Source organism: Somniosus microcephalus, chromosome 3, assembly GCF_052327205.1.
Source record: "Somniosus microcephalus isolate GS21.2 chromosome 3, FLI_Smic_1.0, whole genome shotgun sequence".
NCBI classification, from domain to species: domain Eukaryota; kingdom Metazoa; phylum Chordata; class Chondrichthyes; order Squaliformes; family Somniosidae; genus Somniosus; species Somniosus microcephalus.
The window spans coordinates 270026428-270170606 of NC_140989.1; the positions used below are offsets into that span (position 1 = coordinate 270026428).

Genomic DNA, 144179 nt, shown 5'->3' on the forward strand with positions numbered 1-144179 from the left:
GGAAGTCTAAATACACTACGTCCACTGGTTCCCCTTTATCCACCCTATATGTTACTCCCTCAAAGAACTCCAGCAAATTTGTCAAACATGACTTCCCCTTCATAAAACCATGCTGACTTTGTCCTATTAAATTATGATTATCCAAATGTCCTGTTACTGTCTCCTTAATAATGGACTCCAAAATGTTACCTACCACAGATGTTAGGCTAACCGGTCTATAGTTTCCAGCCTTCTGTCTACTGCCCTTTTTAAATAAGGGTGTTACATGAGCAGTTTTCCAGTCTGCCGGGACCTTTGCTGAGTCCAGGGAGTTTTGGAAAATTATTACTAATGCATCCACAATCCCTACCGCCACTTCCCTCAAGACCCTAGGATGTAAGCCATCAGGTCCAGGTGATTTATCCGCCTTGAGTCCCATTATTTTACCGAGTACCACTTCCTTAGTGATTTTGATAGTGTTTAGCTCCTCCCCCCCTATAGCCCCCTGTTTGTCCAGTGTTGGGATATTCTTAGTGTCCTCTACTGTAAAGACTGATACAAAATATTCATTCAGTGTTTTTGCCATCTCCATATTTCCCAGCATTAATTTCCCGGTCTCATCCTCTAAGGGACCAACATTTACTTTAGCCACCCTTTTTCTTTTTATATAACTATAAAAACTCTTACTATCTGTTTTTATATTTTTTGCTAATTTACTTTCATAATCTATCTTCCCTTTCTTAATCAATCTTTTTGTACAGTGCAGGACTGGTCCTGATGCAGGGAGTGTGAATGTACAGTGCGGGTCTGATCCTGATACACGGTGTGTGAATGTATAGTGTAGGACTCGTCCTGATACAGGGTGTGTAAATGTATAGTGTAGGACTCGTCCTGATACAGGGAATGTGAATGTACAGTGTAGGACTGGTCCTGATACAGTGCGTGTAAATGTTCAGTGCAGGACTGGTCCTGATGCAGGGAGTGTGAATGTACAGTGCAGGATTGGTCCTGATACAGGGAGTGTGAATGTACAGTGCAGGACTGGTCCTGATATAAGGTGTGTGAATGTACAGTGCAGGACTCGTCCTAATGCAGGGTGTGTGAATGTACAGTGCAGGACTGGTCCTGATGCAGGGAGAGTGAATGTACAGTACACGACTGGTCCTGATGCAGGGTGTGTGAATGTACAGTGAAGGATTGGTCCTGATGCAGGGAGTGAGAATGAATATTGCAGGAGTGGTCCTGATACAGGGTGTGAGAATGGAAAGTGCAGGACTGGTCCTGATACAGGGAGTGTGAATTTACAGTGCAGGACTGGTCGTGATACAAGGTGTGTGAATGTAAAGTGCGGGACTGGTCTTGATGCAGGGTGTGTGAATGTAAAGTTCGGGACTGGTCTTGATGCAGAGAGTGTAAATATACAGTGCAGGACTGGTCCTGATACAGGGTGTGTAAGTATACAGTGCAGGACTGGTCCTGATAAAGGGTGTGTAAATGTACAGCGCAGGACTGGTCCTGATGAAGGGTGTGTAAATGTACAGTGCAGGACTGGTCCTGATACAGGGAGTGTAAATGTACAGTGCAAGACTGGTCCTGATACAGGGAGTGTATATGTACAGTGCAGGACTGGTCCTGATGCAGGGTGTGTAAAAGTACAGTGCAGTGTTGTGTTGGTACCTTTCTACCTAGACACAATTTAGGACTCAGAACTCAGAGATTCAAACATGAAGTGCTTTATTGGAAGGAAAGGAAGTTCTGGCAGGTTCCGAACAAAGAGAGCTAAACTTAACTGAGAGAATACCCAACCATTTATCTCCTGTGACAGCGCCACCACAGGTGGGAGGAGAACACACAATAGAACACACAATACATAACATGCAGGACTGGTGCTGATACAGGGTGTGTAAATGTACAGTGCAGTACTGGTCCTGATACAGGGAGTGTATATGTACAGTGCAGGACTGGTCCTGATGCAGGGAGTGTGAATGTATAGTGCAGGATTGGTCCTGGTATAGGTTGTGTGAATGTATAGTGCTGGACGGGTCCTGATGCAGGGTGTGTAAATGTACAGTGCAGGACTGGTCCTGATGCAGGGAGTGTGAATGTACAGTGCGGGTCTGATCCTGATACACGGTGTGTGAATGTATAGTGTAGGACTGGTCCGGATACAGGGTGTGTAAATGTATAGTGTAGGACTCGTCCTGATACAGGGTGTGTGAATGTATAGTGTAGGATTAGTCCTGATACAGGGTGTGTAAATGTATAGTGTAGGACTCGTCCTGATACAGGGTGTGTGAATGTACAGTGCAGGACTGGTCCTGATACAGGGTGTGTAAATTTACAGTGCAGGACTCGTCCTAATGCAGGGTGTGTGAATGTACAGTGCAGGACTGGTCCTGATGCAGGGAGTGTGAATGTACAGTGCAAGACTGGTCCTGATACAGGGAGTGTATATGTACAGTGCAGGACTGGTCCTGATGCAGGGTGTGTAAAAGTACAGTGCAGTGTTGTGTTGGTACCTTTCTACCTAGACACAATTTAGGACTCAGAACTCAGAGATTCAAACATTAAGTGCTTTATTGGAAGGAAAGGAAGTTCTGGCAGGTTCCGAACAAAGAGAGCTAAACGTAACTGAGAGAATACCCAACCATTTATCTCCTGTGACAGCGCCACCACAGGTGGGAGGAGAACACACAATAGAACACACAATACATAACATGCAGGACTGGTGCTGATACAGGGTGTGTAAATGTACAGTGCAGTACTGGTCCTGATAAAGGGAGTGTATATGTACAGTGCAGGACTGGTCCTGATGCAGGGAGTGTGAATGTATAGTGCAGGATTGGTCCTGGTATAGGTTGTGTGAATGTATAGTGCTGGACGCGTCCTAATGCAGGGTGTGTGAATGTACAGTGCAGGACTGGTCCTGATGCAGGGAGTGTGAATGTACAGTGCGGGTCTGATCCTGATACACGGTGTGTGAATGTATAGTGTAGGACTGGTCCGGATACAGGGTGTGTAAATGTATAGTGTAGGACTCGTCCTGATACAGGGTGTGTGAATGTATAGTGTAGGATTAGTCCTGATACAGGGTGTGTAAATGTATAGTGTAGGACTCGTCCTGATACAGGGTGTGTGAATGTACAGTGCAGGACTGGTCCTGATACAGGGTGTGTAAATTTACAGTGCAGGACTCGTCCTAATGCAGGGTGTGTGAATGTACAGTGCAGGACTTGTCCTGATGCAGGGAGTGTGAATGTATAGTGTTGGACTTGTCCTGATACAGGGATTGTAAATGTACCGTGCAGGACAGGTCCTGATACAGGGAGTGTGATTTTTACAGTGCAGGACTGGTCCTGATGCAGGGTGTTAATGTACTGTGCAGGTCTGGTCCTGATACAGGGTGTGTGAATTTATAGTGTAGGACTCGTCCTGATACAGGTTGTGTAAATGTATAGTGTAGGACTCGTCCTGATACAGGGTGTGTAATTGTACAGTGCAGGTCTGGTCCTGATACAGGGTGTGTAAATTTACAGTGCAGTACTCGTCCTAATGCAGGGTGTGTGAATGTACAGTGCAGGACTGGTCCTGATGCAGGGAGTGTGAATATATAGTGCAGGATTGGTCCTGGTATAGGTTGTGTGAATGTATAGTGCTGGATGGGTCCTGATGCAGGGTGTGTAAATACGAACATAAGAACATAAGAAATAGGAGCAGGAGTAGGCCAATCGGCCCCTCGAGCCTGCTCCACCATTCAATAAGATCATGGCTGATCTGATCCTAACCGCCAATCTACTATCACAGAACCATCTCCTGAATCTAACAGAATTAGACACATGAAATAGCAGCAGGATCAGGCTACACGGCCCCTGGGCCCGCTCCGCTACCCACAGGGCCATGTCCGATCCGAACCTAGACTCATATCCAAATTCCTGCCCGCTCCCCGTAACCCTTAATTTCCTTTACTTCTAGGAAACTGTCTATTTCTGTTTTAAATTTATGTAATGATGTAGCTTCTACAGCTTTTTGGGGCAGCATATTCCATGGACCTACCACCCTCTGAGTGAAGTAGTTCCTCCTCATCTCAGTTTTGAAAGAGCAGCCCCTTATTCTAAGACTATGCCCCCTAGTTCTAGTTTCACCCATCATCGGGAACATCCTCCCCGCATCCACCTGATCCAACCCCTTCACAATCTTATATGTTTCAATAAGATCGCCTCTCATTCTTCTGAACTCCAATGAGTAGAGTCCCAATCTACTCAACCTCTCTTCATATGTCCATCCCCTCATCCCCGGGATTAACCGAGTGAACCTTCTTTGTACTGACTCGAGAGCAAGTATGTCTTTTCTTAAGTATGGACACCAAAACTGTATGCAGTATTCCAGGTGCGGTCTCACCAATACCTTGTACAACTGAAGCAATACCTCCCTATTTTTATATTCTATCCCCCTAGCAATGAAAGCCAACATTCCATTGGCCTTCTTAATCACTTGCTGCACCTGCATACTAACCTTTTGAGTTTCGTGCACCAGGACCCCCAGATCCCTTTGTACTTCAGTACTTTCAAGTTTCTTGCCATTAAGATAATAACTTGCTCTACGATTTTTCCTGCCAAAGTGCATAACCTCACACTTTCCAGTATTGTATTCCATCTGCCAAATCTCTGCCCACTTACTTAGCCTGTCTATGTCCCCTTGCAGGTTTTTTATGCCCTCCTCACTCACTACTTTCCATCCCATCTTAGTATCATCTGCAAACTTTGATATGTTACACTCGGTCCCCTCCTCCAAATCGTTAATATAGATTGTAAAGAGTTGGGGACCCAGCACTGACCCCTGCGGAACACCACTAGTTACTGATTGCCAGTCTGAGAATGAACCATTTATCCCAACTCTCTGCCTTCTGTTAGATAGCCAATCCTCTATCCATGCCAGAATATTACCCCCAATCCCATGATTTCTTATCTTAAGCAATAATCTTTTGTGTGGCACCTTGTCAAATGCCTTTTGGAAGTCTAAATACACTACGTCCACTGGTTCCCCTTTATCCACCCTATATGTTACTCCCTCAAAGAACTCTAGCAAATTTGTCAAACATGACTTCCCCTTCATAAAACCATGCTGACTTTGTCCTATTAAATTATGATTATCCAAATGTCCTGTTACTGTCTCCTTAATAATGGACTCCAAAATGTTACCTACCACAGATGTTAGGCTAACCGGTCTATAGTTTCCAGCCTTCTGTCTACTGCCCTTTTTAAATAAGGGTGTTACATGAGCAGCTTTCCAGTCTGCCGGGACCTTTGCTGAGTCCAGGGAGTTTTGGAAAATTATTACTAATGCATCCACAATCCCTACCGCCACTTCCCTCAAGACCCTAGGATGTAAGCCATCAGGTCCAGGTGATTTATCCGCCTTGAGTCCCATTATTTTACCGAGTACCACTTCCTTAGTGATTTTGATTGTGTTTAGCTCCTCCCCCCCTATAGCCCCCTGTTTGTCCAGTGTTGGGATATTCTTAGTGTCCTCTACTGTAAAGACTGATACAAAATATTCATTCAGTGTTTTTGCCATCTCCATATTTCCCAGCATTAATTTCCTGGTCTCATCCTCTAAGGGACCAACATTTACTTTAGCCACCCTTTTTCTTTTTATATAACTATAAAAACTCTTACTATCTGTTTTTATATTATTTGCTAATTTACTTTCATAATCTATCTTCCCTTTCTTAATCAATCTTTTTGTACAGTGCAGGACTGGTCCTGATGCAGGGAGTGTGAATGTACAGTGCGGGTCTGATCCTGATACACGGTGTGTGAATGTATAGTGTAGGACTCGTCCTGATACAGGGTGTGTAAATGTATAGTGTAGGACTCGTCCTGATACAGGGTATGTGAATGGACATTGCAGGACTGGTCCTGATACAGTGTGTGTAAATGTACAGTGCAGGTCTGGTCCTGATACACGGTGTGTGAATGTGTAGTGTAGGACTGGTCCGGATACAGGGTGTGTAAATGTACAGTGCAGGACACGTCCTGATACAGGGTGTGTGAATGTAAAGTGCAGAACTGGTCCTGATACAGGGTGTGTAAGTGTACAGTGCAGGACTGGTCCTGATGCAGGGAATGTGAATTTACAGTGCGGGATTGGCCCTGATGCAGGTAATGTGAATGTACAGTGCCGGACTGCTCCTAAGGGAGTGTAAATTTACAGTGCAGGTTGGTCCTGATACAGGGTGTGTAAATGTACAGTGCAGGACTAGTCCTGATACAGGGAGTGTAAATGTACAGTGCAGGACTGGTACTGATGCAGGGTGTGTGAATGCACAGTGCAGGACAGGGCCTGATACAGGGAGTGTGATTTTTACAGTGCAGGTCTGGTCCTGATACACGGTGTGTGAATGTGTAGTGTAGGACTCGTCCTGATACAGGGTGTGTAAATGTATAGTGTAGGACTCGTCCTGATACAGGGTATGTGAATGGACATTGCAGGACTGGTCCTGATACAGTGTGTGTAAATGTACAGTGCAGGTCTGGTCCTGATACACGGTGTGTGAATGTGTAGTGTAGGACTGGTCCGGATACAGGGTGTGTAAATGTACAGTGCAGGACACGTCCTGATACAGGGTGTGTGAATGTAAAGTGCAGAACTGGTCCTGATACAGGGTGTGTAAGTGTACAGTGCAGGACTGGTCCTGATGCAGGGAATGTGAATTTACAGTGCGGGATTGGCCCTGATGCAGGTAATGTGAATGTACAGTGCCGGACTGCTCCTAAGGGAGTGTAAATTTACAGTGCAGGTTGGTCCTGATACAGGGTGTGTAAATGTACAGTGCAGGACTAGTCCTGATACAGGGAGTGTAAATGTACAGTGCAGGACTGGTACTGATGCAGGGTGTGTGAATGCACAGTGCAGGACAGGGCCTGATACAGGGAGTGTGATTTTTACAGTGCAGGACTGGTCCTGATGCAGGGTGTGTAAATGTACTGTGCAGGTCTGGTCCTGATACAGGGTGTGTAAATGTATAGTGCAGGACTGGTCCTGATGCAGGTTGCGTGAATGTACAGTGCAGGACTGGTCCTGATACACGGTGTGTGAATATACAGTGCAGTACTGGTCCTGATACAGGGAGTGTGAATGTACAGTGCAGGACTGGTCCTGATACAGCGTGTGTGAATTTACAGTGCGGGATTGGCCCTGATGCAGGGAATGTGAATGTACAGTGCCGGACTGGTCCTGATATAGGGTGTGTAAATGTACAGTGCAGGATTGGTCCTGATACAGGGTGTGTACATGTACAGTGCAGGATTGGTCCTGATATAGGGTATGTGAATGTACAGTGTAGGACTGGTCTTGATACATGGTGTGTAAATGTATAGTGTAGGACTCGTCCTGATACAGGGTGTGTGAATGTATAGTGTATGACTAGTCCTGAGACAGGGTGTGTAAATGTATAGTGTAGGACTGGTCCTGATACAGGGAGTATAAATGTACGGTGCAGGACTGGTCCTGATATAGGGTATGTGAATGTACAGTGTAGGACTGGTCCTGATACACGGTGTGTAAAGGTATAGTGTAGGACTCGCCCTGATACAGGGTGTGTGAATGTACAGTGTATGACTAGTCCTGATACAGGGTGTGTAAATGTATAGTGTAGGACTGGTCCTGATACACGGTGTGTAAAGCTATAGTGTAGGACTCGTCCTGATACAGGGTGTGTGAATGTACAGTGTATGACTAGTCCTGATACAGGGTGTGTAAATGTACAGTGCAGGACTGGTCCTGAAACAGGGAGTGTGAATTTACAGTGCGGGACTGGTCCTGATGCAAGATGTGTAAATGTACAGTGCAGGACTTGTCCTGATACAGGGAGTGTAAATGTACAATGCAGGACTGGTCGTGATGCAGGGTGTGTAAATGTACAGTGCAAGACTAGTCCTGATACAGGATGTGTAAATTTACAGTGCAGGGCTGGTCCTGATACAGGGTGTGTGAATTTACAGTGCAGGACTGGTCCTGATACAGGGTGTGTAAATTTACAGTGCAGGACTGGTCCTGATGCAGGGAGTGTGAATGTATAGTGTAGGACTGGTCCTGATACAGGGTGTGCGAATGTACGGTGCACGACTGGTTCTGATATAGTGTGTGTGAATGTACAGTGTAGGACTGGTCCTGATACATGGTGTGTAAATGCATAGTGTAGGACTCGTCCTGATACAGGGTGTGTGAATGTATCGTGTATGACTAGTCCTGATACAGGGTGTGTAAATGTATAATGTAGGACTGGTCCTGATACAGGGTATGTGACTGTACAGTGCAGGACTGGTCCTGATACAGATTGTGTAAGTATACAGTGCAGGACTGTTCCTGATACAGGGAGTGTGAATATACAGTGCAGGACTGGTCCTGATGCAGGGTGTGTGAATGTACAGTGCAGTACTGTTCCTGCTACAGGGTGTGTAAATGTACAGTGCAGGACATGGCCTGATACAGGGAGTGTAAATGTACAGTGTAGGACTAGTCCTGATACAGGGAGTGTGAATCTGCAGTGCAGGACTGGTCCTGATGCAGGGAGTGTGAATGTACAGTGCAGGACTGGTCCTGATACAGGGTGTGTGAATGTACAGTGCAGGTCTGGTGCTGATGCAGGGAGTGTAAATGTACAGTGCGGGACTGGTCCTGATGCCGGGATTGTAAATGTACAGTGTGGGACTGCTCCTGATACAGGGTGTGTAAATGTACAGAGCAAGACTGGTCCTGATACAGGGAGTGTGAATTTACAGTGCAGGACTTGTCCTGATACAGGGTGTGTAAATGTACAGTGCACGACTGGTCCTGATGCAGGGAGTGTGAATGTACAGTGCAGGACTCGTCCTAATGCAGGGTGTGTGAATGTATAGTGCAGGACTGGTCCTGATGCAGGGAGTGTAAATGTACAGTGCAGGACTGGTCCTGATACAGGGTGTGTAAACATACAGTGCATGACTGGTCCTGATGCAGGGAGTGTGAATGTACAGTGCGGGTCTGGTCCTGATGCAGGGAGTGTGAATGTACAGTGCAGGACTCGTCCTAATGCAGGGTGTGTGAATGTACAGTGCAGGACTGGTCCTGATGCAGGGAGTGTGAATGTACAGTGCAGGACTCGTCCTAATGCAGGGTGTGTGAATGTACAGTGCAGGACTGGTCCTGATTGAGGGTGTGTGAATGTACAGTGCGGGTCTGGTCCTGATGCAGGGAGTGTAAATGTACAGTGCGGGACTGGTCCTGATGCCGGGATTGTAAATGTACAGTGTGGGACTGGTCCTGATACAGGGTGTGTAAATGTACAGAGCAGGACTGGTCCTGATACAGGGAGTGTGAATTTACAGTGCAGGACTGGTCCTGATGCAGGGTGTGTGAATGTACAGTGCAGGAGTGATCCTGATACAGGGAGCTTGAATGTACAGTGCAGGACTGGTCCTGATACAGGGAGTGTGTATGTACAGTGCAGGACTGGTCCTGATGCAGGGTGTGTGAATGTACAGTGCAGGACTGGTCCTGATGCAGGGTGTGTAAATGTACAATGCAAGATTGGTCCATACAGGGTGTGTAAATGTACAGTGCAGGACTGGTCCTGATGCAGGGAGTGTGTATGTACAGTGCAGGACTGGTCCTGATGCAGGGTGTGTGAATGTACAGTGCAGGACTGGTCCATACTGGGTGTGTAAATGTACAGTGCAGGAGTGGTCCTGATGCAGGGAGTGTGTATGTACAGTGCAGGACTGGTCCTGATGCAGGGTGTGCAAATGTACAGTGCAGGACTGGTCCATACTGGGTGTGTAAATGTATAGTGCAGGACTGGTCCTGATGCAGGGAGTGTAAATGTACAGTGCAGGACTGGTCCTGATACAGGGAGCTTGAATGTACAGTGTAGGACTGGTTCTGCTACAGGGTGTGTAAATGTACAGTGCAGGACTGGACCTGATACAGGGAGTGTGTATGTACAGTGCAGGACTGGTCCTGATGCAGGGTGTGTAATTGTACAGTGCAGGACTGATCCTAATACAGGTTGTGTGAATGTACAGTGCAGGAGTGGTCCTGATACAGGGAGTGTGAATGTACAGTGTAGGACTGGTCCTGATACAGAGGCCTAGAAATTCAGTAGCGCCACGTTTGGGGCGCTACAGTCGAGCATGCGCTAAATTTAGCGCCCGGCGCAACTTAGTGCCACCGTCAGCGAAATTGAGTTGCATCGCCCGAAGAGGTTCTTGCTGCGCTAAAGCAGGCGCTGCACGACTATCCTAAGGCGCTACGCCGGAGAGGCAAGGCGCTACCACCGAGGGCGGGCGCAGCGCAGGTGCGGCCAGTTAGCGATTGCAGGCTGACACGCTGGCGCCGGTCACCTCTTTAAGGGGGAGGGTCGATTTGGCTTGCAGCCACGCCCTGCACATTGGAGCCCTGATTCTAGGCCTGGACAGACCTGCTGCGACATCGTTACACCTACGACCATGGAGAGGGCCAGGGACCGAGCGCAGCGCTTCAGTGAGGGGGCCCTGCAGGTTCTGGTTGGCGCAGTGGAGCGCAGGCGACCTATCCTCTTTCCGGACAGTGGCAGGAGGCCGCTGCCCAACGAATATCGAAAAGCTTGGAGGGAGGTGGCACACAGAGTGACCTCCAGCAGCATGGTACCTAGGACCCCAATGCAATGCAGGAAGAAGTTCAACGACCTCACTCGGGTTGTCAGGGTGAGTACCCTTTCCAGTATCCTCTTCATCCCTGCATGTGCACCTCACTTTATGGCCAAAGGGTCCTGAAAGCCCCAATGCCCAGCCCTCATCCAAGACCTATGGGCCTCTCATGAAAATCACATGCTCAATCACCACTTTACACACTGTAAGTGCTATTCGACCATGGGAGGCAGTGCAGCCAAGATCAGGGCTTGACACTGTAAGGGCTATTCGACCATGGGAGGCAGTGCAGCCAAGATCAGGGCTTGACACTGTAAGGGCTATTCGACCATGGGAGGCAGTGCAGCCAAGATCAGGGCTTCACACTGTACTCAGAGCCCGTCCTCTCTCTTGCAGGGCAAGCTGGCCCACAATAGGAGGCAGCAGCAATGGACCGGGGGAGGCCGCCCTGAACTTAAAAACCTCAGCGATCTGGAGCAGCGAGTGGAACGGATTATGGCAGGCCGACTGATTGGCCCCGTCGCCACTGGAGATGCCGACCCCATTCTGGACAGCAATGGTAAGGTGATCACCTTTTGGACCTCTCTCTTTCCACTTGTGCCTCACACCAGCATCCTTTGCCACTATCGAACCAATGCAGTGCATTGCAGCACTCATGCCTCCCTCGCTGCCGCCCTGTCCTCACGCTAAAGCAACTCTTGTACCTCCCTGCTTTCAGATGCTGATTCGCCAGGTGAGGAGGCGGGCCCTCAAGCTGCCACTGTGAGTGAATCAGAAGACGATTAGGAGGAAGAGGAAGCCGGAACATCAGTGCCACCCTCAGCCGAGGCAGCCCATGGCCATAATGGGGACACGCCTTCCCTGGAGGGGAGCAGGGGGGAAGGGTCTGAGGAGGGGGAAGCTCCGGGGCCCAGCGGGCTGCAGCAACGCGGGGGCGGGTAGGGAAGCTCGGCGGCCTTCTCCCCAGAGGGAGAGAGTGGCCTCCAGTCCTGCTACAGTGAGCGCAGAGGAGGTGTGGCTCCTTGCTGAAATGGGCGCCCAGGCAGAGCGCAGGCACACTGAGCTCATGGCTGCAGTAGCAAGGATGCCTGACTCCATAGAGTCACTGGCAAGGAGTGTACAGGAATTCGGGGCAGCACAGGCAGCTTCCAGCCAAGTGCTTAGTCATGCCATGCAGTTACTGGCTGGTCTGGTGCAGACACAGATCAGGGCCACATGAGCACTAATTGCTGCCACCCTCGCTGGATCGGGCAGGATTCGCCGGGGCCCTCGCCGCGCTGCAGCAGGCCAGCAGTCTGTGCTTCAGCAGATTGCTGCACATGGTTCAGTGCTGCCCCGTGCGAATGCCAGTGTCTCGTCCGACCAGGGAGTGCCTGTGCTCTGTCAGGTTGGCAGCATTCCTGCTGCCAACACTGTCACTCCTCCACTGCAGCTGCCACTACCCGTAGGACAGACTGCTGCCGCTCAAGCAGAGTTGGAGCAGTCAGCAGCCGGGCCCTCCAGGCCCAGAGCTGGTCCAGGTCGTCCCCCAAGGGCATCTGCCGACTCACTATCTGACCCTCAGCAGCCTTCTCCCAGCCTTGCTGCAGCCACTGGGGTTCCATTGTGGAGGAGCTGCAGGGTGGGAAGGGGCCAATCTCGGAAGCGAGGCAGATCACCCTCGCAGGCCAAAAAGTAGGAGGTGTGGCAAAATGCTGTTTTTTTTGTGAAGGCCGAGGATCATGGTCATTTTTGTTTAACTCTTTTGTTCCTTGTTTTCAGGTTGTGAGAGCCAGTTATGTGTCTGACTGTTTTTTGGGGGGTTTCTCTGTATTTGTTTGTCATGCGAGAAGGGCACAGAGTTTGTTAAATAAATAATTGTCTTTATTCAGATTGTGCATGTTTGCACTTTGAACTATTTGTTGCCTTGACCGGCTCAGGGTTTGCGGAGCGGGTCCATTCATGTTCTTTCAATGGCACAAGCCATTCCCTGAGAGGGGGCCTAGAACCGACTTGCAATAAGACGCTGATGGACGGCCCTTGCACTTTGTGCCTCCCTCCCGTCTTGGTGCTCCTCCTCCTCCTCCTCCTCTGGTGGTCCTCCAATGTCTGCTGGCAGTGGCTGAGTCCTGAGGATAGCCAGGTTGTGCAGCATGCAGCACACTACAATGAAATGGGAGACTCGCTCAGGCGAGTACTGAAGGGCTCCTCCAGACAGCGGAATCATTGCTTTAGCACGCTGATTGTGTGCTCAATGATGTTCCTGATCGCTTGATGGCTGTCATTGTATCGCTCTTCAGCAGGGGTGCTGGGCGCACAGAGCGGGGTCATCAGCCAGGTGCACAAAGGATAGCCCTTGTCCCCGAGAAGCCAGCCTCCTGGGTGAGCCGGGGCTTCGAAAAGGTCTGCCAAAGAAGTCTGGCACAGGATGAAGGCATCGTGGCTGCTGCCTGGAAAGCGGGCATTGACAGCTAGTATCAGCTGCCTGTGGTCACACACCAACTGCACGTTCAACGAATGGAACCCCTTCCGGTTGCGATAATCCTCGGCATTCTCTAGAGGTGCCCGCAAAGCCACATGCGTGCAGTCAATGGTGCCCTGGACCATGGGGAAGCCCGCTATTCTTGCAAATCCCATTGCACACTCCTGCTGCTTGTCCAGGGTCATGGGGAAGGAAATGTACTGACGTCTCCTTTTGAAGAGTGCATTCATGACTTGGCGGATGCAGCAATGCACCGCGAACTGGGAGACATTGGCAATGTCCCCAGTAGCGGATTGGAAGGAGCCGGTGGCATAGAAGTTCAGAGCCACTGTCACCTTCACTGCCACCGACAGAGACGTCCTGGTCCTCAGCTGAGGCTGCGGATCTCTCTGAAGCAGGTGGCAGATCTCAGTGACCACCTCCTTTCTGAATCGAAGCCTCCGAATACACTGGTCCTCAGACATGTTCAGATATGAGAACTGCTGGCGGTATACCCATTGAGGGTAAGGCCTCCTGTGACGACGCCTGTTGGCCCTCCTCTGTCTGGCCATGATTGGCACTCTCTCTCGGCATCTCTGAACCCCCTCAATGCAATGGAGAAACCCAACGTTTCCACCCATTGCAGCCCCCATTATATGTGGCCACTCAAGGCTATGGCACTGAAAAATCAATCCAATTGCAAAGCTCTGGCATGAAGCCAGAAGTACCTGTGCGAGCGCTGAGTCAAAGCAGAAAGCTCTCTCCCTTTGTCTCTCTGCAAATCTCTCTCTCTCTCACACAGAAGGAGTGGTCCAAAATGGCTACCACAAAGAGCCCTCTTTAAATAGCGCCAGGCGGAAAGAAGGGGGGGCGCCACTGAAGTTCCGGTTCGGGGCGCACCAAGGGCGTTGCGCCATGAAATGATGTCAGGATCCAACTCCAACAAGCCTCTCAAAGTCCACACAGTTATACAAAAATAACTGTCTAGGTTATACATGCGTATATATCCTATCAATTTGGAGGCCGACTTCCCCCTCCACGCGGTATGGTGGTCTTTCCTTTACGGTGGGCTTTTCTTTAGGGTGGTCATTCCTTCCAGGGTAGCCATTCCCGGGGCCCCTTAGACCCTGAATTAATGGTTTAGGCTTTCCGCTCAGGCCTGTCCCTCATTCCCACGTTGGGTGCGTGACGTGCCAATTCGAGACTGTCATCACTCACCAATCCTCATTCATCACCTTCCTTCTGCCACCCTCCTTCTGCCACCTCCGTCTTATGGTTGGCCGGCCCGGTCCTTAATTACCATGCTCAATTAATCCCTCATAATTTCAGGGGTTCCTATCACATCTTACACCATTTGCCTTGGAGAAGCGGGGGAGTTTTCCATTCTTAACTTCGCTACCTGCCTCTCCTCAGGCTCGACTTCTTTTACTGCACCAATTTCGGCTTTACTCATTCTGGTGCAGAGGCACTGGAGCAGTAAACATACACAATATATCATAATAACAATCATGAGGATATCATTATGCCTTGTATCACTGAGGCACCCAACGTCCCTGACCATCCTGATCCCCAATTATATCAAAATAGGAGGAAGTGGGGGAGTCTCTAGTTTTCCTAGCCGCTTCCTGTATGTGATTGGCGAGATTTTCAATCTCCTCTGAGTTATCTGGGATGTAAGTACAACATGATGGTCCTATTAGAGCACACGTCCCTCCTTCTTTAGCTAATAAGTAATGTAAGGCCATTCGGTTCTGCATTGATACTGTACGCGTGGCCACCAGTTCCTCATTTATTGATCTGGCTATCTCGGCTGTATCATTGGCTACTTGTTCCAATAATGTATTTAATTGGTCCGTTTCATGAATGGCCCTGTGTACCCCATAAAAAGGCCACATTATGGCTATAACCTTTTCCCAGGTTTGCACCGCCCGCTTGCTCCTGCCCGTTGGGACCACTTGTTGCGCGTCGGTTAGGGTTCTATAGTGGGTTACATCCGGCTGTACAAAGCCGAGATAGCATGATCCTCTCCAGTTAGGTGGCAGCCAGGGGTATGCCCTTTTCCCGCATATGAAATACGTGCCATTATAGGCGCGTATGGTTTTATTGACTCGGAACATGTCACTCCACGAATGCTGTGCAGTTTTCCCAGCACTCCACTTTTCTCCGCTTGTTTTATTAATCACATTAGTCCAATTTAAGGAAATAAGATCACCTGATGGAATGACTACTCTATTTCTGGTTTTATAGGTTGCCTTTACTTCAATGAAGTTATCACAAATGCTCCACCCCATGAACTGTCCCTCGCTCCTGGTTTTGTTTAGACACCATACTCCCCGGTGCTCCCCCATCAGTATCAATGAGGGAGGTGGCCTGGTTGCATCGAAAGAAGTCAAGTACCAGCCCTCAAATTTGTTCATTGGGTATCCGGCTGTCCTCCACATCTTCGTGCACATGTTGTTTAACCATGAATAGTTGCCGTAGCTGGCGTTTTGTCTTACCAACCATTCGACTATCTCGGGATACTCATATCGCTTGCCCGCCATCAAGGGAATTCCTCCCCTTGAGTGTGTCGGGACCCTGGTGCAAACCCAACAACTCGAGAGATTTAGCTGGCTGGCGTACTTCCATGACATATACAGGTAACTGTTCCCTGTCGTTGTGGGATTCCCTTCCACATTATCGAACGCCCTTAGGCCTAAAAGGCCACATAAAAACAAATAGTTAATCATGCTGTTTGTTGCTTGTCGGCTGCCTCTGCGTCCGGCTCCTCCTCTGATGGGTTCTGTAGAAATATAAAACTGGTCGTCACCTGCAATTGATTAATCCAGTCTTACTACTCCTAACAGTTCGGGCTCTATATCGTCCCACTATATTTCCGGGCATGCACACAGTAATCCCGCAGTCATCTATATTATAGTAATACATTCAATCTCTATGAATTGTTGAAGAGTGGTTACACTTATTCTAGGTTTCAATTTAGCCTCCCTAATTCAATTCCTTCTCCCGGTTGGTCCGCTGGTGGAGGCATGCCCCTCCGCTCTCGACCAGCTTCCCAGAGGTATTTAAATATATACACTACAAAGAATACTACTAGCATCAAACAGCATGATGTTATTACTGCGAATATGAGGTCATCTCTTTCCTGCTGGACCCTGTTCCAGTAATCCTCGCGCTCTCTGTAATGTGTGATTGCTGGACTACTCATTGGCTTCTTTATATAATTTCAGCAGTGTCCAGTGTTTCCATCTCCCTTTTCCCGTGCCGTGTATGTCTATTCACGCACATGTATCACTGGTCATTAACACCTCGTAGGGTCCTTCCCACCGGAGCCTTAGTCCCGGTTTTACTGGTAGGATTTTAGATATTACCTGGCTTCCCACCCCGGGTAACACTTTCTTTTGTTCCTCTGTGTCCTTTTCTAGGTCCCTAATTATCTGCTGGTCTCTGGCCTCCTGTCTTAACCCATGTAGTTCTGTGCACAATTGTTTCACAAACCTACCGATTCGGTCTTTCAAAGGTCCTACGTCCCCCTCCCCAATGGCTACTCCCTTGGGGAGTGCCATTGCCCGTCTGGTCATTAATTCAAAAGGGGTTAATCCAGTTGTCCTATTTGGTGCAGCCCTCAACCGCATTAAAATCGCAGGTAGCAACTCTGCCCAGCCTTGTCCTGTTTCTTCAATTGCTTTAGTGAAGGACCGTTTAAGTGTCCGGTTCATCCTCTCTACCATGCCTGAACTCTCTGGATGATACGGTATATGGAACCTTTGTTTTACTCCTAGCAGAGCACAAGCTTCCTTCATTACCTTTCCAGTAAAATGTGTCCCGTTATCTGAATCTACTTGTAAAGGGACTCCCCACCTGGGTATTATTTCTTCTGCCATGATCCGGGCTACTGTACCTGCGGTACAGTTTCGGGTGGCGAAAGCCTCCACCCACCGGATGAATTGGTCAATTATCACCAAGCAATACAGGTAGACTACCCTTTATCCGGACTTCCGAAAACCGAAACCCTCTAAAAACCGAAGGTTTTTTCGTTCAGCGTAAGTCGTGCGTACGAACGAAAAAACCTTCGGTTTTTAGAGGGTTCCGGTTTCGGAAGTTCGGATAAAGGGTAAGTCGTGCGTACGACCCCCCGCCGACCCCCCCCACCCCCCCGTGGACCCCACCGGCCCCGACAACCGCCGACCCCGCCAACCGCCGACCCCCCGCGGACCCCGCCAGCCCCGACAACCGCCGACCCCCCCGCGGACCCCGCCGGCCCCGACAACCGCCGACCCCGCCAGCCCCGACAACCGCCGACCCCCCCGCGGACCCCGCCGGCCCCGACAACCGCCGACCCCCCCGCGGACCCCGCCGGCCCCGCCAGCCCCGACAACCGCCGACCCCCCCGCGGACCCCGCCGGCCCCGACAACCGCCGACCCCCCCGCGGACCCCGCCGGCCCCGCCAGCCCCGACAACCGCCGACCCCCCCGCGGACCCCGCCGGCCCCGACAACCGCCGACCCCGACAACCGCCGACCCCCCCGCGGACCCCGCCGGCCCCGACAACCGCCGACCCCCCCCGCGGACCCAGCCGGCCCCGACAACCGCCGACCCCGACTGACTTACGCTGAGCGTCAGCGTAAGTCGTGCGCACGACCCCCCGCCGACCCCCTCCGACCCCCCCGCGGACCCCTGCCGACCCACCTTCCGAAATCCGAAATTCTCCTTTATCCGAAACTCGGCTGGTCCCGAGGTTTTCGGATAAAGGATAGTCTACCTGTACATCCTTCCTTTGCTCTTAATTAGGGGTCCTGTGAAGTCAATTTGTATTTTCTCCCAGGGTCCCTTTGGCCTCGGCTGTCTACCCCACTTTACTTTTACCGGTTTCCCGGTATTGCATTGCGCACAAATGTGGCAATCCTTGCAGTACTTTCGGGATCCATCTACGTATAACTCTAAGTCCGCCTCATGTCCCCAACTATCTGTATAAATTTATCTTTGGGTAACACGACAGCCTCCCAAGCAGTCTTCCGGCCATTTGAGACGGTGCTGCAATTAGTTTATAAGATAACTTCCATTTATCAAATCATAATTCTCCTTCTATCACTGTGGGGAAATATTAGCTTAACATTAAGAAACTTCAATTTAATAATGCCCAATATCTTTAAATTCTATTCAGTAATACTGAAGTTGTTGCTTGGTGAACTCAAACAGCTGTCAGTGGAAAGGGTTAACTCCTTCGCAGGCTTTTGAAGGTGGAGCTAAACATTATTGCGTCACTTCACGCAACCCAAACAACATCCCTGGCCAAAAGACAGTTGTGGCTTCACATTTTAACTAAACATGAACACTTGGGCTTCATTGGTCAGATTCCCTCTCTCAGTTGCTCGTTTAGCTGCCCATGCATTGCCCTGTTGGTGTCGGTCAGTAATCCTCTTGTGTGCTTTAATTCATTATTACGCACTCTTTGGGTAGGAGAGAGGTTCCTACTAATTCCTTGATTATATTCTTGTGTCTTACGGGTCCTCCTCCTGGTGTCATATATCCTCGCCTACTCCCGGCTATCATGTAATCAGACACCACCCCAAAGGCATATAGGTTTACACTTTTTCCTTTGGTTACCCCCCTTTGATCGAATCCTGTATAGGCTGGGCCATTTCTGCTTTGTTTCCCGGGCCTGCCTGTTTGTTTGACTTATAATCTGGTGGCCAGTACACTTCATTCGCTTTAGGGTCGACTAAAGCTTCTACTTCTCGCAGTATATCTATCCCTAGGATTGTTCCTTCCGTGTTCTCGCATACCCACAACTGTGTAGGTATTATTATACATCCAATTTCTAGTAAGACGGTTTTGCTCTTATAAGCCCTGATTCTTCGTCCACCGATTCCTGCTATACTAACTGAAAGTTTCGTTCGGGGCAAGGGTAAGTCTGTCAATGAGATTGTGGCTCCTGTGTCTATTAACATTTTGCACTGTCGGCCCCCTACCAATGCATCAACAAACATCCTTGGATCCCCCTCCCCTCTCTGGCGGGTCCCTTCCTGCTGCCATCCCTAGCTGCTTGCAAGTAATCAAAGCACGCAGCCAGTCCTAATGCTCCTCCCATCTGGTTTTGGGCATTTGTCTCTTCCCTTGTGTTATTAGGTGTCCTAGGTAGATTTCTTCATCCTTCCCTACCTGTACCTTTCTAGGGTTTAACTTTAGTCCCACATTCTGTAGGGCTCCCAGTACCGTAGTTAATTAAATATTTTAGAGGGACCTGCCACTACTGGACGTTCTTACGGACTGGAGTTATCTTATTCAATTTGGACTACACCAATTTACACCAACCAGAATTTCACTGTGGCCACAATGAAAGTCTGGTTTTAATAGGTTAATTTACCTCATAACTCCAAGGTTAGATCTTAGACTGAAACTTAATCTTTCGTTAAACAAGCCTTTTGTTGCTCTTCTCAGTTTTTACACTCCAGCTTAACTTAAATTGTAATAGGTTTTTCCATTCTGAGGGCACAATCTTATTCACACCTTCTTAAACTTCCAAAATCCAAGACAAGACAAAGGGGTTAAATGCTTTTTCTTTAACACAGGGAAGTGGGTGGAGCTAAAACACACACAGCAGACATTTCTTTTTCCTAACAGACAGACTTTCAGACAAAGGAATATTGTAACCTCTTAAACATTCCGAGTCAGGAAAACATTCACACTTTAACACACAATTTTATACAGCTTAAAATTCCAGCATACGTCTAAGGTTCCCTTCACTCAGCAAATCTCGTGCTTTACTTGTCTTGGTACAGATGCTAATAACTTCCATGTTAACTTCCATGTTGGTAAAACTTTAAGTTTATCTTTTTCTTCCTTTTTAAATCGGTGACGCAACAGCTTTCCCTAGTTTCCAAATTCCTGTTTGTTTCTTTTTTTTCTTGCTGGGGTTTCAAATTGGTTCGCCTGCAAATTAGATCTTTTTCCTTCTTTATCTCTCCCTTCTGTTTTGATTCCTTACATTGTCTACAACAAGCTAAGATTACCAGTGCCTCTTTATCTTTAGCTCCTCCCCTCCACTAAGCATTTTGGCTCTCTGCACTGGTTTAAAAATTTTTTTTAATCTACCAGAAGTCGGGTTATAGAATCCAGGTCCCCTAAGGATTCTTCTTCCACCCTCTTAGTCATAACTAACTGCTACGTTTAATGCTTAATTCACGGTGTTGGTGAATTAGGTTTATACACTACGTTGCTCTCCCCTATAGCGTTACTCTGATTAATTGCTCACTTCCTGTCAATCACTCCATTTCGTTAAACACACACCAACCCTTTAGTCCCAATGTTTTGAGTTTTAACCTCTTTGTGACTGTAGGGTTTTTATTTCATTCACTCACTACGGTGCACCCATTCATTCGTTTGTTGAGGTTTTGCCGCCTCTCGGCTTAGGGAACGCCCTGCCCCATCTGAGGATTCGCCGCCTCCCGGCTTTAGGGAATGCCCTGCCCCTAACTGAGGTTTCGCCGCCTCACGGCTTTAGGGAGCACCCTGCCCCTAACGGAGGTTTTGTCGCCTCACGGCTTTAGGGAACGCCCTGCCCCTAACTGAGCTTTCGCCGCCTCACGGCTTTAGGGAATTCCCTGCCCCTAACTGCAGTTCACTTTTTAGCCGCCTTCAATTAAAGGTGTCTTTCTTTTTACATTCTTTTATACGTCGATTCTGACTTAACGTCTCGCTAGCGATTAACCTCTAATTTTACAGGTGGTAATTAAAACATACTCACCCATCTTAGGTTATCGTTGTCTGAGAGTCTTGTTCAGATCGCGTATCCCATCCTCGTCGCCAATTGATGTAAGCCCCCAAAGTGCGGACCAAGTGATATACAAGGTCGACATCACTGGCTTGTTGAAAGAAAGACAGACTATTAATTGAAGTCAAAATGGTTTACTCAGGCCTGGGGGGAGAGCCTTTCAGACACGTCTGAATCCAACTCCAACAAGCCTCTCAAAGTCCACACAGTTATACAAAAATTAAGGCCCTGCCCTAGAGGCGGGGATAAGCTTATTAGCATATACAGAGTTATAGCTAAATTGTAATTATAAAACCGTGACATTCCATCCTTCCAGCCACTTACAAATCCCACATTTCGTTATCAGTTGGTCCCGTCACCTCTTGTGACCATGGACCTCATCTTAATTACTTTACAACCATCCATTTGCCATGGTCAGATGGTTCGGTCTGTTTTAAGAGTTTTCTTAAGATTTCGTTCCTTCCAAAGACGTTCTGTCTCACTCTTGGGTCACTTCTGCAAAGCAGAAACACTTTAGGTAATCCTCAGTATACTTTGAAGAATAGAACCCTGTTGTGTTTTATACTAAACAGACCCTTAAGTGCATAGGTGTCGATTCACTTGGCGGAACATACACATCTCTCTCAATTTTTCCAGGAGTTGTTCTGGCAGTTTTAATCTCTCAGCATTTGACCCTTAATCATGTGTAAACTTAACTGGGTTTATACAATTTTACAGACTTCTATTGTTCAACTCAGAGCATGAATTAACCCATTCCCTCCACCTTGTATATTGGTGTTACAAGTGAATCCTGGTTTCTCTTGCCCTGTTATCCAATTTTTAATATCTTACTTCACAAGGAGCTTGAATGTGCAGTGCAGGACTGGTTCTGCTACAGGGTGTGTAAATGTACAGTGCAGGACTGGTCCTGACACAGGGAGTGTGTATATACAGTGCAGGACTGGTCCTGATGCAGGGTGTGTAATTGTACAGTGCAGCACTGGTCCTAATACAGGGTGTGAGAATGTACAGTGTAGGATTGGTCCTGATAGAGGGAGTGTGAATGCACAGTGTAGGTTGGTCCTGATACAGAGCATGTAAATGTTCAGTGCAGGACAGGTCCTGATGCAGTGAGTGTGAATGTACAGTGCAGGACTGGTCCTGATACAGGGAGTGTGAATGTACAGTGCAGGACTGGTCCTGATATAGGGTGTGTGAATGTACAGTGTAGGACTGGTCCTGATACAGAGCATGTAAATCTTCAGTGCAGGACAGGTCCTGATGCAGGGAGTGTGAATGTACAGTGCAGGACTGGTCCTGATGCAGGGTGTGTGAATGTACAGTGAAGGATTGGTCCTGATGCAGGGAGTGAGAATGAATATTGCACGAGTGGTCCTGATACAGGGTGTGAGAATGTACAGTGCAGGACTGGTCCTGATACAGGGAGTGTGAATTTACAGTGCAGGACTGGTCCTGATAGAGGGCGTGTAAATATACAGTGCAGGACTGGTCCTGATGCAGGGTGGGTGAATGTACAGTGCAAGACTGGTCCTGATACAGGGAGTGTAAATGTACAGTGCAGGACTGGTCCTGATACAGGGTGTGTAAATGTACAGTGCAGTACTGGATCTGATACAGGGTTTTTGAATGTACAGTGCAGGACTGGTCCTGATGCAGGGAGTGTAAATGTACAGTGCAGGACTGGTCCTGATACAAGGAGTGCAAATGTACAGTGCAGGACTGGTCCTGATGCAGGGAGTGTGAATGTACAGTGCAGGATTGGTCCTGATATAGGTTGTGTGACTGTATAGTGCAGGACTGGTCCTGATACAGGGTGTGTGAATGTACATTGCAGGACTGGTCCTGATACAGGGTGTGTAAATGTACAGTGCCAGACTGGTCCTGATGTAGGGAGTGTAAATGTACCGTGCAGGACTGGCCCTGATACAGTGTGTGTGATTTTACAGTGCAGGACTGGTCCTGATACAGGGTGTGTGAATGTACAATTCAGGACTGGTCTTGCTACAGTGCGCGTAAATGTACAGTGCAGTACTGGTCCTGATGCAGGGAATGTAAATGTACAGTGCAGGACTGGTCCTGATGCAGGGAGTGTAAATGTACAGTGCAGGACTGGTCCTGATACCGGGAGTGTAAATGTACAGTGCAGGACTGGTCCTGATACAGGGTGTGTGAATGTACAGTGCAGGACTGGTCCAGATACAGGGTGTGTAAATGTACAGTGCAGGAGACGTCCTGATACAGGGTGTGTGAAAATACAGTGCAGGACTGGTCCTGATACAGGCTGTTTAAATGTACTGTGCAGGACTGGTCCTGATGCAGCGAATGTAAATGTACAGTGCAGGACTGGTCCTGATACAGGGAGTGTAAATGCACAGTGTAGGACTGGTCCTGATACAGGGAGTGTACATGTACAGTGCAGGACTGGTCCTGATACAGGGGGTGTAAATGTACAGTGCAGGACTGGTCCTGATGCAGGGGGTGTAAATGTACAGTGCAGGACTGGTCCTGATGCAGGGAGTGTTAATGTACAGTGTAGGACTGGTTCTGATACAGGGAGTGTAAATTTACAGTGCAGGACTGGTCCTGATACAGAGTGTGTGAATGTCCAGTGCAGGACTGGTCCTGATACAGAGTGTGTGAATGTATAGTGCAGGACAGGGCCTGATCCAGGGAGTGTAAATGTACAGTGTAGGACTGGTCCTGATGCAGGGTGTGTGAATGTACAGTGCAGGACTGGTCCTGATACAGGGTGTGTGAATGTCCAGTGCAGGACTGGTCCTGATACAGAGTGTGTGAATGTATAGTGCAGGACAGGGCCTGATACAGGGAGTGTAAATGTACAGTGTAGGACTGGTCCTGATGCAGCGAATGTAAATGTACAGTGCAGGACTGGTCCTGATACAGGGAGTGTAAATGCACAGTGTAGGACTGGTCCTGATACAGGGAGTGTAAATGTACAGTGCAGGACTGGTCCTGATACAGGGTGTGTAAATGTACAGTGCAGGACTGGTACTGATATAGGATGTGTAAATGTACAGTGCAGGAATGGTCCTGATACAGGGTGTGTAAATGTACAGTGCAGGACTAGTCCTGATACAGGGTGTGTAAATGTACAGTGCAGGGCTGGTCCTGATACAGGGTGTCTGAATTTACAGTGCGGGACTGGCCCTGATGCAGGGAATGTGAATGTACAGTGCTGGACTGGTCCTAAGGGAGTGTAAATGTACAGTGCAGGATTGGTCCTGATACAGGGTGTGTAAATGTACAGTGCAGGACTAGTCCTGATACAGGTAGTGTGAATGTACAGTGCAGGACTGCCCCTGATACAGGGAGTGTAAATGTACAGTGTATGACTGGTCCTGATACAGGGTGTGCGAATGTACAGTGCAGGTCTTGTCCTGATACAGGGTGTGTAAATGTACAGTGCAGGACTGGTCCTGATACAGGGTGTGTAAATATACAGTGCAGGACTGGTCCTGATACAGGGAGTGTACATGTACAGTGTATGACTAGTCCTGATACAGGGTGTGTAAATGTACAATGCAGGACTGGTCCAGATACGGGAGGTGTGAATTTGCAGTGCGGGACTGGTCCTGATGCAGCTGGCGTAAATGTACAGTGCAGGACTGGTCCTGATACAGGGAGTGTAAATGTACAGTGCAGGACTGGTCCTGATACAGGGAGTGTAAATGTACAGTGCAGGACTGGTCCTGATACAGGGTGTGTTAATGTACAGCGCAGTACAGGGACTGATGCAGGGTGTGTGAATGTACAATGCAGGACTGGTCCTGATATAGGGTGTGTAAATGTACAGTGCATGACTGGTCCTGATACAGGGTGTGTAAATATACAGTGCAGGACTGGTCCTGATACAGGGAGTGTACATGTACAGTGTATGACTAGTCCTGATACAGGGTGTGTAAATGTACAATGCAGGACTGGTCCAGATACGGGAGGTGTGAATTTGCAGTGCGGGACTGGTCCTGATGCAGCTGGCGTAAATGTATAGTGCAGGACTGGTCCTGATACAGGGAGTGTAAATGTACAGTGCAGGACTGGTCCTGATACAGGGACTGTAAATGTACAGTGCAGGACTGGTCCTGATACAGGGACTGTAAATGTACAGTGCAGGACTGGTCCTGATGTTGGGTGCGTGAACTTACAGTGCAGGACTCATCATGATACAGGGAGTGTAAATATACTGTGCAGGACTGGTCCTGATGCAAGGTGTGTAAATGTACAGTGCAGGACTGGTCCTGATACAGCGTGTGTAAATGTACAGTGCAGGACTTATCCTGATACAGGGTGTGTGAATGTACAGTGCAGGAGTGGTCCTGATGCAGGGAGTGTAAATATACTGTGCAGGACTGGTCCTGATGCAGGGACTGTAAATGTACAGTGCATGACTGGTCCTGATACAGGGAGTGTAAATGTACAGTGCAGGACTAGTCCTGACACAGGGAGTGTAAATGTACAGTGCAGGACTGTTACTGATACAGGGAGTGTAAATATACAGGGCAGGACTGGTCCTCATGCAGGGTGTGTGAATGTACAGTGCAGGACTTATCCTGATATAGGGACTGTGAATGTACAGTGCAGGATTGGTCCTGATACAGTGTGTGTAAATGTACAGTGCGGGACTGACCCTGATGCAGGGAATGTGAATGTACAGTGCCGGACTAGTTCTAAGGGAGTGTAAATGTACAGTGCAGGATTGGTCCTGATACAGGGTGTGTAAATGTACAGTGCAGGACCAGTCCTTATACAGGGAGTGTGAATGTACAGTGCAGGAATAGTCCTGATACAGGTAGTGTGAATGTACAGTGCAGGACTGGTCCTGATACAGGGAGTGTAAATATACAGTGTAGGACTGGTCCTGATACAGGGAGTGTACATTTACAGTGTATGACTGGTCCTGATACAGGGTGTGTGAATGTACAGTGCAAGACTGGTCCTGATGCAGGGTGTGTGAAAATACAGTGCAGGACTGGTCCTGATACAGGCTGTTTAAATGTATTGTGCAGGACTGGTCCTGATGCAGGGAATGTAAATGTACAGTGCAGGACTGGTCCTGATACAGGGAGTGTAAATGTACTGTGCAGGACTTGTCCTGATACAGGGAGTGTAAATGTACTGTGCAGGACTTGTCCTGATACAGGGAGTGTAAATGTACAGTGTGGGACTGGTCCTGATACAGGGTGTGTGAATGTACAATGCTGGACTGGTCTTGCTACAGGGCGTGTAAATGTACAGTGCAGGACTGGTCCTAATGCAGGGAGTGTAAATGTACAGTGCAGGACTGGTCCTGATGCAGGGAGTGCGAATGTACAGTGTACGACTGGTCCTAATACAGGGAGTGTAAATGTACAGTGCAGGACTGGTCCTGATACAGGGAGTGTAAATGTACAGTGCAGGACTGGTCCTGATACAGGGTGTGTTAATGTACAGCGCAGTACAGGGACTGATACAGGGTGTGTGAATGTACAATGCAGGACTGGTCCTGATACAGTGTGTGTAAATATACAGTGCAGGACTGGTCCCAATGCAGGGTGTGTGAATGTACAGTGCGGGACTGGTCCTGATGCAGGGAGTGTGAATGCATAGTGCAGGAGTGGTCCTGATACAGGGTGTATGAATGTAGAGTGCAGGACTGGTCCTGATACAGGGAGTGTGAATTTACAGTGCGGGACTGGTCCTGATACAGGGTGTGTTAATGTACAGCGCAGTACAGGGACTGATACAGGGTGTGTGAATGTACAATGCAGGACTGGTCCTGATATAGGGTGCGTAAATATACTGTGCATGACTGGTCCTAATGCAGGGTGTGTGAATGTACAGTGCAGGACTGGTCCTGATACAGTGTGTGTAAATATACAGTGCAGGACTGGTCCTAATGCAGGGTGTGTGAATGTACAGTGCAGGACTAGTCCTGATGCAGGGAGCATGAATGTACAGTGCGGGACTGGTCCTGATGCAGGGAGTGTGAATGCATAGTGCAGGAGTGGTCCTGATACAGGGTGTGTGAATGTAGAGTGCAGGACTGGTCCTGATACAGGGAGTGTGAATTTACAGTGCGGGACTGGTCCTGATACACGGAGTGTAAATGTACAGTGCAGGACTGGTCCTGATACAGGGAGAGTTAATTTACATTGCGGGACTGGTCCTGATACAGGGTGTGTAAATGTACAATGCAGGACTCGTCTAGCTACGGGAGTTGTGAATTTGCAGTGCGGGACTGGTCCTGATGCAGCTGGTGTAAATGTACAGTGCAGGACTGGTCCTGATACAGGGACTGTAAATGTACAGTGCAGGACTGGTCCTGATGCAAGGTGTGTAAATGTACAGTGCAGGACTGCTCCTGATACAGCGTGTGTAAATGTACAGTGCAGGACTCATCCTGATACAGTGTCTGTGAATGTACAGTGCAGGACTAGTCCTGATACAGGGAGTGTAAATGTACAGTGCAGGACTGGTCCTGATACAGGGAGTGTGAATGTACAGTGCAGGATTGGTCCTGATATAGGTTGTGTGACTGTATAGTGCTGGACTGGTCCTGATACAGGGTGTGTGAATGTACAGTGCAGGACTGGTCCTGATACAGGGTGTGTAAATGTACAGTGCCAGACTGGTCCTGATGTAGGGAGTGTAAATGTACCGTGCAGGACTGGTCCTGATACAGGGTGTGTGAATGTACAGTGCAGGACTGGTCCAGATACAGGGTGTGTAAATGTACAGTGCAGGAGACGTCCTGATACAGGGTGTGTGAAAATACAGTGCAGGACTGGTCCTGATACAGGCTGTTTAAATGTACTGTGCAGGACTGGTCCTGATGCAGGGAATGTAAATGTACAGTGCAGGACTGGTCCTGATACAGGGAGTGTAAATGCACAGTGTAGGACTGGTCCTGATACAGGGAGTGTACATGTACAGTGCAGGACTGGTCCTGATACAGGGGGTGTAAATGTACAGTGCAGGACTGGTCCTGATGCAGGGGGTGTAAATGTACAGTGCAGGACTGGTCCTGATGCAGGGAGTGTGAATGTACAGTGTAGGACTGGTCCTGATACAGGGAGTGTAAATGTACAGTGCAGGACTGGTCCTGATACAGAGTGTGTTAATGTATGTGTAGGACTGGTCCTGATACAGGGAGTGTAAATGTACAGTGCAGGACTGGTCCTGATACAGGGTGTGTTAATGTACAGCGCAGTACAGGGACTGATACAGGGTGTGTGAATGTACAATGCAGGACTGGTCCTGATATAGGGTGTGTAAATATACAGTGCATGACTGGTCCTAATGCAGGGTGTGTGAATGTACATTGCAGGACTGGTCCTGATACAGTTTGTGTAAATATACAGTGCAGGACTGGTCCTAATGTCCAAAGATGTGCAGGTTAGGTTGATTTGGCTATGATAAATTGACCCTTAGTGTTAGGGGATTAAATACGTGGGGTTACGGGGATAGGGTGGGATATGTGTCGGTGCAGGCTCGATGGGCCGAAATGGCCTCTATCTGCACTGTAGATTCTGTGATTCTGTGATTCTGTGATAATGCAGGGTGTGTGAATGTACAGTGCAGGACTAGTCCTGATGCAGGAAGCATGAATGTACAGTGCGGGACTGGTCCTGATGCAGGGAGTGTGAATGTATAGTGCAGGAGTGGTCCTGATACAGGGAGAGTTAATTTACAGTGTGGGACTGGTCCTGATACAGGGTGTGTAAATGTACAATGCAGGACTAGTCCTGATACAGGGAGTGTAAATGTACAGTGCAGGACTGGTCCTGATAAAGGGCGTGTGAATGTACAGTGCAGGACTGGTCCTGATACAGGCTGTTTAAATGTACTGTGCAGGACTGGTCCTGATGCAGGGAATGTAAATGTACAGTGCAGGACTGGTCCTGATACAGGGAGTGTAAATGCACAGTGTAGGACTGGTCCTGATACAGGGAGTGTACATGTACAGTGCAGGACTGGTCCTGATACAGGGGGTGTAAATGTACAGTGCAGGACTGGTCCTGATGCAGGGGGTGTAAATGTACAGTGCAGGACTGGTCCTGATGCAGGGAGTGTGAATGTACAGTGTAGGACTGGTCCTGATACAGGGAGTGTAAATGTACAGTGCAGGACTGGTCCTGATACAGAGTGTGTTAATGTATGTGTAGGACTGGTCCTGATACAGGGAGTGTAAATGTACAGTGCAGGACTGGTCCTGATACAGGGTGTGTTAATGTACAGCGCAGTACAGGGACTGATACAGGGTGTGTGAATGTACAATGCAGGACTGGTCCTGATATAGGGTGTGTAAATATACAGTGCATGACTGGTCCTAATGCAGGGTGTGTGAATGTACATTGCAGGACTGGTCCTGATACAGTTTGTGTAAATATACAGTGCAGGACTGGTCCTAATGTCCAAAGATGTGCAGGTTAGGTTGATTTGGCTATGATAAATTGACCCTTAGTGTTAGGGGATTAAATACGTGGGGTTACGGGGATAGGGTGGGATATGTGTCGGTGCAGGCTCGATGGGCCGAAATGGCCTCTATCTGCACTGTAGATTCTGTGATTCTGTGATTCTGTGATAATGCAGGGTGTGTGAATGTACAGTGCAGGACTAGTCCTGATGCAGGAAGCATGAATGTACAGTGCGGGACTGGTCCTGATGCAGGGAGTGTGAATGTATAGTGCAGGAGTGGTCCTGATACAGGGAGAGTTAATTTACAGTGTGGGACTGGTCCTGATACAGGGTGTGTAAATGTACAATGCAGGACTAGTCCTGATACAGGGAGTGTAAATGTACAGTGCAGGACTGGTACTGATAAAGGGCGTGTGAATGTACAGTGCAGGACTTATCCTGATACAGGGAGTGTGAATGTACAGTGCAGGATTGGTCCCGATACAGTGTGTGTAAATGTACAGTGCAGGACTGGCCCTGATACAGGGAGTGTAAATGTTCAGTGCAGGAGTGGTCCTGATACAGGGAGTGTGAATTTACAGTGCAGGACTGGTCCTGATACAGGGTGTGTAAGTGTACAGTGCAGGACTGGCCCTGATACAGGGCGTGTAAATGTACAGTGCAGGGCTGGTCCGGATACAGGCTGTGTAAATGTATAGTGTAGGACTCGTCCTGATACAGGGTGTGTGAATGTATAGTGTAGGACTAGTCCTGATACAGGGTGTGTAAATGTATAATGTGGGACTCGTCCTGATACAGGGTGTGTGAATGTACAGTGCAGGACTGGTCCTGATGCAGGGTGTGTGAATGTACAGTGCAGGACTGGTCCTGATACAGGGTGTGTAAATGGACAGTGCGGGACTGGTCCTGATGCAGGGAGTGTAAATGTACTGTGCAGGACTGGTACTGATGCAGGGATTGTAAATGTACCGTGCAGGACAGGACCTGATACAGGGAGTGTGGTTTTACAGTGCAGGACTGGTCCTGATGCAGGGTGTGTAAATGTACAGTGCAGTACTGGTCCTGATACAGAGTGTGTGAATGTCCAGTGCAGGACTGGTCCTGATACAGAGTGTGCGAATGTATAGTGCAGGACAGGGCCTGATACAGGGAGTGTAAATGTACAGTGTAGGACTGGTCCTGATGCAAGGTGTGTGAATGTACAGTGCAGGACTGGTCCTGATACAGGGTGTGTGAATGTGCAGTGCAGGACTGGTCCTGATACAGGGAGTGTAAATGTACAGTGCAGGACTGGTCCTGATACAGGGTGTGTAAATGTACAGTGCAGGACTGGTACTGATATAGGATGTGTAAATGTACAGTGCAGGAATGGTCCTGATACAGGGTGTGTAAATGTACAGTGCAGGACTAGTCCTGATACAGGGTGTGTAAATGTACAGTGCAGGGCTGGTCCTGATACAGGGTGTCTGAATTTACAGTGCGGGACTGGCCCTGATGCAGGGAATGTGAATGTACAGTGCCGGACTGGTCCTAAAGGAGTGTAAATGTACAGTGCAGGATTGGTCCTGATACAGGGTGTGTAAATGTACAGTGCAGGACTAGTCCTGATACAGGTAGTGTGAATGTACAGTGCAGGACTGGTCCTGATACAGGGCGTGCGAATGTACAGTGCAGGTCTGGTCCTGATACAGGGTGTGTAAATGTACAGTGATGGACTGGTCCTGATACAGGGTGTGTTAATGTACAGCGCAGTACAGGGACTGATACAGGGTGTGTGAATGTACAATGCAGGACTGGTCCTGATATAGGGTGTGTAAATATACAGTGCAGGACTAGTCCTAATGCAGGGTGTGTGAATGTACAGTGCATGATTGGTCCTAATGCAGGGTGTGTGAATGTACAGTGCAGGACTGGTCCTGATGCAGGGTGTGTAAATGTACAGTGCAGTACTGGTCCTGATACAGAGTGTGTGAATGTCCAGTGCAGGACTGGTCCTGATACAGGGAGTGTAAATGTACAGTGCAGGACTGGTCCTGATACAGGGTGTGTAAATGTACAGTGCAGGACTGGTACTGATATAGGATGTGTGAATGTGCAGTGCAGGACTGGTCCTGATACAGGGTGTGTAAATGTACAGTGCAGGACTAGTCCTGATACAGGGTGTGTAAATGTACAGTGCAGGGCTGGTCCTGATACAGGGTGTCTGAATTTACAGTGCGGGACTGGCCCTGATGCAGGGAATGTGAATGTACAGTGCCGGACTGGTCCTAAAGGAGTGTAAATGTACAGTGCAGGATTGGTCCTGATACAGGGTGTGTAAATGTACAGTGCAGGACTAGTCCTGATACAGGTAGTGTGAATGTACAGTGCAGGACTGGTCCTGATACAGGGCGTGCGAATGTACAGTGCATGATTGGTCCTAATGCAGGGTGTGTGAATGTACAGTGCAGGACTGGTCCTGATGCAGGGTGTGTAAATGTACAGTGCAGTACTGGTCCTGATACAGAGTGTGTGAATGTCCAGTGCAGGACTGGTCCTGATACAGGGAGTGTAAATGTACAGTGCAGGACTGGTCCTGATGCAAGGTGTGTGAATGTACAGTGCAGGACTGGTCCTGATACAGGGTGTGTGAATGTGCAGTGCAGGACTGGTCCTGATACAGGGAGTGTAAATGTACAGTGCAGGACTGGTCCTGATACAGGGTGTGTAAATGTACAGTGCAGGACTGGTACTGATATAGGATGTGTAAATGTACAGTGCAGGAATGGTCCTGATACAGGGTGTGTAAATGTACAGTGCAGGACTAGTCCTGATACAGGGTGTGTAAATGTACAGTGCAGGGCTGGTCCTGATACAGGGTGTCTGAATTTACAGTGCGGGACTGGCCCTGATGCAGGGAATGTGAATGTACAGTGCCGGACTGGTCCTAAAGGAGTGTAAATGTACAGTGCAGGATTGGTCCTGATACAGGGTGTGTAAATGTACAGTGCAGGACTAGTCCTGATACAGGTAGTGTGAATGTACAGTGCAGGACTGGTCCTGATACAGGGCGTGCGAATGTACAGTGCAGGTCTGGTCCTGATACAGGGTGTGTAAATGTACAGTGATGGACTGGTCCTGATACAGGGTGTGTTAATGTACAGCGCAGTACAGGGACTGATACAGGGTGTGTGAATGTACAATGCAGGACTGGTCCTGATATAGGGTGTGTAAATATACAGTGCAGGACTAGTCCTAATGCAGGGTGTGTGAATGTACAGTGCATGATTGGTCCTAATGCAGGGTGTGTGAATGTACAGTGCAGGACTGGTCCTGATGCAGGGTGTGTAAATGTACAGTGCAGTACTGGTCCTGATACAGAGTGTGTGAATGTCCAGTGCAGGACTGGTCCTGATACAGAGTGTGTGAATGTATAGTGCAGGACAGGGCCTGATACAGGGAGTGTAAATGTACAGTGTAGGACTGGTCCTGATGCAAGGTGTGTGAATGTACAGTGCAGGACTGGTCCTGATACAGGATGTGTAAATGTACAGTGCAGGAATGGTCCTGATACAGGGTGTGTAAATGTACAGTGCAGGACTAGTCCTGATACAGGGTGTGTAAATGTACAGTGCAGGGCTGGTCCTGATACAGGGTGTCTGAATTTACAGTGCGGGACTGGCCCTGATGCAGGGAATGTGAATGTACAGTGCCGGACTGGTCCTAAAGGAGTGTAAATGTACAGTGCAGGATTGGTCCTGATACAGGGTGTGTAAATGTACAGTGCAGGACTAGTCCTGATACAGGTAGTGTGAATGTACAGTGCAGGACTGGTCCTGATACAGGGCGTGCGAATGTACAGTGCAGGTCTGGTCCTGATACAGGGTGTGTAAATGTACAGTGATGGACTGGTCCTGATACAGGGTGTGTTAATGTACAGCGCAGTACAGGGACTGATACAGGGTGTGTGAATGTACAATGCAGGACTGGTCCTGATATAGGGTGTGTAAATATACAGTGCAGGACTAGTCCTAATGCAGGGTGTGTGAATGTACAGTGCATGATTGGTCCTAATGCAGGGTGTGTGAATGTACATTGCAGGACTGGTCCTGATACAGTGTGTGTAAATATACAGTGCAGGACTAGTCCTAATGCAGGGTGTGTGAATGTACAGTGCAGGACTAGTCCTGATGCAGGAAGCATGAATGTACAGTGCGGGACTGGTCCTGATGCAGGGAGTGTGAATCTATCGTGCAGGAGTGGTCCTGATACAGGGAGTGTTAATTTACAGTGTGGGACTGGTCCTGATACAGGGTGTGTAAATGTACAGTGCAGGACTGGTCCGGATACAGGGTGTGTAAATATACAGTGCAGGACTGGTCCTGATACAGGGAGTGTACATGTACAGTGTATGACTAGTCCTGATACAGGGTGTGTAAATGTACAATGCAGGACTGGTCCAGATACGGGAGGTGTGAATTTGCAGTGCGGGACTGGTCCTGATGCAGCTGGCGTAAATGTACAGTGCAGGACTGGTCCTGATACAGGCACTGTAAATGTACAGTGCAGGACTGGTCCTGATACAGGGACTGTAAATGTACAGTGCAGGACTGGTCCTGATGTTGGGTGCGTGAACTTACAGTGCAGGACTCATCATGATACAGGGAGTGTAAATATACTGTGCAGGACTGGTCCTGATGCAAGGTGTGTAAATGTACAGTGCAGGACTGGTCCTGATACAGCGTGTGTAAATGTACAGTGCAGGACTTATCCTGATACAGGGTGTGTGAATGTACAGTGCAGGAGTGGTCCTGATGCAGGGAGTGTAAATATACTGTGCAGGAGTGGTCCTGATGCAGGGAGTGTAAATATACTGTGCAGGACTGGTCCTGATGCAGGGACTGTAAATGTACAGTGCAGGACTAGTCCTGATAAAGGGAGTGTAAATGTACAGTGCAGGACTGTTACTGATACAGGGAGTGTAAATATACAGGGCAGGACTGGTCCTCATGCAGGGTGTGTGAATGTACAGTGCAGGACTTACCCTGATATAGGAACTGTGAATGTACAGTGCAGGATTGGTCCTGATACAGTGTGTGTAAATGTACAGTGCGGGACTGACCCTGATGCAGGGAATGTGAATGTACAGTGCCGGACTAGTTCTAAGGGAGTGTAAATGTACAGTGCAGGATTGGTCCTGATACAGGGTGTGTAAATGTACAGTGCAGGACCAGTCGTGATAAAGGGAGTGTGAATGTACAGTGCAGGAATAGTCCTGATACAGGTAGTGTGAATGTACAGTGCAGGACTGGTCCTGATTCAGGGAGTGTAAATATACAGTGCAGGACTGGTCCTGATACAGGGTGTGTGAATGTATAGTGTAGGACTGGCCCTGATACAGGGAGTGTAAATGTACAGTGCAGTACTGGTCCTGATACAGAGTGTGTGAATGTCTAGTGCAGGACTGGCCCTGATACAGAGTGTGTGAATGTATAGTGCAGGACAGGGCCTGATACAGGGAGTGTAAATGTACAGTGTAGGACTGGTCCTGATGCAGGGTGTGTGAATGTACAGTGCAGGACTGGTCCTGATACAGGGTGTGTGAATGTGCAGTGCAGGACTGGTCCTGATACAGGGAGTGTAAATGTACAGTGCAGGACTGGTCCTGATACAGGGTGTGTAAATGTACAGTGCAGGACTGGTACTGATATAGGATGTGTAAATGTACAGTGCAGGAATGGTCCTGATACAGGGTGTGTAAATGTACAGTGCAGGACTAGTCCTGATACAGGGTGTGTAAATGTACAGTGCAGGGCTGGTCCTGATAGAGGGTGTCTGAATTTACAGTGCGGGACTGGCCCTGATGCAGGGAATGTGAATGTACAGTGCCGGACTGGTACTGATACAGGGAGTGTAAATGTACAGTGTATGACTGGTCCTGATACAGGGTGTGCGAATGTACAGTGCATGTCTGGTCCTGATACAGGGTGTGTAAATGTACAGTGCTGGACTGGTCCTGATACAGGGTGTGTAAATATACAGTGCAGGACTGGTCCTGATACAGGGAGTGTACATGTACAGTGTATGACTAGTCCTGATACGGGGTGTGTAAATGTACAATGCAGGACTGGTCCAGATACGGGAGGTGTGAATTTGCAGTGCGGGACTGGTCCTGGTGCAGCTGGCGTAAATGTACAGTGCAGGACTGGTCCTGATACAGGCACTGTAAATGTACAGTGCAGGACTGGTCCTGATGTTGGGTGCGTGAACTTACAGTGCAGGACTCATCATGATACAGGGAGTGTAAATATACTGTGCAGGACTGGTCCTGATGCAAGGTGTGTAAATGTACAGTGCAGGACTTATCCTGATACAGGGTGTGTGAATGTACAGTGCAGGAGTGATCCTGATGCAGGGAGTGTAAATATACTGTGCAGGACTGGTCCTGATGCAGGGACTGTAAATGTACAGTGCATGACTGGTCCTGATACAGGGAGTGTAAATGTACAGTGCAGGACTAGTCCTGATACAGGGAGTGTAAATGTACAGTGCAGGACTGTTACTGATACAGGGAGTGTAAATATACAGGGCAGGACTGGTCCTCATGCAGGGTGTGTGAATGTACAGTGCAGGACTTATCCTGATATAGGAACTGTGAATGTACAGTGCAGGATTGGTCCTGATACAGTGTGTGTAAATGTACAGTGCGGGACTGGTCCTGATACAGGGAGTGTACATTTACAGTGTATGACTGGTCCTGATACAGGGTGTGTGAATGTACAGTGCAAGACTGGTCCTGATGCAGGGTGTGTGAAAATACAGTGCAGGTCTGGTCCTGATACAGGCTGTTTAAATGTATTGTGCAGGACTGGTCCTGATGCAGGGAATGTAAATGTACAGTGCAGGACTGGTCCTGATACAGGGAGTGTAAATGTACTGTGCAGGACTTGTCCTGATACAGGGAGTGTAAATGTACTGTGCAGGACTTGTCCTGATACAGGGAGTGTAAATGTACAGTGTGGGACTGGTCCTGATACAGGGTGTGTGAATGTACAATGCTGGACTGGTCTTGCTACAGGGCGTGTAAATGTACAGTGCAGGACTGGTCCTGATGCAGGGAGTGTAAATGTACAGTGCAGGACTGGTCCTGATGCAGGGAGTGCGAATGTACAGTGTACGACTGGTCCTAATACAGGGAGTGTAAATGTACAGTGCAGGACTGGTCCTGATACAGGGTGTGTTAATGTACAGCGCAGTACAGGGACTGATACAGGGTGTGTGAATGTACAATGCAGGACTGGTCCTGATATAGGGTGTGTAAATATACAGTGCAGGACTAGTCCTAATGCAGGGTGTGTGAATGTACAGTGCATGATTGGTCCTAATGCAGGGTGTGTGAATGTACATTGCAGGACTGGTCCTGATACAGTGTGTGTAAATATACAGTGCAGGACTAGTCCTAATGCAGGGTGTGTGAATGTACAGTGCAGGACTAGTCCTGATGCAGGAAGCATGAATGTACAGTGCGGGACTGGTCCTGATGCAGGGAGTGTGAATCTATCGTGCAGGAGTGGTCCTGATACAGGGAGTGTTAATTTACAGTGTGGGACTGGTCCTGATACAGGGTGTGTAAATGTACAGTGCAGGACTGGTCCGGATACAGGGTGTGTAAATATACAGTGCAGGACTGGTCCTGATACAGGGAGTGTACATGTACAGTGTATGACTAGTCCTGATACAGGGTGTGTAAATGTACAATGCAGGACTGGTCCAGATACGGGAGGTGTGAATTTGCAGTGCGGGACTGGTCCTGATGCAGCTGGCGTAAATGTACAGTGCAGGACTGGTCCTGATACAGGCACTGTAAATGTACAGTGCAGGACTGGTCCTGATACAGGGACTGTAAATGTACAGTGCAGGACTGGTCCTGATGTTGGGTGCGTGAACTTACAGTGCAGGACTCATCATGATACAGGGAGTGTAAATATACTGTGCAGGACTGGTCCTGATGCAAGGTGTGTAAATGTACAGTGCAGGACTGGTCCTGATACAGCGTGTGTAAATGTACAGTGCAGGACTTATCCTGATACAGGGTGTGTGAATGTACAGTGCAGGAGTGGTCCTGATGCAGGGAGTGTAAATATACTGTGCAGGAGTGGTCCTGATGCAGGGAGTGTAAATATACTGTGCAGGACTGGTCCTGATGCAGGGACTGTAAATGTACAGTGCAGGACTAGTCCTGATAAAGGGAGTGTAAATGTACAGTGCAGGACTGTTACTGATACAGGGAGTGTAAATATACAGGGCAGGACTGGTCCTCATGCAGGGTGTGTGAATGTACAGTGCAGGACTTACCCTGATATAGGAACTGTGAATGTACAGTGCAGGATTGGTCCTGATACAGTGTGTGTAAATGTACAGTGCGGGACTGACCCTGATGCAGGGAATGTGAATGTACAGTGCCGGACTAGTTCTAAGGGAGTGTAAATGTACAGTGCAGGATTGGTCCTGATACAGGGTGTGTAAATGTACAGTGCAGGACCAGTCGTGATAAAGGGAGTGTGAATGTACAGTGCAGGAATAGTCCTGATACAGGTAGTGTGAATGTACAGTGCAGGACTGGTCCTGATTCAGGGAGTGTAAATATACAGTGCAGGACTGGTCCTGATACAGGGTGTGTGAATGTATAGTGTAGGACTGGCCCTGATACAGGGAGTGTAAATGTACAGTGCAGTACTGGTCCTGATACAGAGTGTGTGAATGTCTAGTGCAGGACTGGCCCTGATACAGAGTGTGTGAATGTATAGTGCAGGACAGGGCCTGATACAGGGAGTGTAAATGTACAGTGTAGGACTGGTCCTGATGCAGGGTGTGTGAATGTACAGTGCAGGACTGGTCCTGATACAGGGTGTGTGAATGTGCAGTGCAGGACTGGTCCTGATACAGGGAGTGTAAATGTACAGTGCAGGACTGGTCCTGATACAGGGTGTGTAAATGTACAGTGCAGGACTGGTACTGATATAGGATGTGTAAATGTACAGTGCAGGAATGGTCCTGATACAGGGTGTGTAAATGTACAGTGCAGGACTAGTCCTGATACAGGGTGTGTAAATGTACAGTGCAGGGCTGGTCCTGATAGAGGGTGTCTGAATTTACAGTGCGGGACTGGCCCTGATGCAGGGAATGTGAATGTACAGTGCCGGACTGGTACTGATACAGGGAGTGTAAATGTACAGTGTATGACTGGTCCTGATACAGGGTGTGCGAATGTACAGTGCATGTCTGGTCCTGATACAGGGTGTGTAAATGTACAGTGCTGGACTGGTCCTGATACAGGGTGTGTAAATATACAGTGCAGGACTGGTCCTGATACAGGGAGTGTACATGTACAGTGTATGACTAGTCCTGATACGGGGTGTGTAAATGTACAATGCAGGACTGGTCCAGATACGGGAGGTGTGAATTTGCAGTGCGGGACTGGTCCTGGTGCAGCTGGCGTAAATGTACAGTGCAGGACTGGTCCTGATACAGGCACTGTAAATGTACAGTGCAGGACTGGTCCTGATGTTGGGTGCGTGAACTTACAGTGCAGGACTCATCATGATACAGGGAGTGTAAATATACTGTGCAGGACTGGTCCTGATGCAAGGTGTGTAAATGTACAGTGCAGGACTTATCCTGATACAGGGTGTGTGAATGTACAGTGCAGGAGTGGTCCTGATGCAGGGAGTGTAAATATACTGTGCAGGACTGGTCCTGATGCAGGGACTGTAAATGTACAGTGCATGACTGGTCCTGATACAGGGAGTGTAAATGTACAGTGCAGGACTAGTCCTGATACAGGGAGTGTAAATGTACAGTGCAGGACTGTTACTGATACAGGGAGTGTAAATATACAGGGCAGGACTGGTCCTCATGCAGGGTGTGTGAATGTACAGTGCAGGACTTATCCTGATATAGGAACTGTGAATGTACAGTGCAGGATTGGTCCTGATACAGTGTGTGTAAATGTACAGTGCGGGACTGGTCCTGATACAGGGAGTGTACATTTACAGTGTATGACTGGTCCTGATACAGGGTGTGTGAATGTACAGTGCAAGACTGGTCCTGATGCAGGGTGTGTGAAAATACAGTGCAGGTCTGGTCCTGATACAGGCTGTTTAAATGTATTGTGCAGGACTGGTCCTGATGCAGGGAATGTAAATGTACAGTGCAGGACTGGTCCTGATACAGGGAGTGTAAATGTACTGTGCAGGACTTGTCCTGATACAGGGAGTGTAAATGTACTGTGCAGGACTTGTCCTGATACAGGGAGTGTAAATGTACAGTGTGGGACTGGTCCTGATACAGGGTGTGTGAATGTACAATGCTGGACTGGTCTTGCTACAGGGCGTGTAAATGTACAGTGCAGGACTGGTCCTGATGCAGGGAGTGTAAATGTACAGTGCAGGACTGGTCCTGATGCAGGGAGTGCGAATGTACAGTGTACGACTGGTCCTAATACAGGGAGTGTAAATGTACAGTGCAGGACTGGTCCTGATACAGGGTGTGTTAATGTACAGCGCAGTACAGGGACTGATACAGGGTGTGTGAATGTACAATGCAGGACTGGTCCTGATATAGGGTGTGTAAATATACAGTGCATGACTGGTCCTAATGCAGGGTGTGTGAATGTACAGTGCAGGACTGGTCCTGATACACTGTGTGTAAATATACAGTGCAGGACTGGTCCTAATGCAGGGTGTGTGAATGTACAGTGCAGGACTAGTCCTGATGCAGGGAGCATGAATGTACAGTGCGGGACTGGTCCTGATGCAGGGAGTGTGAATGCATAGTGCAGGAGTGGTCCTGATACAGGGTGTATGAATGTAGAGTGTAGGACTGGTCCTGATACAGGGAGTGTGAATTTACAGTGCGGGACTGGTCCTGATACAGGGTGTGTTAATGTACAGCACAGTACAGGGACTGATACAGGGTGTGTGAATGTACAATGCAGGACTGGTCCTGATATAGGGTGCGTAAATATACAGTGCATGACTGGTCCTAATGCAGGGTGTGTGAATGTACAGTGCAGGACTGGTCCTGATACAGTGTGTGTAAATATACAGTGCAGGACTGGTCCTAATGCAGGGTGTGTGAATGTACAGTGCAAGACTGGTCCTGATACAGGGAGTGTAAATATACAGTGCAGGACTGGTCCTGATGCAGGGTGTGTGAATGTACAGTGCAGGAGTTATCCTGATACAGGGAGTGTGAATGTACAGTGCAGGATTGGTCCTGATACAGTGTGTGTAAATGTACAGTGCGGGACTGACCCTGATGCAGGGAATGTGAATGTACAGTGCCGGACTAGTTCTAAGGGAGTGTAAATGTACAGTGCAGGATTGGTGCTGATACAGGGTGTGTAAATGTACAGTGCAGGACCAGTCCTGATACAGGGAGTGTGAATGTACAGTGCAGGAATAGTCCTGATACAGGTAGTGTGAATGTACAGTGCAGGACTGGTCCTGATACAGGGAGTGTAAATATACAGTGCAGGACTGGTCCTGATACTGGGAGTGTGCATTTACAGTGTATGACTGGTCCTGATACAGGGTGTGTGAATGTATAGTGCAAGACTGGTCCTGATGCAGGGTGTGTGAAAATACAGTGCAGGACTGGTCCTGATACAGGCTGTTTAAATGTATTGTGCAGGACTGGTCCTGATGCAGGGAATGTAAATGTACAGTGCAGGACTGGTCCTGATACAGGGAGTGTAAATGTACAGTGCAGGACTGGTACTGATATAGGATGTGTAAATGTACAGTGCAGGAATGGTCCTGATACAGGGTGTGTAAATGTACAGTGAAGGGCTGGTCCTGATACAGGGTGTCTGAATTTTCAGTGCGGGACTGGCCCTGATGCAGGGAATGTGAATGTACAGTGCCGGACTGGTCCTGATACAGGGAGTGTAAATGTACTGTGCAGGACTTGTCCTGATACAGGGAGTGTAAATGTACTGTGCAGGACTTGTCCTGATACAGGGAGTGTAAATGTACTGTGCAGGACTTGTCCTGATACAGGGAGTGTAAATGTACTGTGCAGGACTTGTCCTGATACAGGGAGTGTAAATGTACAGTGTGGGACTGGTCCTGATACAGGGTGTGTGAATGTACAATGCTGGACTGGTCTTGCTACAGGGCGTGTAAATGTACAGTGCAGGACTGGTCCTGATGCAGGGAGTGTAAATGTACAGTGCAGGACTGGTCCTGATGCAGGGAGTGCGAATGTACAGTGTACGACTGGTCCTAATACAGGGAGTGTAAATGTACAGTGCAGGACTGGTCCTGATACAGGGAGTGTAAATGTACAGTGCAGGACTGGTCCTGATACAGGGTGTGTTAATGTACAGCGCAGTACAGGGACTGATACAGGGTGTGTGAATGTACAATGCAGGACTGGTCCTGATATAGTGTGCGTAAATATACAGTGCATGACTGGTCCTAATGCAGGGTGTGTGAATGTACAGTGCAGGACTGGTCCTGATACAGTGTGTGTAAATATACAGTGCAGGACTGGTCCTAATGCAGGGTGTGTGAATGTACAGTGCAGGACTAGTCCTGATGCAGGGAGCATGAATGTACAGTGCGGGACTGGTCCTGATGCAGGGAGTGTGAATGCATAGTGCAGGAGTGGTCCTGATACAGGGTGTGTGAATGTAGAGTGCAGGACTGGTCCTGATACAGGGAGAGTTAATTTACATTGCGGGACTGGTCCTGATACAGGGTGTGTAAATGTACAATGCAGGACTCGTCTAGCTACGGGAGGTGTGAATTTGCAGTGCGGGACTGGTCCTGATGCAGCTGGTGTAAATGTACAGTGCAGGACTCATCCTGATACAGGGTCTGTGAATGTACAGTGCAGGACTAGTCCTGATACAGGGAGCGTAAATGTACAGTGCAGGACTAGTCCTGATACAGGGAGTGTAAATATACAGTGCAGGACTGTTCCTGATACAGGGAGTGTAAATGTACAGTGCAGGACTGGTCCTGAAAAAGGGCGTGTGAATTTACAGTGCGGGACTGGTCCTGATACAGGGAGTGTAAATATACAGTGCAGGACTTATCCTGATACAGGGAATGTGAATGTACAGTGCAGGACTTATCCTGATGCAGGGAGTGTAAATGTATAGTGCACGACTGGTCCTGATAGAGGGAGTGTAAATGTACCGTGCAGGACTGTTCCTGATACAGGGAATGTGAATGTACAGTGCAGGACTTATCCTGATACAGGGAGTGTGAATGTACAGTGCAGGATTGGTCCTGATACAGGGTGTGTAAATGGACAGTGCAGGACTGGTCCTGATGCAGGGAGTGTAAATGGACAGTGCAGGACTGGCCCTGATACAGGGAGTGTGAATTTACAGTGCACGACTGGTCCTGATGCAGGGTGTGTAAAGGTACAGTGCAGGACTGGTCCTAATACAGGGTGTGTGAATGTACATTGCAGGACTGGTCCTGATACAGGGTGTGTAAATGTACAGTGCCAGACTGGTCCTGATGTAGGGAGTGTAAATGTACTGTGCAGGACTGGTCCTGATACAGGGTGTGTGATTTTACAGTGCAGGACTGGTCCTGATACAGGGTGTGTTAATGTACAGTGTAGGACTGGTCCTGACACAGGGAGTGTAAATGTACACTGCAGGTCTGGTCCTGATACAGGGTGTGTGAATGTACAGTGCAGGACACGTCCTGATACAGGGTGTGTGAATGTACAGTGCAGGACTGGTCCTGATACAGGGTGTGTGAATGTACAGTGCAGGACTGGTCCTGATGCAGGGAGTGTAAATGTACAGTGCAGGACCTGTCCTGATGCAGGGAGTGTGAATATACAGTGCAGGATTGGTCCTGATATAGGTTGTTTGAATGTATAGTGCTGGACAGGTCCTGATACAGGGTGTGTGAATGTACATTGCAGGACTGGTCCTGATACAGATTGTGTAAATGTACAGTGCCAGACTGGTCCTGGTGTAGGGAGTGTAAATGCACTGTGCAGTACTGGTCCTGATACAGGGTGTATGATTTTACAGTGCAGGACTGGTCCTGATGCAGGGTGTGTGAATTTACAGTGTGGGACTGGTCCTGATACAGGGTGTGTGAAGGTACAATGCAGGACTGGTCCTGATACAGGGTGTGTGAATGCATAGTGCAAGAGTGGTCCTGATGCAGGTTGTGTGAATGTAGAGTGCAGGACTGGTCCTGATACAGGGAGTGTGAATTTACAGTGCGGGCCTGGTCCTGATACAGGGTGTGTTAATGTGCAGCGCAGTACAGGGACTGATACAGGGTGTGTGAATGTACAATGCAGGACTGGTCCTGATATAGGGTGCGTAAATATACAGTGCATGACTGGTCCTAATGCAGGGTGTGTGAATGTACAGTGCAGGACTTATCCTGATACAGGGAATGTGAATGTACAGTGCAGGATTGGTCCTGATACAGTGTGTGTAAATGGACAGTGCAGGACTGGCCCTGATACAGGGTGTGTAAATGTACAGTGCAGGACTGGTCCTGACACAGGGAGCGTGAATTTACAGTGCACGACTGGTCCTGATGCAGGATGTGTAAAGGTACAGTGCAGGACTGGTCCTAATACAGGGTGTGTAAATGTACAGTGCAGGACTGGTCCTGATACAGGGAGTGTGAATTTACAGTGCTGGACTGGTCCTGATATTGGTTGTGTAAATATACAGTGCAGGACTGGTCCTGATGCGGGGAGTGTAAATGGACAGTGCAGGACTGGCCCTGATACAGGGAGTGTAAATGGACAGTGCAGGACTGGTCCTGACACAGGGAGTGTGAATTTACAGTGCACGACTGGTCCTGATGCAGGGTGTGTAAAGGTACAGTGCAGGACTGGTTCTAATACAGGATGTGTAAATGTACAGTGCAGGACTGGTCCTGATACAGGGAGTGTACATGTACAGTGTATGACTGGTCCTGATACAGGATGTGTGAATGTACAGTGCAAGACTGGTCCTGATACAGGGAGTGTAAATGTACAGTGCAGGACTGGTCCTGATACAGGCTGTGTAAATGTACACTGCACTCTGGTCCTGATACAGGGTGTGTGAATGTACAGTGCAGGACACGTCCTGATACAGGGTGTGTGAATGTACAGTGCAGGACTGGTCCTGATACAGGGTGTGTGAATGTACAATGCAGGACTGGTCCTGATACAGGGTGTGTGAATGTACAGTGCAGGACTGGTCCTGATGCAGGGAGTGTAAATGTACAGTGCAGGACTGGTCCTGATATTGGTTGTGTAAATATACAGTGCAGGACTGGTCCTGATACAGTGAGTGTACATGTACAGTGTATGACTGGTCCTGATATTGGTTGTGTAAATGTACAGTGCCGGACTGGTCCTGATGCAGGGAGTGTGAATATACAGTGCAGCATTGGTCCTGATATTGGTTGTGTAAATATACAGTGCAGGACTGGTCCTGATGCAGGGAGTGTGAATGTATAGTGCAGGACAGGTCCTGATACAGGGTGTGTGAATGTACATTGCAGGACTGGTCCTGATACAGGGTGTGTAAATGTACAGTGCCAGACTGGTCCTGATGTAGGGAGTGTAAATGTACTGTGCAGGACTGGTCCTGATACAGGGTGTGTGATTTTACAGTGCAGGACTGCTCCTGATGCAGGGTGTATATATGTACTGTGCAGGTCTGGTCCTGTAACAGGGAGTGTGAATTTACAGTGTGGGACTGGTCCTGATACAGGGTGTGTGAATGCATAGTGCAGGAGTGGTCCTGATACAGGGTGTGTGAATGTAGAGTGCAGGACTGGTCCTGATACAGGGAGTGTGAATTTACAGTGCGCGACTGGTCCTGATACAGGGTGTGTTAATGTACAGCGCACGACTGGTCCTAATGCAGGGTGTGTGAATGTACAGTGCAGGACTGGTCCTGATACAGTGTGTGTAAATATACAGTGCAGGACTGGTCCTAATGCAGGGTGTGTGAATGTACAATGCAGGACTGGTCCTTATACAGGGTGTGTCAAAGTACAGTGCAGGACTGGTCCTGATGCAGGGAGTGTAAATGTACAGTGCAGGACTGGTCCTGATATTGGTTGTGTAAATATACAGTGCAGCACTGGTCCTGATACAGGGAGTGTACATGTACAGTGTATGACTGGTCCTGATACAGGGTGTGTGAATGTACAGTGCAAGACTGGTCCTGATACAGGGAGTGTAAATGTACAGTGCAGGACTGGTCCTGATACAGGGTGTGTAAATGTACAGTGCAGTACTGGTCCTGATGCAGGGAGTGTGAATATACAGTGCAGGATTGGTCCTGATATAGGTTGTGTGAATGTATAGTGCAGGACAGGTCCTGATACAGGGTGTGTGAATGTACATTGCAGGACTGGTCCTGATACAGGGTGTGTAAATGTACAGTGCCAGACTGGTCCTGATGTAGGGAGTGTAAATGTACTGTGCAGGACTGGTCCTGATACAGGGCGTGTGATTTTACAGTGCAGGACTGGTCCTGATACAGGGTGTGTGAATGTACAGTGCAGGACTGGTCCTGATACAGGGTGTGTGAATGTACAGTGCAGGACTGGTCCTGATGCAGGGAGTGTAAATGTACAGTGCAGGACTGGTCCTGATGCAGGGAGTGTGAGTATACAGTGCAGGATTGGTCCTGATATAGGTTGTTTGAATGTATAGTGCTGGACAGGTCCTGATACAGGGTGTGTGAATGTACATTGCAGGACTGGTCCTGATACAGATTGTGTAAATGTACAGTGCCAGACTGGTCCTGGTGTAGGGAGTGTAAATGCACTGTGCAGTACTGGTCCTGATACAGGGTGTATGATTTTACAGTGCAGGACTGGTCCTGATGCAGGGTGTGTGAATTTACAGTGTGGGACTGGTCCTGATACAGGGTGTGTGAAGGTACAATGCAGGACTGGTCCTGATACAGGGTGTGTGAATGCATAGTGCAAGAGTGGTCCTGATACAGGGTGTGTGAATGCATAGTGCAGGACTGGTCCTGATACAGGGAGTGTGAATTTACAGTGCGGGCCTGGTCCTGATACAGGGTGTGTTAATGTACAGCGCAGTACAGGGACTGATACAGGGTGTGTAAATATACAGTGCAGGACTGGTCCTAATGCAGGGTGTGTGAATGTACAGTGCAGGACTAGTCCTGATGCAGGGAGCATGAATGTACAGTGCGGGACTGGTCCTGATGCAGGGAGTGTGAATGCATAGTGCAGGAGTGGTCCTGATACAGGGTGTGTGAATGTAGAGTGCAGGACTGGTCCTGATACAGGGAGAGTTAATTTACATTGCGGGACTGGTCCTGATACAGGGTGTGTAAATGTACAATGCAGGACTCGTCTAGCTACGGGAGGTGTGAATTTGCAGTGCGGGACTGGTCCTGATGCAGCTGGTGTAAATGTACAGTGCAGGACTCATCCTGATACAGGGTCTGTGAATGTACAGTGCAGGACTAGTCCTGATACAGGGAGCGTAAATGTACAGTGCAGGACTAGTCCTGATACAGGGAGTGTAAATATACAGTGCAGGACTGTTCCTGATACAGGGAGTGTAAATGTACAGTGCAGGACTGGTCCTGAAAAAGGGCGTGTGAATTTACAGTGCGGGACTGGTCCTGATACAGGGAGTGTAAATATACAGTGCAGGACTTATCCTGATACAGGGAATGTGAATGTACAGTGCAGGACTTATCCTGATGCAGGGAGTGTAAATGTATAGTGCACGACTGGTCCTGATAGAGGGAGTGTAAATGTACCGTGCAGGACTGTTCCTGATACAGGGAATGTGAATGTACAGTGCAGGACTTATCCTGATACAGGGAGTGTGAATGTACAGTGCAGGATTGGTCCTGATACAGGGTGTGTAAATGGACAGTGCAGGACTGGTCCTGATGCAGGGAGTGTAAATGGACAGTGCAGGACTGGCCCTGATACAGGGAGTGTGAATTTACAGTGCACGACTGGTCCTGATGCAGGGTGTGTAAAGGTACAGTGCAGGACTGGTCCTAATACAGGGTGTGTGAATGTACATTGCAGGACTGGTCCTGATACAGGGTGTGTAAATGTACAGTGCCAGACTGGTCCTGATGTAGGGAGTGTAAATGTACTGTGCAGGACTGGTCCTGATACAGGGTGTGTGATTTTACAGTGCAGGACTGGTCCTGATACAGGGTGTGTTAATGTACAGTGTAGGACTGGTCCTGACACAGGGAGTGTAAATGTACACTGCAGGTCTGGTCCTGATACAGGGTGTGTGAATGTACAGTGCAGGACACGTCCTGATACAGGGTGTGTGAATGTACAGTGCAGGACTGGTCCTGATACAGGGTGTGTGAATGTACAGTGCAGGACTGGTCCTGATGCAGGGAGTGTAAATGTACAGTGCAGGACCTGTCCTGATGCAGGGAGTGTGAATATACAGTGCAGGATTGGTCCTGATATAGGTTGTTTGAATGTATAGTGCTGGACAGGTCCTGATACAGGGTGTGTGAATGTACATTGCAGGACTGGTCCTGATACAGATTGTGTAAATGTACAGTGCCAGACTGGTCCTGGTGTAGGGAGTGTAAATGCACTGTGCAGTACTGGTCCTGATACAGGGTGTATGATTTTACAGTGCAGGACTGGTCCTGATGCAGGGTGTGTGAATTTACAGTGTGGGACTGGTCCTGATACAGGGTGTGTGAAGGTACAATGCAGGACTGGTCCTGATACAGGGTGTGTGAATGCATAGTGCAAGAGTGGTCCTGATGCAGGTTGTGTGAATGTAGAGTGCAGGACTGGTCCTGATACAGGGAGTGTGAATTTACAGTGCGGGCCTGGTCCTGATACAGGGTGTGTTAATGTGCAGCGCAGTACAGGGACTGATACAGGGTGTGTGAATGTACAATGCAGGACTGGTCCTGATATAGGGTGCGTAAATATACAGTGCATGACTGGTCCTAATGCAGGGTGTGTGAATGTACAGTGCAGGACTTATCCTGATACAGGGAATGTGAATGTACAGTGCAGGATTGGTCCTGATACAGTGTGTGTAAATGGACAGTGCAGGACTGGCCCTGATACAGGGTGTGTAAATGTACAGTGCAGGACTGGTCCTGACACAGGGAGCGTGAATTTACAGTGCACGACTGGTCCTGATGCAGGATGTGTAATGGTACAGTGCAGGACTGGTCCTAATACAGGGTGTGTAAATGTACAGTGCAGGACTGGTCCTGATACAGGGAGTGTGAATTTACAGTGCTGGACTGGTCCTGATATTGGTTGTGTAAATATACAGTGCAGGACTGGTCCTGATGCGGGGAGTGTAAATGGACAGTGCAGGACTGGCCCTGATACAGGGAGTGTAAATGGACAGTGCAGGACTGGTCCTGACACAGGGAGTGTGAATTTACAGTGCACGACTGGTCCTGATGCAGGGTGTGTAAAGGTACAGTGCAGGACTGGTTCTAATACAGGATGTGTAAATGTACAGTGCAGGACTGGTCCTGATACAGGGAGTGTACATGTACAGTGTATGACTGGTCCTGATACAGGATGTGTGAATGTACAGTGCAAGACTGGTCCTGATACAGGGAGTGTAAATGTACAGTGCAGGACTGGTCCTGATACAGGCTGTGTAAATGTACACTGCACTCTGGTCCTGATACAGGGTGTGTGAATGTACAGTGCAGGACACGTCCTGATACAGGGTGTGTGAATGTACAGTGCAGGACTGGTCCTGATACAGGGTGTGTGAATGTACAATGCAGGACTGGTCCTGATACAGGGTGTGTGAATGTACAGTGCAGGACTGGTCCTGATGCAGGGAGTGTAAATGTACAGTGCAGGACTGGTCCTGATATTGGTTGTGTAAATATACAGTGCAGGACTGGTCCTGATACAGTGAGTGTACATGTACAGTGTATGACTGGTCCTGATATTGGTTGTGTAAATGTACAGTGCCGGACTGGTCCTGATGCAGGGAGTGTGAATATACAGTGCAGCATTGGTCCTGATATTGGTTGTGTAAATATACAGTGCAGGACTGGTCCTGATGCAGGGAGTGTGAATGTATAGTGCAGGACAGGTCCTGATACAGGGTGTGTGAATGTACATTGCAGGACTGGTCCTGATACAGGGTGTGTAAATGTACAGTGCCAGACTGGTCCTGATGTAGGGAGTGTAAATGTACTGTGCAGGACTGGTCCTGATACAGGGTGTGTGATTTTACAGTGCAGGACTGCTCCTGATGCAGGGTGTATATATGTACTGTGCAGGTCTGGTCCTGTAACAGGGAGTGTGAATTTACAGTGTGGGACTGGTCCTGATACAGGGTGTGTGAATGCATAGTGCAGGAGTGGTCCTGATACAGGGTGTGTGAATGTAGAGTGCAGGACTGGTCCTGATACAGGGAGTGTGAATTTACAGTGCGCGACTGGTCCTGATACAGGGTGTGTTAATGTACAGCGCACGACTGGTCCTAATGCAGGGTGTGTGAATGTACAGTGCAGGACTGGTCCTGATACAGTGTGTGTAAATATACAGTGCAGGACTGGTCCTAATGCAGGGTGTGTGAATGTACAATGCAGGACTGGTCCTTATACAGGGTGTGTCAAAGTACAGTGCAGGACTGGTCCTGATGCAGGGAGTGTAAATGTACAGTGCAGGACTGGTCCTGATATTGGTTGTGTAAATATACAGTGCAGCACTGGTCCTGATACAGGGAGTGTACATGTACAGTGTATGACTGGTCCTGATACAGGGTGTGTGAATGTACAGTGCAAGACTGGTCCTGATACAGGGAGTGTAAATGTACAGTGCAGGACTGGTCCTGATACAGGGTGTGTAAATGTACAGTGCAGTACTGGTCCTGATGCAGGGAGTGTGAATATACAGTGCAGGATTGGTCCTGATATAGGTTGTGTGAATGTATAGTGCAGGACAGGTCCTGATACAGGGTGTGTGAATGTACATTGCAGGACTGGTCCTGATACAGGGTGTGTAAATGTACAGTGCCAGACTGGTCCTGATGTAGGGAGTGTAAATGTACTGTGCAGGACTGGTCCTGATACAGGGCGTGTGATTTTACAGTGCAGGACTGGTCCTGATACAGGGTGTGTGAATGTACAGTGCAGGACTGGTCCTGATACAGGGTGTGTGAATGTACAGTGCAGGACTGGTCCTGATGCAGGGAGTGTAAATGTACAGTGCAGGACTGGTCCTGATGCAGGGAGTGTGAGTATACAGTGCAGGATTGGTCCTGATATAGGTTGTTTGAATGTATAGTGCTGGACAGGTCCTGATACAGGGTGTGTGAATGTACATTGCAGGACTGGTCCTGATACAGATTGTGTAAATGTACAGTGCCAGACTGGTCCTGGTGTAGGGAGTGTAAATGCACTGTGCAGTACTGGTCCTGATACAGGGTGTATGATTTTACAGTGCAGGACTGGTCCTGATGCAGGGTGTGTGAATTTACAGTGTGGGACTGGTCCTGATACAGGGTGTGTGAAGGTACAATGCAGGACTGGTCCTGATACAGGGTGTGTGAATGCATAGTGCAAGAGTGGTCCTGATACAGGGTGTGTGAATGCATAGTGCAGGACTGGTCCTGATACAGGGAGTGTGAATTTACAGTGCGGGCCTGGTCCTGATACAGGGTGTGTTAATGTACAGCGCAGTACAGGGACTGATACAGGGTGTGTGAATGTACAATGCAGGACTGGTCCTGATATAGGGTGTGTAAATATACAGTGCATGACTGGTCCTAATGCAGGGTGTGTGAATGTACAGTGCAGGACTGGTCCTGATACAGTGTGTGTAAATAAACAGTGCAGGACTGGTCCTAATGCAGGGTGTGTGAATGTACAGTGCAGGACTTATCCTGATACAGGGAATGTGAATGTACAGTGCAGGATTGGTCCTGATACAGTGTGTGTAAATGGACAGTGCAGGACTGGCCCTGATACAGGGTGTGTAAATGTACAGTGCAGGACTGGTCCTGACACAGGGAGCGTGAATTTACAGTGCACGACTGGTCCTGATGCAGGGTGTGTAAAGGTACAGTGCAGGACTGGTCCTAATACAGGGTGTGTAAATGCACAGTTCAGGACTGGTCCTGATACAGGGAGTGTGAATTTACAGTGCTGGACTGGTCCTGATATTGGTTGTGTAAATATACAGTGCAGGACTGGTCCTGATGCGGGGAGTGTAAATGGACAGTGCAGGACTGGCCCTGATACAGGGAGTGTAAATGTACAGTGCAGGACTGGTCCTGACACAGGGAGTGTGAATTTACAGTGCACGACTGGTCCTGATGCAGGGTGTGTAAAGGTACAGTGCAGGACTGGTTCTAATACAGAATGTGTAAATGTACAGTGCAGGACTGGTCCTGATACAGGGAGTGTACATGTACAGTGTATGACTGGTCCAGATACAGGATGTGTGAATGTACAGTGCAAGACTGGTCCTGATACAGGGAGTGTAAATGTACAGTGCAGGACTGGTCCTGATACAGGCTGTGTAAATGTACACTGCACTCTGGTCCTGATACAGGGTGTGTGAATGTACAGTGCAGGACTGGTCCTGATACAGGGTGTGTGAATGTACAATGCAGGACTGGTCCTGATACAGGGTGTGTGAATGTACAGTGCAGGACTGGTCCTGATGCAGGGAGTGTAAATGTACAGTGCAGGACTGGTCCTGATATTGGTTGTGTAAATATACAGTGCAGGACTGGTCCTGATACAGGGAGTGTACATGTACAGTGTATGACTGGTCCTGATATTGGTTGTGTAAATGTACAGTGCAGGACTGGTCCTGATGCAGGGAGTGTGAATATACAGTGCAGGATTGGTCCTGATATAGGTTGTGTGAATGTATAGTGCAGGACACGTCCTGATACAGGGTGTGTGAATGTACATTGCAGGACTGGTCCTGATACAGGGTGTGTAAATGTACAGTGCCAGACTGGTCCTGATGTAGGGAGTGTAAATGTACTGTGCAGGACTGGTCCTGATACAGGGTGTGTGATTTTACAGTGCAGGACTGCTCCTGATGCAGGGTGTGTATATGTACTGTGCAGGTCTGGTCCTGTAACAGGGAGTGTGAATTTACAGTGTGGGACTGGTCCTGATACAGGGTGTGTGAATGCATAGTGCAGGGGTGGTCCTGATACAGGGTGTGTGAATGTAGAGTGCAGGACTGGTCCTGATACAAGGTGTGTGAATGTAGAGTGCAGGACTGGTCCTGATACAGGGAGTGTGAATTTACAGTGCGGGACTGGTCCTGATACAGGGTGTGTGAAAGTACAGTGCAGGACTGGTCCTGATGCAGGGAGTGTAAATGTACAGTGCAGGACTGGTCCTGATACAGGGAGTGTACATGTACAGTGTATGACTGGTCCTGATACAGGGTGTGTGAATGTACAGTGCAAGACTGGTCCTGATACAGTGTGTGTAAATGGACAGTGCAGGACTGGTCCTGACACAGGGAGCGTGAATTTACAGTGCACGACTGGTCCTGATGCAGGATGTGTAAAGGTACAGTGCAGGACTGGTCCTAATACAGGGTGTGTAAATGTACAGTGCAGGACTGGTCCTGATACAGGGAGTGTGAATTTACAGTGCTGGACTGGTCCTGATATTGGTTGTGTAAATATACAGTGAAGACTGGTCCTGATGCGGGGAGTGTAAATTGACAGTGCAGGACTGGCCCTGATACAGGGAGTGTAAATGTACAGTGCAGGACTGGTCCTGACACAGGGAGTGTGAATTTACAGTGCACGACTGGTCCTGATGCAGGGTGTGTAAAGGTACAGTGCAGGACTGGTTCTAATACAGGATGTGTAAATGTACAGTGCAGGACTGGTCCTGATACAGGGAGTGTACATGTACAGTGTATGACTGGTCCTGATACAGGATGTGTGAATGTACAGTGCAAGACTGGTCCTGATACAGGGAGTGTAAATGTACAGTGCAGGACTGGTCCTGATACAGGCTGTGTAAATGTACACTGCACTCTGGTCCTGATACAGGGTGTGTGAATGTACAGTGCAGGACACGTCCTGATACAGGGTGTGTGAATGTACAGTGCAGGACTGGTCCTGATACAGGGTGTGTGAATGTACAATGCAGGACTGGTCCTGATACAGGGTGTGTGAATGTACAGTGCAGGACTGGTCCTGATGCAGGGAGTGTAAATGTACAGTGCAGGACTGGTCCTGATATTGGTTGTGTAAATATACAGTGCAGGACTGGTCCTGATACAGGGAGTGTGAATATACAGTGCAGGATTGGTCCTGATATAGGTTGTGTGAATGTATAGTGCAGGACACGTCCTGATACAGGGTGTGTGAATGTACATTGCAGGACTGGTCCTGATACAGGGTGTGTAAATGTACAGTGCCAGACTGGTCCTGATGTAGGGAGTGTAAATGTACTGTGCAGGACTGGTCCTGATACAGGGTGTGTGATTTTACAGTGCAGGACTGCTCCTGATGCAGGGTGTGTATATGTACTGTGCAGGTCTGGTCCTGTAACAGGGAGTGTGAATTTACAGTGTGTGACTGGTCCTGATACAGGGTGTGTGAATGCATAGTGCAGGAGTGGTCCTGATACAGGGTGTGTGAATGTAGAGTGCAGGACTGGTCCTGATACAGGGAGTGTGAATTTACAGTGCGGGACTGGTCCTGATACAGGGTGTGTTAATGTACAGCGCACGACTGGTCCTAATGCAGGGTGTGTGAATGTACAGTGCAGGACTGGTCCTGATACAGTGTGTGTAAATATACAGTGCAGGACTGGTCCTAATGCAGGGTGTGTGAATGTACAATGCAGGACTGGTCCTTATACAGGGTCTGTGAAAGTACAGTGCAGGACTGGTCCTGATGCAGGGAGTGTAAATGTACAGTGCAGGACTGGTCCTGATATTGGTTGTGTAAATATACAGTGCAGCACTGGTCCTGATACAGGGAGTGTACATGTACAGTGTATGACTGGTCCTGATACAGGGTGTGTGAATGTACAGTGCAAGACTGGTCCTGATACAGGGAGTGTAAATGTACAGTGCAGGACTGGTCCTGATACAGGGTGTGTAAATGTACAGTGCAGTACTGGTCCTGATGCAGGGAGTGTGAATATACAGTGCAGGATTGGTCCTGATATAGGTTGTGTGAATGTATAGTGCAGGACAGGTCCTGATACAGGGTGTGTGAATGTACATTGCAGGACTGGTCCTGATACAGGGTGTGTAAATGTACAGTGCCAGACTGGTCCTGATGTAGGGAGTGTAAATGTACTGTGCAGGACTGGTCCTGATACAGGGCGTGTGATTTTACAGTGCAGGACTGGTCCTGATACAGGGTGTGTTAATGTACAGTGTAGGACTGGTCCTGATACAGGGAGTGTAAATGTACACTGCAGGTCTGGTCCTGATACAGGGTGTGTGAATGTACAGTGCAGGACACGTCCTGATACAGGGTGTGTGAATGTACAGTGCAGGACTGGTCCTGATACAGGGTGTGTGAATGTACAGTGCAGGACTGGTCCTGATGCAGGGAGTGTAAATGTACAGTGCAGGACTGGTCCTGATGCAGGGAGTGTGAGTATACAGTGCAGGATTGGTCCTGATATAGGTTGTTTGAATGTATAGTGCTGGACAGGTCCTGATACAGGGTGTGTGAATGTACATTGCAGGACTGGTCCTGATACAGATTGTGTAAATGTACAGTGCCAGACTGGTCCTGGTGTAGGGAGTGTAAATGCACTGTGCAGTACTGGTCCTGATACAGGGTGTATGATTTTACAGTGCAGGACTGGTCCTGATGCAGGGTGTGTGAATTTACAGTGTGGGACTGGTCCTGATACAGGGTGTGTGAAGGTACAATGCAGGACTGGTCCTGATAGAGGGTGTGTGAATTCATAGTGCAAGAGTGGTCCTGATACAGGTTGTGTGAATGTAGAGTGCAGGACTGGTCCTGATACAGGGAGTGTGAATTTACAGTGCGGGCCTGGTCCTGATACAGGGTGTGTTAATGTACAGCGCAGTACAGGGACTGATACAGGGTGTGTGAATGTACAATGCAGGACTGGTCCTGATATAGGGTGTGTAAATATACAGTGCATGACTGGTCCTAATGCAGGGTGTGTGAATGTACAGTGCAGGACTTATCCTGATACAGGGAATGTGAATGTACAGTGCAGGATTGGTCCTGATACAGTGTGTGTAAATGGACAGTGCAGGACTGGTCCTGACACAGGGAGCGTGAATTTACAGTGCACGACTGGTCCTGATGCAGGGTTTGTAAAGGTACAGTGCAGGACTGGTCCTAATACAGGGTGTGTAAATGTACAGTGCAGGACTGGTCCTGATACAGGGAGTGTGAATTTACAGTGCTGGACTGGTCCTGATATTGGTTGTGTAAATATACAGGGCAGGACTGGTCCTGATGCGGGGAGTGTAAATGGACAGTGCAGGACTGGCCCTGATACAGGGAGTGTAAATGTACAGTGCAGGACGGGTCCTGACACAGGGAGAGTGAATTTACAGTGCACGACTGGTCCTGAGGCAGGGTGTGTAAAGGTACAGTGCAGGACTGGTTCTAATACAGGATGTGTAAATGTACAGTGCAGGACTGGTCCTGATACAGGGAGTGTACATGTACAGTGTATGACTGGTCCAGATACAGGATGTGTGAATGTACAGTGCAAGACTGGTCCTGATACAGGGAGTGTAAATGTACAGTGCAGGACTGGTCCTGATACAGGCTGTGTAAATGTACACTGCACTCTGGTCCTGATACAGGGTGTGTGAATGTACAGTGCAGGACACGTCCTGATACAGGGTGTGTGAATGTACAGTGCAGGACTGGTCCTGATACAGGGTGTGTGAATGTACAATGCAGGACTGGTCCTGATACAGGGTGTGTGAATGTACAGTGCAGGACTGGTCCTGATGCAGGGAGTGTAAATGTACAGTGCAGGACTGGTCCTGATATTGGTTGTGTAAATATACAGTGCAGGACTGGTCCTGATACAGGGAGTGTAAATGTACAGTGCAGGACTGGTCCTGATGCAGGGAGTGTGAATATACAGTGCAGGATTGGTCCTGATATAGGTTGTGTGAATGTATAGTGCAGGACACGTCCTGATACAGGGTGTGTGAATGTACATTGCAGGACTGGTCCTGATACAGGGTGTGTAAATGTACAGTGCCAGACTGGTCCTGATGTAGAGAGTGTAAATGTACTGTGCAGGTCTGGTCCTGATACAGTGTGTGTGATTTTACAGTGCAGGACTGCTCCTGATGCAGGGTGTGTATATGTACTGTGCAGGTCTGGTCCTGTAACAGGGAGTGTGAATTTACAGTGTGGGACTGGTCCTGATACAGGGTGTGTGAATGCATAGTGCGGGACTGGTCCTGATACAGGGTGTGTGAATGTAGAGTGCAGGACTGGTCCTGATACAGGGAGTGTGAATTTACAGTGCGGGACTGGTCCTGATACAGGGTGTGTGAATGTACAATGCAGGACTGGTCCTGATACAGGGTGTGTGAAAGTACAGTGCAGGACTGGTCCTGATGCAGGGAGTGTAAATGTACAGTGTATGACTGGTCCTGATACAGGGTGTGTGAATGTACAGTGCAAGACTGGTCCTGATACAGGGAGTGTAAATGGACAGTGCAGGACTGGTCCTGATGCAGGGAGTGTAAATGGACAGTGCAGGACTGGCCCTGATACAGGGAGTGTAAATGTACAGTGCAGGACTGGTCCTGACACAGGGAGTGTGAATTTACAGTGCACGACTGGTCCTGATGCAGGGTGTGTAAAGGTACAGTGCAGGACTGGTCCTAATACAGGGTGTGTGAATGTACATTGCAGGACTGGTCCTGATACAGGGTGTGTAAATGTACAGTGCCAGACTGGTCCTGATGTAGGGAGTGTAAATGTACTGTGCAGGACTGGTCCTGATACAGGGTGTGTGATTTTACAGTGCAGGACTGGTCCTGATACAGGGTGTGTTAATGTACAGTGTAGGACTGGTCCTGACACAGGGAGTGTAAATGTACACTGCAGGTCTGGTCCTGAAACAGGGTGTGTGAATGTACAGTGCAGGACACGTCCTGATACAGGGTGTGTGAATGTACATTGCAGGACTGGTCCTGATACAGATTGTGTAAATGTACAGTGCCAGACTGGTCCTGGTGTAGGGAGTGTAAATGCACTGTGCAGTACTGGTCCTGATACAGGGTGTATGATTTTACAGTGCAGGACTGGTCCTGATGCAGGGTGTGTGAATTTACAGTGTGGGACTGGTCCTGATACAGGGTGTGTGAAGGTACAATGCAGGACTGGTCCTGATACAGGGTGTGTGAATGCATAGTGCAAGAGTGGTCCTGATGCAGGTTGTGTGAATGTAGAGTGCAGGACTGGTCCTGATACAGGGAGTGTGAATTTACAGTGCGGGCCTGGTCCTGATACAGGGTGTGTTAATGTGCAGCGCAGTACAGGGACTGATACAGGGTGTGTGAATGTACAATGCAGGACTGGTCCTGATATAGGGTGCGTAAATATACAGTGCATGACTGGTCCTAATGCAGGGTGTGTGAATGTACAGTGCAGGACTGGTCCTGATACAGTGTGTGTAAATATACAGTGCAGGACTGGTCCTAATGCAGGGTGTGTGAATGTACAGTGCAGGACTTATCCTGATACAGGGAATGTGAATGTACAGTGCAGGATTGGTCCTGATACAGTGTGTGTAAATGGACAGTGCAGGACTGGCCCTGATACAGGGTGTGTAAATGTACAGTGCAGGACTGGTCCTGACACAGGGAGCGTGAATTTACAGTGCACGACTGGTCCTGATGCAGGATGTGTAAAGGTACAGTGCAGGACTGGTCCTAATACAGGGTGTGTAAATGTACAGTGCAGGACTGGTCCTGATACAGGGAGTGTGAATTTACAGTGCTGGACTGGTCCTGATATTGGTTGTGTAAATATACAGTGCAGGACTGGTCCTGATGCGGGGAGTGTAAATGGACAGTGCAGGACTGGCCCTGATACAGGGAGTGTAAATGGACAGTGCAGGACTGGTCCTGACACAGGGAGTGTGAATTTACAGTGCACGACTGGTCCTGATGCAGGGTGTGTAAAGGTACAGTGCAGGACTGGTTCTAATACAGGATGTGTAAATGTACAGTGCAGGACTGGTCCTGATACAGGGAGTGTACATGTACAGTGTATGACTGGTCCTGATACAGGATGTGTGAATGTACAGTGCAAGACTGGTCCTGATACAGGGAGTGTAAATGTACAGTGCAGGACTGGTCCTGATACAGGCTGTGTAAATGTACACTGCACTCTGGTCCTGATACAGGGTGTGTGAATGTACAGTGCAGGACACGTCCTGATACAGGGTGTGTGAATGTACAGTGCAGGACTGGTCCTGATACAGGGTGTGTGAATGTACAATGCAGGACTGGTCCTGATACAGGGTGTGTGAATGTACAGTGCAGGACTGGTCCTGATGCAGGGAGTGTAAATGTACAGTGCAGGACTGGTCCTGATATTGGTTGTGTAAATATACAGTGCAGGACTGGTCCTGATACAGTGAGTGTACATGTACAGTGTATGACTGGTCCTGATATTGGTTGTGTAAATGTACAGTGCAGGACTGGTCCTGATGCAGGGAGTGTGAATATACAGTGCAGGATTGGTCCTGATATAGGTTGTGTGAATGTATAGTGCAGGACACGTCCTGATACAGGGTGTGTGAATGTACATTGCAGGACTGGTCCTGATACAGGGTGTGTAAATGTACAGTGCCAGACTGGTCCTGATGTAGGGAGTGTAAATGTACTGTGCAGGACTGGTCCTGATACAGGGTGTGTGATTTTACAGTGCAGGACTGCTCCTGATGCAGGGTGTATATATGTACTGTGCAGGTCTGGTCCTGTAACAGGGAGTGTGAATTTACAGTGTGGGACTGGTCCTGATACAGGGTGTGTGAATGCATAGTGCAGGAGTGGTCCTGATACAGGGTGTGTGAATGTAGAGTGCAGGACTGGTCCTGATACAGTGAGTGTGAATTTACAGTGCGGGACTGGTCCTGATACAGGGTGTGTTAATGTACAGCGCACGACTGGTCCTAATGCAGGGTGTGTGAATGTACAGTGCAGGACTGGTCCTGATACAGTGTGTGTAAATATACAGTGCAGGACTGGTCCTAATGCAGGGTGTGTGAATGTACAATGCAGGACTGGTCCTTATACAGGGTGTGTCAAAGTACAGTGCAGGACTGGTCCTGATGCAGGGAGTGTAAATGTACAGTGCAGGACTGGTCCTGATATTGGTTGTGTAAATATACAGTGCAGCACTGGTCCTGATACAGGGAGTGTACATGTACAGTGTATGACTGGTCCTGATACAGGGTGTGTGAATGTACAGTGCAAGACTGGTCCTGATACAGGGAGTGTAAATGTACAGTGCAGGACTGGTCCTGATACAGGGTGTGTAAATGTACAGTGCAGTACTGGTCCTGATGCAGGGAGTGTGAATATACAGTGCAGGATTGGTCCTCATATAGGTTGTGTGAATGTATAGTGCAGGACAGGTCCTGATACAGGGTGTGTGAATGTACATTGCAGGACTGGTCCTGATACAGGGTGTGTAAATGTACAGTGCCAGACTGGTCCTGATGTAGGGAGTGTAAATGTACTGTGCAGGACTGGTCCTGATACAGGGCGTGTGATTTTACAGTGCAGGACTGGTCCTGATACAAGGTGTGTGAATGTACAGTGCAGGACTGGTCCTGATACAGGGTGTGTGAATGTACAGTGCAGGACTGGTCCTGATGCAGGGAGTGTAAATGTACAGTGCAGGACTGGTCCTGATGCAGGGAGTGTGAGTATACAGTGCAGGATTGGTCCTGATATAGGTTGTTTGAATGTATAGTGCTGGACAGGTCCTGATACAGGGTGTGTGAATGTACATTGCAGGACTGGTCCTGATACAGATTGTGTAAATGTACAGTGCCAGACTGGTCCTGGTGTAGGGAGTGTAAATGCACTGTGCAGTACTGGTCCTGATACAGGGTGTATGATTTTACAGTGCAGGACTGGTCCTGATGCAGGGTGTGTGAATTTACAGTGTGGGACTGGTCCTGATACAGGGTGTGTGAAGGTACAATGCAGGACTGGTCCTGATACAGGGTGTGTGAATGCATAGTGCAAGAGTGGTCCTGATACAGGGTGTGTGAATGCATAGTGCAGGACTGGTCCTGATACAGGGAGTGTGAATTTACAGTGCGGGCCTGGTCCTGATACAGGGTGTGTTAATGTACAGTGCAGTACAGGGACTGATACAGGGTGTGTGAATGTACAATGCAGGACTGGTCCTGATATAGGGTGTGTAAATATACAGTGCATGACTGGTCCTAATGCAGGGTGTGTGAATGTACAGTGCAGGACTGGTCCTGATACAGTGTGTGTAAATAAACAGTGCAGGACTGGTCCTAATGCAGGGTGTGTGAATGTACAGTGCAGGACTTATCCTGATACAGGGAATGTGAATGTACAGTGCAGGATTGGTCCTGATACAGTGTGTGTAAATGGACAGTGCAGGACTGGCCCTGATACAGGGTGTGTAAATGTACAGTGCAGGACTGGTCCTGACACAGGGAGCGTGAATTTACAGTGCACGACTGGTCCTGATGCAGGGTGTGTAAAGGTACAGTGCAGGACTGGTCCTAATACAGGGTGTGTAAATGCACAGTTCAGGACTGGTCCTGATACAGGGAGTGTGAATTTACAGTGCTGGACTGGTCCTGATATTGGTTGTGTAAATATACAGTGCAGGACTGGTCCTGATGCGGGGAGTGTAAATGGACAGTGCAGGACTGGCCCTGATACAGGGAGTGTAAATGTACAGTGCAGGACTGGTCCTGACACAGGGAGTGTGAATTTACAGTGCACGACTGGTCCTGATGCAGGGTGTGTAAAGGTACAGTGCAGGACTGGTTCTAATACAGAATGTGTAAATGTACAGTGCAGGACTGGTCCTGATACAGGGAGTGTACATGTACAGTGTATGACTGGTCCAGATACAGGATGTGTGAATGTACAGTGCAAGACTGGTCCTGATACAGGGAGTGTAAATGTACAGTGCAGGACTGGTCCTGATACAGGCTGTGTAAATGTACACTGCACTCTGGTCCTGATACAGGGTGTGTGAATGTACAGTGCAGGACTGGTCCTGATACAGGGTGTGTGAATGTACAATGCAGGACTGGTCCTGATACAGGGTGTGTGAATGTACAGTGCAGGACTGGTCCTGATGCAGGGAGTGTAAATGTACAGTGCAGGACTGGTCCTGATATTGGTTGTGTAAATATACAGTGCAGGACTGGTCCTGATACAGGGAGTGTACATGTACAGTGTATGACTGGTCCTGATATTGGTTGTGTAAATGTACAGTGCAGGACTGGTCCTGATGCAGGGAGTGTGAATATACAGTGCAGGATTGGTCCTGATATAGGTTGTGTGAATGTATAGTGCAGGACACGTCCTGATACAGGGTGTGTGAATGTACATTGCAGGACTGGTCCTGATACAGGGTGTGTAAATGTACAGTGCCAGACTGGTCCTGATGTAGGGAGTGTAAATGTACTGTGCAGGACTGGTCCTGATACAGGGTGTGTGATTTTACAGTGCAGGACTGCTCCTGATGCAGGGTGTGTATATGTACTGTGCAGGTCTGGTCCTGTAACAGGGAGTGTGAATTTACAGTGTGGGACTGGTCCTGATACAGGGTGTGTGAATGCATAGTGCAGGGGTGGTCCTGATACAGGGTGTGTGAATGTAGAGTGCAGGACTGGTCCTGATACAAGGTGTGTGAATGTAGAGTGCAGGACTGGTCCTGATACAGGGAGTGTGAATTTACAGTGCGGGACTGGTCCTGATACAGGGTGTGTGAATGTACAATGCAGGACTGGTCCTGATACAGGGTGTGTGAAAGTACAGTGCAGGACTGGTCCTGATGCAGGGAGTGTAAATGTACAGTGCAGGACTGGTCCTGATACAGGGAGTGTACATGTACAGTGTATGACTGGTCCTGATACAGGGTGTGTGAATGTACAGTGCAAGACTGGTCCTGATACAGTGTGTGTAAATGGACAGTGCAGGACTGGTCCTGACACAGGGAGCGTGAATTTACAGTGCACGACTGGTCCTGATGCAGGATGTGTAAAGGTACAGTGCAGGACTGGTCCTAATACAGGGTGTGTAAATGTACAGTGCAGGACTGGTCCTGATACAGGGAGTGTGAATTTACAGTGCTGGACTGGTCCTGATATTGGTTGTGTAAATATACAGTGAAGACTGGTCCTGATGCGGGGAGTGTAAATTGACAGTGCAGGACTGGCCCTGATACAGGGAGTGTAAATGTACAGTGCAGGACTGGTCCTGACACAGGGAGTGTGAATTTACAGTGCACGACTGGTCCTGATGCAGGGTGTGTAAAGGTACAGTGCAGGACTGGTTCTAATACAGGATGTGTAAATGTACAGTGCAGGACTGGTCCTGATACAGGGAGTGTACATGTACAGTGTATGACTGGTCCTGATACAGGATGTGTGAATGTACAGTGCAAGACTGGTCCTGATACAGGGAGTGTAAATGTACAGTGCAGGACTGGTCCTGATACAGGCTGTGTAAATGTACACTGCACTCTGGTCCTGATACAGGGTGTGTGAATGTACAGTGCAGGACACGTCCTGATACAGGGTGTGTGAATGTACAGTGCAGGACTGGTCCTGATACAGGGTGTGTGAATGTACAATGCAGGACTGGTCCTGATACAGGGTGTGTGAATGTACAGTGCAGGACTGGTCCTGATGCAGGGAGTGTAAATGTACAGTGCAGGACTGGTCCTGATATTGGTTGTGTAAATATACAGTGCAGGACTGGTCCTGATACAGGGAGTGTGAATATACAGTGCAGGATTGGTCCTGATATAGGTTGTGTGAATGTATAGTGCAGGACACGTCCTGATACAGGGTGTGTGAATGTACATTGCAGGACTGGTCCTGATACAGGGTGTGTAAATGTACAGTGCCAGACTGGTCCTGATGTAGGGAGTGTAAATGTACTGTGCAGGACTGGTCCTGATACAGGGTGTGTGATTTTACAGTGCAGGACTGCTCCTGATGCAGGGTGTGTATATGTACTGTGCAGGTCTGGTCCTGTAACAGGGAGTGTGAATTTACAGTGTGTGACTGGTCCTGATACAGGGTGTGTGAATGCATAGTGCAGGAGTGGTCCTGATACAGGGTGTGTGAATGTAGAGTGCAGGACTGGTCCTGATACAGGGAGTGTGAATTTACAGTGCGGGACTGGTCCTGATACAGGGTGTGTTAATGTACAGCGCACGACTGGTCCTAATGCAGGGTGTGTGAATGTACAGTGCAGGACTGGTCCTGATACAGTGTGTGTAAATATACAGTGCAGGACTGGTCCTAATGCAGGGTGTGTGAATGTACAATGCAGGACTGGTCCTTATACAGGGTCTGTGAAAGTACAGTGCAGGACTGGTCCTGATGCAGGGAGTGTAAATGTACAGTGCAGGACTGGTCCTGATATTGGTTGTGTAAATATACAGTGCAGCACTGGTCCTGATACAGGGAGTGTACATGTACAGTGTATGACTGGTCCTGATACAGGGTGTGTGAATGTACAGTGCAAGACTGGTCCTGATACAGGGAGTGTAAATGTACAGTGCAGTACTGGTCCTGATGCAGGGAGTGTGAATATACAGTGCAGGATTGGTCCTGATATAGGTTGTGTGAATGTATAGTGCAGGACAGGTCCTGATACAGGGTGTGTGAATGTACATTGCAGGACTGGTCCTGATACAGGGTGTGTAAATGTACAGTGCCAGACTGGTCCTGATGTAGGGAGTGTAAATGTACTGTGCAGGACTGGTCCTGATACAGGGCGTGTGATTTTACAGTGCAGGACTGGTCCTGATACAGGGTGTGTTAATGTACAGTGTAGGACTGGTCCTGATACAGGGAGTGTAAATGTACACTGCAGGTCTGGTCCTGATACAGGGTGTGTGAATGTACAGTGCAGGACACGTCCTGATACAGGGTGTGTGAATGTACAGTGCAGGACTGGTCCTGATACAGGGTGTGTGAATGTACAGTGCAGGACTGGTCCTGATGCAGGGAGTGTAAATGTACAGTGCAGGACTGGTCCTGATGCAGGGAGTGTGAGTATACAGTGCAGGATTGGTCCTGATATAGGTTGTTTGAATGTATAGTGCTGGACAGGTCCTGATACAGGGTGTGTGAATGTACATTGCAGGACTGGTCCTGATACAGATTGTGTAAATGTACAGTGCCAGACTGGTCCTGGTGTAGGGAGTGTAAATGCACTGTGCAGTACTGGTCCTGATACAGGGTGTATGATTTTACAGTGCAGGACTGGTCCTGATGCAGGGTGTGTGAATTTACAGTGTGGGACTGGTCCTGATACAGGGTGTGTGAAGGTACAATGCAGGACTGGTCCTGATAGAGGGTGTGTGAATTCATAGTGCAAGAGTGGTCCTGATACAGGTTGTGTGAATGTAGAGTGCAGGACTGGTCCTGATACAGGGAGTGTGAATTTACAGTGCGGGCCTGGTCCTGATACAGGGTGTGTTAATGTACAGCGCAGTACAGGGACTGATACAGGGTGTGTGAATGTACAATGCAGGACTGGTCCTGATATAGGGTGTGTAAATATACAGTGCATGACTGGTCCTAATGCAGGGTGTGTGAATGTACAGTGCAGGACTGGTCCTGATACAGTGTGTGTAAATATACAGTGCAGGACTGGTCCTAATGCAGGGTGTGTGAATGTACAGTGCAGGACTTATCCTGATACAGGGAATGTGAATGTACAGTGCAGGATTGGTCCTGATACAGTGTGTGTAAATGGACAGTGCAGGACTGGTCCTGACACAGGGAGCGTGAATTTACAGTGCACGACTGGTCCTGATGCAGGGTTTGTAAAGGTACAGTGCAGGACTGGTCCTAATACAGGGTGTGTAAATGTACAGTGCAGGACTGGTCCTGATACAGGGAGTGTGAATTTACAGTGCTGGACTGGTCCTGATATTGGTTGTGTAAATATACAGTGCAGGACTGGTCCTGATGCGGGGAGTGTAAATGGACAGTGCAGGACTGGCCCTGATACAGGGAGTGTAAATGTACAGTGCAGGACGGGTCCTGACACAGGGAGAGTGAATTTACAGTGCACGACTGGTCCTGAGGCAGGGTGTGTAAAGGTACAGTGCAGGACTGGTTCTAATACAGGATGTGTAAATGTACAGTGCAGGACTGGTCCTGATACAGGGAGTGTACATGTACAGTGTATGACTGGTCCAGATACAGGATGTGTGAATGTACAGTGCAAGACTGGTCCTGATACAGGGAGTGTAAATGTACAGTGCAGGACTGGTCCTGATACAGGCTGTGTAAATGTACACTGCACTCTGGTCCTGATACAGGGTGTGTGAATGTACAGTGCAGGACACGTCCTGATACAGGGTGTGTGAATGTACAGTGCAGGACTGGTCCTGATACAGGGTGTGTGAATGTACAATGCAGGACTGGTCCTGATACAGGGTGTGTGAATGTACAGTGCAGGACTGGTCCTGATGCAGGGAGTGTAAATGTACAGTGCAGGACTGGTCCTGATATTGGTTGTGTAAATATACAGTGCAGGACTGGTCCTGATACAGGGAGTGTAAATGTACAGTGCAGGACTGGTCCTGATGCAGGGAGTGTGAATATACAGTGCAGGATTGGTCCTGATATAGGTTGTGTGAATGTATAGTGCAGGACACGTCCTGATACAGGGTGTGTGAATGTACATTGCAGGACTGGTCCTGATACAGGGTGTGTAAATGTACAGTGCCAGACTGGTCCTGATGTAGAGAGTGTAAATGTACTGTGCAGGTCTGGTCCTGATACAGTGTGTGTGATTTTACAGTGCAGGACTGCTCCTGATGCAGGGTGTGTATATGTACTGTGCAGGTCTGGTCCTGTAACAGGGAGTGTGAATTTACAGTGTGGGACTGGTCCTGATACAGGGTGTGTGAATGCATAGTGCGGGACTGGTCCTGATACAGGGTGTGTGAATGTAGAGTGCAGGACTGGTCCTGATACAGGGAGTGTGAATTTACAGTGCGGGACTGGTCCTGATACAGGGTGTGTGAATGTACAATGCAGGACTGGTCCTGATACAGGGTGTGTGAAAGTACAGTGCAGGACTGGTCCTGATGCAGGGAGTGTAAATGTACAGTGTATGACTGGTCCTGATACAGGGTGTGTGAATGTACAGTGCAAGACTGGTCCTGATACAGGGAGTGTAAATGGACAGTGCAGGACTGGTCCTGATGCAGGGAGTGTAAATGGACAGTGCAGGACTGGCCCTGATACAGGGAGTGTAAATGTACAGTGCAGGACTGGTCCTGACACAGGGAGTGTGAATTTACAGTGCACGACTGGTCCTGATGCAGGGTGTGTAAAGGTACAGTGCAGGACTGGTCCTAATACAGGGTGTGTGAATGTACATTGCAGGACTGGTCCTGATACAGGGTGTGTAAATGTACAGTGCCACACTGGTCCTGATGTAGGGAGTGTAAATGTACTGTGCAGGACTGGTCCTGATACAGGGTGTGTGATTTTACAGTGCAGGACTGGTCCTGATACAGGGTGTGTTAATGTACAGTGTAGGACTGGTCCTGACACAGGGAGTGTAAATGTACACTGCAGGTCTGGTCCTGATACAGGGTGTGTGAATGTACAGTGCAGGACACGTCCTGATACAGGGTGTGTGAATGTACAGTGCAGGACTGGTCCTGATACAGGGTGTGTGAATGTACAGTGCAGGACTGGTCCTGATGCAGGGAGTGTAAATGTACAGTGCAGGACCTGTCCTGATGCAGGGAGTGTGAATATACAGTGCAGGATTGGTCCTGATATAGGTTGTTTGAATGTATAGTGCTGGACAGGTCCTGATACAGGGTGTGTGAATGTACATTGCAGGACTGGTCCTGATACAGATTGTGTAAATGTACAGTGCCAGACTGGTCCTGGTGTAGGGAGTGTAAATGCACTGTGCAGTACTGGTCCTGATACAGGGTGTATGATTTTACAGTGCAGGACTGGTCCTGATGCAGGGTGTGTGAATTTACAGTGTGGGACTGGTCCTGATACAGGGTGTGTGAAGGTACAATGCAGGACTGGTCCTGATACAGGGTGTGTGAATGCATAGTGCAAGAGTGGTCCTGATGCAGGTTGTGTGAATGTAGAGTGCAGGACTGGTCCTGATACAGGGAGTGTGAATTTACAGTGCGGGCCTGGTCCTGATACAGGGTGTGTTAATGTGCAGCGCAGTACAGGGACTGATACAGGGTGTGTGAATGTACAATGCAGGACTGGTCCTGATATAGGGTGCGTAAATATACAGTGCATGACTGGTCCTAATGCAGGGTGTGTGAATGTACAGTGCAGGACTGGTCCTGATACAGTGTGTGTAAATATACAGTGCAGGACTGGTCCTAATGCAGGGTGTGTGAATGTACAGTGCAGGACTTATCCTGATACAGGGAATGTGAATGTACAGTGCAGGATTGGTCCTGATACAGTGTGTGTAAATGGACAGTGCAGGACTGGCCCTGATACAGGGTGTGTAAATGTACAGTGCAGGACTGGTCCTGACACAGGGAGCGTGAATTTACAGTGCACGACTGATCCTGATGCAGGATGTGTAAAGGTACAGTGCAGGACTGGTCCTAATACAGGGTGTGTAAATGTACAGTGCAGGACTGGTCCTGATACAGGGAGTGTGAATTTACAGTGCTGGACTGGTCCTGATATTGGTTGTGTAAATATACAGTGCAGGACTGGTCCTGATGCGGGGAGTGTAAATGGACAGTGCAGGACTGGCCCTGATACAGGGAGTGTAAATGGACAGTGCAGGACTGGTCCTGACACAGGGAGTGTGAATTTACAGTGCACGACTGGTCCTGATGCAGGGTGTGTACAGGTACAGTGCAGGACTGGTTCTAATACAGGATGTGTAAATGTACAGTGCAGGACTGGTCCTGATACAGGGAGTGTACATGTACAGTGTATGACTGGTCCTGATACAGGATGTGTGAATGTACAGTGCAAGACTGGTCCTGATACAGGGAGTGTAAATGTACAGTGCAGGACTGGTCCTGATACAGGCTGTGTAAATGTACACTGCACTCTGGTCCTGATACAGGGTGTGTGAATGTACAGTGCAGGACACGTCCTGATACAGGGTGTGTGAATGTACAGTGCAGGACTGGTCCTGATACAGGGTGTGTGAATGTACAATGCAGGACTGGTCCTGATACAGGGTGTGTGAATGTACAGTGCAGGACTGGTCCTGATGCAGGGAGTGTAAATGTACAGTGCAGGACTGGTCCTGATATTGGTTGTGTAAATATACAGTGCAGGACTGGTCCTGATACAGTGAGTGTACATGTACAGTGTATGACTGGTCCTGATATTGGTTGTGTAAATGTACAGTGCAGGACTGGTCCTGATGCAGGGAGTGTGAATATACAGTGCAGGATTGGTCCTGATATAGGTTGTGTGAATGTATAGTGCAGGACACGTCCTGATACAGGGTGTGTGAATGTACATTGCAGGACTGGTCCTGATACAGGGTGTGTAAATGTACAGTGCCAGACTGGTCCTGATGTAGGGAGTGTAAATGTACTGTGCAGGACTGGTCCTGATACAGGGTGTGTGATTTTACAGTGCAGGACTGCTCCTGATGCAGGGTGTATATATGTACTGTGCAGGTCTGGTCCTGTAACAGGGAGTGTGAATTTACAGTGTGGGACTGGTCCTGATACAGGGTGTGTGAATGCATAGTGCAGGAGTGGTCCTGATACAGGGTGTGTGAATGTAGAGTGCAGGACTGGTCCTGATACAGGGAGTGTGAATTTACAGTGCGGGACTGGTCCTGATACAGGGTGTGTTAATGTACAGCACACGACTGGTCCTAATGCAGGGTGTGTGAATGTACAGTGCAGGACTGGTCCTGATACAGTGTGTGTAAATATACAGTGCAGGACTGGTCCTAATGCAGGGTGTGTGAATGTACAATGCAGGACTGGTCCTTATACAGGGTGTGTCAAAGTACAGTGCAGGACTGGTCCTGATGCAGGGAGTGTAAATGTACAGTGCAGGACTGGTCCTGATATTGGTTGTGTAAATATACAGTGCAGCACTGGTCCTGATACAGGGAGTGTACATGTATAGTGTATGACTGGTCCTGATACAGGGTGTGTGAATGTACAGTGCAAGACTGGTCCTGATACAGGGAGTGTAAATGTACAGTGCAGGACTGGTCCTGATACAGGGTGTGTAAATGTACAGTGCAGTACTGGTCCTGATGCAGGGAGTGTGAATATACAGTGCAGGATTGGTCCTGATATAGGTTGTGTGAATGTATAGTGCAGGACAGGTCCTGATACAGGGTGTGTGAATGTACATTGCAGGACTGGTCCTGATACAGGGTGTGTAAATGTACAGTGCCAGACTGGTCCTGATGTAGGGAGTGTAAATGTACTGTGCAGGACTGGTCCTGATACAGGGCGTGTGATTTTACAGTGCAGGACTGGTCCTGATACAGGGTGTGTGAATGTACAGTGCAGGACTGGTCCTGATACAGGGTGTGTGAATGTACAGTGCAGGACTGGTCCTGATGCAGGGAGTGTAAATGTACAGTGCAGGACTGGTCCTGATGCAGGGAGTGTGAGTATACAGTGCAGGATTGGTCCTGATATAGGTTGTTTGAATGTATAGTGCTGGACAGGTCCTGATACAGGGTGTGTGAATGTACATTGCAGGACTGGTCCTGATACAGGGAGTGTAAATGTACAGTGCAGGACTGGTCCTGATACAGGCTGTGTAAATGTACACTGCACTCTGGTCCTGATACAGGGTGTGTGAATGTACAGTGCAGGACTGGTCCTGATACAGGGTGTGTGAATGTACAATGCAGGACTGGTCCTGATACAGGGTGTGTGAATGTACAGTGCAGGACTGGTCCTGATGCAGGGAGTGTAAATGTACAGTGCAGGACTGGTCCTGATATTGGTTGTGTAAATATACAGTGCAGGACTGGTCCTGATACAGGGAGTGTACATGTACAGTGTATGACTGGTCCTGATATTGGTTGTGTAAATGTACAGTGCAGGACTGGTCCTGATGCAGGGAGTGTGAATATACAGTGCAGGATTGGTCCTGATATAGGTTGTGTGAATGTATAGTGCAGGACACGTCCTGATACAGGGTGTGTGAATGTACATTGCAGGACTGGTCCTGATACAGGGTGTGTAAATGTACAGTGCCAGACTGGTCCTGATGTAGGGAGTGTAAATGTACTGTGCAGGACTGGTCCTGATACAGGGTGTGTGATTTTACAGTGCAGGACTGCTCCTGATGCAGGGTGTGTATATGTACTGTGCAGGTCTGGTCCTGTAACAGGGAGTGTGAATTTACAGTGTGGGACTGGTCCTGATACAGGGTGTGTGAATGCATAGTGCAGGGGTGGTCCTGATACAGGGTGTGTGAATGTAGAGTGCAGGACTGGTCCTGATACAAGGTGTGTGAATGTAGAGTGCAGGACTGGTCCTGATACAGGGAGTGTGAATTTACAGTGCGGGACTGGTCCTGATACAGGGTGTGTGAATGTACAATGCAGGACTGGTCCTGATACAGGGTGTGTGAAAGTACAGTGCAGGACTGGTCCTGATGCAGGGAGTGTAAATGTACAGTGCAGGACTGGTCCTGATACAGGGAGTGTACATGTACAGTGTATGACTGGTCCTGATACAGGGTGTGTGAATGTACAGTGCAAGACTGGTCCTGATACAGTGTGTGTAAATGGACAGTGCAGGACTGGTCCTGACACAGGGAGCGTGAATTTACAGTGCACGACTGGTCCTGATGCAGGATGTGTAAAGGTACAGTGCAGGACTGGTCCTAATACAGGGTGTGTAAATGTACAGTGCAGGACTGGTCCTGATACAGGGAGTGTGAATTTACAGTGCTGGACTGGTCCTGATATTGGTTGTGTAAATATACAGTGAAGACTGGTCCTGATGCGGGGAGTGTAAATTGACAGTGCAGGACTGGCCCTGATACAGGGAGTGTAAATGTACAGTGCAGGACTGGTCCTGACACAGGGAGTGTGAATTTACAGTGCACGACTGGTCCTGATGCAGGGTGTGTAAAGGTACAGTGCAGGACTGGTTCTAATACAGGATGTGTAAATGTACAGTGCAGGACTGGTCCTGATACAGGGAGTGTACATGTACAGTGTATGACTGGTCCTGATACAGGATGTGTGAATGTACAGTGCAAGACTGGTCCTGATACAGGGAGTGTAAATGTACAGTGCAGGACTGGTCCTGATACAGGCTGTGTAAATGTACACTGCACTCTGGTCCTGATACAGGGTGTGTGAATGTACAGTGCAGGACACGTCCTGATACAGGGTGTGTGAATGTACAGTGCAGGACTGGTCCTGATACAGGGTGTGTGAATGTACAATGCAGGACTGGTCCTGATACAGGGTGTGTGAATGTACAGTGCAGGACTGGTCCTGATGCAGGGAGTGTAAATGTACAGTGCAGGACTGGTCCTGATATTGGTTGTGTAAATATACAGTGCAGGACTGGTCCTGATACAGGGAGTGTGAATATACAGTGCAGGATTGGTCCTGATATAGGTTGTGTGAATGTATAGTGCAGGACACGTCCTGATACAGGGTGTGTGAATGTACATTGCAGGACTGGTCCTGATACAGGGTGTGTAAATGTACAGTGCCAGACTGGTCCTGATGTAGGGAGTGTAAATGTACTGTGCAGGACTGGTCCTGATACAGGGTGTGTGATTTTACAGTGCAGGACTGCTCCTGATGCAGGGTGTGTATATGTACTGTGCAGGTCTGGTCCTGTAACAGGGAGTGTGAATTTACAGTGTGTGACTGGTCCTGATACAGGGTGTGTGAATGCATAGTGCAGGAGTGGTCCTGATACAGGGTGTGTGAATGTAGAGTGCAGGACTGGTCCTGATACAGGGAGTGTGAATTTACAGTGCGGGACTGGTCCTGATACAGGGTGTGTTAATGTACAGCGCACGACTGGTCCTAATGCAGGGTGTGTGAATGTACAGTGCAGGACTGGTCCTGATACAGTGTGTGTAAATATACAGTGCAGGACTGGTCCTAATGCAGGGTGTGTGAATGTACAATGCAGGACTGGTCCTTATACAGGGTCTGTGAAAGTACAGTGCAGGACTGGTCCTGATGCAGGGAGTGTAAATGTACAGTGCAGGACTGGTCCTGATATTGGTTGTGTAAATATACAGTGCAGCACTGGTCCTGATACAGGGAGTGTACATGTACAGTGTATGACTGGTCCTGATACAGGGTGTGTGAATGTACAGTGCAAGACTGGTCCTGATACAGGGAGTGTAAATGTACAGTGCAGGACTGGTCCTGATACAGGGTGTGTAAATGTACAGTGCAGTACTGGTCCTGATGCAGGGAGTGTGAATATACAGTGCAGGATTGGTCCTGATATAGGTTGTGTGAATGTATAGTGCAGGACAGGTCCTGATACAGGGTGTGTGAATGTACATTGCAGGACTGGTCCTGATACAGGGTGTGTAAATGTACAGTGCCAGACTGGTCCTGATGTAGGGAGTGTAAATGTACTGTGCAGGACTGGTCCTGATACAGGGCGTGTGATTTTACAGTGCAGGACTGGTCCTGATACAGGGTGTGTTAATGTACAGTGTAGGACTGGTCCTGATACAGGGAGTGTAAATGTACACTGCAGGTCTGGTCCTGATACAGGGTGTGTGAATGTACAGTGCAGGACACGTCCTGATACAGGGTGTGTGAATGTACAGTGCAGGACTGGTCCTGATACAGGGTGTGTGAATGTACAGTGCAGGACTGGTCCTGATGCAGGGAGTGTAAATGTACAGTGCAGGACTGGTCCTGATGCAGGGAGTGTGAGTATACAGTGCAGGATTGGTCCTGATATAGGTTGTTTGAATGTATAGTGCTGGACAGGTCCTGATACAGGGTGTGTGAATGTACATTGCAGGACTGGTCCTGATACAGATTGTGTAAATGTACAGTGCCAGACTGGTCCTGGTGTAGGGAGTGTAAATGCACTGTGCAGTACTGGTCCTGATACAGGGTGTATGATTTTACAGTGCAGGACTGGTCCTGATGCAGGGTGTGTGAATTTACAGTGTGGGACTGGTCCTGATACAGGGTGTGTGAAGGTACAATGCAGGACTGGTCCTGATAGAGGGTGTGTGAATTCATAGTGCAAGAGTGGTCCTGATACAGGTTGTGTGAATGTAGAGTGCAGGACTGGTCCTGATACAGGGAGTGTGAATTTACAGTGCGGGCCTGGTCCTGATACAGGGTGTGTTAATGTACAGCGCAGTACAGGGACTGATACAGGGTGTGTGAATGTACAATGCAGGACTGGTCCTGATATAGGGTGTGTAAATATACAGTGCATGACTGGTCCTAATGCAGGGTGTGTGAATGTACAGTGCAGGACTGGTCCTGATACAGTGTGTGTAAATATACAGTGCAGGACTGGTCCTAATGCAGGGTGTGTGAATGTACAGTGCAGGACTTATCCTGATACAGGGAATGTGAATGTACAGTGCAGGATTGGTCCTGATACAGTGTGTGTAAATGGACAGTGCAGGACTGGTCCTGACACAGGGAGCGTGAATTTACAGTGCACGACTGGTCCTGATGCAGGGTTTGTAAAGGTACAGTGCAGGACTGGTCCTAATACAGGGTGTGTAAATGTACAGTGCAGGACTGGTCCTGATACAGGGAGTGTGAATTTACAGTGCTGGACTGGTCCTGATATTGGTTGTGTAAATATACAGTGCAGGACTGGTCCTGATGCGGGGAGTGTAAATGGACAGTGCAGGACTGGCCCTGATACAGGGAGTGTAAATGTACAGTGCAGGACGGGTCCTGACACAGGGAGAGTGAATTTACAGTGCACGACTGGTCCTGATGCAGGGTGTGTAAAGGTACAGTGCAGGACTGGTTCTAATACAGGATGTGTAAATGTACAGTGCAGGACTGGTCCTGATACAGGGAGTGTACATGTACAGTGTATGACTGGTCCAGATACAGGATGTGTGAATGTACAGTGCAAGACTGGTCCTGATACAGGGAGTGTAAATGTACAGTGCAGGACTGGTCCTGATACAGGCTGTGTAAATGTACACTGCACTCTGGTCCTGATACAGGGTGTGTGAATGTACAGTGCAGGACTGGTCCTGATACAGGGTGTGTGAATGTACAGTGCAGGACTGGTCCTGATGCAGGGAGTGTAAATGTACAGTGCAGGACTGGTCCTGATATTGGTTGTGTAAATATACAGTGCAGGACTGGTCCTGATACAGGGAGTGTGAATGTACAATGCAGGACTGGTCCTGATACAGGGTGTGTGAAAGTACAGTGCAGGACTGGTCCTGATGCAGGGAGTGTAAATGTACAGTGTATGACTGGTCCTGATACAGGGTGTGTGAATGTACAGTGCAAGACTGGTCCTGATACAGGGAGTGTAAATGTACAGTGCAGGACTGGTCCTGATACAGGGTGTGTAAATGTACAATGCAGGACTGGTCCTGATACAGGGAGTGTGAATATACAGTGCAGGATTGGTCCTGATATAGGTTGTGTGAATGTATAGTGCAGGACTGGTCCTGATACAGGGAGTGTGAATTTACAGTGCGGGACTGGTCCTGATACAGGGTGTGTGAATGTACAATGCAGGACTGGTCCTGATACAGGGTGTGTGAAAGTACAGTGCAGGACTGGTCCTGATATAGGTTGTGTGAATGTATAGTGCAGGACAGGTCCTGATACAGGGTGTGTGAATGTACATTGCAGGACTGGTCCTGATACAGGGTGTGTAAATGTACAGTGCCAGATTGGTCCTGATGTAGGGAGTGTAAATGTACTGTGCAGGACTGGTCCTGATACAGGCTGTGTAAATGTACACTGCACTCTGGTCCTGATACAGGGTGTGTGAATGTACAGTGCAGGACACGTCCTGATACAGGGTGTGTGAATGTACAGTGCAGGACTGGTCCTGATACAGGGTGTGTGAATGTACAATGCAGGACTGGTCCTGATACAGGGTGTGTGAATGTACAGTGCAGGACTGGTCCTGATGCAGGGAGTGTAAATGTACAGTGCAGGACTGGTCCTGATATTGGTTGTGTAAATATACAGTGCAGGACTGGTCCTGATGCAGGGAGTGTGAATGTATAGTGCAGGACAGGTCCTGATACAGGGTGTGTGAATGTACATTGCAGGACTGGTCCTGATACAGGGTGTGTAAATGTACAGTGCCAGACTGGTCCTGATGTAGGGAGTGTAAATGTACTGTGCAGGACTGGTCCTGATACAGGGTGTGTGATTTTACAGTGCAGGACTGCTCCTGATGCAGGGTGTGTATATGTACTGTGCAGGTCTGGTCCTGTAACAGGGAGTGTGAATTTACAGTGTGGGACTGGTCCTGATACAGGGTGTGTGAATTTACAGTGTGGGACTGGTCCTGATACAGGGTGTGTGAATTTACAGTGTGGGACTGGTCCTGATACAGGGTGTGTGAATGCATAGTGCAGGAGTGGTCCTGATACAGGGTGTGTGATTTTACAGTGCAGGACTGCTCCTGATGCAGGGTGTGTATATGTACTGTGCAGGTCTGGTCCTGTAACAGGGAGTGTGAATTTACAGTGTGGGACTGGTCCTGATACAGGGTGTGTGAATTTACAGTGTGGGACTGGTCCTGTAACAGGGAGTTTGAATTTACAGTGTGGGACTGGTCCTGATACAGTGTGTGTGAATGCATAGTGCAGGAGTGGTCCTGATACAGGGTGTGTGAATGTAGAGTGCAGGACTGGTCCTGATACAGGGAGTGTGAATTTACAGTGCGGGACTGGTCCTGATACAGGGTGTGTTAATGTACAGCGCACGACTGGTCCTAATGCAGGGTGTGTGAATGTACAGTGCAGGACTGGTCCTGATACAGGTTGTGTGAATGTAGAGTGCAGGACTGGTCCTGATACAGGGAGTGTGAATTTACAGTGCGGGCCTGGTCCTGATACAGGGTGTGTTAATGTACAGCGCAGTACAGGGACTGATACAGGGTGTGTGAATGTACAATGCAGGACCTATCCTGATATAGGGTGTGTAAATATACAGTGCATGACTGGTCCTAATGCAAGGTGTGTGAATGTACAGTGCAGGACTGGTCCTGATACAGTGTGTGTAAATATACAGTGCAGGACTGGTCCTAATGCAGGTTGTGTGAATGTACAGTGCAGGACTTATCCTGATACAGGGAATGTGAATGTACAGTGCAGGATTGGTCCTGATACAGTGTGTGTAAATGGACAGTGCAGGACTGGCCCTGATACAGGGTGTGTAAATGTACAGTGCAGGACTGGTCCTGACACAGGGAGCGTGAATTTACAGTGCACGACTGGTCCTGATGCAGGGTGTGTAAAGGTACAGTGCAGGACTGGTCCTAATACAGGGTGTGTAAATGTACAGTGCAGGACTGGTCCTGATACAGGGAGTGTGAATTTACAGTGCTGGACTGGTCCTGATATTGGTTGTGTAAATATACAGTGCAGGACTGGTCCTGATGCGGGGAGTGTAAATGGACAGTGCAGGACTGGCCCTGATACAGGGAGTGTAAATGTACAGTGCAGGACTGGTCCTGACACAGGGAGTGTGAATTTACAGTGCACGACTGGTCCTGATGCAGGGTGTGTAAAGGTACAGTGCAGGACTGGTTCGAATACAGGATGTGTAAATGTACAGTGCAGGACTGGTCCTGATACAGGGAGTGTACATGTACAGTGTATGACTGGTCCAGATACAGGATGTGTGAATGTACAGTGCAAGACTGGTCCTGATACAGGGAGTGTAAATGTACAGTGCAGGACTGGTCCTGATACAGGCTGTGTAAATGTACACTGCACTCTGGTCCTGATACAGGGTGTGTGAATGTACAGTGCAGGACACGTCCTGATACAGGGTGTGTGAATGTACAGTGCAGGACTGGTCCTGATACAGGGTGTGTGAATGTACAATGCAGGACTGGTCCTGATACAGGGTGTGTGAATGTACAGTGCAGGACTGGTCCTGATGCAGGGAGTGTAAATGTACAGTGCAGGACTGGTCCTGATATTGGTTGTGTAAATATACAGTGCAGGACTGGTCCTGATGCAGGGAGTGTGAATGTATAGTGCAGGACAGGTCCTGATACAGGGTGTGTGAATGTACATTGCAGGACTGGTCCTGATACAGGGTGTGTAAATGTACAGTGCCAGACTGGTCCTGATGTAGGGAGTGTAAATGTACTGTGCAGGATTGGTCCTGATACAGGGTGTGTGATTTTACAGTGCAGGACTGCTCCTGATGCAGGGTGTGTATATGTACTGTGCAGGTCTGGTCCTGTAACAGGGAGTGTGAATTTACAGTGTGGGACTGGTCCTGATACAGGGTGTGTGAATTTACAGTGTGGGACTGGTCCTGATACAGGGTGTGTGAATTTACAGTGTGGGACTGGTCCTGATACAGGGTGTGTGAATGTACAATGCAGGACTGGTCCTGATACAGGGTGTGTGAATGTACAGTGCAGGACTGGTCCTGATGCAGGGAGTGTAAATGTACAGTGTAGGACTGGTCCTGATATTGGTTGTGTAAATATACAGTGCAGGACTGGTCCTGATGCAGGGAGTGTGAATGTATAGTGCAGGACAGGTCCTGATACAGGGTGTGTGAATGTACATTGCAGGACTGGTCCTGATACAGGGTGTGTAAATGTACAGTGCCAGACTGGTCCTGATGTAGGGAGTGTAAATGTACTGTGCAGGACTGGTCCTGATACAGGGTGTGTGATTTTACAGTGCAGGACTGCTCCTGATGCAGGGTGTGTATATGTACTGTGCAGGTCTGGTCCTGTAACAGGGTGTGTGAATGTACAGTGCAGGACACGTCCTGATACAGGGTGTGTGAATGTACAGTGCAGGACTGGTCCTGATACAGGGTGTGTGAATGTACAGTGCAGGACTGGTCCTGATGCAGGGAGTGTAAATGTACAGTGCAGGACTGGTCCTGATGCAGGGAGTGTGAGTATACAGTGCAGGATTGGTCCTGATATAGGTTGTTTGAATGTATAGTGCTGGACAGGTCCTGATACAGGGTGTGTGAATGTACATTGCAGGACTGGTCCTGATACAGATTGTGTAAATGTACAGTGCCAGACTGGTCCTGGTGTAGGGAGTGTAAATGCACTGTGCAGTACTGGTCCTGATACAGGGTGTATGATTTTACAGTGCAGGACTGGTCCTGATGCAGGGTGTGTGAATTTACAGTGTGGGACTGGTCCTGATACAGGGTGTGTGAAGGTACAATGCAGGACTGGTCCTGATAGAGGGTGTGTGAATTCATAGTGCAAGAGTGGTCCTGATACAGGTTGTGTGAATGTAGAGTGCAGGACTGGTCCTGATACAGGGAGTGTGAATTTACAGTGCGGGCCTGGTCCTGATACAGGGTGTGTTAATGTACAGCGCAGTACAGGGACTGATACAGGGTGTGTGAATGTACAATGCAGGACTGGTCCTGATATAGGGTGTGTAAATATACAGTGCATGACTGGTCCTAATGCAGGGTGTGTGAATGTACAGTGCAGGACTGGTCCTGATACAGTGTGTGTAAATATACAGTGCAGGACTGGTCCTAATGCAGGGTGTGTGAATGTACAGTGCAGGACTTATCCTGATGCAGGGAATGTGAATGTACAGTGCAGGATTGGTCCTGATACAGTGTGTGTAAATGGACAGTGCAGGACTGGTCCTGACACAGGGAGCGTGAATTTACAGTGCACGACTGGTCCTGATGCAGGGTTTGTAAAGGTACAGTGCAGGACTGGTCCTAATACAGGGTGTGTAAATGTACAGTGCAGGACTGGTCCTGATACAGGGAGTGTGAATTTACAGTGCTGGACTGGTCCTGATATTGGTTGTGTAAATATACAGTGCAGGACTGGTCCTGATGCGGGGAGTGTAAATGGACAGTGCAGGACTGGCCCTGATACAGGGAGTGTAAATGTACAGTGCAGGACGGGTCCTGACACAGGGAGAGTGAATTTACAGTGCACGACTGGTCCTGATGCAGGGTGTGTAAAGGTACAGTGCAGGACTGGTTCTAATACAGGATGTGTAAATGTACAGTGCAGGACTGGTCCTGATACAGGGAGTGTACATGTACAGTGTATGACTGGTCCAGATACAGGATGTGTGAATGTACAGTGCAAGACTGGTCCTGATACAGGGAGTGTAAATGTACAGTGCAGGACTGGTCCTGATACAGGCTGTGTAAATGTACACTGCACTCTGGTCCTGATACAGGGTGTGTGAATGTACAGTGCAGGACTGGTCCTGATACAGGGTGTGTGAATGTACAGTGCAGGACTGGTCCTGATGCAGGGAGTGTAAATGTACAGTGCAGGACTGGTCCTGATATTGGTTGTGTAAATATACAGTGCAGGACTGGTCCTGATACAGGGAGTGTGAATGTACAATGCAGGACTGGTCCTGATACAGGGTGTGTGAAAGTACAGTGCAGGACTGGTCCTGATGCAGGGAGTGTAAATGTACAGTGTATGACTGGTCCTGATACAGGGTGTGTGAATGTACAGTGCAAGACTGGTCCTGATACAGGGAGTGTAAATGGACAGTGCAGGACTGGTCCTGATGCAGGGAGTGTAAATGGACAGTGCAGGACTGGCCCTGATACAGGGAGTGTAAATGTACAGTGCAGGACTGGTCCTGACACAGGGAGTGTGAATTTACAGTGCACGACTGGTCCTGATGCAGGGTGTGTAAAGGTACAGTGCAGGACTGGTCCTAATACAGGGTGTGTGAATGTACATTGCAGGACTGGTCCTGATACAGGGTGTGTAAATGTACAGTGCCACACTGGTCCTGATGTAGGGAGTGTAAATGTACTGTGCAGGACTGGTCCTGATACAGGGTGTGTGATTTTACAGTGCAGGACTGGTCCTGATACAGGGTGTGTTAATGTACAGTGTAGGACTGGTCCTGACACAGGGAGTGTAAATGTACACTGCAGGTCTGGTCCTGATACAGGGTGTGTGAATGTACAGTGCAGGACACGTCCTGATACAGGGTGTGTGAATGTACAGTGCAGGACTGGTCCTGATACAGGGTGTGTGAATGTACAGTGCAGGACTGGTCCTGATGCAGGGAGTGTAAATGTACAGTGCAGGACCTGTCCTGATGCAGGGAGTGTGAATATACAGTGCAGGATTGGTCCTGATATAGGTTGTTTGAATGTATAGTGCTGGACAGGTCCTGATACAGGGTGTGTGAATGTACATTGCAGGACTGGTCCTGATACAGATTGTGTAAATGTACAGTGCCAGACTGGTCCTGGTGTAGGGAGTGTAAATGCACTGTGCAGTACTGGTCCTGATACAGGGTGTATGATTTTACAGTGCAGGACTGGTCCTGATGCAGGGTGTGTGAATTTACAGTGTGGGACTGGTCCTGATACAGGGTGTGTGAAGGTACAATGCAGGACTGGTCCTGATACAGGGTGTGTGAATGCATAGTGCAAGAGTGGTCCTGATGCAGGTTGTGTGAATGTAGAGTGCAGGACTGGTCCTGATACAGGGAGTGTGAATTTACAGTGCGGGCCTGGTCCTGATACAGGGTGTGTTAATGTGCAGCGCAGTACAGGGACTGATACAGGGTGTGTGAATGTACAATGCAGGACTGGTCCTGATATAGGGTGCGTAAATATACAGTGCATGACTGGTCCTAATGCAGGGTGTGTGAATGTACAGTGCAGGACTGGTCCTGATACAGTGTGTGTAAATATACAGTGCAGGACTGGTCCTAATGCAGGGTGTGTGAATGTACAGTGCAGGACTTATCCTGATACAGGGAATGTGAATGTACAGTGCAGGATTGGTCCTGATACAGTGTGTGTAAATGGACAGTGCAGGACTGGCCCTGATACAGGGTGTGTAAATGTACAGTGCAGGACTGGTCCTGACACAGGGAGCGTGAATTTACAGTGCACGACTGATCCTGATGCAGGATGTGTAAAGGTACAGTGCAGGACTGGTCCTAATACAGGGTGTGTAAATGTACAGTGCAGGACTGGTCCTGATACAGGGAGTGTGAATTTACAGTGCTGGACTGGTCCTGATATTGGTTGTGTAAATATACAGTGCAGGACTGGTCCTGATGCGGGGAGTGTAAATGGACAGTGCAGGACTGGCCCTGATACAGGGAGTGTAAATGGACAGTGCAGGACTGGTCCTGACACAGGGAGTGTGAATTTACAGTGCACGACTGGTCCTGATGCAGGGTGTGTACAGGTACAGTGCAGGACTGGTTCTAATACAGGATGTGTAAATGTACAGTGCAGGACTGGTCCTGATACAGGGAGTGTACATGTACAGTGTATGACTGGTCCTGATACAGGATGTGTGAATGTACAGTGCAAGACTGGTCCTGATACAGGGAGTGTAAATGTACAGTGCAGGACTGGTCCTGATACAGGCTGTGTAAATGTACACTGCACTCTGGTCCTGATACAGGGTGTGTGAATGTACAGTGCAGGACACGTCCTGATACAGGGTGTGTGAATGTACAGTGCAGGACTGGTCCTGATACAGGGTGTGTGAATGTACAATGCAGGACTGGTCCTGATACAGGGTGTGTGAATGTACAGTGCAGGACTGGTCCTGATGCAGGGAGTGTAAATGTACAGTGCAGGACTGGTCCTGATATTGGTTGTGTAAATATACAGTGCAGGACTGGTCCTGATACAGTGAGTGTACATGTACAGTGTATGACTGGTCCTGATATTGGTTGTGTAAATGTACAGTGCAGGACTGGTCCTGATGCAGGGAGTGTGAATATACAGTGCAGGATTGGTCCTGATATAGGTTGTGTGAATGTATAGTGCAGGACACGTCCTGATACAGGGTGTGTGAATGTACATTGCAGGGCTGGTCCTGATACAGGGTGTGTAAATGTACAGTGCCAGACTGGTCCTGATGTAGGGAGTGTAAATGTACTGTGCAGGACTGGTCCTGATACAGGGTGTGTGATTTTACAGTGCAGGACTGCTCCTGATGCAGGGTGTATATATGTACTGTGCAGGTCTGGTCCTGTAACAGGGAGTGTGAATTTACAGTGTGGGACTGGTCCTGATACAGGGTGTGTGAATGCATAGTGCAGGAGTGGTCCTGATACAGGGTGTGTGAATGTAGAGTGCAGGACTGGTCCTGATACAGGGAGTGTGAATTTACAGTGCGGGACTGGTCCTGATACAGGGTGTGTTAATGTACAGCACACGACTGGTCCTAATGCAGGGTGTGTGAATGTACAGTGCAGGACTGGTCCTGATACAGTGTGTGTAAATATACAGTGCAGGACTGGTCCTAATGCAGGGTGTGTGAATGTACAATGCAGGACTGGTCCTTATACAGGGTGTGTCAAAGTACAGTGCAGGACTGGTCCTGATGCAGGGAGTGTAAATGTACAGTGCAGGACTGGTCCTGATATTGGTTGTGTAAATATACAGTGCAGCACTGGTCCTGATACAGGGAGTGTACATGTACAGTGTATGACTGGTCCTGATACAGGGTGTGTGAATGTACAGTGCAAGACTGGTCCTGATACAGGGAGTGTAAATGTACAGTGCAGGACTGGTCCTGATACAGGGTGTGTAAATGTACAGTGCAGTACTGGTCCTGATGCAGGGAGTGTGAATATACAGTGCAGGATTGGTCCTGATATAGGTTGTGTGAATGTATAGTGCAGGACAGGTCCTGATACAGGGTGTGTGAATGTACATTGCAGGACTGGTCCTGATACAGGGTGTGTAAATGTACAGTGCCAGACTGGTCCTGATGTAGGGAGTGTAAATGTACTGTGCAGGACTGGTCCTGATACAGGGCGTGTGATTTTACAGTGCAGGACTGGTCCTGATACAGGGTGTGTGAATGTACAGTGCAGGACTGGTCCTGATACAGGGTGTGTGAATGTACAGTGCAGGACTGGTCCTGATGCAGGGAGTGTAAATGTACAGTGCAGGACCTGTCCTGATGCAGGGAGTGTGAATATACAGTGCAGGATTGGTCCTGATATAGGTTGTTTGAATGTATAGTGCTGGACAGGTCCTGATACAGGGTGTGTGAATGTACATTGCAGGACTGGTCCTGATACAGATTGTGTAAATGTACAGTGCCAGACTGGTCCTGGTGTAGGGAGTGTAAATGCACTGTACAGTACTGGTCCTGATACAGGGTGTATGATTTTACAGTGCAGGACTGGTCCTGATGCAGGGTGTGTGAATTTACAGTGTGGGACTGGTCCTGATACAGGGTGTGTGAAGGTACAATGCAGGACTGGTCCTGATACAGGGTGTGTGAATGCATAGTGCAAGAGTGGTCCTGATGCAGGTTGTGTGAATGTAGAGTGCAGGACTGGTCCTGATACAGGGAGTGTGAATTTACAGTGCGGGCCTGGTCCTGATACAGGGTGTGTTAATGTGCAGCGCAGTACAGGGACTGATACAGGGTGTGTGAATGTACAATGCAGGACTGGTCCTGATATAGGGTGCGTAAATATACAGTGCATGACTGGTCCTAATGCAGGGTGTGTGAATGTACAGTGCAGGACTGGTCCTGATACAGTGTGTGTAAATATACAGTGCAGGACTGGTCCTAATGCAGGGTGTGTGAATGTACAGTGCAGGACTTATCCTGATACAGGGAATGTGAATGTACAGTGCAGGATTGGTCCTGATACAGTGTGTGTAAATGGACAGTGCAGGACTGGCCCTGATACAGGGTGTGTAAATGTACAGTGCAGGACTGGTCCTGACACAGGGAGCGTGAATTTACAGTGCACGACTGATCCTGATGCAGGATGTGTAAAGGTACAGTGCAGGACTGGTCCTAATACAGGGTGTGTAAATGTACAGTACAGGACTGGTCCTGATACAGGGAGTGTGAATTTACAGTGCTGGACTGGTCCTGATATTGGTTGTGTAAATATACAGTGCAGGACTGGTCCTGATGCGGGGAGTGTAAATGGACAGTGCAGGACTGGCCCTGATACAGGGAGTGTAAATGGACAGTGCAGGACTGGTCCTGACACAGGGAGTGTGAATTTACAGTGCACGACTGGTCCTGATGCAGGGTGTGTAAAGGTACAGTGCAGGACTGGTTCTAATACAGGATGTGTAAATGTACAGTGCAGGACTGGTCCTGATACAGGGAGTGTACATGTACAGTGTATGACTGGTCCTGATACAGGATGTGTGAATGTACAGTGCAAGACTGGTCCTGATACAGGGAGTGTAAATGTACAGTGCAGGACTGGTCCTGATACAGGCTGTGTAAATGTACACTGCACTCTGGTCCTGATACAGGGTGTGTGAATGTACAGTGCAGGACACGTCCTGATACAGGGTGTGTGAATGTACAGTGCAGGACTGGTCCTGATACAGGGTGTGTGAATGTACAATGCAGGACTGGTCCTGATACAGGGTGTGTGAATGTACAGTGCAGGACTGGTCCTGATGCAGGGAGTGTAAATGTACAGTGCAGGACTGGTCCTGATATTGGTTGTGTAAATATACAGTGCAGGACTGGTCCTGATACAGTGAGTGTACATGTACAGTGTATGACTGGTCCTGATATTGGTTGTGTAAATGTACAGTGCAGGACTGGTCCTGATGCAGGGAGTGTGAATATACAGTGCAGGATTGGTCCTGATATAGGTTGTGTGAATGTATAGTGCAGGACACGTCCTGATACAGGGTGTGTGAATGTACATTGCAGGACTGGTCCTGATACAGGGTGTGTAAATGTACAGTGCCAGACTGGTCCTGATGTAGGGAGTGTAAATGTACTGTGCAGGACTGGTCCTGATACAGGGTGTGTGATTTTACAGTGCAGGACTGCTCCTGATGCAGGGTGTATATATGTACTGTGCAGGTCTGGTCCTGTAACAGGGAGTGTGAATTTACAGTGTGGGACTGGTCCTGATACAGGGTGTGTGAATGCATAGTGCAGGAGTGGTCCTGATACAGGGTGTGTGAATGTAGAGTGCAGGACTGGTCCTGATACAGGGAGTGTGAATTTACAGTGCGGGACTGGTCCTGATACAGGGTGTGTTAATGTACAGCACACGACTGGTCCTAATGCAGGGTGTGTGAATGTACAGTGCAGGACTGGTCCTGATACAGTGTGTGTAAATATACAGTGCAGGACTGGTCCTAATGCAGGGTGTGTGAATGTACAATGCAGGACTGGTCCTTATACAGGGTGTGTCAAAGTACAGTGCAGGACTGGTCCTGATGCAGGGAGTGTAAATGTACAGTGCAGGACTGGTCCTGATATTGGTTGTGTAAATATACAGTGCAGCACTGGTCCTGATACAGGGAGTGTACATGTATAGTGTATGACTGGTCCTGATACAGGGTGTGTGAATGTACAGTGCAAGACTGGTCCTGATACAGGGAGTGTAAATGTAAAGTGCAGGACTGGTCCTGATACAGGGTGTGTAAATGTACAGTGCAGTACTGGTCCTGATGCAGGGAGTGTGAATATACAGTGCAGGATTGGTCCTGATATAGGTTGTGTGAATGTATAGTGCAGGACAGGTCCTGATACAGGGTGTGTGAATGTACATTGCAGGACTGGTCCTGATACAGGGTGTGTAAATGTACAGTGCCAGACTGGTCCTGATGTAGGGAGTGTAAATGTACTGTGCAGGACTGGTCCTGATACAGGGCGTGTGATTTTACAGTGCAGGACTGGTCCTGATACAGGGTGTGTGAATGTACAGTGCAGGACTGGTCCTGATACAGGGTGTGTGAATGTACAGTGCAGGACTGGTCCTGATGCAGGGAGTGTAAATGTACAGTGCAGGACTGGTCCTGATGCAGGGAGTGTGAGTATACAGTGCAGGATTGGTCCTGATATAGGTTGTTTGAATGTATAGTGCTGGACAGGTCCTGATACAGGGTGTGTGAATGTACATTGCAGGACTGGTCCTGATACAGGGAGTGTAAATGTACAGTGCAGGACTGGTCCTGATACAGGCTGTGTAAATGTACACTGCACTCTGGTCCTGATACAGGGTGTGTGAATGTACAGTGCAGGACTGGTCCTGATACAGGGTGTGTGAATGTACAATGCAGGACTGGTCCTGATACAGGGTGTGTGAATGTACAGTGCAGGACTGGTCCTGATGCAGGGAGTGTAAATGTACAGTGCAGGACTGGTCCTGATATTGGTTGTGTAAATATACAGTGCAGGACTGGTCCTGATACAGGGAGTGTACATGTACAGTGTATGACTGGTCCTGATATTGGTTGTGTAAATGTACAGTGCAGGACTGGTCCTGATGCAGGGAGTGTGAATATACAGTGCAGGATTGGTCCTGATATAGGTTGTGTGAATGTATAGTGCAGGACACGTCCTGATACAGGGTGTGTGAATGTACATTGCAGGACTGGTCCTGATACAGGGTGTGTAAATGTACAGTGCCAGACTGGTCCTGATGTAGGGAGTGTAAATGTACTGTGCAGGACTGGTCCTGATACAGGGTGTGTGATTTTACAGTGCAGGACTGCTCCTGATGCAGGGTGTGTATATGTACTGTGCAGGTCTGGTCCTGTAACAGGGAGTGTGAATTTACAGTGTGGGACTGGTCCTGATACAGGGTGTGTGAATGCATAGTGCAGGGGTGGTCCTGATACAGGGTGTGTGAATGTAGAGTGCAGGACTGGTCCTGATACAAGGTGTGTGAATGTAGAGTGCAGGACTGGTCCTGATACAGGGAGTGTGAATTTACAGTGCGGGACTGGTCCTGATACAGGGTGTGTGAATGTACAATGCAGGACTGGTCCTGATACAGGGTGTGTGAAAGTACAGTGCAGGACTGGTCCTGATGCAGGGAGTGTAAATGTACAGTGCAGGACTGGTCCTGATACAGGGAGTGTACATGTACAGTGTATGACTGGTCCTGATACAGGGTGTGTGAATGTACAGTGCAAGACTGGTCCTGATACAGTGTGTGTAAATGGACAGTGCAGGACTGGTCCTGACACAGGGAGCGTGAATTTACAGTGCACGACTGGTCCTGATGCAGGATGTGTAAAGGTACAGTGCAGGACTGGTCCTAATACAGGGTGTGTAAATGTACAGTGCAGGACTGGTCCTGATACAGGGAGTGTGAATTTACAGTGCTGGACTGGTCCTGATATTGGTTGTGTAAATATACAGTGAAGACTGGTCCTGATGCGGGGAGTGTAAATTGACAGTGCAGGACTGGCCCTGATACAGGGAGTGTAAATGTACAGTGCAGGACTGGTCCTGACACAGGGAGTGTGAATTTACAGTGCACGACTGGTCCTGATGCAGGGTGTGTAAAGGTACAGTGCAGGACTGGTTCTAATACAGGATGTGTAAATGTACAGTGCAGGACTGGTCCTGATACAGGGAGTGTACATGTACAGTGTATGACTGGTCCTGATACAGGATGTGTGAATGTACAGTGCAAGACTGGTCCTGATACAGGGAGTGTAAATGTACAGTGCAGGACTGGTCCTGATACAGGCTGTGTAAATGTACACTGCACTCTGGTCCTGATACAGGGTGTGTGAATGTACAGTGCAGGACACGTCCTGATACAGGGTGTGTGAATGTACAGTGCAGGACTGGTCCTGATACAGGGTGTGTGAATGTACAATGCAGGACTGGTCCTGATACAGGGTGTGTGAATGTACAGTGCAGGACTGGTCCTGATGCAGGGAGTGTAAATGTACAGTGCAGGACTGGTCCTGATATTGGTTGTGTAAATATACAGTGCAGGACTGGTCCTGATACAGGGAGTGTGAATATACAGTGCAGGATTGGTCCTGATATAGGTTGTGTGAATGTATAGTGCAGGACACGTCCTGATACAGGGTGTGTGAATGTACATTGCAGGACTGGTCCTGATACAGGGTGTGTAAATGTACAGTGCCAGACTGGTCCTGATGTAGGGAGTGTAAATGTACTGTGCAGGACTGGTCCTGATACAGGGTGTGTGATTTTACAGTGCAGGACTGCTCCTGATGCAGGGTGTGTATATGTACTGTGCAGGTCTGGTCCTGTAACAGGGAGTGTGAATTTACAGTGTGTGACTGGTCCTGATACAGGGTGTGTGAATGCATAGTGCAGGAGTGGTCCTGATACAGGGTGTGTGAATGTAGAGTGCAGGACTGGTCCTGATACAGGGAGTGTGAATTTACAGTGCGGGACTGGTCCTGATACAGGGTGTGTTAATGTACAGCGCACGACTGGTCCTAATGCAGGGTGTGTGAATGTACAGTGCAGGACTGGTCCTGATACAGTGTGTGTAAATATACAGTGCAGGACTGGTCCTAATGCAGGGTGTGTGAATGTACAATGCAGGACTGGTCCTTATACAGGGTCTGTGAAAGTACAGTGCAGGACTGGTCCTGATGCAGGGAGTGTAAATGTACAGTGCAGGACTGGTCCTGATATTGGTTGTGTAAATATACAGTGCAGCACTGGTCCTGATACAGGGAGTGTACATGTACAGTGTATGACTGGTCCTGATACAGGGTGTGTGAATGTACAGTGCAAGACTGGTCCTGATACAGGGAGTGTAAATGTACAGTGCAGGACTGGTCCTGATACAGGGTGTGTAAATGTACAGTGCAGTACTGGTCCTGATGCAGGGAGTGTGAATATACAGTGCAGGATTGGTCCTGATATAGGTTGTGTGAATGTATAGTGCAGGACAGGTCCTGATACAGGGTGTGTGAATGTACATTGCAGGACTGGTCCTGATACAGGGTGTGTAAATGTACAGTGCCAGACTGGTCCTGATGTAGGGAGTGTAAATGTACTGTGCAGGACTGGTCCTGATACAGGGCGTGTGATTTTACAGTGCAGGACTGGTCCTGATACAGGGTGTGTTAATGTACAGTGTAGGACTGGTCCTGATACAGGGAGTGTAAATGTACACTGCAGGTCTGGTCCTGATACAGGGTGTGTGAATGTACAGTGCAGGACACGTCCTGATACAGGGTGTGTGAATGTACAGTGCAGGACTGGTCCTGATACAGGGTGTGTGAATGTACAGTGCAGGACTGGTCCTGATGCAGGGAGTGTAAATGTACAGTGCAGGACTGGTCCTGATGCAGGGAGTGTGAGTATACAGTGCAGGATTGGTCCTGATATAGGTTGTTTGAATGTATAGTGCTGGACAGGTCCTGATACAGGGTGTGTGAATGTACATTGCAGGACTGGTCCTGATACAGATTGTGTAAATGTACAGTGCCAGACTGGTCCTGGTGTAGGGAGTGTAAATGCACTGTGCAGTACTGGTCCTGATACAGGGTGTATGATTTTACAGTGCAGGACTGGTCCTGATGCAGGGTGTGTGAATTTACAGTGTGGGACTGGTCCTGATACAGGGTGTGTGAAGGTACAATGCAGGACTGGTCCTGATAGAGGGTGTGTGAATTCATAGTGCAAGAGTGGTCCTGATACAGGTTGTGTGAATGTAGAGTGCAGGACTGGTCCTGATACAGGGAGTGTGAATTTACAGTGCGGGCCTGGTCCTGATACAGGGTGTGTTAATGTACAGCGCAGTACAGGGACTGATACAGGGTGTGTGAATGTACAATGCAGGACTGGTCCTGATATAGGGTGTGTAAATATACAGTGCATGACTGGTCCTAATGCAGGGTGTGTGAATGTACAGTGCAGGACTGGTCCTGATACAGTGTGTGTAAATATACAGTGCAGGACTGGTCCTAATGCAGGGTGTGTGAATGTACAGTGCAGGACTTATCCTGATACAGGGAATGTGAATGTACAGTGCAGGATTGGTCCTGATACAGTGTGTGTAAATGGACAGTGCAGGACTGGTCCTGACACAGGGAGCGTGAATTTACAGTGCACGACTGGTCCTGATGCAGGGTTTGTAAAGGTACAGTGCAGGACTGGTCCTAATACAGGGTGTGTAAATGTACAGTGCAGGACTGGTCCTGATACAGGGAGTGTGAATTTACAGTGCTGGACTGGTCCTGATATTGGTTGTGTAAATATACAGTGCAGGACTGGTCCTGATGCGGGGAGTGTAAATGGACAGTGCAGGACTGGCCCTGATACAGGGAGTGTAAATGTACAGTGCAGGACGGGTCCTGACACAGGGAGAGTGAATTTACAGTGCACGACTGGTCCTGATGCAGGGTGTGTAAAGGTACAGTGCAGGACTGGTTCTAATACAGGATGTGTAAATGTACAGTGCAGGACTGGTCCTGATACAGGGAGTGTACATGTACAGTGTATGACTGGTCCAGATACAGGATGTGTGAATGTACAGTGCAAGACTGGTCCTGATACAGGGAGTGTAAATGTACAGTGCAGGACTGGTCCTGATACAGGCTGTGTAAATGTACACTGCACTCTGGTCCTGATACAGGGTGTGTGAATGTACAGTGCAGGACTGGTCCTGATACAGGGTGTGTGAATGTACAGTGCAGGACTGGTCCTGATGCAGGGAGTGTAAATGTACAGTGCAGGACTGGTCCTGATATTGGTTGTGTAAATATACAGTGCAGGACTGGTCCTGATACAGGGAGTGTGAATGTACAATGCAGGACTGGTCCTGATACAGGGTGTGTGAAAGTACAGTGCAGGACTGGTCCTGATGCAGGGAGTGTAAATGTACAGTGTATGACTGGTCCTGATACAGGGTGTGTGAATGTACAGTGCAAGACTGGTCCTGATACAGGGAGTGTAAATGTACAGTGCAGGACTGGTCCTGATACAGGGTGTGTAAATGTACAATGCAGGACTGGTCCTGATACAGGGAGTGTGAATATACAGTGCAGGATTGGTCCTGATATAGGTTGTGTGAATGTATAGTGCAGGACTGGTCCTGATACAGGGAGTGTGAATTTACAGTGCGGGACTGGTCCTGATACAGGGTGTGTGAATGTACAATGCAGGACTGGTCCTGATACAGGGTGTGTGAAAGTACAGTGCAGGACTGGTCCTGATATAGGTTGTGTGAATGTATAGTGCAGGACAGGTCCTGATACAGGGTGTGTGAATGTACATTGCAGGACTGGTCCTGATACAGGGTGTGTAAATGTACAGTGCCAGATTGGTCCTGATGTAGGGAGTGTAAATGTACTGTGCAGGACTGGTCCTGATACAGGCTGTGTAAATGTACACTGCACTCTGGTCCTGATACAGGGTGTGTGAATGTACAGTGCAGGACACGTCCTGATACAGGGTGTGTGAATGTACAGTGCAGGACTGGTCCTGATACAGGGTGTGTGAATGTACAATGCAGGACTGGTCCTGATACAGGGTGTGTGAATGTACAGTGCAGGACTGGTCCTGATGCAGGGAGTGTAAATGTACAGTGCAGGACTGGTCCTGATATTGGTTGTGTAAATATACAGTGCAGGACTGGTCCTGATGCAGGGAGTGTGAATGTATAGTGCAGGACAGGTCCTGATACAGGGTGTGTGAATGTACATTGCAGGACTGGTCCTGATACAGGGTGTGTAAATGTACAGTGCCAGACTGGTCCTGATGTAGGGAGTGTAAATGTACTGTGCAGGACTGGTCCTGATACAGGGTGTGTGATTTTACAGTGCAGGACTGCTCCTGATGCAGGGTGTGTATATGTACTGTGCAGGTCTGGTCCTGTAACAGGGAGTGTGAATTTACAGTGTGGGACTGGTCCTGATACAGGGTGTGTGAATTTACAGTGTGGGACTGGTCCTGATACAGGGTGTGTGAATTTACAGTGTGGGACTGGTCCTGATACAGGGTGTGTGAATGCATAGTGCAGGAGTGGTCCTGATACAGGGTGTGTGATTTTACAGTGCAGGACTGCTCCTGATGCAGGGTGTGTATATGTACTGTGCAGGTCTGGTCCTGTAACAGGGAGTGTGAATTTACAGTGTGGGACTGGTCCTGATACAGGGTGTGTGAATTTACAGTGTGGGACTGGTCCTGTAACAGGGAGTTTGAATTTACAGTGTGGGACTGGTCCTGATACAGTGTGTGTGAATGCATAGTGCAGGAGTGGTCCTGATACAGGGTGTGTGAATGTAGAGTGCAGGACTGGTCCTGATACAGGGAGTGTGAATTTACAGTGCGGGACTGGTCCTGATACAGGGTGTGTTAATGTACAGCGCACGACTGGTCCTAATGCAGGGTGTGTGAATGTACAGTGCAGGACTGGTCCTGATACAGGTTGTGTGAATGTAGAGTGCAGGACTGGTCCTGATACAGGGAGTGTGAATTTACAGTGCGGGCCTGGTCCTGATACAGGGTGTGTTAATGTACAGCGCAGTACAGGGACTGATACAGGGTGTGTGAATGTACAATGCAGGACCTATCCTGATATAGGGTGTGTAAATATACAGTGCATGACTGGTCCTAATGCAAGGTGTGTGAATGTACAGTGCAGGACTGGTCCTGATACAGTGTGTGTAAATATACAGTGCAGGACTGGTCCTAATGCAGGTTGTGTGAATGTACAGTGCAGGACTTATCCTGATACAGGGAATGTGAATGTACAGTGCAGGATTGGTCCTGATACAGTGTGTGTAAATGGACAGTGCAGGACTGGCCCTGATACAGGGTGTGTAAATGTACAGTGCAGGACTGGTCCTGACACAGGGAGCGTGAATTTACAGTGCACGACTGGTCCTGATGCAGGGTGTGTAAAGGTACAGTGCAGGACTGGTCCTAATACAGGGTGTGTAAATGTACAGTGCAGGACTGGTCCTGATACAGGGAGTGTGAATTTACAGTGCTGGACTGGTCCTGATATTGGTTGTGTAAATATACAGTGCAGGACTGGTCCTGATGCGGGGAGTGTAAATGGACAGTGCAGGACTGGCCCTGATACAGGGAGTGTAAATGTACAGTGCAGGACTGGTCCTGACACAGGGAGTGTGAATTTACAGTGCACGACTGGTCCTGATGCAGGGTGTGTAAAGGTACAGTGCAGGACTGGTTCGAATACAGGATGTGTAAATGTACAGTGCAGGACTGGTCCTGATACAGGGAGTGTACATGTACAGTGTATGACTGGTCCAGATACAGGATGTGTGAATGTACAGTGCAAGACTGGTCCTGATACAGGGAGTGTAAATGTACAGTGCAGGACTGGTCCTGATACAGGCTGTGTAAATGTACACTGCACTCTGGTCCTGATACAGGGTGTGTGAATGTACAGTGCAGGACACGTCCTGATACAGGGTGTGTGAATGTACAGTGCAGGACTGGTCCTGATACAGGGTGTGTGAATGTACAATGCAGGACTGGTCCTGATACAGGGTGTGTGAATGTACAGTGCAGGACTGGTCCTGATGCAGGGAGTGTAAATGTACAGTGCAGGACTGGTCCTGATATTGGTTGTGTAAATATACAGTGCAGGACTGGTCCTGATGCAGGGAGTGTGAATGTATAGTGCAGGACAGGTCCTGATACAGGGTGTGTGAATGTACATTGCAGGACTGGTCCTGATACAGGGTGTGTAAATGTACAGTGCCAGACTGGTCCTGATGTAGGGAGTGTAAATGTACTGTGCAGGATTGGTCCTGATACAGGGTGTGTGATTTTACAGTGCAGGACTGCTCCTGATGCAGGGTGTGTATATGTACTGTGCAGGTCTGGTCCTGTAACAGGGAGTGTGAATTTACAGTGTGGGACTGGTCCTGATACAGGGTGTGTGAATTTACAGTGTGGGACTGGTCCTGATACAGGGTGTGTGAATTTACAGTGTGGGACTGGTCCTGATACAGGGTGTGTGAATGTACAATGCAGGACTGGTCCTGATACAGGGTGTGTGAATGTACAGTGCAGGACTGGTCCTGATGCAGGGAGTGTAAATGTACAGTGTAGGACTGGTCCTGATATTGGTTGTGTAAATATACAGTGCAGGACTGGTCCTGATGCAGGGAGTGTGAATGTATAGTGCAGGACAGGTCCTGATACAGGGTGTGTGAATGTACATTGCAGGACTGGTCCTGATACAGGGTGTGTAAATGTACAGTGCCAGACTGGTCCTGATGTAGGGAGTGTAAATGTACTGTGCAGGACTGGTCCTGATACAGGGTGTGTGATTTTACAGTGCAGGACTGCTCCTGATGCAGGGTGTGTATATGTACTGTGCAGGTCTGGTCCTGTAACAGGGTGTGTGAATGTACAGTGCAGGACACGTCCTGATACAGGGTGTGTGAATGTACAGTGCAGGACTGGTCCTGATACAGGGTGTGTGAATGTACAGTGCAGGACTGGTCCTGATGCAGGGAGTGTAAATGTACAGTGCAGGACTGGTCCTGATGCAGGGAGTGTGAGTATACAGTGCAGGATTGGTCCTGATATAGGTTGTTTGAATGTATAGTGCTGGACAGGTCCTGATACAGGGTGTGTGAATGTACATTGCAGGACTGGTCCTGATACAGATTGTGTAAATGTACAGTGCCAGACTGGTCCTGGTGTAGGGAGTGTAAATGCACTGTGCAGTACTGGTCCTGATACAGGGTGTATGATTTTACAGTGCAGGACTGGTCCTGATGCAGGGTGTGTGAATTTACAGTGTGGGACTGGTCCTGATACAGGGTGTGTGAAGGTACAATGCAGGACTGGTCCTGATAGAGGGTGTGTGAATTCATAGTGCAAGAGTGGTCCTGATACAGGTTGTGTGAATGTAGAGTGCAGGACTGGTCCTGATACAGGGAGTGTGAATTTACAGTGCGGGCCTGGTCCTGATACAGGGTGTGTTAATGTACAGCGCAGTACAGGGACTGATACAGGGTGTGTGAATGTACAATGCAGGACTGGTCCTGATATAGGGTGTGTAAATATACAGTGCATGACTGGTCCTAATGCAGGGTGTGTGAATGTACAGTGCAGGACTGGTCCTGATACAGTGTGTGTAAATATACAGTGCAGGACTGGTCCTAATGCAGGGTGTGTGAATGTACAGTGCAGGACTTATCCTGATGCAGGGAATGTGAATGTACAGTGCAGGATTGGTCCTGATACAGTGTGTGTAAATGGACAGTGCAGGACTGGTCCTGACACAGGGAGCGTGAATTTACAGTGCACGACTGGTCCTGATGCAGGGTTTGTAAAGGTACAGTGCAGGACTGGTCCTAATACAGGGTGTGTAAATGTACAGTGCAGGACTGGTCCTGATACAGGGAGTGTGAATTTACAGTGCTGGACTGGTCCTGATATTGGTTGTGTAAATATACAGTGCAGGACTGGTCCTGATGCGGGGAGTGTAAATGGACAGTGCAGGACTGGCCCTGATACAGGGAGTGTAAATGTACAGTGCAGGACGGGTCCTGACACAGGGAGAGTGAATTTACAGTGCACGACTGGTCCTGATGCAGGGTGTGTAAAGGTACAGTGCAGGACTGGTTCTAATACAGGATGTGTAAATGTACAGTGCAGGACTGGTCCTGATACAGGGAGTGTACATGTACAGTGTATGACTGGTCCAGATACAGGATGTGTGAATGTACAGTGCAAGACTGGTCCTGATACAGGGAGTGTAAATGTACAGTGCAGGACTGGTCCTGATACAGGCTGTGTAAATGTACACTGCACTCTGGTCCTGATACAGGGTGTGTGAATGTACAGTGCAGGACTGGTCCTGATACAGGGTGTGTGAATGTACAGTGCAGGACTGGTCCTGATGCAGGGAGTGTAAATGTACAGTGCAGGACTGGTCCTGATATTGGTTGTGTAAATATACAGTGCAGGACTGGTCCTGATACAGGGAGTGTGAATGTACAATGCAGGACTGGTCCTGATACAGGGTGTGTGAAAGTACAGTGCAGGACTGGTCCTGATGCAGGGAGTGTAAATGTACAGTGTATGACTGGTCCTGATACAGGGTGTGTGAATGTACAGTGCAAGACTGGTCCTGATACAGGGAGTGTAAATGTACAGTGCAGGACTGGTCCTGATACAGGGTGTGTAAATGTACAATGCAGGACTGGTCCTGATACAGGGAGTGTGAATATACAGTGCAGGATTGGTCCTGATATAGGTTGTGTGAATGTATAGTGCAGGACTGGTCCTGATACAGGGAGTGTGAATTTACAGTGCGGGACTGGTCCTGATACAGGGTGTGTGAATGTACAATGCAGGACTGGTCCTGATACAGGGTGTGTGAAAGTACAGTGCAGGACTGGTCCTGATATAGGTTGTGTGAATGTATAGTGCAGGACAGGTCCTGATACAGGGTGTGTGAATGTACATTGCAGGACTGGTCCTGATACAGGGTGTGTAAATGTACAGTGCCAGATTGGTCCTGATGTAGGGAGTGTAAATGTACTGTGCAGGACTGGTCCTGATACAGGCTGTGTAAATGTACACTGCACTCTGGTCCTGATACAGGGTGTGTGAATGTACAGTGCAGGACACGTCCTGATACAGGGTGTGTGAATGTACAGTGCAGGACTGGTCCTGATACAGGGTGTGTGAATGTACAATGCAGGACTGGTCCTGATACAGGGTGTGTGAATGTACAGTGCAGGACTGGTCCTGATGCAGGGAGTGTAAATGTACAGTGCAGGACTGGTCCTGATATTGGTTGTGTAAATATACAGTGCAGGACTGGTCCTGATGCAGGGAGTGTGAATGTATAGTGCAGGACAGGTCCTGATACAGGGTGTGTGAATGTACATTGCAGGACTGGTCCTGATACAGGGTGTGTAAATGTACAGTGCCAGACTGGTCCTGATGTAGGGAGTGTAAATGTACTGTGCAGGACTGGTCCTGATACAGGGTGTGTGATTTTACAGTGCAGGACTGCTCCTGATGCAGGGTGTGTATATGTACTGTGCAGGTCTGGTCCTGTAACAGGGAGTGTGAATTTACAGTGTGGGACTGGTCCTGATACAGGGTGTGTGAATTTACAGTGTGGGACTGGTCCTGATACAGGGTGTGTGAATTTACAGTGTGGGACTGGTCCTGATACAGGGTGTGTGAATGCATAGTGCAGGAGTGGTCCTGATACAGGGTGTGTGATTTTACAGTGCAGGACTGCTCCTGATGCAGGGTGTGTATATGTACTGTGCAGGTCTGGTCCTGTAACAGGGAGTGTGAATTTACAGTGTGGGACTGGTCCTGATACAGGGTGTGTGAATTTACAGTGTGGGACTGGTCCTGTAACAGGGAGTTTGAATTTACAGTGTGGGACTGGTCCTGATACAGTGTGTGTGAATGCATAGTGCAGGAGTGGTCCTGATACAGGGTGTGTGAATGTAGAGTGCAGGACTGGTCCTGATACAGGGAGTGTGAATTTACAGTGCGGGACTGGTCCTGATACAGGGTGTGTTAATGTACAGCGCACGACTGGTCCTAATGCAGGGTGTGTGAATGTACAGTGCAGGACTGGTCCTGATACAGGTTGTGTGAATGTAGAGTGCAGGACTGGTCCTGATACAGGGAGTGTGAATTTACAGTGCGGGCCTGGTCCTGATACAGGGTGTGTTAATGTACAGCGCAGTACAGGGACTGATACAGGGTGTGTGAATGTACAATGCAGGACCTATCCTGATATAGGGTGTGTAAATATACAGTGCATGACTGGTCCTAATGCAAGGTGTGTGAATGTACAGTGCAGGACTGGTCCTGATACAGTGTGTGTAAATATACAGTGCAGGACTGGTCCTAATGCAGGTTGTGTGAATGTACAGTGCAGGACTTATCCTGATACAGGGAATGTGAATGTACAGTGCAGGATTGGTCCTGATACAGTGTGTGTAAATGGACAGTGCAGGACTGGCCCTGATACAGGGTGTGTAAATGTACAGTGCAGGACTGGTCCTGACACAGGGAGCGTGAATTTACAGTGCACGACTGGTCCTGATGCAGGGTGTGTAAAGGTACAGTGCAGGACTGGTCCTAATACAGGGTGTGTAAATGTACAGTGCAGGACTGGTCCTGATACAGGGAGTGTGAATTTACAGTGCTGGACTGGTCCTGATATTGGTTGTGTAAATATACAGTGCAGGACTGGTCCTGATGCGGGGAGTGTAAATGGACAGTGCAGGACTGGCCCTGATACAGGGAGTGTAAATGTACAGTGCAGGACTGGTCCTGACACAGGGAGTGTGAATTTACAGTGCACGACTGGTCCTGATGCAGGGTGTGTAAAGGTACAGTGCAGGACTGGTTCGAATACAGGATGTGTAAATGTACAGTGCAGGACTGGTCCTGATACAGGGAGTGTACATGTACAGTGTATGACTGGTCCAGATACAGGATGTGTGAATGTACAGTGCAAGACTGGTCCTGATACAGGGAGTGTAAATGTACAGTGCAGGACTGGTCCTGATACAGGCTGTGTAAATGTACACTGCACTCTGGTCCTGATACAGGGTGTGTGAATGTACAGTGCAGGACACGTCCTGATACAGGGTGTGTGAATGTACAGTGCAGGACTGGTCCTGATACAGGGTGTGTGAATGTACAATGCAGGACTGGTCCTGATACAGGGTGTGTGAATGTACAGTGCAGGACTGGTCCTGATGCAGGGAGTGTAAATGTACAGTGCAGGACTGGTCCTGATATTGGTTGTGTAAATATACAGTGCAGGACTGGTCCTGATGCAGGGAGTGTGAATGTATAGTGCAGGACAGGTCCTGATACAGGGTGTGTGAATGTACATTGCAGGACTGGTCCTGATACAGGGTGTGTAAATGTACAGTGCCAGACTGGTCCTGATGTAGGGAGTGTAAATGTACTGTGCAGGATTGGTCCTGATACAGGGTGTGTGATTTTACAGTGCAGGACTGCTCCTGATGCAGGGTGTGTATATGTACTGTGCAGGTCTGGTCCTGTAACAGGGAGTGTGAATTTACAGTGTGGGACTGGTCCTGATACAGGGTGTGTGAATTTACAGTGTGGGACTGGTCCTGATACAGGGTGTGTGAATTTACAGTGTGGGACTGGTCCTGATACAGGGTGTGTGAATGTACAATGCAGGACTGGTCCTGATACAGGGTGTGTGAATGTACAGTGCAGGACTGGTCCTGATGCAGGGAGTGTAAATGTACAGTGTAGGACTGGTCCTGATATTGGTTGTGTAAATATACAGTGCAGGACTGGTCCTGATGCAGGGAGTGTGAATGTATAGTGCAGGACAGGTCCTGATACAGGGTGTGTGAATGTACATTGCAGGACTGGTCCTGATACAGGGTGTGTAAATGTACAGTGCCAGACTGGTCCTGATGTAGGGAGTGTAAATGTACTGTGCAGGACTGGTCCTGATACAGGGTGTGTGATTTTACAGTGCAGGACTGCTCCTGATGCAGGGTGTGTATATGTACTGTGCAGGTCTGGTCCTGTAACAGGGAGTGTGAATTTACAGTGTGGGACTGGTCCTGATACAGGGTGTGTGAATTTACAGTGTGGGACTGGTCCTGTAACAGGGAGTGTGAATTTACAGTGTGGGACTGGTCCTGATACAGTGTGTGTGAATGCATAGTGCAGGAGTGGTCCTGATACAGGGTGTGTGAATGTAGAGTGCAGGACTGGTCCTGATACAGGGAGTGTGAATTTACAGTGCGGGACTGGTCCTGATACAGGGTGTGTTAATGTACAGCGCACGACTGGTCCTAATGCAGGGTGTGTGAATGTACAGTGCAGGACTGGTCCTGATACAGGTTGTGTGAATGTAGAGTGCAGGACTGGTCCTGATACAGGGAGTGTGAATTTACAGTGCGGGCCTGGTCCTGATACAGGGTGTGTTAATGTACAGCGCAGTACAGGGACTGATACAGGGTGTGTGAATGTACAATGCAGGACCTATCCTGATATAGGGTGTGTAAATATACAGTGCATGACTGGTCCTAATGCAAGGTGTGTGAATGTACAGTGCAGGACTGGTCCTGATACAGTGTGTGTAAATATACAGTGCAGGACTGGTCCTAATGCAGGTTGTGTGAATGTACAGTGCAGGACTTATCCTGATACAGGGAATGTGAATGTACAGTGCAGGATTGGTCCTGATACAGTGTGTGTAAATGGACAGTGCAGGACTGGCCCTGATACAGGGTGTGTAAATGTACAGTGCATGACTGGTCCTGACACAGGGAGCGTGAATTTACAGTGCACGACTGGTCCTGATGCAGGGTGTGTAAAGGTACAGTGCAGGACTGGTCCTAATACAGGGTGTGTAAATGTACAGTGCAGGACTGGTCCTGATACAGGGAGTGTGAATTTACAGTGCTGGACTGGTCCTGATATTGGTTGTGTAAATATACAGTGCAGGACTGGTCCTGATGCGGGGAGTGTAAATGGACAGTGCAGGACTGGCCCTGATACAGGGAGTGTAAATGTACAGTGCAGGACTGGTCCTGACACAGGGAGTGTGAATTTACAGTGCACGACTGGTCCTGATGCAGGGTGTGTAAAGGTACAGTGCAGGACTGGTTCGAATACAGGATGTGTAAATGTACAGTGCAGGACTGGTCCTGATACAGGGAGTGTACATGTACAGTGTATGACTGGTCCAGATACAGGATGTGTGAATGTACAGTGCAAGACTGGTCCTGATACAGGGAGTGTAAATGTACAGTGCAGGACTGGTCCTGATACAGGCTGTGTAAATGTACACTGCACTCTGGTCCTGATACAGGGTGTGTGAATGTACAGTGCAGGACACGTCCTGATACAGGGTGTGTGAATGTACAGTGCAGGACTGGTCCTGATACAGGGTGTGTGAATGTACAATGCAGGACTGGTCCTGATACAGGGTGTGTGAATGTACAGTGCAGGACTGGTCCTGATGCAGGGAGTGTAAATATACAGTGCAGGACTGGTCCTGATACAGGGAGTGTACATGTACAGTGTATGACTGGTCCTGATATTGGTTGTGTCAATGTACAGTGCAGGACTGGTCCTGATGCAGGGAGTGTGAATATACAGTGCAGCATTGGTCCTGATATAGGTTGTGTGAATGTATAGTGCAGGACACGTCCTGATACAGGGTGTGTGAATGTACATTGCAGGACTGGTCCTGATGTAGGGAGTGTAAATGCACTGTGCAGGACTGGTCCTGATACAGGGTGTGTGATTTTACAGTGCAGGACTGCTCCTGATGCAGGGTGTGTATATGTACTGTGCAGGTCTGGTCCTGTAACAGGGTGTGTGAATTTACAGTGTGGGACTGGTCCTGATACAGGGTGTGTGAAGGTACAATGCAGGACTGGTCCTGATACAGGGTGTGTGAATGCATAGTGCAAGATTGGTCCTGATACAGGTTGTGTGAATGTAGAGTGCAGGACTGGTCCTGATACAGGGAGTGTGAATTTACAGTGCGGGCCTGGTCCTGATACAGGGTGTGTTAATGTACAGCGCAGTACAGGGACTGATACAGGGTGTGTGAATGTACAATGCAGGACTGGTCCAGATATAGGGTGTGTAAATATACAGTGCATGACTGGTCCTGATACAGGGTGTGTGAATGTACAGTGCAGGATTGGTCCTGATACAGTGTGTGTAAATGGACAGTGCAGGACTGGCCCTGATACAGGGTGTGTAAATGTACAGTGCAGGACTGGTCCTGACACAGGGAGTGTGAATTTACAGTGCACGACTGGTCCTGATGCAGGGTGTGTAAAGGTACAGTGCAGGACTGGTCCAAATACAGGGTGTGTAAATGTACAGTGCAGGACTGGTCCTGATACAGGGAGTGTGAATTTACAGTGCTGGACTGGTCCTGATATTGGTTGTGTAAATATTCAGTGCAGGACTGGTCCTGATGCAGGGAGTGTAAATGGACAGTGCAGGACTGGCCCTGATACAGGGAGTGTAAATGTACAGTGCAGGACTGGTCCTGACACAGGGAGTGTGAATTTACAGTGCACGACTGGTCCTGAGGCAGGGTGTGTAAAGGTACAGTGCAGGACTGGTTCTAATACAGGATGTGTAAATGTACAGTGCAGGACTGGTCCTGATACAGGGAGTGTACATGTACAGTGCAGGACTGGTCCTGATACAGGCTGTGTAAATGTACACTGCAGTCTGGTCCTGATACAGGGTGTGTGAATGTACAGTGCAGGACACGTCCTGATACAGGGTGTGTGAATGTACAGTGCAGGACTGGTCCTGATACAGGGTGTGTGAATGTACAATGCAGGACTGGTCCTGATACAGGGTGTGTGAATGTACAGTGCAGGACTGGTCCTGATGCAGGGAGTGTAAATGTACAGGCAGGACTGGTCCTGATATTGGTTGTGTAAATATACAGTGCAGGACTGGTCCTGATACAGGGAGTGTACATGTACAGTGTATGACTGGTCCTGATATTGGTTGTGTAAATGTACAGTGCAGGACTGGTCCTGATGCAGGGAGTGTGAATATACAGTGCAGGATTGGTCCTGATATAGGTTGTGTGAATGTATAGTGCAGGACAGGTCCTGATACAGGGTGTGTGAATGTACATTGCAGGACTGGTCCTGATACAGGGTGTGTAAATGTACAGTGCCAGACTGGTCCTGATGTAGGGAGTGTAAATGTACTGTGCAGGACTGGTCCTGATACAGGGTGTGTGATTTTACAGTGCAGGACTGCTCCTGATGCAGGGTGTGTATATGTACTGTGCAGGTCTGGTCCTGTAACAGGTAGTGTGAATTTACAGTGTGGGACTGGTCCTGATACAGGGTGTGTGAATTTACAGTGTGGGACTGGTCCTGATACAGGGTGTGTGAATTTACAGTGTGGGACTGGTCCTGATACAGGGTGTGTGAATGCATAGTGCAGGAGTGGTCCTGATACAGGGTGTGTGAATGTAGAGTGCAGGACTGGTCCTGATACAGGGAGTGTAAATGTACAGTGCAGGACTGGTCCTGATGCAGGGAGTGTAAATGTACAGTGCAGGACTGGTCCTGATATTGGTTGTGTGAATATACAGTGCAGCACTGGTCCTGATACAGGGAGTGTACATGTACAGTGTATGACTGGTCCTGATACAGGGTGTGTGAATGTACAGTGCAGGACTGGTCCTGATACAGGGTGTGTAAATGTAGAGTGCAGTACTGGTCCTGATACAGGGTGTGTGAATGTACAGTGCAGGACTGGTTCTGATGCAGGGAGTGTAAATGTACAATGCAGGACTGGTCCTGATACAGGGAGTGTGAATATACAGTGCAGGATTGGTCCTGATATAGGTTGTGTGAATGTATAGTGCAGGACTTGTCCTGATACAGGGTGTGTAAATGTACAGTGCCAGACTGGTCCTGATGTAAGGAGTGTAAATGTACTGTGCAGGACTGGTCCTGATACAGGGTGTGTGATTTTACAGTGCAGGACTGGTCCTGATGCAGGGTGTGTAAATGTACTGTGCAGGTCTGGTCCTGTAACAGGGAGTGTGAATTTACAGTGCAGGACTGGTCCTGATACAGGATGTGTGAATGTACAGTGTAGGAGTGGTCCTGATGTAAGGAGTGTAAATGTACTGTGCAGGACTGGTCCTGATACAGGGTGTGTGAATTTACAGTGCAGGACTGGTCCTGATACAGGATGTGTGAATGTACAGTGCAGGACTGGTCCTGATACAGGGAGTGTAAATGTACAGTGTATGACTGGTCCTGATACAGGGTGTGTTAATGTTCAGTGCCGTACAGGGCCTGACACAGGGTGTGTGAATGTACAATGCAGGACTGGTCCTGATATAGGGTGTGTAAATATACAGTGCATGACTGGTCCTAATGCAGAGTGTGTGAATGTATAGTGCATGACTGGTCCTAATGCAGAGGGTGTGAATGTACAGTGCGGGACTGATCCTGATGCAGGGAGTGTGAATGTATAGTGCAGGAGTGGTCCTGATACACGGAGTGTAAATGTACAGTGCAGGACTGGTCCTGAAAAAGGGAGAGTTAATTTACAGTGCGGGACTGGTCCTGATACAGGGTGTGTAAATGTACAATGCAGGACTGGTCCAGCTACGGGAGGTGTGAATTTGCAGTGCGGGACTGGTCCTGATGCAGCTAGCATAAATGTACAGTGCAGGACTGGTCCTGATACAGGGACTGTAAATGTACAGTGCAGGACTGGTCCTGATGTTGGGTGCGTGAACTTACAGTGCTGGACTCGTCCTGATAGAGGGAGTGTAAATATACTGTGCACGACTGGTCCTGATGCAAGGTGTGTTAATGTACAGTGCAGGACTGCTCCTGATACAGCGTGTGTAAATGTACAGTGCAGGACTCGTCATGATGCAGGGAGTGTAAATGTACAGTGCAGGACTAGTCCTGATACAGGGAGTGTAAATGTACAGTGCAGGACTGTTCCTGATACAGGGAATGTAAATGTACAGTGCAGGACTGGTCCTGATAAAGGGCGTGTGAATTTACAGTGCGGGACTGGTCCTGATACAGGGAGTGTAAGTATACAGTGCAGCACTGGTCCTGATGCAGGGTGTGTAAATGTACAGTAGAGACTGATCCTGATACAGGGTGTGTGAATGTAAAGTGCGGGACTGGTCCTGATGCAGGGAGTGTAAATGTACAGTGCACGACTGGTCCTGATAGAGGGAGTGTAAATGTACAGTGCAGGACTGTTCCTGATACAGGGAATGTGAATGTACAGTGCAGGACTTATCCTGATACAGGGAGTGTGAATGTACAGTGCAGGATTGGTCCTGATACAGTGTGTGTAAATGTACAGTGCAGGACAGGCCCTGATACAGGGAGTGTGAATGTACAGTGCAGTATTGGTCCTGATATAGTTTGTGTGAATGTATAGTGCAGGACTGGTCCTGATACAGGGTGTGTGAATGGACATTGCAGGACCGGTCCTGATACAGGGTGTGTGATTTTACAGTGCAGGACTGGTCCTGATACAGGCTTTTTAAATGTACTGTGCAGGACTGGTCCTGATACAGGGAATGTAAAAATGTACAGTGCTGGACTGGTCCTGATACAGGGAGTGTAAATGTACTGTGCAGGACTGGTCCTGATACAGCGTGTGTGATTTTACAGTGCAGGACTGGTCCTGATACAGGCTGTTTAAATGTACTGTGCAGGACTGGTCCTGATACAGGGAATGTAAAAATGTACAGTGCTGGACTGGTCCTGATACAGGGAGTGTAAATGTACTGTGCAGGACTGGTCCTGATACAGCGTGTGTGAATGTACAATGCAGGACTGGTTCTGATGCAGGGAGTGTAAATGTACAGTGCAGGACTGGTCCTGATGCAGGGAGTGTGAATGTACAGTGTAGGACTGGTCCTGATACAGAGGGTGTAAATGTACAGTGTAGTACTGGTCCTGATAAAGGGTGTGTGAATGTACAGTGCAGCACTGGTCCTGATGCAGGGAGTGTAAATGTTGATTGCAGGACTGGTCCTGATACAGGGAGTGTAAATGTACAGTGCAGGACTGGTCCTGATGCAGGGAGTGTGAATGTACAGTGCAGGATTGGTCCTGATACAGAGTGTGTTAATGTACATTGTATGACTGGTCCTGATACAGGGTGTGTAAATGTACAGTGCAGGACTGGTCCTGATACAGGGTGTGTAAATGTACAGTGCAGGACTGGTCCTGATGCAGGGAGTGTGAATGTACAGTGCAGGACTGGTCCTGATACAGGGTGTGTTAATGTACAGTGCAGTACAGGGCCTGATACAGGGTGTGTGAATGTACAGTGCAGGACTTGTCCTGATACAGTGTGTGTAAATATACAGTGCAGGACTGGTCCTGATGCAGGGAGCATGAATGTACAGTGCGGGACTGATCCTGATGCAGGGAGTGTGAATGTACAATGCAGGACTGGTCCAGATACGCGAGGTGTGAATTTGCAGTGCAGGAGTGGTCCTGATACAGGGACTGTAAATGTACAGTGCAGGACTGGTCCTGATACAGAGTGTGTAAATGTGCAGTGTAGTACTGGTCCTGATAAAGGGTGTGTGAATGTACAGTGCAGCACTGGTCCTGATGCAGGGAGTGTAAATGTACAGTGCAGGAGTGGTCCTGATGCAGGGAGTGTGAATGTACAGTGCAGGATTGGTCCTGATATAGGTTGTGCGAATGTATAGTGCAGGACTGGTCCTGATACAGGGTCTGTGAATGTACATTGCAGGACTGGTCCTGATACAGGGTGTGTAAATGTACAGTGCAGGGCTGGTCCTGGACAGAGTGTGTGAATGTATAGTGTAGGACTAGACCTGATGCAGGGTGTGTAAATGTACAGTGCGTGTCTGGTCCTGATACAGGGTTTGTGAATGTACAGTGCAGGACTGGTCCTGATACAGGGTGTGTAAATGTATAGTGCAGGACTGGTCGTGATACAGGGTTTGTGAATGTACAGTGCAGGACTGGTCCTGATACAGGGTGTGTAAATGTACAGTGCCGGACTAGTCCTGATACAGGGTGTGTAAATGTACAGTGCCGGACTGGTCCTGATACAGGGTGTGTAAATGTACAGTGCCCGACTGGTCCTGATGTAGGGAGTGTAACTGTACTGTGCAGGAATGGTCCTGATACAGGGAGTGTGATTTTAGAGTGAAGGACTGCTCCAGATACAGGGTGTGTAAATGTACAGTGCAAGACACGTCCTGATACAGGGTGTGTGAAAATATAGTGCAGGACTGGTCCTGATACAGGGCGTGTAAATGTACTGTGCAGGACTGGTCCTGATGCAGGGAATGTAAATCTACAGTGCAGGACTTGTCCTGATACAGGGAGTGTAATTGTACTGTGCAGGACTGGTCCTGATACAGGGAGTGTAAATGTACAGTGCAGGACTGGTCCTAATGCAGGGTGTGTGAATGTACAGTGCAGGACTGGTCCCAATGCAGGGTGTGTGAATGTACAGTGCAGGACTGGTCCTGATACAGGGAGTGTGAATGTGCAGTGCAGGACTGGTCCTGATGCAGGGTGTGTGAATGTACAGTGCAGGACTGGTCCTGAGACAGGGAGTGTGAATGTACAGTGCAGGACTGGTCCTGATGCAGGGTGTGTAAATGTACAGTGCAGGACTTGTCCTGATACAGGGAGTGTGAATGTACAGTGCAGGAGTGGTCCTGATACAGGGTTTCTGAATGTACAGTGCAGGACTGGTCCTGATAGAGGGTGTGTAAATATACAGTGCCAGACTGGTCCTGATGTAGGGAGTGTAACTGTACTGTGCAGGAATGGTCCTGATACAGGGAGTGTAAATGTACTGTGCAGGACTGGTCCTGATGCAGGGAATGTAAATCTGCAGTTTGGGACTGGTCCTGATACAGGGTGTGTGAATGTACAATGCAGGACTGGTCCTGCTACAGGGCGTGTAAATGTACAGTGCAGGACTAGTCCTGATACAGGGAGTGTGACTGTACAGTGCAGGACTGGTCCTAATGCAGGGTGTGTCAATGTACAATGCAGGACTGGTCCCAATGCAGGGTGTGTGAATGTACAGTGCAGGACTGGTCCTGATACAGGGAGTGTGAATGTACAGTGCAGGACTGGTCCTGATGCAGGGTGTGTGAATGTACAGTGCAGGACTGGTCCTGATACAGGGAGTGTGAATGTACAGTGCAGGACTTGTCCTGATACAGGGAATGTGAATGTACAGTGCAGGACTGGTCCTGATGCAGTGTGTGTAAATATAAAGTGCAGGACTGGTCCTAATGCAGGGTGTGTGAATATACAGTGCAGGACTGGTCCTGATGCAGCACGTGTGAATGTATAGTGCAGAAGTGGTCCTGATACCGGGTGTGTGAATGTACAGTGCAGGACTGGTCCTGATACAGGGAGCGTGAATTTACAGTGCGGGACTGGTCCTGATAGACGGGGTGTAAATATACAGTGCAGGACTGGTCCTGATGCTGGGTGTGTGAAAGTACAATGCAGGACTGGTCCTGCTACAGGGTGTGTTAATATACAGTGCAGGACTGGTCCTGATACAGGGTGTATAAATGTACAGTGCAGTACAGGGCCTGGTACAGGATGTGTGAATGTACAATGCAGGACTGGTCCTGATACAGGGTTTGTAAATATACAGTGCAGGACTGTCCTAATGCAGGGTGTGTGAATGTACAGTGCAGGAGTGATCCTGATGCAGAGTGTGTGAATATACAGTGCAGGACTGGTCCTGATGCAGGGTGTGTAGATGTACAGTGTTGGACTGGTCCTAATACACGGTGTGTAAATGTACAGTGCAGGACTGGTCCTGATACACGGTGTGTGAATGTACAGTGCAGGACTGGTCCTGATGCAGGGAGTGTAAATGTACAGTGCAGGACTTGTCCTGATACAGGGAGTGTTATTGTACAGTGCAGGACTGGTCCTGATGCAGGGAGTGTAAATGTACAGTGCAGGACTGGTCCTGATGCAGGGAGTGTGAATGTATAGTGCAGTACTGGTCCTGATATAGGGTGTGTGAATGTATAGTGCAGGACTGGTCCGGATACAGGGAGTGTGAATGTACAGTGCAAGACAGGTCTTGATACAGGGAATGTTAATGTACAGTGCAGGACTGGTCCTGATACAGGGTGTGTAAATGTATAGTGTAGGACTCGTCCTGTTACAGGGTGTGTGAATGTACAGTGCAGGACTGGTCCTGATACAGGGACTGTGATTTTACACTTCAGGACTGGTCCTGATACAGGGTGTGTAAATGTACATTGTAGGACTCGTCCTGATACAGAGTGTGTGAATGTACAGTGCAGGACTGGTCCTGATACAGGGTGTGTGAATGTACAGTGCAGGACTGGTCCTGATACAGGGAATGTGATTTTACAGTGTAGGACTGCTCCTGATGCAGGGAGTGTAAATGTACAGTGTAGGACTGGTCCTGAAGCAGGGAGTGTAAATGTACATTGCAGGATTTGTCCTGATACAGGGAGTGTAAATGTACAGTGCAGGACTGGTCCTGATACAGGGAGTGTAAATGTACAGTGCAGGACTGGCCCTGATACAGGGAGTGTAAATGTACAGTGCAGGACTGGTCCTGATACAGGGTGTGTAATGTACAGTGCAGGACTTGTCCTGATGCAGGGAGTGTGAATGTACAGTGCAGGACGAGTCCAAAGTAGTATTTTTTTAGACAGCTAATTCATAGAAACATAGAAACATAGAAGATAGAAGCAGGAGTAGGCCATTCAGTCCCTCGAGGCTGCTCCGCCATTCAATGAGATCATGGCTGATCATTCATATTCTGTACCCTGTCCCTGCGTTCCCCCATATCCCTTGATCCCTTTAGCCTTAAGAAATATATCTAACTCCTTCTTGAATATATTTAATGAATTGGCCGCAACTGCCTTCTGTGTTAGAGAATCCCACAGATTCACCACTCTTTGGGTGAAGAAATTCCTCCTCATCTCTGTCCTAAATGGCTTACCCCTTGCCCTTAAACTGTGACCCCTGGTTCTGGACTGCCCGGCCATCGGGAACATCCTTCCTGCATCAAGTCTGTCTAGTCCTGTTAGAATTTTATAAGTTTCAATGAAATCCCCTCTCATTCTTCTAAACTCCAGCGAGTATAAGCCCAATCGACCCAATCTCTCCTCATACGTCATTCCTGCCATCCCAGGTATCAGGCTGGTGAATCTTCGCTGCACTCCCTCCATGGCAAGAACATCATTCCTCAGATAAGGCGATCAAAACTGTACAAGATGTGGTCTCGCCAAGGCCCTGTAAAACTGCAGCAAGACTTCCTTGTTCCTGTACTCGAACCCTCTCGCTACGAAGGCCAACATACCATTTGCCTTCTTAACTGCCTGCTGCACCTGCATGCTTACCTTCAGTGACTGGTGCACAAGGACACCCAGGTCTCATTGCACTTCCCCTTCTCCCAATCTATTGCCGTTCAGATAATAATCTGCCTTCCTGTTTTTGCCACCAAAGTGAATAGCCTCACATTTATCCACATTATACTGCATCTGCCATGCATCTGCCCAATCACCCAACCTGTCCAAATCGTACTGGAGTTTCTCTGCATCCTCCTCACAGCACACACACACGCCCACCCAGCTTTGTGTCGTCTGCAAACTTGGAGATATTACATCTAGTTCCCTCGTCTAGATCATTAATATATATTGTGAATAGCTGGGGTCCTAGCACTGATCCCTGCGGTACCCCACTAGTCACTGCCCGCCACTCGGAAAAAGACCGTTTATTCCAACTCTTTGCTTCCTGTCTGCCAACCGGTTCTCTATCCAAGTCAGTACCTTGCCCCCAGTCCCATGTGCCTTAACTTTACACACTAATCTCTCATGCGGGACCTTATCGAAAGGGCTTCTGAAAGTCCAAATAGACAACATCCACTGGTTCTCCCTTATCTATTTTACCAGTTACATCCTCAAAAATTCCAGTAGATTTGTCAAGCACGATTTACCTTTTGTAAATCCATGTTGACTTTGTCCGATCCTGTCACTGTTTTCCAAGTGCTCTGCTATTACATCTTTTATAATGGACTCTAGCATTTTCCCCACTTCCGATTTCTCTCTACCACCTTTTTTAAATATTGGGGTTACATTAGCTACCCGCCAATCCATGGGAACTGTTCCAGAGTCTATAGAATTTTGGAAGATGACCAGCAATGCATGTACTATTTCTAGGGCCACTTCCTTAAGTACCCTAGGATGTAGATTATCAGACCCTGGGGATTTATCGGCCTTCAATCCCATCAATTTCCCTAACACCATTTCCCTACAAATACTGATTTCTTTCAGTTCCTCCCTCTCATTAGACCCTATGTTCCCCGACATCTCTGGGAGGTTATTTGCGTCCTCCTTTGTGAAGACAGAACCAAAGTATGTATTTAATTGGTCAGCCATTTCTTTGTTCCCCATTATAATTTCCCCTGATTCTGACTGCAAGGGACCTACGCTTGACTTCACCAATCTTTTTCTCTTCACATATCTATAGAAGCTTTTACAGTCAGTTTTTATGTTCCCTGCAAGTTTACTCTCATATTCTATTTCCCCCTCTTAATTAATCCCTTTGTCCTCCTTTGTTGAATCCTAAACTGCTCCCAATCCTCAGGTTTGCTGCTTTTTCTGGCCAATTTATATGTCCTCTCCTTGGATCTTATGCTATCCCTAATTTTCCTAATTCATTTGGCAAACTTAGAATACGTCAGTGTAATTAGAGTGATAAAGCACAAATACATATTTTTGGTTTGAAACTGGAATCATGCATAACATCAAACTGGAAGAAAATTATTTTGAGGCTTGGGGATTGTGATGTTAAAGAATCTTTCTTTGTGGCTTGTCTCTAAAGCCACTTGCAGTATTGTGGAAATGTATTTCCCTGAATAAATCACATTTACTGTGGATAGTAGAGTGTCCTCCTGTTTGTTTTTTCTTAGCTTGTGGCAGGGCTGCATTATTTATGTTGCTTAATTCGAATTATTGGATAATACAAACTTTTTTAGCACCTGGAATGATTTCAGATTTTCCCAGGTAGACTATAAACACATTTTACTGGAATAGATATTGACTTATTTGGATCACCCTCCAGAGGTCTATGAAGAAAAACCTCCAGAAACCTGAGCTAATGTGCCTTCAATGCATAAATATCTCAGTCACAACATGATTCTTTATATTGCCATAGACTTGTGGGCAATGTCTTTACTGCAATAGCTGCTAATGCAGTCTCAAGTACCAGAGTTGAAGAGTCCAGTGTTTACAGCCCAAATGAACAACCACTACTGATCCCTGATTTTATAAAGTGACACAAAATATACCACACTGTATTAGGTCACATATGGGCCACACTTTTTAAAAGCAGTAAAACTGGGACAGTGCCCTACATACAAGTTCATTTTTTTTCCCTGGGCAAAAGGAGCAAGTTTCTGGTGCAGAATTTTTGCAGGGATGGTTTACATGGATATTATTAGTACTGTTCAGTTGATGAAAAATGTCTGCAGTGTAGAATGGAACAATTTGCTACGGTAACACAATAGATGAACTGGGATTCTTAATCTATTTTTATTAACGCAGCATATTATATCTGAACCTCCTCCTTATTACTGCCATCCTCTGAATGAGTGTTCAAGTCAGTCCCACAGTGACTTAAACAAATAATAGGAAGAACATATGTGAGAAAAGAAAGATTTCTCATCAGAGTGACTCGGGGACATGCTCAGCCATTTTAATGAGCTGATGCTCTCCTGTGTAACTGGAATCGTTCCGTGTGTGTACCCGCGGCAGGTCTGGTCCTGTATTTCTCAGGTCAGCATTACTATTATTAAATACTCATATGAATGTTTCACGTTAAGGCATGCCAATGAGATTTTACTGACCAGGGGAAAAATAAAGTGGTATTTGGCTGTGATGTTGGCAGTGAGACAGAACTAGTACTTTTCAGCATGTCTCTCAGCTGATTTCCAACAAGCCCATGGAAGTAGGTTAATGATGGATTAAAGATAAGCAACATATGTAAACCCACGATGGACAGCTGTCACCCTCACTGTGCTTTCACTCTTACCTCTCTTACCATTAAAGAGTAACAGATTATTGTGTCACAGCCCCTGTCAACTGGGTTGCCAAACTGTCATCTATCCTCAGGGCCTCTATAATCAAGGAGGCAATTGTTAGCTTCACATTTTAACTTTTCAATTTGTTAACTTCTGAATACCATGAAAGGTACAGTTCATTAGGAACAGACTGTCACAGTACGTGTAACAATGGCCCAGAAATTCAGGTCGGGGGCTTCTCGCGGGTGTAAGCCCCCGACCTGCACTTACCTTGCGCGCCGGCAGTTGAGCTGTAGGGCCCCGTGGAATTCCACTCTGGGGCCTGGCCCAGCTGCTGGCGCGCAGTGCTTGCGTGTCCCAGGGGCGTAGTTAGTGCGATGCGTCCCCTGGGATCACGTGAGCCATGGGCAGCCAATCGGAGGAGGGAAAAGCCCATTCATAAGATTGACAGGTAGACCTGTCAAAACTTATAAATACTACGGGCCCAAAATAGCAGTAAACCTTCAAATAATTTTTTTTTTAAATCACACTTTTCAAATAAACTATAAATTACATTAAATAACTAATTTAAACAATAATTTAAATTTTTGAAAAAAATTATTATATTATAACGGGGCTAAAAATAAACTTACCTTGCTTTAAAGTATTTAAAAATAATAAACCTGTGGAAAAAATGTTTTAATTTTAATTAATTGACCACTTACCTTGCAAAAAGCAGGCCTTACGCCTGCTTTTTAAATGTGTAAATCCTGCAGGCATACCCTCCCGGGAAAACCTGTAAAAAAAAACTAAGTTCAAAGCGCACGCGCAGCCTCCCCTGCGCGCGCGTTCGACCTCTGAACCCCTGCTTTCAGAGGAACGGAAGTGCCGGTTTCCCGCGCATGCGCAGTGCATGCAGGAAACCGGCAATTCCATTCGGCCTACGGGTGAGTACCCCGTGCGTACTTACCGGGGAGAGCCGAATTTCTGGGCCAATATATGCCACAGTGTGCAGTATATGCAGGGTTGACAGGATAACTTAGGAGGCACAAGTCTTGAGTGATCTGCAGATATTTATCATGGTGAAACACATTTGCAGAGGTGACATGGCCCATTCATTTATCTTATGATTTAAGATTTAAAAAAATGGTAAATGTTTGCATTCATTGAAGTACAGGGGTGTGAGTGATTTTATTCTTGGCACCCTGTGTTAATATTAAACACTCCAAGGTCAGGGATAGCATTTAGAGTAAAACTCACCCTACACCTCCTCAACAATGTGCTGTAACGCCTAAGTTCGGAATAGCACCTGTATGAGATTTCCATTTCCCACGTCAGCCAGGTGAGATTGCTGGTTTATGCTCCATTCTGAGAACTGAGTTGAGTTCATAGAATCTTACAGCACAAAAGGAGGCCATTCGGCCCATCGTGCCTGTGCCGGCTCTTTGAAAGAGCTATCCAATTAGTCCCACTCCCCTGCTCTTTCCCCATAGCCCAAACTCATTCCATTTCAGACTCTGGCAGCCAGCAGAGATTAACCTTCATCTGTCTGTGCAGGCTACATTGTAGCTCGGTCCCAGGAATGAAACGACTGCATCTAACTTAATGCACTGCCCAGCTCCCTGCATGCCCTGAGAAATTGTTTATGATACTGAAATTGGGGGTTGCGGGGTTGGGGGAGGGGGGCTGCAAAATGCTGTAGTTTCTATACTGAGAAAATCCACTAATGAAGCTGCATTGTATGGCACTTTGTTGCTGTGGTGTATGACTTCACTTGCACTGACAGCACACTTCACCATCCCTGTCTTTGTGTGTCGACAGTTGTGGGGTTTGTTGAATGTTCTTTGAATGATCAGCAGGGGGCGCTGTGAATACAGCATTCGCTGAAGCACTGTTGAATGTTGACGAATTGATTCACATGTCCTTCTTTTCTATATATATATTTAATTTAATATCTCAGTGATTTTAATGGTTGGCTTTGTGACCATTTAACTCAGTATTCTGTTGATGGGTATCCCTGAGGACTGCAGTAACATTCTTGGACTAGAAGAGCAATTGAGCAGGGGCAGATTTCAGTGTCATTGAGAAAACACTGAGGCAAATGAAACTGCAGGCCTGCAGGTGGACAGAGACAGCGTGTGAAACACAAATGTTTTAATCAGCCTCAGGTCTCATTGCATCGCAGAACATGCTGAATCATTCAATTGCAGCTGTTTAATTCATTGCTCTATGCTGACTGATAATAAACAAAACCAGTCACTTCACCAGGAAACCCCTGTACACATTAATGTGCGGCACAGGGGTGTAGGCAGGACATTTAAATTGTACATACTTCTTCCAAATGCTGTTATCTGCACCCACTGGTGCACATATTTCAAGGGATCCAGGGAAAATGGTGACATCCTGGTTCATTTTAAACAAGTTTACTTCATAATTAAGTTTTTTAATCTCTAAATTTTATTGAAAATAATAAGTGACATTTGGGATTATTCACATTCAACAGCCCAACCAGACCATCACTTTCCCAAAAATGACTTTAATAGTCACTCTTCCCGCTCAAAAAGGAACTCCACATCCCCTTTTATCTCCTCAGTTCACAGTCAATCTCTCTCTCCAACTTCCCCCAACTCAGAGATATTCTATCACCTTTACCTATTCCATACTGGTAGTCATGGCTGCAGATCTTAGCTGACATTGCTGTTTCATTGTGGGATTGAACTCTATGCTGCAGGCGCAATTCCTGATATATCATGAGACCAGGAATTCCTACTTGGAGTGCGGAATGAGGTCCTGGAATGAAGCAGCAACATTCAGTATGAGTAGCAGTCGGGACCAGCAAAGCAACCCAGGAAACAAGCAAAAGTTAAACAGCAGATTTAAAGCCTGAAAAATCTGACAACTCAAAAATGCCCCTGAATATAGGATTATGACAGTGTGGTTACACTGAATTGCCATGGGACATGGCTTATCACAGCTGACGCTGCAGGTATACCCAACATTCCAAGACTTGTACAGAAGAAGATTGTGGCAGACATTATGGAGATGGTCCCACATTTCTTGTGGAAAAAATCCACGTTATTGCGGAAAACCTCCGTTACTAAGTCTGATTGTTAAATCATTCAAATTATGTATAGAGTTATGAGAGTGATTTTCTCACCACTCAGCGCTCACTGTCACTCCTCTCTCCTCCATCTCAGTTCACACTGTCATTCCTCACTCCTCACTCCAAGTTCACACTGTCACTCCTCTCTCCTCCATCTCAGTTCACACTGTCATTCCTCATTCCTCACTCCCAGTTCACACTGTCACTCCTCTCCCCTCCACCTCAGTTCACACTGTCATTCCTCACTCCTCACTCCCAGTTCACACTGTCATTCCTCACTCCTCACTCCCACAGTTCACACTGTCACTCCTAACTCCCAGTTCACACTGTCACTCCTCACTCCCAGTTCACACTGTCACTCCTCACTCCTAACTCCCAGTTCACACTCTCACTCCTCACTCCCAGTTCACACTGTCACTCTTCTCGCCCCCAGTCCCAGTTCACACAGTCACTCCTATCACCTTGTGCACACTGTTACTCCACTCTCCTGTCTCCCAGTGCACACTGTCACAACTCTCTCCTCTCTCCCAGTGCACACTGTCACTCTTCTCTCCTCACTCCCAGTGCCCACTGTCACTCTTTCTTTCCCCACTCCCAGTACACACTGTCACTCTTCTCTCCTCATTGCCACTGCACACTGTCACTCTTCTCTCCTCATTGCCACTGCACAATGTCACTCTTCTCTTCTCACTCCCAGTGCACATTGTCACTTTTCTCTCCCCACTCGAGTGCACTCTGTCACAGTTCTCTCCCCACTCACAGTGCACACTGTCACTCTGCTCGCCACACACCCAGTGCACAGTCACTCTTCTCGTCTAACTCCCAGTGCACACTGTCACTCTTCTCTTCTCACTCCCAGTGCACACTGTCACTCTTCTCTTCTCACTCCCAGTGCACATTGTCACTATTCTCTCTCCACTTCCAGTTCACACTGTCACTCTTCTCACTCCCAGTTCACACTGTCACTCTTTTCTCCTCAATCCCAGTGCACACTGTCACTCTTCTCTTCTCACACCCAGTGCACACTGTCACTCTTCTCTTCTCACTCCCAGTGCACACTGTCACTCTTTTCTCCTCAATCCCAGTGCACACTGTCACTCTTCTCTTCTCACACCCAGTGCACACTGTCACTCTTCTCTTCTCACTCCCAGTTCACACTGTCACTCTTTTCTCCTCAATCCCAGTGCACACTGTCACTCTTCTCTTCTCACACCCAGTGCACACTGTCACTCTTCTCTGCTCTCGCCCAGTGCCCACTGTTAGTCTTCTCTCCTGTGATAAATCCATGTAGTGAGACAAGGAACTCGAAGAGGTGAGGTATGAGGATTAAGACGAGTACTTTATTGAACGACTGCGAGACAACCAGGCAGGCCTGCTTCCAGGCATTGCACCTTTGCTGACCTTAGCAGGAAGCTAACCCCTGACCTTAGCAGCAGCATTGGCTACAACACCACCTGGTGGATAACCTTAATCATAACATCCCAGATTACTATATCCCTCCTCCCTTAAGATTTCAGTATGAAATTCTTAACAAACAACCATTCCTAAGGGTCACATAGGAAGTCTCCATTCACCATGTTCCATACTTGACGAATGTAACAGGTCAGTATCAATCTCTCTGGTGGCTTGCGAGTACTTTGTGAACGTCTGACAGTACAGTCCCTGCCTGCTTGTGGTGAAGCCACCAGCTGCTCCTGAGCAGTGCTCGGAGTATCTGACTCTGCAACGATGGTTTCCTCTTGATGAATGGGTTCCTGTGGAATTGTCTCTGTCCCTGGTGGTGGCACCACAGATGCACTTGGATAATTGGGGGCAAACCTGTCCTCAGCCATTGCATCTGGAACCTTCATTTCAATTTCCCCTTGTCTGGTAAGTATCTGATCTACATGTCTGCGTACTACCCTACCATCTCCCAACATGACCTTGTATGATACTGGACCTGTCATTGAGTCTATGAAGCCAGGATTCCACTTTGGTCAATAACTGAAATTACTGGTAAGGACCGCATCTCCTTCTCCAAAACTTCGGCTCTTTGTTCTTTTGTCATGGTTCTCTTTTTGTTTGTTTTGTCTGTTTTCCATTTTCCTTTTTAGGTCTGGGTAGACAAGGTCAAGAGTGGAGCGTAGTCTACGACCTAATAACATCTCAGCAGGAGAGAGTCCTGTGGTGGATTGAGGTGTTATTCTGTAGCTGATCAGAACCCGTGACACTTTGGCTGCTAAACTCCCTTCTGCATTTTTTTTCATCATCTCTTTAAATGTTTGTACGGCTCTCTCCACAAGTCCATTTGAGGATGGATGATATGGAGCCGAGGTCACCTGCACTATGCCATTTTTTCTCAAGAACTCTTTTGTCTCTGTACTCACAAAACAAGTGGCATTGTCACTCACCACGATCTCCGGTAGCCCTTGATTACTGAAGCTCCGATGCAGGCAGTCTATAGTCGTAGTGGCGGAAGCAGAATTTACAGGATAAACATCCATCCATTTGGAATGTGCATCAATGATTATGAGGAACATCTTCCCCATGAATGGACCCGCATAATCTAAGTGCAATCTTCTCCATGGTTTATCCGGCCACTCCCAGGGGTGGAGAGGAGCCGCTGCTGGTGCCTTCCGGTGTTCCTGACAAGTGCTGCATGTCTTGACTAGATTTTCTATCTCCTCATCTAGCTTTGGCCACCACAAGTAACTCCTAGCCAAGGCTTTCATACGCGAGACCCCAGGATGACACTGATGTAGTTGCTCTAGGATAAACTGTCATGCTGGCTGTGGAATAATCACTCATGCTCCCCACAACACGCAACCATCCTGCACACTCAGCTCTGTTTTCCTGACACTGTAGGGTGTGAAGTCAGCCCCTTCCGGATGCTGTGGCCATCCCCTCACCACATATTCTCGAACTCTAGACAGTACTGGATCTTTACCTGTCCATGTTCTTACTTGCTCTGCAGTCACAAGTGCCGTGTCAGTGTCCTCCAACATCAAAACTCTGTCCTCTGGAGCTGCACGGATAGGTGTGCCTCGCAGTGGAAGACAGCTCAAGGCATCTGCGTTCCCATGGTACTTGCCTGCCTTGTAGACGATGACATACTCATATGCCCTCAACGTCACGGCCCACCTCTGAATCCGGGGTGACACCATCTGTGGAACTGCTTTCATTTCATTGAAAAGAGAGAGAAGAGGTTTATGATCGGTGCATATGGTGAACTTCCTGCCATATATGTACTTGTGGAACCTCTGTAACCCAATCATTACTGCTAACCCCTCTTTGTCTAACTGGGAATAGTTTTTTTCCGCTGGTGTTAGAGTTTGGGACATAAACCCTATTGGTCTTTCAGTTCCATCTTCCATGCAGTGTGAAAGAACTGCCCCCACCCCGTAAGGTGAAGCATCACAAGAGAGAATGATGTCTTTCTCTGCATTGTAGTAAACCAGCACATCCGACGACAGCATCAGTTTCTTGGACTGTTCAAATGAAACCCCCTGCTCCTCTCCCCACTCCTACAGTGTTTCCTTGCCCAGTAGTTTGTGAAGAGGTGCTAACACAGTTGACAAGTTTGGTAGAAACCTGTTATAATAGTTCAGCAGTCCCAGGTAAGCTTTTAACTCAGCCACGTTTGTAGGAGCAGGGGCATCCTGCAGTGCTTGTACCTTCTCCTTGAGTGGATGGAGCCCGGTGGTGTCCACTCTGTGTCCCAGGAACACTGCTTCATTCCCCAGGAAAGTGCACTTACTCCTCTTGAGCCGGAACCCTGCCCTCTCTAATCTCTGTAGTACCTCTCTCAGAGTGCTCAGATGCTCCTGGTCGGTTCTTCCCGTCACCAGAATGTCATCCAGATAGATGGAAACATGTGGAATCCCTTGCAGTACACCTTCGATTGTCCTCTGGAAGATAGCTGGACTAGATGAGACACCAAACGGTAAGCGATTATATGTAAACAAGCCCTTGTGTGTATTTATGGTGGCATACTTCTTTGATTCGTCATCCAGTGTAATCTGCAAGTAGGCATGACTCATATCCAACTTTGTGAATATCTTTCTTCCAGCCAGGTTTGCAAAGAGATCCTCTGTTTGGGAATAGGATACTGCTCTAGTTTGGACACCCGATTGACTGTCAATTTATAGTCTCCACAGAGTCTTACCGAATTGTCCGGTTTTAAAACAGGTACTATGGGAGCTGCCCATTCCGAACATTTCACTGGCTCCAGTATGTTCTCTCTCAATAGACGGTCAAGCTCAGCCTCTACCTTTGGCTTCATGGCATAAGGCACAGGTCGTTGTTTAAAAAACCTTGGCAGTGCCTCCTTGTCTACATAAATCTTAGCTGGGGTCCATTAAATGTGCCAAGTTCCTCCTTGAACACATCCGCATGTTCACTCAACACTTCTTGCAAAGTCAATTGTTTGCCCGCACCTATTTGATGTACTGCTCCCCAGTCTAATTTAAGTTCTTTTATCCAGCCCCGACCTAACAGGTTTGGTCCGGTACCCGATACTATAACTACAGGTAGCTGTTCCACTGTGTCCCTGTGTTGCACAGTTACCTTAGCTGCACCTAATGTCACTACTCGTTCACCTGTATATGTTTTAAGATGCAGGGAGCAAGGCTTTAACTCTGAAACTTTTGCACGGTTCCACAATTTTGAGTACTCTGCCTTGTTCATTATGGTCACGCCGCACCCTGTATCCACTTCAAAGTTCACCTTAGAGTCATTTACTGTCAGTTGCAATGTGATAGGAGCCACTTTTGGAATGTTCTCTAACATGCTATACATTATGAACATGTCCTCTTCTTCCTCAGCTTCCCCGCTGATGTGGTGTGCTCCATGTTTTTTCACTTCTCTCCCTTGGTTTTGCTGTCCTCTCCCTTTTGGTTTGGATTCCTCCACAGGTGATTTTGCCCTGCAATCTCGTTTTATGTGTCCTTGTTTCCCACACTTGTAGCACTTTTCCTCCAGAAACCGGCATTCACTCACCAGGTGATCGCCCTTGCATCTATAACATGCCTTCACATGCTCACGTTGTGGTTTCTGACGCATGTTCAACTTGTGCACAACAACCTGACCTGCAACTTGCGTAGCATTAGTCCTGTCTGAACCCTGTATTTCTTTTACATCTCGGTTCACTGTCTCTATGGCTTGAGCAAGTTCCAATGCTTTTTCATAAGTAAGCCCAGTCTCGGATAAAAATCTGCGCTGCCTTCGGTCGTCCATTATTCTGCAAACTAGCCTATCTCTCAGCATTTCCTTCAGGTTGTTCCCATAATTGCAATCTTGTGCCAATTTACGCAACACCGCTACATAGTCCATTACACTCTCTTCCTCTTTCCTGTTCCTTGAATTAAACTTGAACCGCTGTACAATCTCACTAGGCATAGGGTTGAAATGTTCTTTTAGCACAGCCACTAATTCAACAAAAGATTTGTCTCCAGGCTTTTCAGGACTGAGCAGGTTCTTCATCAAACTGTAGGTTTGGCTTCCCACTGAACTAAGCAGAATGGCTTTCCTTTTTCCGGCATCATTTATTTCATTTGCTTCGAAAAAATAACCCAAAACTTCACAGTATTCCTCCCAAGTTTGTGCTTGAATATCAAAAGCGGAGACCGTTCCTACCATGGCAGCCATGTTCCTTCCAACTAGTAGCTAACTGCAGCTCGTGATTTTGTTGCTTAAATGTCCTGGCAGACTTCTCTTATTCAGGGTCCTGTTTTACCTCATCGCCAAATGTGATAAATCCATGTAGTGAGACAAGGAACTTGAAGAGGCGAGGTATGAGGATTAAGACGAGTACTTTATTGAACGACTGCGAGACAACCAGGCAGGCCTGCTTCCAGGCATTGCACCTTTGCTGACCTTAGCAGGAAGCTAACCCCTGACGTTAACAGGAAACAAACCCCTGACATTAGCAGCAGCATTGGCTACAACACCACCTGGTGGATAACCTTAATCATAACATCCCAGATTATTATATCTCCCTACTCTCAGTTCACACTGTCGCTTTTCTCTCCTCACTCCCAGTGCACACTGTCACTCTTCTCTTCTCACTCCCAGTTCACACTGTCACTCTTCTCTCCTCTCTCCCAGTGCCCACGGTCAGTCTTCTCTCCGTACTCTCAGTGCACACTGTCACCCTTCTCTCCTCACTCCCAGTGCACATGGTCACTCTTCTTTCCCCACTCCCAGTGCACACTGTCACTCTTCTATCCTCACTCCCAGTGCATGATGTCACTGTTCTCTTCTCACTCCCAGTGCACAATGTCACACTTCTCTCCTCATTGCCACTGCACACTGTCACTCTTCCCCTCTCTCTCACAGTGCACACTGTCACTCTTCTCTTCTCACTCCCAGTTCACACTGTCACTCTTCTCTCCTCACTCCCAGTGCGCACTGTTACTCTTTCTATCCTCACTCCCAGTACACACTGTCACTCTTCTCACCTCATTCCCAGTGCGCACTGTTACTCTTTCTATCCTCACTCCCAGTACACACTGCCACTCTTCTCTCCTCACTCCCAGTGCGCACTGTTACTCTTTCTATCCTCACTCCCAGTACACACTGTCACTCTTCTCTCCTCACTCCCAGTGCGCACTGTTACTCTTTCTATCGTCACTCCCAGTACATACTGTCACTCTTCTCTTCTCACTCCCACTGCACAATGTCACACTTCTCTCCTCATTGCCACTGCACAATGTCACTATTCTCTCCGGACTTCCAGTTCAAAACTATCACTCATCTATCTTCACTCACAGTGCACACTGTCACTCTTCTCACCTCATTCCCAATGCACACTGTCACTCTTCTCTCCTCATTCCCAGTGCACACTGTCACTCTTCTCTTCTCACTCCCAGTTCACACTGTCACCCTTTTCTCCTCAATCCCAGTGCACACTGTCACTCTTCTCTGCACTCTCCCAGTGCCCACTGTTAGTCTTCTCTCCCTACTCTCAGTTCACACTGTCGCTCTTCTCTACTCACTCCCAGTGCACACTGTCACTCTTCTCTTCTCACTCCCAGTTCACACTGTCACTCTTCTCTCCTCAATCCCAGTGCACACTGTCACTCTTCTCTTCTCACTCCCAGTTCACACAGTCACTCTTCTCTCCTCTCTCCCAGTGCCCACTGTCACCCTTCTCTCCTCACTCGCAGTACACATGGTCACTCTTCTATCCTCACTCCCAGTGCACACTGTCACTGTTCTCTTCTCACTCCCTGTGCACAATGTCACACTTCTCTCCTCAATCCCAGTTCACACTGTCACTCTTGTATTCTCACTCCCAGTTCACACTTTCACTCTTCTCTCCTCACTCGCAGTGCACACGGTCACATTTCTCTCCCCACTCCCAGTGCACTCTGTCACAGTTCTCTCCCCACTCGCAGTGGACACTGTCACTCTTCTCTACTCACTCACAGTGCACACTGTCACTCTTCTCTCCCCACTCACAGTGCACACTGTCACTCTTCTCTCATTGCTCCCAATGTACACTGTCACTCTTCTCTCCTCTTTCCCAGTGCACACTGTCACTCTTCTCTCCCCACTCCCAGTTCACACTGTCACACTTCACTCCTCAGTCTCAGTGCACACTGTTAGTCTTTCTGCTCATTCCAGTGCACACTCTTGCTCTTCTCCCCCACTCCCAGTTCACACTTACCCTTTCTCCCCACTCTCAGTGCAACTGTTACTCTTCCCTCCTCATTCCCAGTGCACACTGTCACTTTTCTCTGCTCACACCCAGTGCACACTGTAACTCTTTTGCCCCACTCCCAGTGCACACTGTCACTCTTCTCTTCTCACTCCTAGTTCACACTGTCAATCTTCTCTCCCCACTCCCAGTGAACACTGTCACTCTTCTCTCCCATCTCCCAGTGCACACTGTCACTCTTCTCTCCTCATTCCCAGTGCAGACTGTCACACTTCTGTTCTCACTCCCACTGCACACTGTCACTCTTCTCTTTTCACTCCCAGTTCACACTATCACTCTTATTTCCTCACTCCCAGTGCACACGATCACATTTCTCTCCCCACTCCCAGGGCACTCTGTCACAGTTCTCTCCCCACTCCCAGTGGACACTGTCACTCTTCTCTCCCCACTCCCAGTTCACACTGTCACTCGTCTCTCCTGAATACCAGTGCACACTGGCACTCTTCTCTCCCCTCTCCCAGTGTACACTGTCATTCTTCTCTACTCACTCATAGTGCACACTGTCACTCTTCTCTCCTCACTTCCAGTGCACGCTGTCACCCTTCTCTCCTCACTCCCAGTGCACACTGTCACTCATCACTCCCAGTGTATGCTGCCACTTTTCTCTCCTCTCTCCCAGTGCACACTGTCACTCTTCTCTCCCCACTCCCAGTTCACACTGTCACACTTCACTCCTCAGTCCCAGTGCACACTGTTAGTCTTTCTGCTCACTCCCAGTGCACACTCTTGCTCTTCTCCCCCACTCCCAGTTCACACTTACACTCTTTCTCCCCACTCTCAGTGCACACTGTCACTCTTCTCTTCTCACTCCCTGTTCACACTGTCACTCTTCTGTCCTCAGTCCCAGTGCAGACTCTCACACTTCCCTCCTCATTCCCAGTGCACACTGTCACTTTTCTCTCCTCACACCCAGTGCACGCTGTAACTCTTTTGCCCCACTCCCAGTGCACACTGCCACTCTTCTCTCCCCACTCCCAGTGAACACTGTCACTCTTCTCTCCCATCTCCCAGTGCACACTGTCAATCTTCTCTCCTCCTTCCCAGTGCACACTGTCACTCTTCTCTTCTCACTCCCAGTTCACACTATCACTCTTATTCCCTCACTCCCAGTGCACATGATCACATTTCTCTCCCCACTCCCAGGGCACTCTGTCACAGTTCTCTCCCCACTCCCAGTGCACATTGTCACTCTTCTCTCCTCATTCCCAGTGGACACTGTCATTGTCCTCTCATCACTCCCAGTGAACACTGTCACTCTTCTCTCCTCTCTCCCAGTTCACACTCTCACTCTTCTCTCCTCATTCCCAGTGCACACTGTCACTCTTCTCTCCTCACTCCCAGTGCACACTGTCCCTCTTCTCTTCTCACTGCCAATGCACACTGTCACACTTCTCTTCTCACTCACAGTTCACACTGTCGCTCTTCTCTCCCATCTCCCAGTTCACACTATCACTCTTCTATCCTCAGCCCCAGTGCACACACTCACACTTCCCTCCTCATTAACAGTGCACACTGTCACTTTTATCTCCTCGTTACCAGTGCACTCTGTAACTCTTTTACCCCACTCCCAGTGCACACTGCCACTCCTCACTCTCACTCCCAGTGAGCACTGCCACTCTTCTCTTCTCACTCCCAGTTCACACTGTCACACTTCTCTCCTCATTCCCAGTGCACAATATCACACTTCTCTCCTCATTGCCACTGCACACTGGCACACTCCTCTCCTCACTCCCAGTGCACACTGTCACTCTTCTCTTCTCACTCCCAGTTCACACTATCACTCTTATTTTCTCACTCCCAGTGCACATGATCGAATTTCTCTCCCCACTCCCAGGGCACTCTGTCACAGTTCTCTCCCCACTCCCAGTTCACTCTGTCACTCTTCTCTCCCCAGTCCCAGTTCACAAAGTCACTCCTATCACCTTGTGCACACTGTTACTCCACTCTCCTGTCTCCCAGTGCACACTGTCACAACTCTCTCCTCTCTCCCAGTGCACACTGTCACTCCTCTCTCCTCTCTCCCAGTGCCCACTGTCAGTCTTCTCTCCATACTCTCAGTTCACACTGTCACTCTTCTCTCCTCACTCCCAGTGTGCACTGTCACTCTTTCTTTCCCCACTTCCAGTGCACACTGTCACTCTTCTATCCTCATTCTCAGTGCACACTGTCACTGTCCTCTCATCACTCCCAGTGAACACTGTCACTCTTCTCTCCTCTCTCCCAGTTCCAACTGTCACTCCTCTCTCCTCATTCCCAGTGCACACCATCATTCTTCTCTTCTCACTCCCAGTGCACACTGTCACACTTCAATCCTCACTCCCAGTGCACACTGTTAGTCTTTCTCCTCATTCCCAGTGCACACTGTCACTTTTCTCTCCTCACGCCCAGTGCACACAGTAACTCTTTTGCCCCACCCCCAGTGCACACTGTCACTCTTCTTTTCTCACTCCCAGTTCACACTGTCACTCTTCTATCCTCACTCCCAGTGCACACTGTCACTCTTCTCTGCTCACTTCCAGTGCACACTGTCACTCTTCTTTCCCCACTCCCACTGTACACTGTCACTCTTCTGTTCCCACTCCCAGTGCACAATATCACATTTCTCTCCTCATTGCCACTGCAAACTGTCACTCTTCTCTTCTCACTCCCAGTGCACTCTGTCACACTTCTCTCCCCACTCACAGTGCACGCTGTCAATCTGCTCTCCACACACCCAGTGCACACTGTCACTCTTCTCTTCTCACTCCCAGTGCATGCTCTCACTCTTCTCTCCTCACTCCCAGTGCATACTGTCACTATTTTCTCCCCACTCCCAGTGAACACTGTTAATGTCCTCCCCATCTCCCAGTGAACACTGTCACATTTCTCTCCTCACTCCCAGTGCACACTGTCACTCTTCTCTCCTCATTCCCAGTTCACACTGTCACTCTGCTCTCCACATTCCCAATGCATACTGTCACTCTTCTCTCCTCATTCCCAGTTCACACTGTCACTCCTCTCCCCTCATTCCCAGTGCACACAGTCACTCTTCTCTTCTCACTCCCAGTGCACACTGTCACTCTTCCTTCCTCACTCCCATTGCACACTGTCACTCTTCTCTTCTCACTCCCAGTTCACACTGTCACTCTTCTATCCTCAGTCCCAGTGAACACCCTCACACTTCACGCCTCATTCCCAGTCAATTTTCTCTCCTCACTCCCAGTGCACACTGTCACTCTTCTCTGCTAACTCCCAGTGCACACTGTCACTCTTCTCACTGCCAGTGCACACTGTCACTCTTCTGTTCTCACTCCCAATGCACACTGTCGCTCTTCTCCCCCCACTCCCAGTTCACACTTTCTCCCCACTCCCAGTGCACACTGTTACTCTTCTCTCCCATCTCCCAGTTCACACTATCACTCTTCTATCCTCAGCACCAGTGCACACACTCACACTTCCCTCCTCATTCACAGTGCACACTGTCACTTTTTTCTCCTCATTACCAGTGCACTCTGTAACTCTTTTACCCCACTCCCAGTGCACACTGCCACTCCTCACTCTCACTCCTAGTGCGTACTGTCACTCTTCTCTTCTCACTCCCAGTTCCCACTGTCACACTTCTCTCCTCATTCCCAGTGCACAATGTCACACTTCTCTCCTCACTCCCAGTGCACACTGTCACTCTTCTCTTCTCACTCCCAGTTCACACTATCACATTTCTCTCCCCACTCCCAGGGCACTCTGTCACAGTTCTCTCTACACTCCCAGTTCACACTGTCACTCTTCTCTCCCCAGTCCCAGTTCATACAGTCACTCCTATCACCTTGTGCACACTGTTACTCCACTCTCCTGTCTCCCAGTGCACACTGTCACAACTCTCTCCTCTCTCCCAGTGCACACTGTCACTCCTCTCTCCTCTCTCCCAGTGCCCACTGTTAGTCTTCTCTCCCTACTCTCAGTTCACACTGTCACTCTACTCTCCTCACTCCCAGTGCGCACTGTCACTCTTTCTTTCCCCACTCCCAGTGCACACTGTCACTCTTCTATCCTCATTCCCAGTGCACACTGTCACTGTCCTCTCATCACTCCCAGTGAACACTGTCACTCTTCTCTCCTCTCTCCCAGTTCACACTGTCACTCTTCTCTCCTCATTCGCAGTTCACACTGTCATTCCTCTCTCCTCATTCCCAGTGCACTTCGTCACTCTTCTCTTCTCACTCCCAATGCACACTGTCACTCTTCTCTCCCCACTCCCAGTTCACACTGTCACACTTCACTCCTCACTCCCAGTGCACAGTTAGTCTTTCTCCTCATTCCCAGTGCACACTGTCACTTTTCTCTCCTCACACCCAGTGCACACTGTAAATCTTTTGCCCCACTCCCAGTGCACACTGCCACTCTTCACTCTCACTCCCAGTGCACACTGTCACTCTTCTCTTCTCACTCAAACTTCACACTGTCACTCTTCTCTCTTCACTCCCAGTGCACACTGTCACTCTTCTCTTCTCACTCCCAGTTCATACTACCACTCTTAGTTCCTCCCTCCCAGTGCACACTCTCCCTCTTCCCTCCCCACTCCCATTGCACACTGTTACAGTTCACTCCCCTCTCCCAGTGCACATTGTCACTCCTCTATCGCCACTCCCAGTACACTCTCATTCTTCTCTCCCACTCCCAGTTCAGACAGTCACTCTTCGCTCCCCACTTCAAGTTCACACTGTAACTCTTTCACCCCACTCCCAGAGCACACAGTCACACTTCTCTCCTCACCCGCAGTGCATGTTGTCATTCTTCTCTCCCCACTCCCAGTTCACACTCTCACTCCTCCTCCCCACTCTCAGTGCACACTGTCGCTCTTCCCTTCTCACTCCCAGTTCACACTGTCACCCTTCTATCCTCACTCCCACCTCTCACTATCACTCTTCTCTCCTCATTCCCAGTGCACACTGTCACTCTTCTCTGCTCACTCCAAGTGCACACTGTCACACATCTCTTCTCACTCCCAGTGCACACTGTCACTCCTCTCTCCCAGTGCCCACAGTCAGTCTTCTCTCCCTACTCTCAGTTCGCACTGTCACTCTTCTCTCCTCACTCCCAGTGCACACTGTCACTCTTCTCTTCTCACTCCCAGTGCACACTGTCACTTTTCTCTCCCCACTCCCAGGGCACTCTGTCACAGTTCTCTCCCCAGTCCCAGTGCACATTGTCACTCTTCTCTCCTCATTCCCAGTTCACACTGTCACTCCTCTCTCCTCATTCACAGTGCACACAGTCACTCTTCTCTTCTCACTCCCAGTTCACACTGTCACTCTAATTTCCTCACTCCCAGTGCACACTGTCACTTTTCCTTCCTCACTCCCAGTGCACACTCTCAATATTCTCTCCCCACTTCCAGTTCACACTATCACTCACCTATCCTCACTCCCAGTGCACCCTGTCACTCTTCTCTCCTCATTCCCAGTGCACACTTTCACTATTCTCTTCTCACTCCCAGTGCACACTGTCACTCTTTTCTTCTCTCACCCAGTTCACACTGTCACTCTTCTCGCCCCACTCCCAGTGAACACTGTTACTCTTCTCTCCCATCTCCCAGTGCACACTCTCACTATTCTCTCCCCACTTCCAGTTCACACTGTCACTCACCTATCCTCACTCCCAGTGCACACTGTCACTCTTCTCTCCTCATTCCCAGTGCACATTTTCACTCTTCTCTTCGCACTCCCAGTTCACACTTTCACTCTTCTTTCCCCGCTCCCAAAGCATGCTGTCACTCTTCTCTCCTCACTCCCAGTTCACACTCTCACTCTTCTCTCCACAGTCCCAGTTCACACTCTCACTCTTCTCTCCACAGTCCCAGTTCACACCATCACTCTTCTCTCCTCACTCCCCCTGCACACTGTCACTCATCTCTCCCCACTCCCAGTTCACATTGTCACTCTTCTCTCCTCTCTCCCAGTGCTCACTGTCATTATTCCCTCCTCACTCCCAGTTCACACTCACACTCTTCCCTCCTCACTCCCAGTTCACACCATCACTCTTCTCTCCTCTCTCCCATCGCATACTGTCACTCTTCCCTCCTCACTCCCAGTGCACACAGTCACTCTTTTTTCCACACTCCCAGTTCATCCTTTCACTCGTCACTCCTCACTCCCAGTGCACACTGTCACTCTGCTCTCCACATTCCCAGTGCACACTCTCACACTTCTCGCCCCACTCCCAGTTCACACTGGCACACTTCTCTCATCACTCCCACAGGTCACACTGTGACTCTTCGCTCCTCATTCCCAGTTCACACTGTCACTCTTCTCTCCCCACTCCCAGTAATCACAGCCACTTTTCTCTCCTCACTCCCAGTGCACACTGTCACTCTTATTCCCTCACTCCCAGTTCACACTGTCACTCGCCTCTCCTCAATCCCAGTGCACACTGGCACTCTTCTATCACCTCTCACAGTGCACACTGTCAATCTTCTCTCATCACTCCCACAGTGCACACTGTCACTCATCTCCAATCCCTTCCAGTGTACACTGTCACTCATCTCTCCTCACTCCCAGTGCACACTGTCACTCTTCTCTCCTCACTCCCAGTTCACATTATCTCTCTTCTCTCATCACTCCCAGTGCACACTGTCACTTTTCTCTCCTCAATCCCAGTGCACACTGTCACTCTTCTCTCCACACTCCCAGTACACACTGTCACACTTCACTCCTCACTCCCAGTGCACACTGTTACTCTTTCTCCTCATTCCCAGTGCACACTGTCGCTCTTCTCTTCTCATTCCCAGTGCACACTGACACTTTTCTCTCCTCACACTCAGTGCACACTGTAACTCTTTTGCCCCACTCTCAGTGCACACTGCCACTCTTCACTCTCACTCCCAGTGCACACTGTCACTCTTCTCTTCTCACTCCCAGTTCACACTGTCACTCTTCTATCCTCACTCCCTGTGCACACTGTCACACTTCTCTCTTCATTGCCACTGCACTCTGTCACAGTTCTCTCCCCACTCCCAGTTCACACTGTCACTCCTCTCTGCTCATTCCCAGTGCACACCGTCACTCTTCTCTTCTCAGTCCCAGTGCACACTGTCACTCTTCTCTCCCCACTCCCAGTGAACACTGTCACTCTTCTCTCCCATTTCCTAGTGCACACTATCACTCCTCTCTCCTCATTCCCAGTGCACACTGTCACTCTTCTCTTCTCACTCCCAGTCAACACTGTCACTCTTCTCTCCTCACTCCCAGTTCACACTGTCACTCTTCCTTCCTCACTCCCAGTGCACACTGTCACTCTTCTCTACCCACTCCCAGTTCACACAGTCACACTTCACTCCTCACTCCCAGTGCACACTTAGTCTTTCTCCTCACTCCCAGTGCACACTGTCACTCTTCTCCCCCCACTCCCAGTTCACACTTTCACTCTTTCTCCCCACTCCCAGTGCACACTGTTACTCTTTTCTCCTCACTCCCAGTTCACACTGTCACTCCACTATCCTTAGTCCCAGTGCAGACACTCACACTTCCCTCCTCATTCCCAGTTCACACTGCCACTCTTCACTCTCACTCCCAGTGCACACTGTCACTCTACTCTTCTCACTCCCAGAGCACATGGTCACTCTTCTCTCCTCACCCCCAGTGCACAATGTCACTGTTCTCTTCTCACTCCCAGTGCACACAGTCACTGTTCTCTTCTCACTCCCAGTGCACACTGTCACTCTTCTCTTCTCACTGCCAGTGCACATTGTCACTCTTCTGTTCTCACTCCCAGTGCACATGGTCACCTTTCTCTCCCCACTCCCAGTGCACTCTGTCACTGTTCTCTCCCCACTCCCAGTGCATACTGTCACTCTTCTCTGCTCACTGCCAGTGCACACTGTCACTCTTCTCTTCTCATTCCCAGTTCACACTACCACTCTTAGTTCCTCACTCCCAGTGCACACTCTCACTCATCCCTCCCCACTCCCAGTGCACACTGTCACTCTTCTATCCTCACTCCCATTGCACACTGTCACTCTTCTCTTCCCACTCCCATTGCACAATATCACATTTCTCTCCTCATTGCCACTGCAAACTGTTACTATTCTCTTCTCACTCCCAGTTCACACTCTCACTCTTCTCTCCACAGTCCCAGTGCACACTGTCACTCTTCTTTCCCTACTCCCACTGCACAGTCACTCTTCTATCCTCACTCCCAGTGCACACTGTCACTCTTCTCTTCCCACTCCCAGTGTACAATGTCACATTTCTTTCCTCATTGCCACTGCAAACTGTCACTCTTCTCTCCCCACTCCCAGTGCACTCTGTGACAGTTCTCTCCCCATTCACAGTGCACACTGTCAATCTGCTCTCCACACACCCAGTGCACACTGTCACTCTTCTCTTCTCACTCCCAATGCATGCTCTCACTCTTCTCTCCCCTCTCCCAGTGCACACTGTCACTCTTTTCTCCCCACTCCCAGTGCACACTGTCACTTTTCTCTCCCCACTCCCAGGGCACTCTGTCACAGTTCTCTCCCCAGTCCCAGTGCACATTGTCACTCTTCTCTCCTCATTCCCAGTTCACACTGTCACTCCTCTCTCCTCATTCACAGTGCACACAGTCACTCTTCTCTTCTCACTCCCAGTTCACACTGTCACTCTAATTTCCTCACTCCCAGTGCACACTGTCACTTTTCCTTCCTCACTCCCAGTGCACACTCTCAATATTCTCTCCCCACTTCCAGTTCACACTATCACTCACCTATCCTCACTCCCAGTGCACCCTGTCACTCTTCTCTCCTCATTCCCAGTGCACACTTTCACTATTCTCTTCTCACTCCCAGTGCACACTGTCACTCTTTTCTTCTCTCACCCAGTTCACACTGTCACTCTTCTCTCCCCACTCCCAGTGAACACTGTTACTCTTCTCTCCCATCTCCCAGTGCACACTCTCACTATTCTCTCCCCACTTCCAGTTCACACTGTCACTCACCTATCCTCACTCCCAGTGCACACTGTCACTCTTCTCTCCTCATTCCCAGTGCACATTTTCACTCTTCTCTTCGCACTCCCAGTTCACACTTTCACTCTTCTTTCCCCGCTCCCAAAGCATGCTGTCACTCTTCTCTCCTCACTCCCAGTTCACACTCTCACTCTTCTCTCCACAGTCCCAGTTCACACCATCACTCTTCTCTCCTCACTCCCCCTGCACACTGTCACTCATCTCTCCCCACTCCCAGTTCACATTGTCACTCTTCTCTCCTCTCTCCCAGTGCTCACTGTCATTATTCCCTCCTCACTCCCAGTTCACACTCACACTCTTCCCTCCTCACTCCCAGTTCACACCATCACTCTTCTCTCCTCTCTCCCATCGCATACTGTCACTCTTCCCTCCTCACTCCCAGTGCACACAGTCACTCTTTTTTCCACACTCCCAGTTCATCCTTTCACTCGTCACTCCTCGTGCACACTGTCACTCTGCTCTCCACATTCCCAGTGCACACTCTCACACTTCTCTCCCCACTCCCAGTTCACACTGGCACACTTCTCTCATCACTCCCACAGGTCACACTGTGACTCTTCGCTCCTCATTCCCAGTTCACACTGTCACTCTTCTCTCCCCACTCCCAGTAATCACAGCCACTTTTCTCTCCTCACTCCCAGTGCACACTGTCACTCTTATTCCCTCACTCCCAGTGCACACTGTCACTCTTCTCTCCCCACTCCCAGTTCACACTGTCACTCGTCTCTCCTCAATCCCAGTGCACACTGGCACTCTTCTATCACCTCTCACAGTGCACACTGTCAATCTTCTCTCATCACTCCCACAGTGCACACTGTCACTCATCTCCAATCCCTTCCAGTGTACACTGTCACTCATCTCTCCTCACTCCCAGTGCACACTGTCACTCTTCTCTCCTCACTCCCAGTTCACATTATCTCTCTTCTCTCATCACTCCCAGTGCACACTGTCACATTTTGCTCCTCAATCCCAGTGCACACTGTCACTCTTCTCTCCACACTCCCAGTACACACTGTCACACTTCACTCCTCACTCCCAGTGCACACTGTTACTCTTTCTCCTCACTCCCAGTGCACACTGTCGCTCTTCTCTTCTCATTCCCAGTGCACACTGACACTTTTCTCTCCTCACACTCAGTGCACACTGTAACTCTTTTGCCCCACTCTCAGTGCACACTGCCACTCTTCACTCTCACTCCCAGTGCACACTGTCACTCTTCTCTTCTCACTCCCAGTTCACACTGTCACAGTTCTCTCCCCACTCCCAGTGCACTCTGTCACTGTTCTCTCCCCACTCCCAGTGCATACTGTCACTCTTCTCTGCTCACTGCCAGTGCACACTGTCACTCTTCTCTTCTCATTCCCAGTTCACACTACCACTCTTAGTTCCTCACTCCCAGTGCACACTCTCACTCATCCCTCCCCACTCCCAGTGCACACTGTCACTCTTCTATCCTCACTCCCATTGCACACTGTCACTCTTCTCTTCCCACTCCCATTACACAATATCACATTTCTCTCCTCATTGCCACTGCAAACTGTTACTATTCTCTTCTCACTCCCAGTTCACACTCTCACTCTTCTCTCCACAGTCCCAGTGCACACTGTCACTCTTCTTTCCCTACTCCCACTGCACACTGTCACTCTTCTATCCTCACTCCCAGTGCACACTGTCACTCTTCTATCCTCACTCCCAGTGCACACTGTCACTATTCTCTTCCCACTCCCAGTGTACAATGTCACATTTCTTTCCTCATTGCCACTGCAAACTGTCACTCTTCTCTCCCCACTCCCAGTGCACTCTGTGACAGTTCTCTCCCCATTCACAGTGCACACTGTCAATCTGCTCTCCACACACCCAGTGCACACTGTCACTCTTCTCTTCTCACTCCCAATGCATGCTCTCACTCTTCTCTCCCCTCTCCCAGTGCACACTGTCACTCTTTTCTCCCCACTCCCAGTGAACACTGTCAATCTTCTCCCCATCTCCCAGTGCACAGTATCACTATTCTCTCCCAACTTCCAGTTCACACTATCACTCATCTATCCTCAATCTCAGTGCACACTGTCACTCTTCGCTCCTCATTCCCAGTGAACAATGTCACTCTTCTCTCCTCACTCCCGGTTCACACTGTCACTCTTCTCTCCTCATTCCCAGCTCACACTGTCACTCTGCTCTCCACATTCCCAGTGCACACTGTCACTCTTCTCTCCCCACTCCCAGTGCACACTGTCACTCTTCTCTCCTCATTCCCAGTGCACACTGTCACTCTGTTCTACACATTCCCAGTTCACACTGTCACACTTCTCTCATCACTCCCACAGGTCACACTGTCACTCTTTGCTCCTCATTCCCAGTTCACACTGTCACTCTTCTCTCCTCACTCCCAGTACTCACAATCACTTTTCTCTCCTCACTCCCAGTGCACACTGTCACTCTTATCTCCCCACTACCAGTTCACAGTGTCACTCGTCTCTCCTCAATCCCCGTGCACACTGGCACTCTTCTATCCCCTCTCACAGTGTACACTTTCAATCTTCTCTCATCACTCCCACAGTGCACACTTTCACTCTTCCCTCCTCACTCCCAGCGCACACTGTCACTCTTCTCCGATCCCTTCCAGTGTACACTGTCACTCTTCTCTCCCCACTCCCAGTGCACTCTGTGACAGTTCTCTCCCCATTCACAGTGCACACTGTCAATCTGCTCTCCACACACCCAGTGCACACTGTCACTCTTCTCTTCTCACTCCCAATGCATGCTCTCACTCTTCTCTCCCCTCTCCCAGTGCACACTGTCACTCTTTTCTCCCCACTCCCAGTGAACACTGTCAATCTTCTCCCCATCTCCCAGTGCACAGTATCACTATTCTCTCCCAACTTCCAGTTCACACTATCACTCATCTATCCTCAATCTCAGTGCACACTGTCACTCTTCGCTCCTCATTCCCAGTGAACAATGTCACTCTTCTCTCCTCACTCCCGGTTCACACTGTCACATTTCTCTCCTCACTCCCAGTGCACACTGTCACTCTTCTCTCCACATTCCCAGTGCACACTGTCACTCTTCTCTCCCCACTCCCAGTGCACACTGTCACTCTTCTCTCCTCATTCCCAGTGCACACTGTCACTCTGTTCTACACATTCCCAGTTCACACTGTCACACTTCTCTCATCACTCCCACAGGTCACACTGTCACTCTTTGCTCCTCATTCCCAGTTCACACTGTCACTCTTCTCTCCTCACTCCCAGTACTCACAATCACTTTTCTCTCCTCACTCCCAGTGCACACTGTCACTCTTATCTCCCCACTACCAGTTCACAGTGTCACTCGTCTCTCCTCAATCCCCGTGCACACTGGCACTCTTCTATCCCCTCTCACAGTGTACACTTTCAATCTTCTCTCATCACTCCCACAGTGCACACTTTCACTCTTCCCTCCTCACTCCCAGCGCACACTGTCACTCTTCTCCGATCCCTTCCAGTGTACACTGTCACTCGTCTCTCCTCACTCCCAGTGCACACTGTCACTCTTCTCTCTCACTCACAGTGCACACTATCACTCTTCTCTCATCACTCCAAGTTCACACTGTCACACTTCACTCCTCACTCCCAGTGCACACTGTTACTCTTTCTCCTCACTCCCAGTGCACACTGTCGCTCTTCTCCCCCACTCCCAGTTCACACTGTCACTCTTCTATCCTCAGTCCCAGTGCAGACACTCACACTTCACTCTCACTCCCAGTGCACACTGTCACTCTTCTCTTGTCACTCCCAGTTCACACTGTCACACTTCTCTCCTCATTCCCAGTGCACAATGTCACACTTCTCTCCACATTGCCACTGCACTCTGCCGCATTTCTCTGCTCACTCCCAGTGCACACGGTCACTTTTCTCTCCCCACTCCCAGGGCACTCTGTCACAGCTCTCTCCCCACTCCCAGTGCACATTGTCACACCTCTCTCCTCATTCCCAGTGCACACCTCACTCTTCTCTTCTCACTCCCAGTGCACACTGTCACTCTTCCTTCCTCACTCCCAGTGCACACTGTCACTCTTCTCTCCCCACTTCCAGTGCACACTATCACTCTTCTCTTCCCTCTCCCACTGCACACTGTCACTCTTCCTTCCTCACTCCCAGTGCACACTGTCAATATTCTCTTCCCTCTCCCAGTGCACACTCTCACTATTCTCTCCCCACTTCCAGTTCACACTACCACTCATCTATCCTCACTCCCAGTGCACACTCTCACTCTTCTCTCCTCACTCCCAGTGAACACTGTCACTCTTCTCACCTCACTCCCAGTGCACACTCTCACTCTTCTCTCCTCACTCCCAGTGAACACTGTCACTCTTCTCACATCATTCCCAGTGCACACTGTCAGTCTTATCTCCTTAGTCCCAGTTCACACTGTCACTCTTTTCTCCTCTCTCCCAGTGCCCACTGTCAGTCTTCTCTCCCTACTCTCAGTTGACACTTTAGCGCTTCTCTCCTCACTCCCAGCGCACACTGTCACTCTGCTCTCCACAAACAGAGTGCACACTGTCATTCTTCTCTTCTCACTCCCAGTGCACGTTGTCACTCTTCTCTTCTCACTCCCAGTGTACACTGTCACTCATCTCTCCTCACTCCCAGTGCACACTGTCACTCTTCTCTCCTCACTCCCAGTTCACATTATCTCTCTTCTCTCATCACTCCCAGTGCACACTGTCACTTTTCTCTCCTCAATCCCAGTGCACACTGTCACTCTTCTCTCCACACTCCCAGTACACACTGTCACACTTCACTCCTCACTCCCAGTGCACACTGTTACTCTTTCTCCTCACTCCCAGTGCACACTGTCGCTCTTCTCTTCCCATTCCCAGTGCACACTGACACTTTTCTCTCCTCACACTCAGTGCACACTGTAACTCTTTTGCCCCACTCTCAGTGCACACTGCCACTCTTCACTCTCACTCCCAGTGCACACTGTCACTCTTCTCTTCTCACTCCCAGTTCACACTGTCACTCTTCTATCCTCACTCCCTGTGCACACTGTCACACTTCTCTCTTCATTGCCACTGCACTCTGTCACAGTTCTCTCCCCACTCCCAGTTCACACTGTCACTCCTCTCTGCTCATTCCCAGTGCACACCGTCACTCTTCTCTTCTCAGTCCCAGTGCACACTGTCACTCTTCTCTCCCCACTCCCAGTGAACACTGTCACTCTTCTCTCCCATTTCCTAGTGCACACTATCACTCCTCTCTCCTCATTCCCAGTGCACACTGTCACTCTTCTCTTCTCACTCCCAGTCAACACTGTCACTCTTCTCTCCTCACTCCCAGTTCACACTGTCACTCTTCCTTCCTCACTCCCAGTGCACACTGTCACTCTTCTCTACCCACTCCCAGTTCACACAGTCACACTTCACTCCTCACTCCCAGTGCACACTTAGTCTTTCTCCTCACTCCCAGTGCACACTGTCACTCTTCTCCCCCCACTCCCAGTTCACACTTTCACTCTTTCTCCCCACTCCCAGTGCACACTGTCACTCTTCTCCCCCCACTCCCAGTTCACACTTTCACTCTTTCTCCTCACTCCCAGTGCACACTGTCACTCTTCTCCCCCCACTCCCAGTTCACACTTTCACTCTTTCTCCCCACTCCCAGTGCACACTGTTACTCTTTTCTCCTCACTCCCAGTTCACACTGTCACTCCACTATCCTTAGTCCCAGTGCAGACACTCACACTTCCCTCCTCATTCCCAGTTCACACTGCCACTCTTCACTCTCACTCCCAGTGCACACTGTCACTCTACTCTTCTCACTCCCAGAGCACATGGTCACTCTTCTCTCCTCACCCCCAGTGCACAATGTCACTGTTCTCTTCTCACTCCCAGTGCACACAGTCACTGTTCTCTTCTCACTCCCAGTGCACACTGTCACTCTTCTCTTCTCACTGCCAGTGCACATTGTCACTCTTCTGTTCTCACTCCCAGTGCACATGGTCACCTTTCTCTCCCCACTCCCAGTGCACTCTGTCACTGTTCTCTCCCCACTCCCAGTGCATACTGTCACTCTTCTCTGCTCACTGCCAGTGCACACTGTCACTCTTCTCTTCTCATTCCCAGTTCACACTACCACTCTTAGTTCCTCACTCCCAGTGCACACTCTCACTCATCCCTCCCCACTCCCAGTGCACACTGTCACTCTTCTATCCTCACTCCCATTGCACACTGTCACTCTTCTCTTCCCACTCCCATTGCACAATATCACATTTCTCTCCTCATTGCCACTGCAAACTGTTACTATTCTCTTCTCACTCCCAGTTCACACTCTCACTCTTCTCTCCACAGTCCCAGTGCACACTGTCACTCTTCTTTCCCTACTCCCACTGCACACTGTCACTCTTCTATCCTCACTCCCAGTGCACACTGTCACTCTTCTCTTCCCACTCCCAGTGTACAATGTCACATTTCTTTCCTCATTGCCACTGCAAACTGTCACTCTTCTCTCCCCACTCCCAGTGCACTCTGTGACAGTTCTCTCCCCATTCACAGTGCACACTGTCAATCTGCTCTCCACACACCCAGTGCACACTGTCACTCTTCTCTTCTCACTCCCAATGCATGCTCTCACTCTTCTCTCCCCTCTCCCAGTGCACACTGTCACTCTTTTCTCCCCACTCCCAGTGCACACTGTCACTTTTCTCTCCCCACTCCCAGGGCACTCTGTCACAGTTCTCTCCCCAGTCCCAGTGCACATTGTCACTCTTCTCTCCTCATTCCCAGTTCACACTGTCACTCCTCTCTCCTCATTCACAGTGCACACAGTCACTCTTCTCTTCTCACTCCCAGTTCACACTGTCACTCTAATTTCCTCACTCCCAGTGCACACTGTCACTTTTCCTTCCTCACTCCCAGTGCACACTCTCAATATTCTCTCCCCACTTCCAGTTCACACTATCACTCACCTATCCTCACTCCCAGTGCACCCTGTCACTCTTCTCTCCTCATTCCCAGTGCACACTTTCACTATTCTCTTCTCACTCCCAGTGCACACTGTCACTCTTTTCTTCTCTCACCCAGTTCACACTGTCACTCTTCTCTCCCCACTCCCAGTGAACACTGTTACTCTTCTCTCCCATCTCCCAGTGCACACTCTCACTATTCTCTCCCCACTTCCAGTTCACACTGTCACTCACCTATCCTCACTCCCAGTGCACACTGTCACTCTTCTCTCCTCATTCCCAGTGCACATTTTCACTTTTCTCTTCGCACTCCCAGTTCACACTTTCACTCTTCTTTCCCCGCTCCCAAAGCATGCTGTCACTCTTCTCTCCTCACTCCCAGTTCACACTCTCACTCTTCTCTCCACAGTCCCAGTTCACACCATCACTCTTCTCTCCTCACTCCCCCTGCACACTGTCACTCATCTCTCCCCACTCCCAGTTCACATTGTCACTCTTCTCTCCTCTCTCCCAGTGCTCACTGTCATTATTCCCTCCTCACTCCCAGTTCACACTCACACTCTTCCCTCCTCACTCCCAGTTCACACCATCACTCTTCTCTCCTCTCTCCCATCGCATACTGTCACTCTTCCCTCCTCACTCCCAGTGCACACAGTCACTCTTTTTTCCACACTCCCAGTTCATCCTTTCACTCGTCACTCCTCACTCCCAGTGCACACTGTCACTCTGCTCTCCACATTCCCAGTGCACACTCTCACACTTCTCTCCCCACTCCCAGTTCACACTGGCACACTTCTCTCATCACTCCCACAGGTCACACTGTGACTCTTCGCTCCTCATTCCCAGTTCACACTGTCACTCTTCTCTCCCCACTCCCAGTAATCACAGCCACTTTTCTCTCCTCACTCCCAGTGCACACTGTCACTCTTCTCTCCTCATTCCCAGTGCACACTGTCACTCTGTTCTACACATTCCCAGTTCACACTGTCACACTTCTCTCATCACTCCCACAGGTCACACTGTCACTCTTTGCTCCTCATTCCCAGTTCACACTGTCACTCTTCTCTCCTCACTCCCAGTACTCACAATCACTTTTCTCTCCTCACTCCCAGTGCACACTGTCACTCTTATCTCCCCACTACCAGTTCACAGTGTCACTCGTCTCTCCTCAATCCCCGTGCACACTGGCACTCTTCTATCCCCTCTCACAGTGTACACTTTCAATCTTCTCTCATCACTCCCACAGTGCACACTTTCACTCTTCCCTCCTCACTCCCAGCGCACACTGTCACTCTTCTCCGATCCCTTCCAGTGTACACTGTCACTCGTCTCTCCTCACTCCCAGTGCACACTGTCACTCTTCTCTCTCACTCACAGTGCACACTATCACTCTTCTCTCATCACTCCAAGTTCACACTGTCACACTTCACTCCTCACTCCCAGTGCACACTGTTACTCTTTCTCCTCACTCCCAGTGCACACTGTCGCTCTTCTCCCCCACTCCCAGTTCACACTGTCACTCTTCTATCCTCAGTCCCAGTGCAGACACTCACACTTCACTCTCACTCCCAGTGCACACTGTCACTCTTCTCTTGTCACTCCCAGTTCACACTGTCACACTTCTCTCCTCATTCCCAGTGCACAATGTCACACTTCTCTCCACATTGCCACTGCACTCTGCCGCATTTCTCTGCTCACTCCCAGTGCACACGGTCACTTTTCTCTCCCCACTCCCAGGGCACTCTGTCACAGCTCTCTCCCCACTCCCAGTGCACATTGTCACACCTCTCTCCTCATTCCCAGTGCACACCTCACTCTTCTCTTCTCACTCCCAGTGCACACTGTCACTCTTCCTTCCTCACTCCCAGTGCACACTGTCACTCTTCTCTCCCCACTTCCAGTGCACACTATCACTCTTCTCTTCCCTCTCCCACTGCACACTGTCACTCTTCCTTCCTCACTCCCAGTGCACACTGTCAATATTCTCTTCCCTCTCCCAGTGCACACTCTCACTATTCTCTCCCCACTTCCAGTTCACACTACCACTCATCTATCCTCACTCCCAGTGCACACTCTCACTCTTCTCTCCTCACTCCCAGTGAACACTGTCACTCTTCTCACCTCACTCCCAGTGCACACTCTCACTCTTCTCTCCTCACTCCCAGTGAACACTGTCACTCTTCTCACCTCACTCCCAGTGCACACTCTCACTCTTCTCTCCTCACTCCCAGTGCACACTCTCAGTCTTATCTCCTCAGTCCCAGTTCACACTGTCATGCTTCTCTCCTCATTCCCAGTGCACACTGTCCTTCTTCTCTTCCCACTCCCAGTTCACACTGTCACTCTTCTCTCCTCTCTCCCAGTGCCCACTCTCAGTCTTCTCTCCCTACTCTCAGTTCACACTGCCGTTCTTCTCTCCTCACTCCCAGTGCACACTGTCATTCCGCTCTCCACAAACTGAGTGCACACTGTCACTCTTCTCTTCTCACTCCCAGTGCACATTGTCACTCTTCTCTTCTCACTCCCAGTTCACACTGTCACTCTTCTCTCTTCAATCCCAGTGCACGCTGTCACTCTTCTCTTCTCACTTGCAGTGCACACTGTCACTCTTCTCTCCTCACTCCCAGTGCACACTGTCACTCTTCTCTCCTCACTCCCAGTGCACACTTTCACTCTTCTCTCCTCACTCCCAGTGCCCACTGTCACTCTTCTTTCCCCACACCCAGTTCACACTGTCATTCTTCTCTCCCCACTCCCAGTGCACACTGGCTCTCTTCTCTCCCCTCTCCCAGTGTACTCTGTCAATCTTCTCTCATCACTCCCACAGTGCACACTGTCACTCTTCCCACCTCACTCCCAGTGCATGCTGTCACTCTTCCCTCCCCTCTCCCAGTGCACACTGTCACTGTTTTCTCCCCAATCCCAGTGAACACTGTCACTCTTTGTGATGAGTGGCACTGGGTGAACCCAACTGCAGGAAGGCAAACTGAGGCAGAGGTTACGTTGCATAAACAAAGGTAGACTTTACTAGAAACAAACAAAATAACAACAGCACAGATACAGGCTAGCAGGCCGGCAAGAGGATCACAAGGCAGTGTGAAACTCAAGACTGAACACCGGACATAAAACTAAGCACCACTTAAATAGCAGGCATATAACCATGCACAGGTGAGTACGATTAGGAAGAAAGGAGGAAAACAATTAAGAGTTCATGGTGCCCTCTGGTGGCGAGGTGAGGCAGAACCTGGGTCATTCCTGACAGGACCCCCCCCTTAGGAACAGCCCCCGACGTGCCCCCAGAAGGTCCATGGCGATGACGAAGAAAGTCCTGCACCAAGTCGCGATCCAGGATGTTCCGGTCCGGGTGAAGTCAAGCGTAGGTCCCTTACAGTCAGAATCAGGGGAATTTATAATGGGAAACAAGTAAATGGCAGACCAACTAAATACATACTTTGGTTCTGTCTTCACAAAGGAGGACACAAATAACCTCCCAGAGATGCCGGGGAACATAGGGTCTGATGAAAGGGAGGAACTGAAAGAAATCAGTATTTGTAGGGAAATGGTGTTAGGAAAATTGATGGGACTGAAGGCCGATAAATCCCCAGGGCCTGATGGTCTACATCCCAGGGTACTTAAGGAAGTGGCCCTAGAGATAGTAGATGCATTGCTGGTCATCTTCCAGAACTCGATAGACTCTGGAACGGTACCCATGGATTGGAGGGTAGCTAATGTTACCCCACTATTCAAAAAAGGTGGTAGAGAAAAAGTGGGGAATTATAGACCGGTAAGCCTGACATCGGTAGTGGGGAAAATGCTAGAGTCTATTATAAAAGATGTAATAGCAGAGCACTTGGAAAGCAGTGACAGAATCGGACAAAGTCAACATGGATTTACAAAAGGTAAATCATGCTTGACCAATCTACTGGAATTTTTTGAGGATGTAACTGGTAAAATAGATAAGGGAGAACCAGTGGATGTGGTGTATTTGGGCTTTCAGAAGGCTTTCGATAAGGTCCCACACAAGAGATTAGCATGCAAAATTAAGGCACATGGGATTGGGGGCAAGGTATTGACTTGGATAGAGAACTGGTTGGCGGACAGAAAGCAAAGAGTTGGAATAAACAGGTCATTTTCCGAGTGGCAGGCAGTGACTAGTGGGGTACCGCAAGGATCGGTCCTAGGACCACAGCTGTTCACAATATATATTAATGATCTGGACGAGGGAATTGGATGTAATATCTCCAAATTTGCAGACGACACAAAGCTGGGTGGGAGGGTAAGCTGTGAGGAGAATGTCATGAAACTCCAGTACGATTTGGACAGGTTGGGTGATTGGGCAGAAACATGGCAAATGCACTATAATGTGGATAAATGTGAGGTTATCCACTTTGGTGGCAAAATCAGGAAGGCAGATTATTATTTGAATGGCAATAGATTGAGAGAAGGGGAAGTGCAAAGAGACCTAGGTGTTATTGTGC

At 48.7% G+C, this 144179-nt stretch overlaps 1 long non-coding RNA gene across 2 annotated transcripts; it reads right to left on the bottom strand.

Moving 5' to 3' along the window:
• Positions 1-20975: 20975 nt before the first annotated feature.
• On the bottom strand, positions 20976-113842 carry LOC147121927 (uncharacterized). 2 transcript variants are annotated; one of them, XR_015075415.1, is made up of 3 exons: positions 113698-113842; positions 113014-113089; positions 20976-21352 (listed from the first exon to the last, which is right to left on the bottom strand). It is a non-coding gene; the product is annotated as an uncharacterized LOC147121927 (long non-coding RNA). The 2 variants fall into 2 exon arrangements; XR_015075416.1 differs by having other exon boundaries at positions 113005-113089.
• Positions 113843-144179: the final 30337 nt, after the last annotated feature.